The 117,377-nt window shown below is 35.1% G+C and overlaps 1 protein-coding gene across 1 annotated transcript; it reads left to right on the top strand.

The window, feature by feature from the left end:
- Positions 1 to 38,239: 38,239 nt before the first annotated feature.
- On the top strand, positions 38,240 to 117,085 carry LOC118179875 (DC-STAMP domain-containing protein 2-like). The gene is made up of 12 exons (XM_085823123.1): positions 38,240 to 38,501; positions 47,069 to 47,304; positions 50,840 to 51,010; positions 53,118 to 53,219; positions 56,856 to 57,050; positions 57,702 to 57,767; positions 78,325 to 78,538; positions 81,072 to 81,172; positions 82,732 to 82,899; positions 100,277 to 100,645; positions 109,729 to 109,825; positions 116,486 to 117,085. The coding sequence occupies exons 1-12, from the start codon at positions 38,251 to 38,253 to the stop codon at positions 116,700 to 116,702; spliced, it is 2,187 nt and encodes a 728-aa protein (XP_085679249.1). The 5' UTR covers positions 38,240 to 38,250; the 3' UTR covers positions 116,703 to 117,085.
- Positions 117,086 to 117,377: the final 292 nt, after the last annotated feature.

Genomic DNA, 117,377 nt, shown 5'->3' with positions numbered 1-117,377 from the left:
ATCCTTACAATTCGTATACAAAAAGAGAAAAGATTACCGTTTTGAATAACGTGAATTGTTCTGTCGTGAAATTTTTAGTGTGTGAAACTTCAGTATGCCTCGTAGGAAAACACGGGCATCGGGAGTTTCTAGCACGTCTGTGAGTTCCACCGTGACAGAATTGTTGTATACAGAGATTGCGGAATATCCTTGTCGAATGTAGCGAAACAATAGTCATGTGAATATGGAATCCGTGGATGCAGGAGTGAACGACTGACGAGAGAATTTGCGAACGCCTTTTCACCCCATTCCATGCGAAGAAAGGCATATTGTGCGCATGGCACAATGGAGCGTATTGCCACATCCGCAACCATATCACAATTAACGCACTCTGTAACATAACATTCGGTGTCTGAACCAACAATTCGACGTCGTTTACGGTACAATAGACTGTTTGCTAGACATTCATTGCTTCGTTTACCTTTAAACAACAGGCGTTTGAGTTTGCAGTGGTGCACTGAACAGCGATGACGGATGAATTTTCGGACAATCACACTTCTGCTTGCAGTGACTCTATAGTCGGATTAGAGTTTGGAGACACAGTGGAGAGAGGCTGCTCGACTGTTGTGATGTGCATCGTCATACTAGTTCTGCACCGGTGTTATGGTGTAGGGTGACATTGGATTCCACTTCCCCACTCACTACTACGCATTATCGGCACACTTACCAGCCAACGTTTTATCTCTATGGATTTGCAGCCTGTTCTCTTTTTTTACCTTGACGAATTTCCTGCGGCTACATTTCAACAGGACAGTAAGCGACCACATATTGCACGCAATATTCAGGCTTTCTTCTTAGCTTACCATGTTGCATTGTTACCCTGGTCTGCCCGTTCCCCAGATCTATCGCTCAAAAGAAAAGTCTACATTAGATTCTCAAAAGTCACTCTCTTTATGTATAAATTTTACGCTAATTTATCGCACATTTAACTAAAATCTTAACGATTTAAAAGCTTTGAGTTTTGAGTTAGCGTAAGGTATGTATTGTTGCGTGCGTAAGGTTTCGTAATGGATTGAATGCACAAGTAGATAAAAAGGTGAATAAAATTTATTCTTATCACAACAAATAAAACAAAATGCTGAAACTTCTTCAGAGATATTCGTACAATATCGCACTATCTCACAGTAGTTATACTTTAAACTACTAAAACGTTGAACAGAACTCAAACACTCAGAAATCTAATCCGATCTCACCGCGAATTCGCTACAATCAATAACGGCACTAAGTAAACAACTAATAAAAAACTGAATTGAGATGTTTTTTTTCCAGCATATAAACTTTTTAATCCTGTACGAGAACATTCAGAACATTCTGGTATTTTCTCGGGCTTCTGTTGACAGGATTTTACCTGTCAAGCCTACTGTAGTCTTTCAAACATTTCTCCCCAAAAGCGCAGCTCCAATGCCCCGGATAGAGCTTTAAAGTCTAATCTCTGGTTTTTGGGAACAGTTTGAAGGATATCCGCCTCGTCTGCTCTCAGAGAAGCGGCGAGATCACAGGCCTTAGCTTGGGAATCCCATCCATTCGCTTCTGCCACTACTGAAAATTGCGTCTTATAAACTAGCCAAGAGGTCTTCCCATCATACGTAGATAGCTTTAGGGAGGGACGAACAGGCATGGGTAAGAATTTCTGGTATTTTCTCGGGCTTCTGTTGACAGGATTTTACCTGTCAAGCCTACTGTAGTCTTTCAAACATTTCTCCCCAAAAGCGCAGCTCCAATGCCCCGGATAGAGCTTTAAAGTCTAATCTCTGGTTTTTGGGAACAGTTTGAAGGATATCCGCCTCGTCTGCTCTCAGAGAAGCGGCGAGATCACAGGCCTTAGCTTGGGAATCCCATCCATTCGCTTCTGCCACTACTGAAAATTGCGTCTTATAAACTAGCCAAGAGGTCTTCCCATCATACGTAGATAGCTTTAGGGAGGGACGAACAGGCATGGGTAAGAATTTCTGGTATTTTCTCGGGCTTCTGTTGACAGGATTTTACCTGTCAAGGCTACTGTAGTCTTTCAAACATTTCTCCCCAAAAGCGCAGCTCCAATGCCCCGGATAGAGCTTTAAAGTCTAATCTCTGGTTTTTGGGAACAGTTTTGAAGGATATCCGCCTCGTCTGCTCTCAGAGAAGCGGCGAGATCACAGGCCTTAGCTTGGGAATCCCATCCATTCGCTTCTGCCACTACTGAAAATTGCGTCTTATAAACTAGCCAAGAGGTCTTCCCATCATACGTAGATAGCTTTAGGGAGGGACGAACAGGCATGGGTAAGAATTTCTGGTATTTTCTCGGGCTTCTGTTGACAGGATTTTACCTGTCAAGCCTACTGTAGTCTTTCAAACATTTCTCCCCAAAAGCGCAGCTCCAATGCCCCGGATAGAGCTTTAAAGTCTAATCTCTGGTTTTTGGGAACAGTTTGAAGGATATCCGCCTCGTCTGCTCTCAGAGAAGCGGCGAGATCACAGGCCTTAGCTTGGGAATCCCATCCATTCGCTTCTGCCACTACTGAAAATTGCGTCTTATAAACTAGCCAAGAGGTCTTCCCATCATACGTAGATAGCTTTAGGGAGGGACGAACAGGCATGGGTAAGAATTTAAACCATCAGAATTGCTGCCTGCCCTCCCTACGAATTTCTTTAAAGTATCAACTTCTTTGGCGACTGCAGAAACACTGTCATCAATTTGTTGTTCCACGTCAGAAACTGTCTCTTCTATTTGGTTTTTCACAGAAGAAACTCTATAATCGATTTTTTGTTCAACGGCAGAAACTACCTCTTCTATATGTTCCTTGGCAGAAGAAACTTCAATTTGTCCAACTTTATTTTCAACCACGTCTATTCTGCCTTCCATAGACTCAAATTTTTCTATTATACAGGTAATCACTTTTTTAAGATTTTCATCTCTCCCTAAACTGATTCTTGACCAGCTTTGATCTTTCCTTGGCTCGCTTTAATTTCTTCTTTAAATGAAGCAAAGGCTGCAGTCAGCTGTCTTAACTGCTCTTCCATTGCTCTTGTGATTGGCATTCAAAACCTCACTCCTGACACCAAGAAGTGTTGCGTGCGTATGGGTTCGTAATGGATTGAATGCACAAGTCGATTAAAAAGTGAATAAAATTTATCCTTATCAGCACAAATAAAACAAAATGATGAAATTTTATTCAGAGGTATTCGTACTATTCGTAATATCGCGAGAATTTAATCTCATATGTATTCCCCCGCCGATTCCTAGAAAATTTCATCCAGATTCACCAAGATAATGGGCAATTCATGTCTGTTAATTTGAGACACTAATGTCTGAACGGCATATAGGGTTAAAAACGGTCGCGCAAAAAGATCTGTTAAGGTCTTTTACATTCTCGCCGAGCTCTCAGTCTACCAGTCGACTGTTGCACTCACTCCTGTTAATCCTTCTTCTTCTTCTTCTTTTTTTTCTTTTAGTCTTTTTAGCGTTATTACTGCCCATCTTTTTTTTCCGCACTTGCACCATATACAATTCAACAGCAAAATCACGAAAATTTTAAAAGGCAGCATAGCCCCATTATGTTCAGAATTCCCGATACTGTGTTAAATGCTGATATACTTTTTCAATTTTTTCAGTCTTTTTCTTAGTTCTTCAATGTTCAATTTTTCAATGTTCTATTTTCTTAGTAAGACGGCTTAGAAAACTTTTTTTTTTTTTTTGTGTTTTTATTATTAACTTTATTAACTTCGCATGTTAACTATTTATTAAATATCATTTTCTTCGCACTTATGCCACAATAAAATTCAGTTCAACAGCAAAATTACAAAATATTAAAAAACAGCATACTTTTAAAATTTTCGATAGACAATTTCACGTGCTAGAGATGAAAATGTTTTATTCCGTACCATATTGTCACTGCTCGCTTTCAGCTCATTAACTTTGTTAATCAGAAATTCATTAAACTATTACAAAATTATTATTACTATTACAAATTTGTTTTATTACTATGAAATAGCTAATAAAACAAATCCGAAATTCAAAATTCGGGATTCCAAATTGTTATGTTGGGATGGAGGACTACGTTATTCAAAATTTGATGGTGCTACCATCGTTTTTTCACAGTGCGAGGAACATACATAGATACATGCAGATTCTTCATTTTTCAATAATGCCGGGAGGTAATATTTGGTAGCAACAATTAAAAAAGTCATTCGCCGTTTTTAATGAACCCACACAAAATCCCATTTCGAAAATAATAGTCCCTTCTGGACTAGATAATGCTAATAATTTGCGAATCCAGCGTAAATATTAGCGCGTGATTTAAGTTTGAGTTAACAATCGCGTAGCTCTGTTAGATTTGAAATAACAGATTTAAAATAATATTTCTTTTTTGGAAAGTGAAATTCCAGTCGTAGTTTTTTTGTTGCTTTCGCCACTGCTTCCATCCACGCAATGGTTTTCTGAAAGTTGGAAAGGAGGGTCAGTGGAGTGATTTCCTGAATTATAAAAGGTAGTATTGTGTCTGATTCATTTTTAAACATATCTTGTCAATACAACTTCATTGTAGCTATTCAATTCTTAAATCACTGATGGATAGAGATTATAGTAATAGCAAATAGCTATTTAATAAATGATAAAAATCACTTATTTTACATTTTTTTAGTCTAGTAATAGGCGCTACTTAATGTAATTACGGTTAATATTATCATTCGGATATCGCTATTGAATTGCCGAAGCCTTGCCTATTTGAATATGAAAACAGAAAATGCATCGTTTACCGTGATCAGCAAGTAGGCTAATATGGATATGAAAATATTATGGAATGAAGTTTTTAAACTAACCCCCCAAATGTAAAATCGCCCAAACAATAAAGAACTGTTTTAAGGGTACTGTTCTGTTAGAGCGGCGTCAGTTAAAAATACGCCACTTTTTTTTTTTTTTTTGCCTCCAATTCTCGCCAGGCCCACCAGCGGCCGAGCGGTAAAGTCGCTGAACACTGGTAGTTCGGTCCGAGGTTCGAATCCCGCGAACGGGCTGGCTGCATGGGCGTTTTCGTGGTTTTCCCCATGTGTAACGTGTATACGAACCAGTTTCCTTTAGAAAGCCCTCCACGAAGGCATTCCTCCCCTTAGGCAGATAGCCCTAGTGTGCTTTGCCATAATTAAATACACACACACAGCAATTCTCGCCAAGTATTAACCTATAAAATAATAATAAGAGTTCAAAAGAATTAAAAAAAGTAATTCTGTAAAAAGTAAATTTTTCGTTTTAATTTTGCAACTGAAAATATTCCACATATAAATAAAAATATCGAAACATAGCGAAATACAATCTAAAAATAATTAAAGTTACATAACGTGCGCATAAAATTACGAATAGCATTCAGTATTGCAGAAAAATGTTCAGTTTTTGAATATAGACGACGGCACATAAATTCTATTAAATATGATAACAAATGATGGTGACCAGTGCCCCGCTGACATTTATTTCTCCATTTAACACTGTCCCTTAATAGCTCTACAGTTTGGGTATAGCATCCAGTTTCGGGGTCTACAAAATTATAGCTGCGATTCACAGTGAAATGTTCATACCCATATGTTCATACCCAAATGAAATACATAACTTAAGCATTCTTAGTTCTTCTTGCTTATATCCTTTCCAGCAGTCTGAAAATATAATGCTGCCATCCGCGATGTTTTCTTGATTGGCAGTCATCAATGTCGTAGCACAACGATCAGGAACGGCGAACAGAAAACATTCTTTGCTTTTTCTATATAAACCGCGGAATACCCATTGTTGCGGAAGAATACGTCCAATGTTGTTTTTCATTCTTGTAAAAAGATTTGGTACTTTTCCATTTTGCCGGCGCAAGCGATAAAGTCTCGCCAATAATGGTACAACCGATGCCAAACGGAATATTCTCGCTGGTAATCTTTTACGCCTTAGTTTCAAAACAAGTCGCAGCTTTTTCTTATCAGATTGATTGTTTCTTTCAAAACTGGCATATAATTGCATAGAATTTTTATCAGATAGTTCAGTTTTATGTCTAAGGCCATTTTCGGTAATTAGGTCAATTAGGATGCAATCGCAGCTCTTACCCGAAGCCGAAAATATAGAAAAGGAAAGTCAAGGGTTAAATTCATCAATTCTAATAAGAATGCATTAGTGAAGTAAAGCACTGCAGTTTTACATAATTTCTGAGTAAGCTATTCGTACGCATTGAAATATTTCTTGCATTTAAACTTGTGTTCCAAATTAAGATTTAACTTGAAATTAATGTAGATAATTACTGAAAGCATTAGATTTTTGTAGAGTAGTTTACGTGAGATGAGATCGCTTGGAGTCACGTGATATGAACAGGCGAATTAGGATGTTGAACCATGAAAGCATAGTAAATTCTTAAATTAATGTCTTTTTACAAATTTATTGTCTTTATTTATTGGCTTTTTATAAAGTTTTAAGGATATTAACATGTTTATGCCTAAAAAAAAAAAAAAAAAAAAAAAAAAAAAAAAAAAGAATTTTTAGAACTAAAATTTTTTATGTGTATACTGTATGTTGTCGCCAATAAAGTCTGCTTGGTGAGATTTGCGCCGGCGAAACGGAAAAGTACCAAAGATTTTCCTCTATTTTTACGGTTTTGCTGGCTCCGCCGATTTTAATTCTTTTACGAGACATCAAACTATTTGCACATACTTCCCTTAAGTAGTTATTCCAATCTGCTGTCATAGTATGGCTAATTTCTAATTTAAGTTTGCAAAATTCAATCGGCGTCAATTTTTGACATCGCAGATGACAAACGAACGGCGTTGAGGAAAGTAAGACGCGAGCCTTTAAACCATGTTTTGGTTCTCAATGCTTTTTTTTTTTTTTTCGAAGCAAGAACGTACGTAACAGCGCCATATAGGAGCTTTGTTTAAAAAAAGTTTAACTTTATTGGATGATTTTGAGAACAAAGTCTGTTACTATGAATCAGTCCTTTATCCTGAAATAATCTCATGGCAGCGCTTTCGTCATTAGGTAACTGCCAAATTGTGTAATCCATCGTACTAAAAAAATGGCAAAATATAGCAAAAAAATGACTAGTGACGATATTTTAAACAAAAACTAGAATTCTCATGCCACGATATTTGAAACGTAAATACAAAATATTCAAAATAACGAGCGACGATATTTCAAACATTAAATTCTCGAGACAAGATATTTAGTATGGTTGTTGGCGCATTTTTAACGCCGCTCTAACAGAATTGTACAGTTTTAAGTATGCCAATCTTTTAATAAATAATAAAATAAAAGAATATGAAGAACTAGAAACGTCTGTAACTAATATGAATTTTGAGAAATTTAAAGCTTGCCTGGACATTAATGAAAAATATCAAGCTGCAGATTCAACGATAGAAGATATCTGCCTGTGGCTTTCTGAAGCAAAGTCAAACATGTCATGGTATAAACCGAGTAGGTTAGAGTAGAAGGAGTAAGCATGACGTCACAAAAGCCATGAAAATATCAACAAGGTGACGTCACGACTTATCATGTCTGCCATGCAACGTAGATAAGACTTTGAAACATATTGTTAAATAAAATTAAACTGAATTTGAGAGCAAATATGAACGTCTGAAGGCTCGGAGAAGTATCTTTAGGCATAATTTGCATAAAATACCATTGAAACCTTCAATGTTCTTCTAGTTTTTAGCCATTTGTTTTATAGTTATCATTCATGAACCCAGATATTTATTAAATTTGAAACGGTTATTTGCAATCCTTGTGATTTTTCAATATACTAAGTAGAAAATAAATTATGTTTAGTGTTAAAATTAGAATGAGAGACTTATAAAAGTTCAGTTACATGTAGCTACATACAGAACCGTTCCTAGCGGAGGTGCAACGTGTAAAAGTACGCATGCGGCGAAAATCAGGAGCGGCCGGACTCTCGCGATACCACGACTAAATATTTTTAATTCATTATTCATTAAATTGATCCTAAGTACTTGTCATATGTAAGCGTTTTTTTTATATAATTTGTAATATATAAATACTTAGTGAATATGAAATAAAAATTTTAAATGATTGAGTATTTTTTTAAATTTTTTGAGCTGCAATCCTAGGAAAGTACGTGGGCAGGCAATGGTCTAGGAACGGTCCTGGCTACACACACAACACCGTTTAAACTGTAAACAAAATCAATCAAAAGTCTTCCTATGGCAGAGGCCATGATAAGTCGTGACTTCATACCGTAACGTATAATGGCTTCATTTTCATTGCACAGAATATATGGATGCATTCGTTCTACCTCTTTGGTATAAATTTTCTTTAAGAAGAAGAGGATTAAGATTTATTTATATTGAATTAGTTTAATTCCATTTGCTATTTCAAAAAGTATTCTCATCGTTTAATGTTCGGTCAAAGTTATCAAAGTAATCATGGACAAACGGGATCACATTTAAGCAACGCCCGAATAGATGTGGTCGACGCAACGCGTTAACGAAAAGTTACCGCCAATACTTTTTGGTGAGAAAACCCTGTTTCGCAGACTTGTTAGGCTTAAAGTTCGAAATGTAAAAACTTGAATAGTTCAAACAATATAAAAACTTAAATAGTTGAAACAAGATAAAAACAAGTCCACTTACCTTTTGAAACACGGAAAACAACGTTAAAAAAGTTAAAAATATAAGAAAATTCTTTTTTAACAAAAATCAGAGCAGAAATAAGAAAAATAACCAAATAAAACTATAAAGAAACAAATAGACTGGTTAAATGGGTAGCCATACCAAATAAAATCTTCCAAAATGGCAAGGCTATCATGTCAGACATAATACTGCCAACGGGCGAAGCGTCTGGTGTATCTGGTACGGTGGCTACAGTAATTTCAATAAAAAGAGTTCCAGTATTTTCCGGTAACAAAGGTTTCCGTTTGTATCACGGTTCCGAAAATAGGTTTTCCAAAGTCGGCTTTGAATTAACATGCCGCCTATCGAAAGTGCGTCCGAAACTAATTATTATTATCATTATTACCAGCGGCCGAGCGGTAAAGTCGCTGAACACTGGTAGTTCGGTCCGAGGTTCGAATCCCGCAAGCGGGCTGGCTGCATGGGCGTTTTCGTGGTTTTTCCCCATGTGTAACGTGTATACGAGGCAGTTTGCCTTAGAAAGTCCTCCACGAAGGTATCCCTCCCCTTAGGCAGATAGCCCTAGTGTGCTTTGCCGTAATCTCAATAAACCAAAACCGAACCAAACCATTGTTATTGGTAATTACGTATTATCCCTTCGATCGGCCGAGCAACGTGATTTAGCGCCAATTATAAATGGACACTTCCTCTAGAATTCCGCAGTAACGACTGGCGATTGGCAACCGTTGCTGAATATTCCGCCAGTGGGGTCGACGGGATAACAAGTAAGTACCTTTTTCTAATGAACAAATAAAAAAAAATGTAAACTATGTTGGCAGTTTATAACTGGAAGTGAGGGCTCTGGTGCATAAGTTAATTTTATGCACAGATTCGGTGTGATAATGCTGATCACTGTTTACGAATGAATCGTAAAAATTCATGTAGCAAAGTATGCGATTTACACCTTTCAGTTAGTTATTTCTTAGATGGCATTAATAACGCGCTATTTTTAAATCTGAATATAAATACAAATAATTGAAATAACATAAATGAAAAATATTTCATTCATTAATTAAATAACTTGTCGAATTTTTAATCCCGTTAAATCGGACTGCCAATTTCAAAAAACAAAAGCAGGAGTTGCCTTGAAAGCGTTGTTTTCATGAGTCCTTCAGCTAGATGCGTTGCGAATGTAGCGCAAGCATAGCCAGAAAATAGTGATCTCTTTACCAGCGGATCTCCACTATGCTTTTGCGAGATAACGTTGAAGTGTTTATAGAGTCATACTACGCATGTTTTGTATAAACGTTAGCTTTAAAATCTCCCAGCACGATTCAGTTGCTTGAGTATTAATACCGTCTGCAGGATGTACTTACTGCAGAGGTTGCGTACTAGTGCAACCATCTCGTTTCAATTTGGAGATTATTTTTTAATGATTATTACATACATACATGTTATTACATAAATTATTACGCTTTAGTTAAGTATTATCTTAAAAATTAATAAACCTACTTACTAGCTAGTTTTTGTTTTCGTCTTATTTTGTTCTGGTGGAAATTTCGTGGTATCGCGCGAGAGACTCAAAGAAGCTGTCTTCTTTAGTAATTTTACGACATATTAGTGAATTCAGGCAGAAATTTTACGCCATAGTTTCTTCTATCGAACGGAAATTCTGTAAGCACATATTTAAAAACTGAGCTTAAGAGAAAAAAAAAAAAAAAAAAAAAAAAACACGATTTCTCTATAAAAACCGTTAGAATGTGGACTGCGACAGAAAAAGAACGCATATCAAAATGACGACTGAAGACATGTATGCACATGATTATCAGAGTTTGGCACGTTCTGAAAATAGGTCGACTTTACATTATGCATTAGTAGTATTACTTACGTAATGCATAATATATCCAAAATGAAGCATCACGAAGAAAGCACCCAAGCACCATGAAACTTGTATCATATGCATATGTCGATGGAATATGCAAATGATTACGATTTTAGCGTACGCACACTTCATAGGTAACTGCAGTTATCCTTACAATTCGTATACAAAAAGAGAAAAGATTACCGTTTTGAATAACGTGAATTGTTCTGTCGTGAAATTTTTAGTGTGTGAAACTTCAGTATGCCTCGTAGGAAAACACGGGCATCGGGAGTTTCTAGCACGTCTGTGAGTTCGACCGTGACAGAATTGTTGTATACAGAGATTGCGGAATATCCTTGTCGAATGTAGCGAAACAATAGTCATGTGAATATGGAATCCGTGGATGCAGGAGTGAACGACTGACGAGAGAATTTGCGAACGCCTTTTCACCCCATTCCATGCGAAGAAAGGCATATTGTGCGCATGGCACAATGGAGCGTATTGCCACATCCGCAACCATATCACAATTAACGCACTCTGTAACATAACATTCGGTGTCTGAACCAACAATTCGACGTCGTTTACGGTACAATAGACTGTTTGCTAGACGTTCATTGCTTCGTTTACCTTTAAACAACAGGCGTTTGAGTTTGCAGTGGTGCACTGAACAGCGATGACGGATGAATTTTCGGACAATCACACTTCTGCTTGCAGTGACTCTATAGTCGGATTAGAGTTTGGAGACACAGTGGAGAGAGGCTGCTCGACTGTTGTGATGTGCATCGTCATACTAGTTCTGCACCCGGTGTTATGGTGTAGGGTGACATTGGATTCCACTTCCCCACTCACTACTACGCATTATCGGCACACTTACCAGCCAACGTTTTATCTCTATGGATTTGCAGCCTGTTCTCTTTTTTTACCTTGACGAATTTCCTGCGGCTACATTTCAACAGGACAGTAAGCGACCACATATTGCACGCAATATTCAGGCTTTCTTCTTAGCTTACCATGTTGCATTGTTACCCTGGTCTGCCCGTTCCCCAGATCTATCGCTCAAAAGAAAAGTCTACATTAGATTCTCAAAAGTCACTCTCTTTATGTATAAATTTTACGCTAATTTATCGCACATTTAACTAAAATCTTAACGATTTAAAAGCTTTGAGTTTTGAGTTAGCGTAAGGTATGTATTGTTGCGTGCGTAAGGTTTCGTAATGGATTGAATGCACAAGTCGATAAAAAGGTGAATAAAATTTATTCTTATCACAACAAATAAAACAAAATGCTGAAACTTCCTCAGAGATATTCGTACAATATCGCACTATCTCACAGTAGTTATACTTTAAACTACTAAAACGTTGAACAGAACTCAAACACTCAGAAATCTAATCCGATCTCACCGCGAATTCGCTACAATCAATAACGGCACTAAGTAAACAACTAATAAAAAACTGAATTGAGATGTTTTTTTTCCAGCATATAAACTTTTTAATCCTGTACGAGAACATTCAGAACATTCTGGTATTTTCTCGGGCTTCTGTTGACAGGATTTTACCTGTCAAGCCTACTGTAGTCTTTCAAACATTTCTCCCCAAAAGCGCAGCTCCAATGCCCCGGATAGAGCTTTAAAGTCTAATCTCTGGTTTTTGGGAACAGTTTGAAGGATATCCGCCTCGTCTGCTCTCAGAGAAGCGGCGAGATCACAGGCCTTAGCTTGGGAATCCCATCCATTCGCTTCTGCCACTACTGAAAATTGCGTCTTATAAACTAGCCAAGAGGTCTTCCCATCATACGTAGATAGCTTTAGGGAGGGACGAACAGGCATGGGTAAGAATTTTTGGTATTTTCTCGGGCTTCTGTTGACAGGATTTTACCTGTCAAGCCTACTGTAGTCTTTCAAACATTTCTCCCCAAAAGCGCAGCTCCAATGCCCCGGATAGAGCTTTAAAGTCTAATCTCTGGTTTTTGGGAACAGTTTGAAGGATATCCGCCTCGTCTGCTCTCAGAGAAGCGGCGAGATCACAGGCCTTAGCTTGGGAATCCCATCCATTCGCTTCTGCCACTACTGAAAATTGCGTCTTATAAACTAGCCAAGAGGTCTTCCCATCATACGTAGATAGCTTTAGGGAGGGACGAACAGGCATGGGTAAGAATTTAAACCATCAGAATTGCTGCCTGCCCTCCCTACGAATTTCTTTAAAGTATCAACTTCTTTGGCGACTGCAGAAACACTGTCATCAATTTGTTGTTCCACGTCAGAAACTGTCTCTTCTATTTGGTTTTTCACAGAAGAAACTCTATAATCGATTTTTTGTTCAACGGCAGAAGCTACCTCTTCTATATGTTCCTTGGCAGAAGAAACTTCAATTTGTCCAACTTTATTTTCAACCACGTCTATTCTGCCTTCCATAGACTCAAATTTTTCTATTATACAGGTAATCACTTTTTTAAGATTTTCATCTCTCCCTAAACTGATTCTTGACCAGCTTTGATCTTTCCTTGGCTCGCTTTAATTTCTTCTTTAAATGAAGCAAAGGCTGCAGTCAGCTGTCTTAACTGCTCTTCCATTGCTCTTGTGATTGGCATTCAAAACCTCACTCCTGACACCAAGAAGTGTTGCGTGCGTATGGGTTCGTAATGGATTGAATGCACAAGTCGATTAAAAAGTGAATAAAATTTATCCTTATCAGCACAAATAAAACAAAATGATGAAATTTTATTCAGAGGTATTCGTACTATTCGTAATATCGCGAGAATTTAATCTCATATGTATTCCCCCGCCGATTCCTAGAAAATTTCATCCAGATTCACCAAGATAATGGGCAATTCATGTCTGTTAATTTGAGACACTAATGTCTGAACGGCATATAGGGTTAAAAACGGTCGCGCAAAAAGATCTGTTAAGGTCTTTTACACTCTCGCCGAGCTCTCAGTCTACCAGTCGACTGTTGCACTCACTCCTGTTAATCCTTCTTCTTCTTCTTCTTTTTTTTCTTTTAGTCTTTTTAGCGTTATTACTGCCCATCTTTTTTTTCCGCACTTGCACCATATACAATTCAACAGCAAAATCACGAAAATTTTAAAAGGCAGCATAGCCCCATTATGTTCAGAATTCCCGATACTGTGTTAAATGCTGATATACTTTTTCAATTTTTTCAGTCTTTTTCTTAGTTCTTCAATGTTCAATTTTTCAATGTTCTATTTTCTTAGTAAGACGGCTTAGAAAACTTTTTTTTTTTTTTTTGTGTTTTTATTATTAACTTTATTAACTATCGCATGTTAACTATTTATTAAATATCATTTTCTTCGCACTTATGCCACAATAAAATTCAGTTCAACAGCAAAATTACAAAATATTAAAAAACAGCATACTTTTAAAATTTTCGATAGACAATTTCACGTGCTAGAGATGAAAATGTTTTATTCCGTACCATATTGTCACTGCTCGCTTTCAGCTCATTAACTTTGTTAATCAGAAATTCATTAAACTATTACAAAATTATTATTACTATTACAAATTTGTTTTATTACTATGAAATAGCTAATAAAACAAATCCGAAATTCAAAATTCGGGATTCCAAATTGTTATGTTGGGATGGAGGACTACGTTATTCAAAATTTGATGGTGCTACCATCGTTTTTTCACAGTGCGAGGAACATACATAGATACATGCAGATTCTTCATTTTTCAATAATGCCGGGAGGTAATATTTGGTAGCAACAATTAAAAAAGTCATTCGCCGTTTTTAATGAACCCACACAAAATCCCATTTCGAAAATAATAGTCCCTTCTGGACTAGATAATGCTAATAATTTGCGAATCCAGCGTAAATATTAGCGCGTGATTTAAGTTTGAGTTAACAATCGCGTAGCTCTGTTAGATTTGAAATAACAGATTTAAAATAATATTTCTTTTTTGGAAAGTGAAATTCCAGTCGTAGTTTTTTTGTTGCTTTCGCCACTGCTTCCATCCACGCAATGGTTTTCTGAAAGTTGGAAAGGAGGGTCAGTGGAGTGATTTCCTGAATTATAAAAGGTAGTATTGTGTCTGATTCATTTTTAAACATATCTTGTCAATACAACTTCATTGTAGCTATTCAATTCTTAAATCACTGATGGATAGAGATTATAGTAATAGCAAATAGCTATTTAATAAATGATAAAAATCACTTATTTTACATTTTTTTAGTCTAGTAGTAGGCGCTACTTAATGTAATTACGGTTAATATTATCATTCGGATATCGCTATTGAATTGCCGAAGCCTTGCCTATTTGAATATGAAAACAGAAAATGCATCGTTTACCGTGATCAGCAAGTAGGCTAATATGGATATCAAAATATTATGGAATGAAGTTTTTAAACTAACCCCCCAAATGTAAAATCGCCCAAACAATAAAGAACTGTTTTAAGGGTACTCTTCTGTTAGAGCGGCGTCAGTTAAAAATACGCCACTTTTTTTTTTTTTTTTTTTGCCTCCAATTCTCGCCAGGCCCACCAGCGGCCGAGCGGTAAAGTCGCTGAACACTGGTAGTTCGGTCCGAGGTTCGAATCCCGCGAACGGGCTGGCTGCATGGGCGTTTTCGTGGTTTTCCCCATGTGTAACGTGTATACGAACCAGTTTCCTTTAGAAAGTCCTCCACGAAGGCATTCCTCCCCTTAGGCAGATAGCCCTAGTGTGCTTTGCCATAATTAAATACACACACACAGCAATTCTCGCCAAGTATTAACCTATAAAATAATAATAAGAGTTCAAAAGAATTAAAAAAAGTAATTCTGTAAAAAGTAAATTTTTCGTTTTAATTTTGCAACTGAAAATATTCCACATATAAATAAAAATATCGAAACAGAGCGAAATACAATCTAAAAATAATTAAAGTTACATAACGTGCGCATAAAATTACGAATAGCATTCAGTATTGCAGAAAAATGTTCAGTTTTTGAATATAGACGACGGCACATAAATTCTATTAAATATGATAACAAATGATGGTGACCAGTGCCCCGCTGACATTTATTTCTCCATTTAACACTGTCCCTTAATAGCTCTACAGTTTGGGTATAGCATCCAGTTTCGGGGTCTACAAAATTATAGCTGCGATTCACAGTGAAATGTTCATACCCATATGTTCATACCCATATGTTCATACCCAAATGAAATACATAACTTAAGCATTCTTAGTTCTTCTTGCTTATATCCTTTCCAGCAGTCTGAAAATATAATGCTGCCATCCGCGATGTTTTCTTGATTGGCAGTCATCAATGTCGTAGCACAACGATCAGGAACGGCGAACAGAAAACATTCTTTGCTTTTTCTATATAAACCGCGGAATACCCATTGTTGCGGAAGAATACGTCCAATGTTGTTTTTCATTCTTGTAAAAAGATTTGGTACTTTTCCATTTTGCCGGCGCAAGCGATAAAGTCTCGCCAATAATGGTACAACCGATGCCAAACGGAATATTCTCGCTGGTAATCTTTTACGCCTTAGTTTCAAAACAAGTCGCAGCTTTTTCTTATCAGATTGATTGTTTCTTTCAAAACTGGCATATAATTGCATAGAATTTTTATCAGATAGTTCAGTTTTATGTCTAAGGCCATTTTCGGTAATTAGGTCAATTAGGATGCAATCGCAGCTCTTACCCGAAGCCGAAAATATAGAAAAGGAAAGTCAAGGGTTAAATTCATCAATTCTAATAAGAATGCATTAGTGAAGTAAAGCACTGCAGTTTTACATAATTTCTGAGTAAGCTATTCGTACGCATTGAAATATTTCTTGCATTTAAACTTGTGTTCCAAATTAAGATTTAACTTGAAATTAATGTAGATAATTACTGAAAGCATTAGATTTTTGTAGAGTAGTTTACGTGAGATGAGATCGCTTGGAGTCACGTGATATGAACAGGCGAATTAGGATGTTGAACCATGAAAGCATAGTAAATTCTTAAATTAATGTCTTTTTACAAATTTATTGTCTTTATTTATTGGCTTTTTATAAAGTTTTAAGGATATTAACATGTTTATGCCTAAAAAAAAAAAAAAAAAAAAAAAAAAAAAAGAATTTTTAGAACTAAAATTTTTTATGTGTATACTGTATGTTGTCGCCAATAAAGTCTGCTTGGTGAGATTTGCGCCGGCGAAACGGAAAAGTACCAAAGATTTTCCTCTATTTTTACGGTTTTGCTGGCTCCGCCGATTTTAATTCTTTTACGAGACATCAAACTATTTGCACATACCTCCCTTAAGTAGTTATTCCAATCTGCTGTCATAGTATGGCTAATTTCTAATTTAAGTTTGCAAAATTCAATCGGCGTCAATTTTTGACATCGCAGATGACAAACGAACGGCGTTGAGGAAAGTAAGACGCGAGCCTTTAAACCATGTTTTGGTTCTCAATGCTTTTTTTTTTTTTTTTTCGAAGCAAGAACGTACGTAACAGCGCCATATAGGAGCTTTGTTTAAAAAAAGTTTAACTTTATTGGATGATTTTGAGAACAAAGTCTGTTACTATGAATCAGTCCTTTATCCTGAAATAATCTCATGGCAGCGCTTTCGTCATTAGGTAACTGCCAAATTGTGTAATCCATCGTACTAAAAAAATGGCAAAATATAGCAAAAAAATGACTAGTGACGATATTTTAAACAAAAACTAGAATTCTCAAGCCACGATATTTGAAACGTAAATACAAAATATTCAAAATAACGAGCGACGATATTTCAAACATTAAATTCTCGAGACAAGATATTTAGTATGGTTGTTGGCGCATTTTTAACGCCGCTCTAACAGAATTGTACAGTTTTAAGTATGCCAATCTTTTAATAAATAATAAAATAAAAGAATATGAAGAACTAGAAACGTCTGTAACTAATATGAATTTTGAGAAATTTAAAGCTTGCCTGGACATTAATGAAAAATATCAAGCTGCAGATTCAACGATAGAAGATATCTGCCTGTGGCTTTCTGAAGCAAAGTCAAACATGTCATGGTATAAACCGAGTAGGTTAGAGTAGAAGGAGTAAGCATGACGTCACAAAAGCCATGAAAATATCAACAAGGTGACGTCACGACTTATCATGTCTGCCATGCAACGTAGATAAGACTTTGAAACATATTGTTAAATAAAATTAAACTGAATTTGAGAGCAAATATGAACGTCTGAAGGCTCGGAGAAGTATCTTTAGGCATAATTTGCATAAAATACCATTGAAACCTTCAATGTTCTTCTAGTTTTTAGCCATTTGTTTTATAGTTATCATTCATGAACCCAGATATTTATTAAATTTGAAACGGTTATTTGCAATCCTTGTGATTTTTCAATATACTAAGTAGAAAATAAATTATGTTTAGTGTTAAAATTAGAATGAGAGACTTATAAAAGTTCAGTTACATGTAGCTACATACAGAACCGTTCCTAGCGGAGGTGCAACGTGTAAAAGTACGCATGCGGCGAAAATCAGGAGCGGCCGGACTCTCGCGATACCACGACTAAATATTTTTAATTCATTATTCATTAAATTGATCCTAAGTACTTGTCATATGTAAGCGTTTTTTTTATATAATTTGTAATATATAAATACTTAGTGAATATGAAATAAAAATTTTAAATGATTGAGTATTTTTTTAAATTTTTTGAGCTGCAATCCTAGGAAAGTACGTGGGCAGGCAATGGTCTAGGAACGGTCCTGGCTACACACACAACACCGTTTAAACTGTAAACAAAATCAATCAAAAGTTTTCCTATGGCAGAGGCCATGATAAGTCGTGACTTCATACCGTAACGTATAATGGCTTCATTTTCATTGCACAGAATATATGGATGCATTCGTTCTACCTCTTTGGTATAAATTTTCTTTAAGAAGAAGAGGATTAAGATTTATTTATATTGAATTAGTTTAATTCCATTTGCTATTTCAAAAAGTATTCTCATCGTTTAATGTTCGGTCAAAGTTATCAAAGTAATCATGGACAAACGGGATCACATTTAAGCAACGCCCGAATAGATGTGGTCGACGCAACGCGTTAACGAAAAGTTACCGCCAATACTTTTTGGTGAGAAAACCCTGTTTCGCAGACTTGTTAGGCTTAAAGTTCGAAATGTAGAAACTTGAATAGTTCAAACAATATAAAAACTTAAATAGTTGAAACAAGATAAAAACAAGTCCACTTACCTTTTGAAACACGGAAAACAACGTTAAAAAAGTTAAAAATATAAGAAAATTCTTTTTTAACAAAAATCAGAGCAGAAATAAGAAAAATAACCAAATAAAACTATAAAGAAACAAATAGACTGGTTAAATGGGTAGCCATACCAAATAAAATCTTCCAAAATGGCAAGGCTATCATGTCAGACATAATACTGCCAACGGGCGAAGCGTCTGGTGTATCTGGTACGGTGGCTACAGTAATTTCAATAAAAAGAGTTCCAGTATTTTCCGGTAACAAAGGTTTCCGTTTGTATCACGGTTCCGAAAATAGGTTTTCCAAAGTCGGCTTTGAATTAACATGCCGCCTATCGAAAGTGCGTCCGAAACTAATTATTATTATCATTATTACCAGCGGCCGAGCGGTAAAGTCGCTGAACACTGGTAGTTCGGTCCGAGGTTCGAATCCCGCAAGCGGGCTGGCTGCATGGGCGTTTTCGTGGTTTTTCCCCATGTGTAACGTGTATACGAGGCAGTTTGCCTTAGAAAGTCCTCCACGAAGGTATCCCTCCCCTTAGGCAGATAGCCCTAGTGTGCTTTGCCGTAATCTCAATAAACCAAAACCGAACCAAACCATTGTTATTGGTAATTACGTATTATCCCTTCGATCGGCCGAGCAACGTGATTTAGCGCCAATTATAAATGGACACTTCCTCTAGAATTCCGCAGTAACAACTGGCGATTGGCAACCGTTGCTGAATATTCCGCCAGTGGGGTCGACGGGATAACAAGTAAGTACCTTTTTCTAATGAACAAATAAAAAAAAATGTAAACTATGTTGGCAGTTTATAACTGGAAGTGAGGGCTCTGGTGCATAAGTTAATTTTATGCACAGATTCGGTGTGATAATGCTGATCACTGTTTACGAATGAATCGTAAAAATTCATGTAGCAAAGTATGCGATTTACACCTTTCAGTTAGTTATTTCTTAGATGGCATTAATAAAGCGCTATTTTTAAATCTGAATATAAATACAAATAATTGAAATAACATAAATGAAAAATATTTCATTCATTAATTAAATAACTTGTCGAATTTTTAATCCCGTTAAATCGGACTGCCAATTTCAAAAAACAAAAGCAGGAGTTGCCTTGAAAGCGTTGTTTTCATGAGTCCTTCAGCTAGATGCGTTGCGAATGTAGCGCAAGCATAGCCAGAAAATAGTGATCTCTTTACCAGCGGATCTCCACTATGCTTTTGCGAGATAACGTTGAAGTGTTTATAGAGTCATACTACGCATGTTTTGTATAAACGTTAGCTTTAAAATCTCCCAGCACGATTCAGTTGCTTGAGTATTAATACCGTCTGCAGGATGTACTTACTGCAGAGGTTGCGTACTAGTGCAACCATCTCGTTTCAATTTGGAGATTATTTTTTAATGATTATTACATACATACATGTTATTACATAAATTATTACGCTTTAGTTAAGTATTATCTTAAAAATTAATAAACCTACTTACTAGCTAGTTTTTGTTTTCGTCTTATTTTGTTCTGGTGGAAATTTCGTGGTATCGCGCGAGAGACTCAAAGAAGCTGTCTTCTTTAGTAATTTTACGACATATTAGTGAATTCAGGCAGAAATTTTACGCCATAGTTTCTTCTATCGAACGGAAATTCTGTAAGCACATATTTAAAAACTGAGCCTAAGAGAAAAAAAAAAAAAAAAAAAAAAAAAAAAAAAAAAAAAAACACGATTTCTCTATAAAAACCGTTAGAATGTGGACTGCGACAGAAAAAGAACGCATATCAAAATGACGACTGAAGACATGTATGCACATGATTATCAGAGTTTGGCACGTTCTGAAAATAGGTCGACTTTACATTATGCATTAGTAGTATTACTTACGTAATGCATAATATATCCAAAATGAAGCATCACGAAGAAAGCACCCAAGCACCATGAAACTTGTATCATATGCATATGTCGATGGAATATGCAAATGATTACGATTTTAGCGTACGCACACTTCATAGGTAACTGCAGTTATCCTTACAATTCGTATACAAAAAGAGAAAAGATTACCGTTTTGAATAACGTGAATTGTTCTGTCGTGAAATTTTTAGTGTGTGAAACTTCAGTATGCCTCGTAGGAAAACACGGGCATCGGGAGTTTCTAGCACGTCTGTGAGTTCGACCGTGACAGAATTGTTGTATACAGAGATTGCGGATTATCCTTGTCGAATGTAGCGAAACAATAGTCATGTGAATATGGAATCCGTGGATGCAGGAGTGAACGACTGACGAGAGAATTTGCGAACGCCTTTTCACCCCATTCCATGCGAAGAAAGGCATATTGTGCGCATGGCACAATGGAGCGTATTGCCACATCCGCAACCATATCACAATTAACGCACTCTGTAACATAACATTCGGTGTCTGAACCAACAATTCGACGTCGTTTACGGTACAATAGACTGTTTGCTAGACGTTCATTGCTTCGTTTACCTTTAAACAACAGGCGTTTGAGTTTGCAGTGGTGCACTGAACAGCGATGACGGATGAATTTTCGGACAATCACACTTCTGCTTGCAGTGACTCTATAGTCGGATTAGAGTTTGGAGACACAGTGGAGAGAGGCTGCTCGACTGTTGTGATGTGCATCGTCATACTAGTTCTGCACCCGGTGTTATGGTGTAGGGTGACATTGGATTCCACTTCCCCACTCACTACTACGCATTATCGGCACACTTACCAGCCAACGTTTTATCTCTATGGATTTGCAGCCTGTTCTCTTTTTTTACCTTGACGAATTTCCTGCGGCTACATTTCAACAGGACAGTAAGCGACCACATATTGCACGCAATATTCAGGCTTTCTTCTTAGCTTACCATGTTGCATTGTTACCCTGGTCTGCCCGTTCCCCAGATCTATCGCTCAAAAGAAAAGTCTACATTAGATTCTCAAAAGTCAATCTCTTTATGTATAAATTTTACGCTAATTTATCGCACATTTAACTAAAAACTTAACGATTTAAAAGCTTTGAGTTTCCACTCTGCATAGCGTAAGGTATGTATTGTTGCGTGCGTAAGGTTTCGTAATGGATTGAATGCACAAGTCGATAAAAAGGTGAATAAAATTTATTCTTATCACAACAAATAACACAAAATGCTGAAACTTCCTCAGAGATATTCGTACAATATCGCAATATCTCACAGTAGTTATACTTTAAACTACTAAAACGTTGAACAGAACTCAAACACTCAGAAATCTAATTCGATCTCACCGCGAATTCGCTACAATCAATAACGGCACTAAGTAAACAACTAATAAAAAACTGAATTGAGATGTTTTTTTTTTCAGCATATAAACTTTTTAATCCTGTACGAGAACATTCAGAACATTCTGGTATTTTCTCGGGCTTCTGTTGACAGGATTTTACCTGTCAAGCCTACTGTAGTCTTTCAAACATTTCTCCCCAAAAGCGCAGCTCCAATGCCCCGGATAGAGCTTTAAAGTCTAATCTCTGGTTTTTGGGAACAGTTTGAAGGATATCCGCCTCGTCTGCTCTCAGAGAAGCGGCGAGATCACAGGCCTTAGCTTGGGAATCCCATCCATTCGCTTCTGCTACTACTGAAAATTGCGTCTTATAAACTAGCCAAGAGGTCTTCCCATCATACGTAGATAGCTTTAGGGAGGGACGAACTGGCATGGGTAAGAATTTAAACCATCAGAATTGCTGCCTGCCCTCCCTACGAATTTCTTTAAAGTATCAACTTCTTTGGCGACTGCAGAAACACTGTCATCAATTTGTTGTTCCACGTCAGAAACTGTCTCTTCTATTTGGTTTTTCACAGAAGAAACTCTATAATCGATTTTTTGTTCAACGGCAGAAACTACCTCTTCTATATGTTCCTTGGCAGAAGAAACTTCAATTTGTCCAACTTTATTTTCAACCACGTCTATTCTGCCTTCCACAGACTCAAATTTTTCTATTATACAGGTAATCACTTTTTTAAATTTTCATCTCTCCCTAAACTGATTCTTGACCAGCTTTGATCTTTCCTTGGCTCGCTTTAATTTCTTCTTTAAATGAAGCAAAGGCTGCAGTCAGCTGTCTTAACTGCTCTTCCATTGCTCTTGTGATTGGCATTCAAAACCTCACTCCTGACACCAAGAAGTGTTGCGTGCGTACCGGTTCGTAATGGATTGAATGCACAAGTCGATTAGAAAGTGAATAAAATTTATCCTTATCACCACAAATAAAACAAAATGATGAAATTTTATTCAGAGGTATTCGTACTATTTGTAATATCGCAAGAATTTAATCTCATATGTATTCCCCCGCCGATTCCTAGAAAATTTCATCCAGATTCACCAAGATAATGGGCAATTCATGTCTGTTAATTTGAGACACTAATGTCTGAACGGCATATAGGGTTAAAAACGGTCGCGCAAAAAGATCTGTTAAGGTCTTTTACACTCTCGCCGAGCTCTCAGTCTACCAGTCGACTGTTGCACTCACTCCTGTTAATCCTTCTTCTTCTTCTTCTTTTTTTTCTTTTTCTTGTTTAGTCTTTTTAGCGTTATTACTGCGCATCTTTTTTTTCCGCACTTGCACCATATATAATTCAACAGCAAAATCACGAAAATTTTAAAAGACAGCATAGCCCCATTATGTTCAGAATTCCCGATACTGTGTTTAATGCTGATATACTTTTTCAATTTTTTCAGTCTTTTTCTTAGTTCTTCAATGTTCAATGTTTCAATGTTCTATTTTCTTAGTAAGACGGCTTAGAAAACTTTTTTTTTTTTTGTGTTTTTATTATTAACTTTATTAACTATCGCATGTTAACTATTTATTAAATATAATTTTCTTCGCACTTATGCCACAATAAAATTCAGTTCAACAGCAAAATTACAAAATATTAAAAAACAGCATACTTTTAAAATTTTCGATAGACAATTTCACGTGCTAGAGATGAAAATGTTTTATTCCGTACCATATTGTCACTGCTCGCTTTCAGCTCATTAACTTTGTTAATCAGAAATTCATTAAACTATTACAAAATTATTATTACTATTACAAATTTGTTTTATTACTATGAAATAGCTAATAAAACAAATCCGAAATTCAAAATTCGGGATTCCAAATTGTTATGTTGGGATGGAGGACTACGTTATTCAAAATTTGATGGTGCTACCATCGTTTTTTCACAGTGCGAGGAACATACATAGATACATGCAGATTCTTCATTTTTCAATAATGCCGGGAGGTAATATTTGGTAGCAACAATTAAAAAAGTCATTCGCCGTTTTTAATGAACCCACACAAAATCCCATTTCGAAAATAATAGTCCCTTCTGGACTAGATAATGCTAATAATTTGCGAATCCAGCGTAAATATTAGCGCGTGGTTTAAGTTTCAGTTAACAATCGCGTAGCTCTGTTAGATTTGAAATAACAGATTAAAAATAATATTTCTTTTTTGGAAAGTGAAATTCCAGTCGTAGTTTTTTTGTTGCTTTCGCCACTGCTTCCATCCACGCAATGGTTTTCTGAAAGTTGGAAAGGAGGGTCAGTGGAGTGATTTCCTGAATTATAAAAGGTAGTATTGTGTCTGATTCATTTTTAAACATATCTTGTCAATACAACTTCATTGTAGCTATTCAATTCTTAAATCACTGATGGATAGAGATTATAGTAATAGCAAATAGCTATTTAATAAATGATAAAAATCACTTATTTTACATTTATTTAGTCTTGTAGTAGGCGCTACTTAATGTAATTACGGTTAATATTATCATTCGGATATCGCTATTGAATTGCCGAAGCCTTGCCTATTTGAATATGAAAACAGAAAATGCATCATTTACCGTGATCAGCAAGTAGGCTAATATGGATATCAAAATATTATGGAATGAAGTTTTTAAACTAACCCCCCAAATGTAAAATCGCCCAAACAATAAAGAACTGTTTTAAGGGTACTGTTCTGTTAGAGCGGCGTCAGTTAAAAATACGCCACTTTTTTTTTTTTTTTTTTGCCTCCAATTCTCGCCAGGCCCACCAGCGGCCGAGCGGTAAAGTCGCTGAACACTGGTAGTTCGGTCCGAGGTTCGAATCCCGCGAACGGGCTGGCTGCATGGGCGTTTTCGTGGTTTTCCCCATGTGTAACGTGTATACGAACCAGTTTCCTTTAGAAAGCCCTCCACGAAGGCATTCCTCCCCTTAGGCAGATAGCCCTAGTGTGCTTTGCCATAATTAAATACACACACACAGCAATTCTCGCCAAGTATTAACCTATAAAATGATAATAAGAGTTCAAAAGAATTAAAAAAATTAATTCTGGAAAAAGTAAATTTTTCGTTTTAATTTTGCAACTGAAAATATTCCACATATAAATAAAAATATCAAAACAGAGCGAAATACAATCTAAAAATAATTAAAGTTATATAACATGCGCATAAAATTACGAATAGCATTCAGTATTGCAGAAAAATGTTCAGTTTTTGAATATAGACGACGGCACATAAATTCTATTAAATATGATAACAAATGATGGTGACCAGTGCCCCGCTGACATTTATTTCTCCATTTAACACTGTCCCTTAATAGCTCTACAGTTTGGGTATAGCATCCAGTTTCGGGGTCTACAAAATTATAGCTGCGATTCACAGTGAAATGTTCATACCCATATGTTCATACCCAAATGAAATACATAACTTAAGCATTCTTAGTCTTCTTGCTTATATCCTTTCCAGCAGTCTGAAAATATAATGTTGCCATCCGCGATGTTTTCTTGATTGGCAGTCATCAATGTCGTAGCACAACGATCAGGAACGGCGAACAGAAAACATTCTTTGCTTTTTCTATATAAACCGCGGAATACCCATTGTTGCGGAAGAATACGTCCAATGTTGTTTTTCATTCTTGTAAAAAGATTTGGTACTTTTCCATTTTGCCGGCGCAAGCGATAAAGTCTCGCCAATAATGGTACAACCGATGCCAAACGGAATATTCTCGCTGGTAACCTTTTACGCCTTATTTTCAAAACAAGTCGCAGCTTTTTCTTATCAGATTGATTGTTTCTTTCAAAACTGGCATATAATTGCATAGAATTTTTATCAGATAGTTCAGTTTTATGTCTAAGGCCATTTTCGGTAATTAGGTCAATTAGGATGCAATCGCAGCTCTTACCCGAAGCCGAAAATATAGAAAAGGAAAGTCAAGGGTTAAATTCATCAATTCTAATAAGAATGCATTAGTGAAGTAAAGCACTGCAGTTTTACATAATTTCTGAGTAAGCTATTCGTACGCATTGAAATATTTCTTGCATTTAAACTTGTGTTCCAAATTAAGATTTAACTTGAAATTAATGTAGATAATTACTGAAAGCATTAGATTTTTGTAGAGTAGTTTACGTGAGATGAGATCGCTTGGAGTCACGTGATATGAACAGGCGAATTAGGATGTTGAACCATGAAAGCATAGTAAATTCTTAAATTAATGTCTTTTTACAAATTTATTGTCTTTATTTATTGGCTTTTTATAAAGTTTTAAGGATATTAACATGTTTATGCCTAAAGAAAAAAAAAAAAAAAAAAAAAAAAAAGAATTTTTAGAACTAAAATTTTTTATGTGTATACTGTATGTTGTCGCCAATAAAGTCTGCTTGGTGAGATTTGCGCCGGCGAAACGGAAAAGTACCAAAGATTTTCCTCTATTTTTACGGTTTTGCTGGCTCCGCCGATTTTAATTCTTTTACGAGACATCAAACTATTTGCACATACCTCCCTTAAGTAGTTATTCCAATCTGCTGTCATAGTATGGCTAATTTCTAATTTAAGTTTGCAAAATTCAATCGGCGTCAATTTTTGACATCGCAGATGACAAACGAACGGCGTTGAGGAAAGTAAGACGCGAGCCTTTAAACCATGTTTTGGTTCTCAATGCTTTTTTTTTTTTTTTTCGAAGCAAGAACGTACGTAACAGCGCCATATAGGAGCTTTGTTTAAAAAAAGTTTAACTTTATTGGATGATTTTGAGAACAAAGTCTGTTACTATGAATCAGTCCTTTATCCTGAAAGAATCTCATGGCAGCGCTTTCGTCATTAGGTAACTGCCAAATTGTGTAATCCATCGTACTAAAAAAATGGCAAAATATAGCAAAAAAATGACTAGTGACGATATTTTAAACGAAAACTAGAATTCTCATGCCACGATATTTGAAACGTAAATACAAAATATTCAAAATAACGAGCGACGATATTTCAAACATTAAATTCTCGAGACAAGATATTTAGTATGGTTGTTGGCGCATTTTTAACGCCGCTCTAACAGAATTGTACAGTTTTAAGTATGCCAATCTTTTAATAAATAATAAAATAAAAGAATATGAAGAACTAGAAACGTCTGTAACTAATATGAATTTTGAGAAATTTAAAGCTTGCCTGGACATTAATGAAAAATATCAAGCTGCAGATTCAACGATAGAAGATATCTGCCTGTGGCTTTCTGAAGCAAAGTCAAACATGTCATGGTATAAACCGAGTAGGTTAGAGTAGAAGGAGTAAGCATGACGTCACAAAAGCCATGAAAATATCAACAAGGTGACGTCACGACTTATCATGTCTGCCATGCAACGTAGATAAGACTTTGAAACATATTGTTAAATAAAATTAAACTGAATTTGAGAGCAAATATGAACGTCTGAAGGCTCGGAGAAGTATCTTTAGGCATAATTTGCATAAAATACCATTGAAACCTTCAATGTTCTTCTAGTTTTTAGCCATTTGTTTTATAGTTATCATTCATGAACCCAGATATTTATTAAATTTGAAACGGTTATTTGCAATCCTTGTGATTTTTCAATATACTAAGTAGAAAACAAATTATGTTTAGTGTTAAAATTAGAATGAGAGACCTATAAAGGTTCAGTTACATGTAGCTACATACAGAAACATTCCTAGCGGAGGTGCAACGTGTAAAAGTACGCATGCGGCGAAAATCAGGAGCGGCCGGACTCTCGCGATACCACGACTAAATATTTTTAATTCATTAAATTGATCCTAAGTACTTGTCATATGTAAGCGTTTTTTTTATATAATTTGTAATATATAAATACTTAGTGAATACGAAATAAAAATTTTAAATGATTGAGTATTTCTTTTTTATTTTTTGAGCTGCAATCCTAGGAAAGTACGTGGGCAGGCAATGGTCTAGGAACGGTCCTGGCTACACACACAACACCGTTTAAACTGTAAACAAAATCAATCAAAAGTTTTCCTATGGCAGAGGCCATGATAAGTCGTGACTTCATACCGTAACGTATAATGGCTTCATTTTCATTGCACAGAATATATGGATGCATTCGTTCTACCTCTTTGATATAAATTTTCTTTAAGAAGAAGAGGATTAAGATTTATTTATATTGAATTAGTTTAATTCCATTTGCTATTTCAAAAAATATTCTCACCATTTAATGTTCGGTCAAAGTTATCAAAGTAATCATGGACAAACGGGATCACATTTAAGCAACGCCCGAATAGATGTGGTCGACGCAACGCGTTAACGAAAAGTTACCGCCAATACTTTTTGGTGAGAAAACCCTGTTTTCGCAGAGTTGTTAGGCTTAAAGTTCGAAATGTAAAAACTTGAATAGTTCAAACAATATAAAAACTTAAATAGTTGAAACAAGATAAAAACAAGTCCACTTACCTTTTGAAACACGGAAAACAACGTTAAAAAAGTTAAAAATATAAGAAAATTCTTTTTTAACAAAAATCAGAGCAGAAATAAGAAAAATAACCAAATAAAACTATAAAGAAACGCATAGACCATTGGCGTAGCGACCATAACTGGCGCCCGAGGCAAGATAATTTTTGGCGCCCCCCCAAAAAAAACACGGTAATATAATGTGTAGAATATATTCGTAATAATAAAATAATACAAATAATAATAAAATGCTGAACTTGTCATGAAATACTCTAAAATATATTCAGAATAGTCACTACCTAACTGCACTAGCATTGGATTCGGAAAACTAGCATTGGATTCTGAGTCGGCAGAAAATCACACATACGATGATCTAGAATTAGTTAAAAATGTATTATTTATTTTACATATTTATATAATTGTTTTTAAAAAAAGTACAATTTTTAAACAATAAAAAGTTTAATATATATTATAGATAAAATATTGTATGATCTTAAATCCATTTAGTGTAGATATATTTATTAATAATAATTTAATATTATAATACATTAATATAATTAATTACTATGTATACATTTTTCTTGTCTTGGATGAAACAAATTTAAGTCTATCATTTCAAATTTTTCTCTTTCCACATTTAAAAATGCTAGATGACTTAGGGGATCTTGTCCCATCGTTGATTGTAAATATGTCCAAATTTATTTTAATTTGCTGAACGAACGTTTACAGCTAGCATTTGATAATGAAACAGTAAGGAGTGGTTGAAGTGCTACTCTTAGGCTTGGAAAAACATTTTCTCCATAGATCTGTAATGGAGTTTTAGGTTCAGTTTCTTTGTACTGCGGAGTAACATTTTGCAGTCACATTCACTGTTCAAAACAATTAGGGGATATTGTGAGTTCATATGGTATGTTCATATGGATCATATGGTATGAAATAACCATATGATCGACAACCTTTTTAACAAAAGGAAATGGAAAAGATTATAAAGGAAAATTATAGCGTTTACAAGTTGGGAATATGCCAATTTAGTCTGTGACATCGAAAACTATGCGTTTTAGATAAGGAGCGACCTGCAGCATTCCTTTTGTAGTAGGAGATTAAAAACAATTGACACGCTTTGAATGCTTTAAAGCGGTGAATATACGATGTCTCAGCCTCATGACTTAATTTAATCGGTAGCCAGGAAGGCCATCAGGCGTTTACAGGAGAGTCAAACGCAATCCATTGTAGCGAAAGCGTTACGAGTTTCTCAAAATGCCATTTCCAGACTATGGAATCGGTTTTTGGAAACTGGATATGTTCGAAAAATTCGGGACAAGGTCATGTTATCGTTTTAAAATATAAAAGCGGGATCTATACTTGCATTTTGTTTTAAAAAAATAAAAATATATTCCTATTTTAGAGAAATGAAGTGGTCAGAAAGAACGTTTTGTATGCGGAGCTATTTAGTTGATGTACTGCAAACATTTTATTACATATTTTATCAGACAAATCAAGAAAATGAGTAATTAATTATATTATAATAATTATTAATTTCAAATATATTATCCAGAAATCGATCAAAATAAATATGAAATTTTCCGGAAAATCTTGTTTGGAGACCATTTGGCGCCCCACTGCGAGAGGCGCCGGGGCATCATACACCCCCTTGCCCCCCGCTCGCTACGCCACTGGCATAGACTGGTTAAATGGGTAGCCATACCAAATAAAATCTTCCAAAATGGCAAGGCTATCATGTCAGACATAATACTGCCAACGGGCGAAGCGTCTGGTGTATCTGGTACGGTGGCTACAGTAATTTCAATAAAAAGAGTTCCACTATTTTCCGGTAACAAAGGTTTCCGTTTGTATCACGGTTCCGAAAATAGTTGTTCCAAAGTCGGCTTTGAATTAACATGCCGCCTATCGAAAGTGCGTCCGAAACTAATTATTATTATCATTATTACCAGCGGCCGAGCGGTAAAGTCGCTGAACACTGGTAGTTCGGTCCGAGGTTATAATCTCGCAAGCGGGCTGGCTGCATGGGCGTTTTCGTGGTTTTCCCCATGTGTAACGTGTATACGAGGCAGTTTCCCTTAGAAAGTCCTCCACGAAGGTATCCCTCCCCTTAGGCAGATAGCCCTAGTGTGCTTTGCCGTAATCTCAATAAACCAAAACCGAACCAAACCATTGTTATTGGTAATTACGTATTATCCCTTCGATCGGCCGAGCAACGTGATTTAGCGCCAATTATAAATGGACACTTCCTCTAGAATTCCGCAGTAACGACTGGCGATTGGCAACCGTTGCTGAATATTCCGCCAGTGGGGTCGACGGGATAACAAGTAAGTACCTTTTTCTAATGAACAAATAAAAAAAAATGTAAACTATGTTGGCAGTTTATAACTGGAAGTGAGGGCTCTGGTGCATAAGTTAATTTTATGCACAGATTCGGTGTGATAATGCTGATCACTGTTTACGAATGAATCGTAAAAATTCATGTAGCAAAGTATGCGATTTACACCTTTCAGTTAGTTATTTCTTAGATGGCATTAATAACGCGCTATTTTTAAATCTGAATATAAATACAAATAATTGAAATAACATAAATGAAAAATATTTCATTCATTAATTAAATAACTTGTCGAATTTTTAATCCCGTTAAATCGGACTGCCAATTTCAAAAAACAAAAGCAGGAGTTGCCTTGAAAGCGTTGTTTTCATGAGTCCTTCAGCTAGATGCGTTGCGAATGTAGCGCAAGCATAGCCAGAAAATAGTGATCTCTTTACCAGCGGATCTCCACTATGCTTTTGCGAGATAACGTTGAAGTGTTTATAGAGTCATACTACGCATGTTTTGTATAAACGTTAGCTTTAAAATCTCCCAGCACGATTCAGTTGCTTGAGTATTAATACCGTCTGCAGGATGTACTTACTGCAGAGGTTGCGTACTAGTGCAACCATCTCGTTTCAATTTGGAGATTATTTTTTAATGATTATTACATACATACATGTTATTACATAAATTATTACGCTTTAGTTAAGTATTATCTTAAAAATTAATAAACCTACTTACTAGCTAGTTTTTGTTTTCGTCTTATTTTGTTCTGGTGGAAATTTCGTGGTATCGCGCGAGAGACTCAAAGAAGCTGTCTTCTTTAGTAATTTTACGACATATTAGTGAATTCAGGCAGAAATTTTACGCCATAGTTTCTTCTATCGAACGGAAATTCTGTAAGCACATATTTAAAAACTGAGCTTAAGAGAAAAAAAAAAAAAAAAAAAAAAAAAAACACGATTTCTCTATAAAAACCGTTAGAATGTGGACTGCGACAGAAAAAGAACGCATATCAAAATGACGACTGAAGACATGTATGCACATGATTATCAGAGTTTGGCACGTTCTGAAAATAGGTCGACTTTACATTATGCATTAGTAGTATTACTTACGTAATGCATAATATATCCAAAATGAAGCATCACGAAGAAAGCACCCAAGCACCATGAAACTTGTATCATATGCATATGTCGATGGAATATGCAAATGATTACGATTTTAGCGTACGCACACTTCATAGGTAACTGCAGTTATCCTTACAATTCGTATACAAAAAGAGAAAAGATTACCGTTTTGAATAACGTGAATTGTTCTGTCGTGAAATTTTTAGTGTGTGAAACTTCAGTATGCCTCGTAGGAAAACACGGGCATCGGGAGTTTCTAGCACGTCTGTGAGTTCGACCGTGACAGAATTGTTGTATACAGAGATTGCGGAATATCCTTGTCGAATGTAGCGAAACAATAGTCATGTGAATATGGAATCCGTGGATGCAGGAGTGAACGACTGACGAGAGAATTTGCGAACGCCTTTTCACCCCATTCCATGCGAAGAAAGGCATATTGTGCGCATGGCACAATGGAGCGTATTGCCACATCCGCAACCATATCACAATTAACGCACTCTGTAACATAACATTCGGTGTCTGAACCAACAATTCGACGTCGTTTACGGTACAATAGACTGTTTGCTAGACGTTCATTGCTTCGTTTACCTTTAAACAACAGGCGTTTGAGTTTGCAGTGGTGCACTGAACAGCGATGACGGATGAATTTTCGGACAATCACACTTCTGCTTGCAGTGACTCTATAGTCGGATTAGAGTTTGGAGACACAGTGGAGAGAGGCTGCTCGACTGTTGTGATGTGCATCGTCATACTAGTTCTGCACCCGGTGTTATGGTGTAGGGTGACATTGGATTCCACTTCCCCACTCACTACTACGCATTATCGGCACACTTACCAGCCAACGTTTTATCTCTATGGATTTGCAGCCTGTTCTCTTTTTTTACCTTGACGAATTTCCTGCGGCTACATTTCAACAGGACAGTAAGCGACCACATATTGCACGCAATATTCAGGCTTTCTTCTTAGCTTACCATGTTGCATTGTTACCCTGGTCTGCCCGTTCCCCAGATCTATCGCTCAAAAGAAAAGTCTACATTAGATTCTCAAAAGTCACTCTCTTTATGTATAAATTTTACGCTAATTTATCGCACATTTAACTAAAATCTTAACGATTTAAAAGCTTTGAGTTTTGAGTTAGCGTAAGGTATGTATTGTTGCGTGCGTAAGGTTTCGTAATGGATTGAATGCACAAGTCGATAAAAAGGTGAATAAAATTTATTCTTATCACAACAAATAAAACAAAATGCTGAAACTTCCTCAGAGATATTCGTACAATATCGCACTATCTCACAGTAGTTATACTTTAAACTACTAAAACGTTGAACAGAACTCAAACACTCAGAAATCTAATCCGATCTCACCGCGAATTCGCTACAATCAATAACGGCACTAAGTAAACAACTAATAAAAAACTGAATTGAGATGTTTTTTTTCCAGCATATAAACTTTTTAATCCTGTACGAGAACATTCAGAACATTCTGGTATTTTCTCGGGCTTCTGTTGACAGGATTTTACCTGTCAAGCCTACTGTAGTCTTTCAAACATTTCTCCCCAAAAGCGCAGCTCCAATGCCCCGGATAGAGCTTTAAAGTCTAATCTCTGGTTTTTGGGAACAGTTTGAAGGATATCCGCCTCGTCTGCTCTCAGAGAAGCGGCGAGATCACAGGCCTTAGCTTGGGAATCCCATCCATTCGCTTCTGCCACTACTGAAAATTGCGTCTTATAAACTAGCCAAGAGGTCTTCCCATCATACGTAGATAGCTTTAGGGAGGGACGAACAGCCATGGGTAAGAATTTTTGGTATTTTCTCGGGCTTCTGTTGACAGGATTTTACCTGTCAAGCCTACTGTAGTCTTTCAAACATTTCTCCCCAAAAGCGCAGCTCCAATGCCCCGGATAGAGCTTTAAAGTCTAATCTCTGGTTTTTGGGAACAGTTTGAAGGATATCCGCCTCGTCTGCTCTCAGAGAAGCGGCGAGATCACAGGCCTTAGCTTGGGAATCCCATCCATTCGCTTCTGCCACTACTGAAAATTGCGTCTTATAAACTAGCCAAGAGGTCTTCCCATCATACGTAGATAGCTTTAGGGAGGGACGAACAGGCATGGGTAAGAATTTAAACCATCAGAATTGCTGCCTGCCCTCCCTACGAATTTCTTTAAAGTATCAACTTCTTTGGCGACTGCAGAAACACTGTCATCAATTTGTTGTTCCACGTCAGAAACTGTCTCTTCTATTTGGTTTTTCACAGAAGAAACTCTATAATCGATTTTTTGTTCAACGGCAGAAACTACCTCTTCTATATGTTCCTTGGCAGAAGAAACTTCAATTTGTCCAACTTTATTTTCAACCACGTCTATTCTGCCTTCCATAGACTCAAATTTTTCTATTATACAGGTAATCACTTTTTTAAGATTTTCATCTCTCCCTAAACTGATTCTTGACCAGCTTTGATCTTTCCTTGGCTCGCTTTAATTTCTTCTTTAAATGAAGCAAAGGCTGCAGTCAGCTGTCTTAACTGCTCTTCCATTGCTCTTGTGATTGGCATTCAAAACCTCACTCCTGACACCAAGAAGTGTTGCGTGCGTATGGGTTCGTAATGGATTGAATGCACAAGTCGATTAAAAAGTGAATAAAATTTATCCTTATCAGCACAAATAAAACAAAATGATGAAATTTTATTCAGAGGTATTCGTACTATTCGTAATATCGCGAGAATTTAATCTCATATGTATTCCCCCGCCGATTCCTAGAAAATTTCATCCAGATTCACCAAGATAATGGGCAATTCATGTCTGTTAATTTGAGACACTAATGTCTGAACGGCATATAGGGTTAAAAACGGTCGCGCAAAAAGATCTGTTAAGGTCTTTTACACTCTCGCCGAGCTCTCAGTCTACCAGTCGACTGTTGCACTCACTCCTGTTAATCCTTCTTCTTCTTCTTCTTTTTTTTCTTTTAGTCTTTTTAGCGTTATTACTGCCCATCTTTTTTTTCCGCACTTGCACCATATACAATTCAACAGCAAAATCACGAAAATTTTAAAAGGCAGCATAGCCCCATTATGTTCAGAATTCCCGATACTGTGTTAAATGCTGATATACTTTTTCAATTTTTTCAGTCTTTTTCTTAGTTCTTCAATGTTCAATTTTTCAATGTTCTATTTTCTTAGTAAGACGGCTTAGAAAACTTTTTTTTTTTTTTTTGTGTTTTTATTATTAACTTTATTAACTATCGCATGTTAACTATTTATTAAATATCATTTTCTTCGCACTTATGCCACAATAAAATTCAGTTCAACAGCAAAATTACAAAATATTAAAAAACAGCATACTTTTAAAATTTTCGATAGACAATTTCACGTGCTAGAGATGAAAATGTTTTATTCCGTACCATATTGTCACTGCTCGCTTTCAGCTCATTAACTTTGTTAATCAGAAATTCATTAAACTATTACAAAATTATTATTACTATTACAAATTTGTTTTATTACTATGAAATAGCTAATAAAACAAATCCGAAATTCAAAATTCGGGATTCCAAATTGTTATGTTGGGATGGAGGACTACGTTATTCAAAATTTGATGGTGCTACCATCGTTTTTTCACAGTGCGAGGAACATACATAGATACATGCAGATTCTTCATTTTTCAATAATGCCGGGAGGTAATATTTGGTAGCAACAATTAAAAAAGTCATTCGCCGTTTTTAATGAACCCACACAAAATCCCATTTCGAAAATAATAGTCCCTTCTGGACTAGATAATGCTAATAATTTGCGAATCCAGCGTAAATATTAGCGCGTGATTTAAGTTTGAGTTAACAATCGCGTAGCTCTGTTAGATTTGAAATAACAGATTTAAAATAATATTTCTTTTTTGGAAAGTGAAATTCCAGTCGTAGTTTTTTTGTTGCTTTCGCCACTGCTTCCATCCACGCAATGGTTTTCTGAAAGTTGGAAAGGAGGGTCAGTGGAGTGATTTCCTGAATTATAAAAGGTAGTATTGTGTCTGATTCATTTTTAAACATATCTTGTCAATACAACTTCATTGTAGCTATTCAATTCTTAAATCACTGATGGATAGAGATTATAGTAATAGCAAATAGCTATTTAATAAATGATAAAAATCACTTATTTTACATTTTTTTAGTCTAGTAGTAGGCGCTACTTAATGTAATTACGGTTAATATTATCATTCGGATATCGCTATTGAATTGCCGAAGCCTTGCCTATTTGAATATGAAAACAGAAAATGCATCGTTTACCGTGATCAGCAAGTAGGCTAATATGGATATCAAAATATTAGCGTAGCTTTCTCTTCAAATAAGTCTTGTACTGCATTGCACTGTAATATAAAACACAATTTTAATTACAAATCCTACTAAAAATAGCTAAATAAATATAAAATCCGTAACAGTTATGCTTCAAATTTAATAAGAAAGCTCGAGGATATAAAAAACTTGTGTTGCCATTCAGGAAAACAGAACTATATTAATTTGTCTCGAATTTAATAAACAAACTCGGCTATTTAAGAGAAATATGTTACTATTTCCCAAAGTAAAAATATTTTAAAATGTGTTGTTCAGCAGAGCATAAAATATTTAGTTTTTCATGCATTAACATGCACGCAGTAACACGCATGTTAATTATGCACGTATAAATTGCCCACGTATTGCAGAGCCCTCAAATTTAAGAATGAAGCGCCAGGAATATATTGGGCGAGTGGAAAAGTGAAATTGTGGGAATTAAATTCACTGCCCGAACCATTATCAACCTTGGTATCAGGTGACACAAGCAAATCGAAACATGCAGAATACGCATAACGAAAAAATGTCATAACAGAATTGTAAAACAAACACTTTCTTTCTTTTAAGCAGCTTTGCAATGCATGCCGGGTAACAGCTAGCCTCTGAAATAAATTTGGTTTTGATATCTCCTATCCTTTCGTGTTGCATTTTGGATGTCCAGCAGTGTATTCTTAATTTTCTTATAATAACCATTTTAGAGAATTTATTGCACCGAATATTTTAATCAATGCTCATGTTGGCTATGACTCGGTAAACATTCGACAACCCATGATCCCTATGACAAATAAAAACCGCGGATTTTTTTTTAAATGGGGAGGGGGACTACTGAAAATCTATTAATCAAAAAAGCAAATTGCCATTTTTACAAGTTAATTTTTTCACTAAATGCATACTACAATGTGAGGAATGATATAGAATTATTATATTATTTAATAACAAAGGATGCATAGTTAAATTTCGCATGTGGATTCTTTCCAGAACAGACTAGCTATTGGCGGTATTAAAAAATTTTAACCAAGCTGATGCACTAGCGAGAAAACAGTTTAAAAAATTGTGGATGCTAGCAATTTCATGAAAGAGCAGCAGATCAATGAAATTTCGAATAAAAAATATCGTGTATGAGATAAATTAAACGGGTACTTACCTAAATTAACGTTATTACTTTGGACCAATTTGACGATTTTTTATAGATGAAAGGGTAAATTACCTTATTGGGTTACTTTTGTGATATCTTTTAAAACGATTCGCAAACTATCGACATTTATCATTAAATTGGCAAATTTAGCGTTTTCGTGTTTTTCCCCTTCTATGGATACTAGGCAGCTTTCCTTAAAAAGTGCTCCATACGGCATCCCTCCTTTTCAGTGTGTACCTAATAGTGGAGCACACAGTAAACAAGAAAATAATATAAGGTGAAAATTATTCTAATATGCTTAATGTCTTCGAAACATAGGGCTAAAATACTAGGGAAAATGCGAGAGGCCATACAGTGTAACTCTTGCGAAAGTAAGACAGAACAACTGTGAAAGAAAGGACATATGTGGACATGGTGTGGTTGTGCGTCTACAACTTTTATGTTATATATATATATATATATATATGTAATATTTTTAGGAGAAGGAATTTGGATAGCGTAGGCAGATTTAAATATTCATTTTTTATTTCAGCAAACATGTTGCGGCGGCAATGAAGTTGGCACATTAATTGTGCCTGTTCCAAGAGATTTTACATTTTAGATAAATTTGCAATAAGAAAGAAAGAGCAGACAGACTGCAGTGCGGCCAGGCCAAAGCATGGAAAGCAAGTGTGTAATGTTCAGGATGAAATCTTAAGTCAAAACTAAGTTTTGGTTTTCAAAGCATTTTGATTGAATAGTTAATATTGCTGTAAAATTATTATTGGCTGCTTGAGTTTTAGTTCAATTTACATCCCCAGAATTACGTAAGAATCATATGATATAGATTTCTCTCGAAATGACGTAGTGCATGTTGTTATTTTTAGACTAGAGAAGGAAAATTAATTTACGCTGCCAATTTAATCTTTTACATATTCTTTATTTTTCTTGCATATTTATATATATATATAGATATATTGATATGAATACAGCACAGTGCATATATAATACTATTTTTAAAGATTGGTCTCCCACTACTATTCTATATAGGTGCCTGAAGAGTGCAGAAATGCCTGGTCCGTTGCTGGTGTTGAAGGCATACAAACTCAAAAGAGCAGCTAAGAGGCTGATGAAAGCTAAGAAAAACGCTTTGCGTATTTGTAGAGGAGAGCGACCCCATTATCCATGGTACGAAGAGATCTGGACTTGGTGCGTGGAATGTCTGAAAAACAATTTCTGCAAAGCCTTTTGCCCATGTTGGTTATCCAGGAAAAAGCGGGAAGATCGATTTGAAGATTCTTACAGCAAAAGTTTCTTGAGGTAAGACCTCTTATCTAATAAAAATCTTAAAAAAAAAAAAAAAAAAAAAAAAAAAAAAAAAAAAAAAAATGTGTTTCAAGTGTCTCAGTAAGAGAAAATCTTAAATTTTATCATAGAATTAAACAGAATTTCACTGTTAGGTTTGGAGGAAAAGAGATGTTTTTAGCGAAACGATTTCCAAATCTGAATCGAGAGAAAATTTAAATTAATCTTTAAGATTTTCTCATTAAATTCAAAATTTGGTACTTATCCTCTGTAGCGGCGTGGGCGACAAAAACGTCACAATTCGGGTCGCCGCAGTTCGGGTTTAAGAAAGTGCGATTTGTTGCCGAATGTTGTAAACCTTGTCGAAAACGAAACTGACTATAAATCGACAATAAATCCATACAACAAAAAGTTAGTTCACGCACACACGCATAGATATCGAATTGAATTGGTGATTTTATGGGAAGAGAATAGTTCACCTTGAAAAGTATGGATCTTACTATGGAATCGAAAACAATTTTTCTCGTAAAATATTTTTACATTTAATCTTCATTGAATACATTTCAACTTTTTCTCTCCACAATACGTACAACCTTTAATAAGATTTACACTTTAAAAAATATTCCGCTTCGATAGTATTTCCTTTAAGATAATTTTTTATCACATTAATATTTTCTTATCAATTCTTAGATAATCATATCAAAATTTAGATTTATCTATCTATCTACCTATAGACAGAAGAAGAGAAGAAAGGAATTTAATAATTTAATAAAAATTTTATTTGTTATAGTATGTAATGCAATTTTATCCCCAATTTATTGAAAATGATAACATAATTCAATAGAATTTATGTAATATATACATTCATTCTATAATTAAATGCAATTGCAATTATGTAAGCAATTTGTTTTAAATAACAACACATATAAACATGACGGAAAATTTTATTTTTTACTAGCTGTTACCCGGCATACGTTGCAATGCTACTTAAAGGAAAGAACGTGTGTATGTTTCAATTTTTAAATAAAGTCTTGCATCCGAAATTCAGACGAACGGGGTTGAGCAGTGCGTACTAGAACGTTTTCCAATCTTGCTTCCCGTTGCACGTCTGTTTCAGACGAACGGGTTTCAGCACTGCATATTCGAATATTTTTCAGTCTTGCTTCCCTTGCTCCTTTGCCTCTGAAGCTAATGATGCCTTTGTCTTTCGTGCTAGAGGTGTAGATCGAGCAACCGATTGTCATTTTAGTGGCGTAACTGAATTCACAGAATAACTGAAGTAATGCTTTGTGACGACGATTACAATTTCACTTTCAAAAGCAAAGAAAATTTGAGTGATGCAATAACATGCATGTTAATAAGTGCGTCTTAGTGGGTGAAAGATTAAATATTTTACGGTTTGCTGAACGATAACATACTTTAAAATACACTGGTGTGCAAAAATTAAGGACGAAGTCGAAAAATTAGCATATCAGCGGAACGAAGAGGCAGAGCGAACAGAAAGACCAATCAGGAGATTAAGTAAGGTGATGTACGGTAGCACATGCGCAGATATGCAGGTAGACGTAATGGGGAAGTGTCTGAGTAGTATAAAGCATGTTGTCGGTGTAAGATCAGTATTTCTGGCAAAGAGATTGCACGCCGTGTAACAGTTAAAATCACACCGAGTTGCTGAGTCAGCGAGAAATGGCGAATAATCAATCTGTTAGACGACATCTGGATGCTTTTACCCGAGGTCGAATCATTGGGAAGTTGGAGGAAGGCTGCAGTGTGACAAGTGTGGCTGCAGAGTTCGGAATTGCTCACAGCATCGTTTCACGACTTTCAAACTACAGGAACAGTTATCCGGGGTTTAGTAGTGGTCGTCCACGAGGAACCACACCCGCAGATGACCGGTATATTGCCTTACAGGCCAGAAGAAACAGGCAGCAGACAGCGGGAGAAATCGCTAGACACACGACACAGGCGACTGGACAACCGATATTGCGTGTTATCGTGGCCAGAAGACTGCACGGTGGAGGTCTGTTTGCACGACGTCCTGTACGGTGTGTACCTCTAACGCCTGCTCATCGGAGAAGGCGTTCTCTGTGGTGCCGGGAACACCGGAATTGGAAAAACAATGAATGGGGACGAGTACTCTTTACAGATGAGAGCAGATTCAGTCTGAGTAGCGATTCTCATCGCATACTCATCTGGAGAGAGCGGGGAAGCCGCAATCATCCCTCGAACATCATTGAAAGGGACAGGTATGGAGGTGGCGGTGTTCTCGTTTGGGGAGGCATCATGCTTGGTAGTCGTACAGACCTTCACATCTTCGACGCAGGTTCAGTCAACGGGTCCCGTTATTGTAACGAGATTTTTCTTCCATATGTGCGTCTTTTTAGAGGCGCTATGGGTCCGCAGTTCCTTTTCATGGACGACAATGCACCATGTCATCGCACAGTAGCTGCCGAACAGCTCTTAGAGAGTGAGGATATTGAACGTATGGATTGGCCGGCACGATCTCCGGATCTCAATCCCATTGAGCATGTATGGGATTTTCTAGGCTTGGCAGCTCGTACCTTACCACCAGTAACGATTCCGGAGCTTCGATTGGCGCTGCAAGACGAATGGGCAGCAATGCCTCAACAACTCACTGACACCCTCATTCTCAGCATGGGCAGACGCTGTGAAACCTGCCTAGCAGTCAGGGGAGATCATATCCCCTCTTAAAGACCGGATGTTTCTTGCTGGACACCCATCACAGGGATGTTTCGGCCTTCAGTCGCATTGCGCTCCATGCTTCTTTTTCAATAAAGCTTCTTTTTATCCCTCTGATTTCTCTTTTAGTATGTGTTGGTTACATTGCTCATGTCCTTACGTATTGGGGATCTTACGGTATTAAATGTGTTGATTTGGAAAGCTTTTGTACAAAGGTATATTGAAAAAACCGTCTCGTCCTTAATTTTTGCACACCAGTGTATTTTAATTTGGGCAGTGGCAACACATTTCTCTTAAATAGCAGAATTTATTTTTAAATTCGAGATAAATTAATATAACTGCGTTTTCCCAAGTGGGAACATTTTTTTTAATATCGCCGAGTTTTCTTATTAAATTTAAAACATATACATTTTCTGCTTTTGCAGAGTGGCATCGCAAATCTCTGAGTTTTAATTAAAATTTAGTTAAATTAGCGTAAAATATATGTATGTAAAGAGTGCGGACGCCATGGGCTGGTTTCTGAGAAAACTTATGTAGACATTTACTTTCCTCTTGTTTTGATTCTCTTTTATTTGCAATGAAAGTGAATAAATGTAATTGACTACTGTGTTAGCTGTAACCGTAATTCTATCCTCTTGTTGGTTTCGAGAAATCTCGAGAAGCAAAGAAATTACTAGAACTCTCTCGCGACCGATTAAAAGCTTTAAAAAGCCGGACAGAGACATCTCAGCTCAGTTTTAAAAACTGAAGTTAATTCCTACGCACAGCCAAGTAAAATGCTTCTAATTGTTCTGACTTAAAGTAATATAGAAGGGATTTTTCTGGAACCTGAACCTGCTCCTTCACAAAGTCTGTGTTAATGAATTCGATGCTCAACTACGAAGAGGTTCAATCCTTACTTTTCCCAATTCTGTAGAATATTACCAACAACTCGCTCAATTCCTGGAACAGTCCAAGCTTAAATTTCATTCGTACCAAATGGATAATCAGAAACCTACCAGGCACGATTTCAGAAAATTATATTTTTCAAATAATGTCGATGAGAAAATTTCCTGTACGTAAAGTCAAGCAATTCACTACAAAAACTGAAAACGGAACACCAAACCTGCTTATTTATTTCATTGAGCTTGACAATTTCAAGGAAGGCCATGCAAAATATTCTGTCAAAAACATCTGTAGTTTCCAAGTCTCTATTGAACGTTACAAGCCTAAAGAAAACTGCCAACCCGGTGATTTAAATGCCCAAGGATTGGGAATACCCAACATAGATGTTTCAACGATGAAAGATGCTGTAAATGTGGAGGTCCTCACAGAAGTTTTACCTGTATTCTTAAGGATGGTCAAGAACCTAAATGTATTTCCTGCGGTCATAATCATGTAGGCTAATTTCAAGGATGCCCTGAATATCAGAAAAGACTCGCCGAGATGTAAAATAAAAGTGAACGACGTAACCCAGCACCTGCCAGAACTGAAGTTAATTTCCCTTCATTTACTAAGGACAATCCCCCTGTCAGCTTCACTACGAAAAAATTCTCCTACAGTGAAATACTTAAGAAAAATATTTCTGAAGAAGAAAAACTCAACCCCCATCTTTGATGTATTTAAACATGATAGCAATCTCAACTTCCTGCAAAATACTATTCCAGTTATTCAAAAAAATACGAAATTCTTAATCTCAAATAAATAAATTAATATTAGGAATACAAGCTCCTTAAATTATGTTAGCGTTTTGCAAAACTGATGATTAACTTCGATTAGCCGTCCAACACAAAACTTCGCCCACTTATCCGTCGTTTCACAGCTAAGTATTGTTTAATGTGCCATTGTCAATGATTCTTTACTCCTATTTTACTAACTCTGATTTTTATTGAATCATCTGTTTTCCCAGAGATTTATCTCTTCTCAATCTGCTACCACTCAGCCATGTAGGTTTTCCTATTATTTGCCCCCTTCTTTCTTCTCTGTTCTCCCCAACTCTGTATATATGCAACGTTACTCTGATGTGGTGGTGCGTGGTTTTGAAACACAGGTACTCTGAAATTTTTCCTTATTGGCATTGCTCAGTTTATTTGTTTAGTTAGCTGCTGTTGTTATCGTTGATGGGATTAGCTTTCTCTTGTCTGTGCTTTGCGTTCTATTTAACGTTTTTAGTAGTTTAAGGTATAACTACTGATTATTACTGCGTGATATTGTGATATGCGTGATATTGTACAAATGTTTCTGAGAAAAATTCCAGTGTTCTGTAGTATATCTTTTGGTAAAAAGAAATTTTATTAAACTTTTATCGGATTTGTGCATTCAATCTGTTAAGAACCCGTACGCACGCAACACGTTTTGGTGGCAGCCTTGGGATTGAATACCAGTGACAAGAGCGAAGGAGGAGCATTTAAGGCAGTTCATAGTAGCCTTTGCTGCATTTAAAGAACAGATGAAAGATTCTGTTGAAGCGGAGATGAAAGCTGTTAAAGAGGAAACGCAAACGGGCCAAGCAGAGATGAAAGTTCTCAAAGATTCCGTTGAAGAGGAGATGTAAGCTAACAAAAAATCCGTTAAAGAGATGAAGCTGTTCAAGAAAAGATGGAAGAATCCGTTAAGAAAAAGATAGAAGAATCCGTTATAGCACAAATGAAAGCTGTTCACAAAAAGATTGAAGCAGGTCAAACTAATCGAAGGAAGAGTTTCGACAGCCCGACAACAAATTGAAGAATGAGTTTTTGCCATCCAAGGATATATTGAAGACCAAATTGGAAACAAAGTTTCTGCTGTCGTCGCCAAAGAAGTTCAGACATTAAAGAAATGCATAACGACAGCAGGAAGCAATTCTGATGGCTTTAAATTTTTGCCAATGCCTGCTCGTTCGTCTCCGAAGTTATCCACATATGATGGCAAGACCTCTTGGCACGTATATAAGACACAATTTTTATAGTGGCGGAAGCTAATGGATGGGATCCCCAAGCTAAGGTCGGTCATCTTATTCTGAGAGCAGACGCAGTGGATATCATTCAGACTCTTCCTGAAAACGAAAGGCTAGATTTCGAAGCTCTGTCTTGCGGGTTGTAGCTGAGCTTTGGGGTGAAGTGTTTAAAACACTACAGCAGGCTTCATTTAAATTCCCGTTAATAGAAGCCAACGGAAACTTTCCCGAAATTTGCCACGGATGTTGAAAGGCTGTCTCATCTCGCCTTTTAAGAATTCCCGATAGAAACAAGGGAAATCCTGTCCCTGCAGTACTTCATCGACAGCATCCGAGATCCTGAAATACAGAAAGCTCTACTAATGGCGGATGTCAAGCACTTAAAAAGCGCTCTAGTGTACGCCATGAAATTCGAGGCAGCCCAACAAGCAACTCGTAGAGATCGCCATCCAGCCAGAGCTGTGAAAATCCACGAGACAGTGGATCAAATGATGGCTCGTTTAGATGATTTATCCGAACAAGTCAATGCTTTGATACCGAGTAGGAGTGAGAACAAACTGGCTCTAAAGTGTTGGAAATATGGTACTGAAAGCCATGTTCGAAAAGAACTGCAGAACACCTTAGAGCCTGGAAAATAAAGCAGACGATTTAAACAGGGAAGTCAATGCCTCGAGATGGAGCAAGAAACCAAAGTGCTTGAACTACGGTGCTGAAGGCCACTTACGGAGAAATTGCAGAAAACCCCAGGCCACGGAAAATGAGACTATTCCAGAGCAAGGACGCAAGAAACAGATTAGTGGCCATTTCGGGAAGCGGAGATTGAAAGATGGTGGGAAGCCCCATTTTGTGTACAGAAGGCAAGTATGCAAAATTTAATCTAGAGAAAGAAAAAAAAAAGTTAACTTCTTGCCTATTATTTTTACTTTATTTTAAAATAATTGAAGACATGGTTGCCAGTGGAGACATCACCGAGAAAAGGACGCGGGAGAGGAGACATTGTAGTATAAAATTTCGTGGTAGAAAAATAAGAAAGGAGAAAGCGTCACAATTCTAAAACATCGTGACACGTTCCTAAATATCGCGGTATTGTGATAGAAATTTAAGGCGATTACAAAATCTCACAGTTCCAAAACAAAGTCATTCCAAGAAACGACTTCATATAAAGCTATAAAACATCGCATGACAAAAACATAGTAATGATACATATTTAATGCAGCTAAGAGGTATAAATTTGTATAAAGTATATTTATTTTTACGAATGCAGTAGTACCTCGAGTACTTTAAATGAAAAAATAAAAACGTTAAAATTTTTACTTCTTTCTTCTACTGGTTTCTACATTAGGATGTAGCATTTACTAGTACATCATACGAGTAATGGTGACCTACGTTCTTTCGTTCTACGTTCTTTATTTAAAAAAAATTACCTGCTATCGCACAGTCATCCGAATGAACGAAAGGAGATTATCTATAAACAACTAAGTTAAGGAATGTAATGGGCACAGGATGAGATCTTGAGATTGCTAGTGCCGCCCTCTATTGACAAAAATGATTAATGAAAGGTGAATATCGAATCGCAAATTGCTATTTTACTTGTTGAACTTTACATGTATTTTTTTAATTAAATGTTTGCGTGACCAACCACCTAAATCCTAAATAGTTATAAAAAGAAGCAAAAATGTATAATGATTTTAATGAGCCCATCTAATGTAGTTTCACGAGCCCAGTTAGTAATTAATAATAATCGAAATGAGTCTGGGATTATTGCCTTTAAATAGCTAAGTTTGTTAATTATATGCAATTAATTAATAACAATAAATTTGAAAAAAAAATTAAATATTATCTTGACGCTTTACTGAACCACAACACCAAGTTGCTTAAAAATAAAAATATTTATTTCGGGCAGTGACAACACATATCTTTTAAATTGCTGAATTTGGTGATTAAATTCAAAGACAAATATATTGCATTTTGCTGAGTGGTAATACACGTCTTTTATTACATTGAATTCTGCTTAAATTTGGAACATAATGTCCTGCGCTTTGTCGAGTAGCAACATAAAGCGTTTTATCATTAGTTTTTTTAACAAAAATTCCTGAAATTCACGCCAAATATGAAATAAATAACAACAAATTCGAAATTCAAATTTCGAGCTCGAGGTGTCGCCATTTTGAAACAATGCGCTTAAATTTAAAAGTTAAATATATTGCTTTTTCTCGAATGAGAACACCTTTTATTTCTCTTACCTGGTTTCTTACCTGAAAAAAATTAACTGTTACTGTTATATTTTTTCCTCGCATTTCGAAAAAAAAAAAAAAAAAAAAAAAAAAAAAAAAAAGTGATTTGAAGGCTTTCGATTCGTATTCATGACTACTTTCTGGTTCATTTAACTCTGGTTCATTTAACCGGTTGAGAGAATTAATATCTGTCGAATACGAAAAACAGCCGCTGGATATGGCAAAAATAATAATAGACTGGAAGAATTCCTGTGAAAAGAGTTTATACTCATTGCGTTCTAAACAGGTCTAGAGACAAATTCGGGGCAGAGGGCGGTAGGCTAACAAAAATGTAGAAATCGACGAAAGTCTTTTTAAGAAGCGTAAAATGAAGCGGCCGAATACTTCCTCTGTTGGTGCTATTTGGTGGATTGTCCAGAAAGATTGACGAATGTTTTATTGTAAGACCTACAGATAGAAGTGTAGTTCAAAACTTCACAGAAGCGACTGGCATAAATGTGGTGGGATCTCCGCCAATTTTCATGGCTTGACGAAAGCAAACTTTTGCGATCGATTGGATAATATTGGAAGTACCATTCTTACCTGTTATTAAAATCGTTCATGCTTTCGATCTGCTGTTAAAACTGTTACCCGTGAAAGCAGATTTGCAGTTCGTAATAGTTTTATTTATTTATTTCGTAACTTACAAATCTTCTTTCGTATTTGCATGTTAACATATTCTTTGTTCATTTTAGGCGACCTTGTTTGGATGGTACTTTCGAGAACTATGCGATTAAAAGTTTTCTGGGATTTGTTTTTGGCCTCCTTCTCACAGCGGCTGCGTTCTTCTTCTTCTTGGACCAACTGAACATTAATCCCCGTGTAACCACGGCATTTTGTTGTGTGCTTGGTATGGTTCTTTCTACGGCACTCGCTTTCAGTGAAGAAGCCAGGTGCATAACTTTCCTCGCTTTGCCAGAGCTTTTCTCAGGTAAGAATTTGTCCTCTAACCGGCAAAGCCGTATGCACCGCTTACACCTTATATAAGTGTATGAGCGGCGCGCGGGCGTGTGTGTGTGTGTAATTGCGCATATAACATACATATTTACCCCCTTAGGATATATTTTGTAACATCTTTAAGAAAGTATATATACTCGTAGATGTACCTTGAAATATGCTTAGGAAATTAAGGCAATATGTTAAAAATACTTAAACCCAGGTATAAAGTAACAAGAGGATTTCGGCATTAAAATCTAGAAAATACTTCTTACGCATGGCAGTTTTCAGAAATTTAAAGTTTTTTAGCCTTTATTCCCGTTTGGAGGGTTAAGAGCATCTTTAAGGAATATAGTACATTACCAGAAAATGCAATACACTTTGGCTGACTGCTGTTAGATCGGAAAAGAGAAACACCTTATAGCACTTAAACTGTATTTTTTGTAACATTTTAAAGAAAGTGTATGTAGGTGAATCTTGAAATATGGAGAAACTAAGGCAATATGCTAAAAGGACATAATGGTATAAAATAGGAGGGGCATTTTGGTATTAAAATTAAGAAAATGCTACTTTCTCATGCCAGTTTTGGAGTTTTTTTAGCAAACCTTTTCCCGGTTTGAGTGTTAAGGGCATCTCTAGAGAATACAGTGCATTATCAGAAAATGTAATACACTTTGATCGGCTGCGTTCATATCGGAAAACAGAAACATTTCATAGCACTTAAATTTCATTTTGAGAGGTTACCTGCAGTGGGTTTTTGGAATAGCATCCCGTAATTTTTATACCATACATCCAAGCCTGTTCACTATAATGCTTGCATTTCTAAATTATTGTAGTACTTCTTTCCTTAACGTTTGATTTGTGGTTTGAAGTAATTATAGTGGCTCTCAGAAATGTTAAGTTACTCATACTTTGCTGTAAAAGTGGCAGGTAGGAGAGTTAAATTTGAATAATTTCACCCTCTGATCTTAAATAATACCTTTATTCTGCATAAAGTAATTGAAATATGAAACAAAATAATAATTTAATTATTTCATTTCGTATATATATATATCTTATATATAAGCGGCTTAAGTGTTTGTCGCCGATAGTTTATTGGTTGCTTGCGTAACTGTAAATTGTTTTATTCTCCGTGCAGTGCAACGCGTGACGAATATTATGGGAAAGCTAAGCCGGAAAAATTAAAAATACAAGAGCACGTGCATTTAACATTTAATAAATAAATTTAACATCTAGATATATAATAGAATTCGGAAATATGCAACCGGCAACGATGAAAAAACAAATAAAATGAAATAAATAAATATCTTTATTATATGCGGCTTAAGTGTCTGTTTGTCGTCGATAGTTTATTGGTTGCTTGCGTAACTGTACCAGCCAATAGGGTGAAGTTGCCACGGCACAGGGTTGCCGTTTCAATTGAGACGTAGACAATTTCCTGTAAAACTTGCCTTTGCTATGACCATCCATAAGTCTCAGGGCCAAACCCCTTAAGCGTGTTGGCATAATTTTACTTGAGCCTGCATTTGGACACGGTCTACTTTATGTTGCCTGTTCAAGAGTTCGTGAAAGAACGGACGTAAAATTAAAAATAATTGATGGTCGAGCAAGGCGAGCTTAAAAATGATGGAAAGGTATACAAAAGAAATGTTGTGTACAAAGAAATCTTTGACATGTGAATTTACATTTTTATTATTTAAATCACCTTTATTTATTGAGCTAGCGGTGACTCTTAAGAAATGTACTGCCAGTGGTTTCCTTCATTGCACTCTACTTTAAGCAATTAAGCAAGCAGAAGGGGGAAAACCCCGTGGGACAGTAAGCAAAGGGGCGTCCTCGCCGCCTGCCCTGGGTAATTCAGTTTGAATTAGCAGACACCTTTGCACAAATCATTTTAATTACAATTTATAATATCTAGAACAGCGTTCATTTCGTATGACCGCTGAGCTTTTTAGTATATATATATACGAAGAACCATTACATTATGACCACCCTGTTAATAACATGTAGGTCAACCTTTAGCCCCTAAACTGCCAGCACCTGGTGTTGCATTGACCCCATAAGTTGCTGATAGGTAGTCTGAGGTATCTGGTACCAGTCGCTCACCAACTGGTCCAGCAATTCCCGCACATTTCGAGGGGGTAGCGTGGCATCACGAATTTGGATTTCCAGATGGGATCACAAATGCTCTATTGGATTAATATCAGGTGAATTTGGAGGCTGACATGAAAGTCACTAGAATGTTCCTCGAAACACTCTCTGACAATTCGACCTTTATGACATTTTGCATGATCCTGTTAGTATTTCCGTCTCCCGCTGGAAATACTGTTGTCATGAATGGGTGAACCTGGTCTACATCGATGTTCACGTAGTGCACCAGATGTCAGGGATTACTCTATGGAAATTTTGGGCTCTAATGTGCTCCATGAAAACATTGCCCACACCATAATAGCCCCGCCACCGGCTTGTCTCCGTCCAACTCTGCATCCGGCAGCCAGGGTTTCATTTGGAAATTGGCATATTAGCACATGCCCATCGATATGATGGACTAGAAAACGCTATTCGTCGAACCATGCAACTTCCTTCCATTCTTCTAATGTCCAATTCCAATGTTTCTTGGCCTATTGCAGACGCAGCTGGCGATGACGTTCCGTCAGTGCAGGGATATGCTTCGGCCTCAGATTGCGTAGGTCCATACACAGCAATGTACATTGCATAGTGTGTTGAGAAACACTGTCTGGGTCGCCACTGTTGTAGCTCTTCGGTCACGGCGAACAATGCGTAGCAATCTCCGCTGTCTTCTGGAATCAATATGCCCTCGACGATATAATGCTGGCCGGCGACTTGTCGTTTCACCATCCATACACTACTTTCGATATGTGCTCATAATAACTGCACGTGGAACAGCCCACTAAACGCGCCGTTTCTGATATTGATGTTCGTTTAAATATTTGGTGAATTTAACTGTGTATTTTTCGAACTGCTATTTTATCATGCACTTGAATCCCCTTTGGACAACGAAGTTCAACGGAGTTCCAACAATGTCATTGCTGTCTCAGGGCTAATGTAATTGTGAGTATCTTTTTCGTTTTTATATTTTCAGTCTCACTCTCTGTCTCAATGTTTGAATCGACTCAGCCGATTCGCCATCGAACCATTCCTCGGTGTTTCCTTGAACAACATTCCCGAAGAATTTTGCATCTTTAATTTTTTTGACATACGACTTTACTTACGGTCTCAACTTCTTCACAATTAGATAAATATCCGATTTCTATATTAGGAAGAACCTTCTCCATGATCGAACGAGTGTTATACTTTGACCAAGCGCTTACCTGACAAAGCTCGGAATTGCGCGTTTTATTTTTTAACCCGCTCTCGCGTATAATGTTGAGTGTGCTTGCGTGGGCATTGCCATGCATAGATAATTTCCAAACCGGATAATTAGTTCCCGTATAATCGAGAATACACTGTACAATATATGTATTATTCCACAATGATAAAATTGTCTAACTTTTTTTTTTTTTTTTCAGGTAGGGGAAGGATGGTTCTGATGGCAATTACTTACATCCTCGTGATGAGTGGGCCTGCCAAGAATGCCATGAGGAACGCGAATATTCTTGTAGAGAGCATGAATTGCGGCCAAGAGATCCTAATAAAGCAGACAAAGGCCATCCTCAGTTCCATTTTCGCTCCTTTGATTGGTAATTATTCTTGCTTCCGTTTTGTTTCAAATACTCAGTTTCGAATGAGTTTAAAGAATTACTTTGCAACAAACTAATTTGCAACTAACCATTTTACCGTTTCTCCTGAGACAGACTCGTCGATTTGAAAAGCGTCATTAGTAGCTTTTACGATTTACTGCTTCAAATAATAGTACTTGCATGTGCTATCGCAACTACCTTAATATAATTCGCCAAATTTTGAGAATGTACCAGGGAACTACACTCATAACAATCCTTCAGTCAAGCAGCGTCGCCATTTTTATATGTGTTCTTTTTGTTGTATCCCAAGTTCCAACGATTTCTATAAAAAGTCATGGCATTTTCAAACTTAATTTTAAAATAGGTGTCTATGAGATTTGCCAGCAATGAAAGTAACTATAGTCAAATTTCTGCAGGAATAAAGAATTTTCTAGCATAATCTCGAGGAAATGTGCTTGGTAGATGGCCGGTGTTGCCGAGATTTGCGGGATGCCAAATCTCTGATTTTTTAAAAAGAAAATCGCTGTATACTTGTGGAGAAGAATAGCTCAAAAAATTACGAAGAGCTTTGAACATGAATGTAAGTTTTTATTTTTTTTAATATATCACTTAATCCTTCACTTAATAATTCAAATTTGTATTTTAAACTGAAGTATGCTTTCTTTTAATATTTTAAAGAAACTCTAGCAAATCATCAACTTACACCCTATAAGTAACTTTTATCTTTCCATCTGTATAATGCCGTCAAATTGCGACAGGGTGGTTGCATTGATATGTAAGTTGATAACTGATATCAAAAGGCCAATGACTTTTCTAAATAAGCAAATATTTGAGTAAAATATTGTGAAGAACTTTACATATAGATAGACAATTTTAGTGAAATTATATGCGAAATTGTTGTATTTTTCTGTATAATGTAATATGAAAATATAAAGTTACGGTGCCCTATAGGAAAAATATGAAAATAGGGGCAAGTCTGTTTAATATTGAGTAAATTGCTATCTCGCTAAATTAACGAGAAATCGCCAAAATGCGCCAAACCTGGCGACCATTTGGCGACATTTCGATCCGGTTCTTGTGTAAATACGCATATACATTCTTTGTAGCTAAAACTCAATAATAAATTATAAAGTAATTTCGCTTACCTGTCAGACGCATTCTCGCCTTTTGTCATTTTCTCTAGGTTTTATTTGACGACACAATAAATAAATTTACAATAAATGGAAGCACATATAAACGTTAGTTGGTGTTTCGCGTTCGTGTTACATCTTTCTCAGTCATCCAAGTTCTGCAATAGTCCAAAGAATTCAAGCGCACACAGCGCCATCTGGTGCAATACAGTTTCTACATCTTGCAAGGGATATTGTAACAGAATAACTGTAACTGTTGTTGTTGTAGCAGTTAGTTCAGCGTGAGCTCGGAATACTGAAGATATCTCCAGGTTAGCTTTGCTCTGCAAGGATGTGCTTTGCATTGCGTAGTGTTTAACTTTCTTAGTGGTCTGAAGTGTAACTACTGATTGTAATTTGTGATACTGTGAAAAGTTGTATGACTATTTTTGTGGAAAATTCTAGAACTGCGAAGTGTTTCCTTTGATAAAAATAAATACATACATACTATATTGTACATGCATACATATACACGCACACACACATATAGAAATATATGTTGTATTTAAATATATGTTGTATTGTTGTATACATATGTTATATTTAAATTCAAAGTTACTGACGACACTTTTCAAATCGATGAGTCTGTCTCGGGGTAAACGGCGAAGTGGATAAAATCTATGGCTACAAAGTAAGCGTGAGGGACAAAGCCTGTAATAAGACAAACTGAACAAAACTATAGTTAACCAAAAAAGATGTAGCTTCAATTTTAATTGCTATATTCCAAGAAATGATATGCTTTTAATTCAGGACTGGGAAGATCAGCGTTGAATGCATTTCCTTGCTTAAATTCTTTTTCCAGTTTTGCTTGCACTTAGCTGATTTTTTAAGATAAATTTACATACAAAATTTCAGTTCTGTTACAGATCCGAGTTTTATTAAAACTTGTAGTACTCTAGTCGTCTTTGCATCTACATAAATATTTTAATGTATTTTAGCAATCATAGATACTATGAGAGACATCCTGGCTGCTCTGAAAAGTTTTGCTCGACAAGTGAAAGATGCCTTCATTGCTATACGAGACCTTTTCATGGAAATTAGTATGTATTCTATTGTGGTATCAGTAAGTAACTTTGAATATTTTCATAAAACAATATTTTATAGGAAGCATGCGGGAAACTGACATGTTTTCATCATCAGATAATTTATATCATGGCAAACATTTTCTTAACATTCGAAGCCAATTTTGAATTTTGTCCCATTTACTTCCAATTTGGTGCTAATTAAAGGAATTTTTGATTAACAAACTCAGCTGTTTAAAATCAAGCAATTGCAAAATTGTTTGAAATAAACATTTTTATTTCCAGCGCGCCAGATTGTTGTCATGCCTGAAAGTGCAAGATATTTATTTTTCAGTTTTAATCAACAAGCTAGCTATTTAAATACACTGCCTGAAATAAAATACTTTAATCTTCCACTTGCCAGCGTGCTCCCATTTGACAAACCATAAGATAAAGTAACTTTCAAATTTAATCTATCTTTTAATGATAAATAAACCAAGCGAGTTAAAAGCAACAAATGCAGTTAAGAATATTTTTTATGCGTTTGACCTGATTGATTTAAATATAAATGCATTTAAATTGTGAGATTTCTAATTAGAAATATTAAATATTTTTATAACATTAAATGAGCTGGATTCAGCACTCTAAAATCATTACATATTTTAGGCAACATTTGGTCGTCTATATCTTTCTGTTGAAAATTGTTTGGCACATGTTACACCAAAACACTAAAAATTCGAAACTTTTTATTATTTTCTTTTAGCTTATTATGTGAGTAAATATACTGTTTATTTATTTATACAAATGCCATACATTTGGCCACTAAGCCATTGATCTTGCTTCTCAATACTTAAGAACAATAGAATTAAAAGATAATAGTACAGTGCATTCGTCAATATGCTCCTTTATCCATGGACTGGTAACATGACAGTAACCTGACGGGGGTGCAAGGTGACAGGCCTCCTCGTGGTGCACTCTGGTTAAAGCTAAATTTGTTGCATCGCTTTCTTATTGTTTTGAGCCTAAATGTACTGTGTTTTTAATAAACTATATTTAGTAAAGATACATGTTTTCATTCAAAGATATTTCAACCCATTGTTTCTTTTCATGGGAAAGTCGAAAGATAAAATATCCCCTATTAATGATTCAGTTAGATCTCTAAATAGTGCAAAATGATACTAATACTACTACTAATAAAATGCTCTGAAAGGTTATATAAAATGCTAATTTCGACTGATGGTCCAGAATTACAATTTTGCTACAATCAATTTCCAGATTAAATATGCTGAATATTTAACCACGTTGTAAAACAAAGTTGTTATTGTCAATGAAAGGCTATCAATTGGATTTTTAATTTAAACCAGAAATATAACTTTAAATTGAAATCAACTTTCTGCTTTTAAATCAGTATTTTATAAAATGTGTAACTTAATAAATTAGTATTAATTACTGAAGCAATGCTGAAAATATAGAAGGCATGTATCATATTTTATGTATAATGGCGTTACGAATTTTTAGATACGTAATTTTAGTAGAATTATAATTAAAATTGTTGTATTTCCCCGTGCAATGCAGCGCGAGACAAATTTTAAGGGAAATCTATGCTAGAAAAGTCAAAATACACGGGCATGTGTGTTTAATAAAGGGATATCTCGGGAATTTGTATTGAAATGGAATAAATGTAATTGACCACAATGTTAGCTATAACCGTAATTCCATCCTGTTATTTCTTTCCAGAAATTTCGAGAAGCAGGAAGTACTAGAAGTTTGTCGCGAACGGTTGAATGCTATAAAAGGCCGGAGAGAGAACGTCTGAGTTATCGAAGGAAGACAAATTGCAACCTGCTATATAGTTTATTCAAGTCGTATTTGAAGAACTGGAAATTTAATTCTCCATTCTATTTGTACGATGACTGAGATTAAATTCCCGAGGGCTAAATAAATAACGCCATCTCTCGGCAAGTCCGTCTCTTTTACGACATCCATCTCTTTCAAGCCAGTTATGTTTTCGGCCCTCTTGCTTCAACATTAAGATGTTTATTTTTCACTTATGGTTTTTCTTTACTTTTATCGCCTTAGTGCAATCTACCTCATTCAGCCAGCACACAGTTAGTTTTCTCCTTTCAGATCATAATTCTACGGGAGAAAATCACTCTACGGAATCACAACCGTCAGGCCCAAGAACAGCGTGAACCGAGATATCTGAATTAGCTTTCTCTTTAGATAACGCTTTGTATTGCTTTGTATTTTAATGTTTTTAGTAGTTTGAAGTATAACCTACTCATTATACTGAGTGATATTGTGAACATTTGAACGAATATCTTTGAGGAAGATTCAAGCGTTATGATATATTTCTTTTGATAAGAACAAATTTTATTAACCTATTACGATTTTGCATTTAATCTGTTACGAACCCGTACGTACGCAACAGTGGTACACATAACAGAGAACATGTTTAAGAGAAACTATAGTATAAAAAATGCACTTATAACATGCTGTGAGATTAATAAAGGGCCTTGTATGGAAAGTAATGGTCTGAATATCTCTTCACTCAACAAACTGCACGTACTTGTTATTGTTAGTTCATTGCAGAACATTTTAATTTTATTAGATAAAATTAAGCAGGCAGTTTTTGGCTTTTAAAAATAAAAAAAATTATTTTAAATTGCATATAGATACAAATACAAACACTCAACGTTACGAATATCCTAAAATTGCTCTCTAGAAACTATATTCAAAACACAAACATTTAACGAAGTGATGAATATATTCCATCGTTCACTGTTAATTTTCTCACGTTTGTAATAAAACTGTGTATTTTCTATTGATAACAGCATGGTGGTTCAAAAATAGAAAACTAAATTTTACAATAATTTTATTAAAAATTACGTATGATTAAATTGTTTTATAGAAATTACAAGAACTCTGTAATTGAGAAGTGGCTGTATGTAAGCTACTTAAATAATGGAACGTATTTTCAGAATCGCAGTTGAATACGAATGAGGAGAAGGAAGTATTTAAATGTGAAGCTCTACTGACTTCCTGAGAGAGCTTGAGATTCTGATCAGCGTGCGTTAGCCTTTTGGCTGTCTCTAAAGCTATTTTTACGATCGGCCGTACTTTAGGCCCTTGATAGCTTCGCCGTTAGTTAGCGTTAATAGGCCAACTCTGTTAGAACCTTTATAGCTTCGATTATATCTTTTTAATTAAGTTTTATTGCTTATTATTCTTGAGTTCAAGCCCAAGGGGAGGCTTCATTGTAACTCCCAGAAGGAGTCGTCTGTTAAATTTATTTTGAATAATAAAAGGTAATTAACTCTTCTTACGTTTACTTTTCTATCTCTCGGAACTAAGCGATTATTCACTTATCAGTTCTCAACGATCCAGACACATTGCAGTACATTCAAAGTTTGGAATCTTACAAGATAAGGCAGTTACAGGCAGTTAAATTTCGATTTTAGCATCCTTGACAGGAAATCCCCGATCACGCCAAGGTATCCGATTTGGAAAAAGTGAGAAACGACTTGAATAAATCAATTAATGTAAGACTTTGTTTTGCATGTCTTTATGAATGTTAAATCGCGTTTCAAATAATCGCTTTTATCAGTTCTTAAATTTAGAATTAAATCCTGTATTTTTTATTCAGTACGCTCAAAATTATTTGAATATTTACAGTCAATGCCATTCGCAACATGTTCCGTTGGCTGAAAAGTATGGTGAGCGTATGCAACAACAAATATGGGACGCCATACGAACGATGCAACAAAGCTTTCGACGATGCCATCGAAGACTGCAATAAGAAGCTGGGCGTTTTTAACTTCCTTTGCTACATCGTGAATGTTGTCCAGTACGTTTGTGAGATAGCGAAAAGTAAGTATACGCAGTAGTTCTGTTTTGTGATAAACATTTAAAAAAATCCATACATAAGTAAAGCACAAGCTAGAACTCATGATATCTGTGAAAAATATGTAGTTTCATGGAGCCGGTTTCAGCGCCCGGTCTAACTGAAATAGCGTACCCCCTCCTGTTTGCCAAGAACTGAAAACATTTCAAACTAAAATTTCGTTACAACTACTTGGCGCCCTCTCGATGCTGCGCCTGGGTACAGATGTCTCCCCTTGCCCCACCTTAGCTACGTCAGTGTAGTTTCTCCTAACATACTTTAAATTATTTTGCATTCGTCAATAATTTATAGCTGAGTGTATAACAAAGTGTCATGCTTTTGTGACATAGCTTAAAATGATTTTTATCATCAAAATATCATTCTTCCTTTTAATTTTAAAACGTAACTGACAGTAATTTTAATAGACATCTTTCCATTCTATTCTTATTCTTTTGCCATTGGATAAGGGTATAGTGTTTAACCTGGTCATCACCATTTTGTGATGTTATAAGACAATAGTTAGGAAATTTTCTGATAATTTTGCATGAAATTATTCTTTTCGTTTTTTACCCAAATTTAGGATTTTCATTTATATTTTTAGAATACTTGTTTAATTCATTTAATTTTTCTTTTTGTAGTTGTGGATTTATTGTGTCTTATACCCAAAGCTGTGAAAAGTGGCATAATTGAACCTCTGAAAGAGCGTGAGTATTCTTTTAAAGACTGCTAAAATTTGCGAACGTTTTCTGATTAATTTTGTACAATAAAAATTATATTATTAAATAATGAAGAATCTGTACGTAGCAATTTAAAAGCGAGTAGTGGCAACATTGTTCGAAATAAAACATTTTTATGTCCAGCTCATCAGATTTTTGCCATTCGGAAAAATATAAGATACAGTGGTACCTCGATATTCGAGTTTAATTCGTTCCGTAACCTTCTTAGCATGTCAAACTGCTCGTATCTCAAAGCAATTTTCCCCATTGAAATTAATTGAAATACCCTTAATCCGTCCCAGCTCCCAAAACACCATCTCAGTTGTTTTGTTAAGTGTTTTTGAATAAGAAAAATGTATTTACAAGAAGAAACATTTATTTATAAATAACAAATGCATATTCTATAAAAACATAATCAAAAGAAAAAGTGAAGTGCTTACGGAAGCGCTTAATTTTCGTCACTGGGCTTCGTTTGTTTCTTCACGCTTTGGCCATTTTCACCTGCAGATCGTTTGAAAAAACTGTCCAAGGAGGTTTGTTTCTTCCTCCCTTTCAGGATATTGCGGAAATGAGTTAGGCAATTATCGATGAACAACTCCGATGCACGACCAGTTGCAACTTTTTCGGGGGGATTTTTATCAACGAACTCTACAACTTTCTCCAAAATTCCCAAGATTTCCTTTATATCTCTTGTAGGAACAACCTCCTCCATCTCTGGCTCATCTTCAAAACTAATTTTTCGTTGAAGCACCGTATGCTGCTGCGAATGTAGATCGTGTAACTCCTCGGTTGTCAGCTCCTGAGACTGTTCCTCGACGAGTTCGTTCACATCTCTCTCATCCACCTCTAGACCCATGGATTTTCTCAGGGAAACAATCTCTTCTACCACTGGCACTTCAAATCCTTCGAAGACCCTTTCAACTACAGCCTCAGGCCACAGCTTCTTCTATGCAGAGGTTAAGGTTCTCGTTGTTACACCCAGCCAGGCCTGATCAATAATTCTTAGGCATATCACGATGTTAAAGTGGCCCTTCCAGAACTCTCGAAGGGTAAGGTTTGCATTCTCCGTTACCTCAAAGCCAGAAATAACGAGATTTGCGATGGGGCATGGGCCTTTCCCCTCCTATTACTATGAGCGAGGAATTGCAAATACCGAAAGTTGCGTCTGTGGAGCCATTGATAAACCAGACCATTACTTGACTGAATGCCCTCTAACCGCACAGTGGCATGTGCAGCTTCCGGAACAGGCAGTTTCTCATAAGCGTTATCTGATCAAACAGCCAGCATTTCGCAGCAAAATATGCATGATAATGCAGAAACTGGAGGAATTGGGAACAGATCTGTGCAGTGTGGAATGGTTCCCAGTCAATCTTTCTCTTCTCTCTCTCTTTTTTTTTTAATTGTTTATATTATGAAACATGTATGTATTTTATGGCCCACTGTATATATTATGAAATATGTATGTATTATGGTCAATGAAAATTATTATGAACTATGTATGTATTATGTAACAGGCTCAATATATTATGAACTATGTATGTATTATGTAACAGGCTCAATATATTATGAACTATGTAAGCAAATATGAACTATGTAAGGAAATATGAACTATGTAAGCATGTATATGTATGAACTATGTAAGCACGTATTATGAAAGATCTATGTATTATGAACTACTTGTGTATAAGCACGTACTATGAACTATGTCTGTCATGAACTATGTAACTATGTAAGCATATATTATGAACTATGTAAGCATGTATACAGGATCAATGTATGCCCTTATAGGGCCCATGAGGTGTTGCCCCGGATAGTTGCGGAACCTGGACTAGACCCGAATAGTCTTAGTAAGCCGCACGGGTGTTCAGATTCTGCTCTGAAATGTCAACTGTCACCTCAAAGCAGCGCCGAAAAATGTCCTTGGTGTACAACTTCTTAAAATTAGAAATCACCTGCTGATCCATGGGCTGCAGGATAGGAGTGGTGTTGGGTGGTAGGTAGAGAACCTTTATAAACTTGAACTCATCCTCGAGATCATCTTCGAGATTGGGTGGGTGAGCAGGGCATTGTCGAGGACGAGAAGGGCTTGCATGGGTAGGTTGTTTTCCTGTAGATAATTTTTAACAGAAAGGCTAAACACCAGGTTTATCCACTCCACAAAGAATTTCCTGGTGACCCATGCCTTCGGATTTGCTCTCCACATAACTGGCAGTTTTTCTTTTAAAATCTTATGTGACTTAAAGGCTCTGGGATTTGTTATACTAGCAGAGGCTTAATTTTGCAATCGCCACTCGCATTGGCGCAAAGTGCTAGAGTTAATCTATCCTTCATGGGTTTGTGACCTGGCATCGTCTTCTTCTCTGCCGTTATGTAAGTCCTATTCGGCATCTTTTCCCAGAAAAGCCCTGTCTCGTCAGTTGAAGACTTGCTGGGGGATGTATCCTTTGGCTTCTATCAGTTCGGAAAATGTTTTGCTGTAAACCTCAGCTGCCTTCACATCCGAACTTGCTGCCTCACCATGCCTGACGACGGGTTGAATGCCGGTCCTTTTCCTGTCAAACCAGCCCCGACTGGTTTTAAACAAGTTTTTCGATTCCTTGTTCGTGGAAATGTGTGGGATCTGCTTCAGCAAATCATCGTAAATCGCTCATGCCTTCTCACATATGATGCTTTGTGTTAAGGTTCCTCCTTGAAGCTGCTTCTCTGTAACTCACACAATTAGTAGCTTCTCCATCTTTTCATGGAGAGAGGTGCGGAGCTTAGAAATTATTGTAACGCCCTTAGCTGGAGTTATACCCTTTATCAACTTCTTCTGTTTAAGCACAGTACATATCATTGATGTGCTATTCCCATACATCCTTGCCAAGTCAATTATTTGCACACCTTCCTCATGTTTTTCTATGATTTCACGCTTTAATTCAATAGACATCATCTTCTTCGGACCCATGGTTATAAAAATAAATGTGATAATGTTTTGTAAATGTACAAAAAGCAAAAAACGCGAACCCAACTTATCAAAAATGCTTCGAAAATGAGGGAAACAAGTACACAGACTGAGATCTAGTCTGAGGAGGGAGAAACTATTAGACGCTGCACACGGCACCAACATGCGCGCGCAGGTTGCGGTCGTGTGCAGCGGTGTAGTGTGCGATTCCTGGTTTCTCAAATCTTGCTGTCATCTCAAAGCAAAATATCGCTCACTCAGCGGCTCATATCTCAAAACACTCGTATATTAAGGCATTCGTATATCGAGGTACCACTGTATTTGTCATTCAGTTTTAATCAACAAACTCAGCTATTTAAAAGTCATGGGTTGTCACCAAAGTGGTTAGAATAGATGGTGTAACTCTCCCTCGTAGGTCTCGTGCGATGAAAATGAAGCCACTGAGTATCACGGTTTGACCTCACGATTTTTCATGGCCGCTGCCATATGCAGACTTCTAGCTGGTTTTGTTTACATCCTAACCGGTGTTGTTTGGATGTTTAAAGTTTCCCGTTCTAATTTTAATGCTTCACATAAATGATTTCCTACTTAATTCATAGGAAAATCACATGGATTGCAAATAACTGTTTAAGTTAGATAAAATCTAGGTGCATGAAAATGTGCAAATGGTAACTATACCACAAAAATATATACGTATATGATAAAAACCTGGAAGATCACTGGATGTTTCAATGGTATTTTATGAAAATTATGCCAAAAAAACTCTTTTCTGAGCCTGGGGACGTTGATATTTACTCTCAAGGTCCTTGTAATTTTATTTAGCAATATGCTTCATAGCCTGATCCGTATGCTGTATGACGGCCTTGATAAGTCGTGAGGTCATTTTATGACACTTTCCTTTTTTCACACATTCCTTGGCTCCATTTTTGTGACTTTATGCTTACTTCGTCTACGCTAACCTCCTTGGTTGTCACTGTCTGAAATGTAATACATCCATCTTCAATTTTGGCTCTCTAGTCATTTCTTTAACTTTAGCTTTGTTCAAATCATCGAAAAATGTGTTTGTTGTCGACTGGGGAATTAAATTTATGTCAGCCTAACTAAGAGAATTTAATTTAAATTATTTTAATTTGAGATTAAAGAAAACGACATTTTGTAACAGCAAAGGACAAATTAAAGTTAATAAATCTCTTTCATTTCGAAACATTATATTCATTCTTTTCTCCTTAAGTTCCACCAAAACTATTGGAAATGTTTTCTCTTCAGGTACACTTCTTTGAAGAATTTCAGATTCATTAAAAATCTGTCAACTTAAGTTAATGATCTTAATTCTATGAAGACGTAACCCAAAGTATTTAAAAACCTTTTTTTCATAAATTTTACTTCCAGTTTTTTTTCAACATATGATACTAAAGTTGTTTCTTTAATTTTGCGTAGTTGCGTTTTGTAAATTGAATGACGTACTTCTGACAAAATAACATAGTGTATATTTGCTCTTTTAAGAAAAAGAATTCTGATAAATTCAGTATAGTAGTATTCAGTAAATTCAAATATATACAGACAGCTAGTCCACTATTTTAGCTATGAAAAATATCAAAATATATGGCCCGAGCATCCAATATATCTACGATATCTCTATCTCGAATCTCGATATACATCCTAAAATTTTGTGGATTAAACCCCAATTAAAACCCAATTAAATTTTGTGGATTAAATTTCTGGAAACGAATCTGATGAGGCAGGAAAATCTGCTATAACTGACGCTGATGCAGATCTAATAACTCTACCTTGGCCTAAATCCTAGCTTAAATATCAACTCATTTCCTTAGGGGAACAAGTATAAGGTAAAAGGGTGAAAAAATAGTAATCAAGGGAGACGAATCTTACAACTTATATCTCACGTCAGTACAGACAGAACCAGCCAAAAATAAGTCATTAAAATACAGACGAACTATCTAATCAATTGGCTTATGACAGCACATGCTCCCTTCCTCACTTATTTTTACGAACGAAACATAGCTCATTCTGAGCAATATATATGTGGGTAAAGGGTTGATCTTAACCACTGCATCATCAAATGCCCATTAATAGAGAACTATCACTTAAAATTCCTAGAGATTAATAACCAAACCTCTAAGAAGAAATATAGAACTCTTAATCTTATTCCTCGCTGGTAGAGGAGAAGAATTGTGCAGTATAAGCTAAGCAAATAATGAACACACTCGAATTTTTAAAAACTTAAATTAGATTTGATAAAACGACTTATTTGACAAAAAGACTGAAGAACAAAATTGACGAAAGTACAGATTGACAAAAACACAAGAGGATCATATATCAACTATTTGTATCCCCACCCAAAACAATTAAAAATAACTTACAAAATATTCTCTTCATATATTTAGTAAGTACTCTTTGCACGTACATGTACAAAATCCTCTCAGCATGTACTCAGTATGTACTCTTTGCATTTAATTGCACAAAATGCTCTCTGCATATATGTATAGAATCATATTATTTTACATGTATGTAAAAGCACTGTTGTATATTTCCCATTATGTATTATAACATAAGTTTGAACAGCACCATCTTTTACAATTTTATTGTAACCATATGTAAAATGGTAACTATGTCAAAATTCTTCATAAAATAATATTCAAATAAAGATAGATACTGCAGTTGGACGATACTCACATTGCTAATGATTAACCAATGGGTGTCCGCTGCACTTCAACCTGAATCTGAACCTAAACCTGACTGCTCAATGATCTCTCTCAGACTGTTTTCGATTAATCTCATTTTCGAGGGCATTACTTGTAAGCGTAAATACTGAGTATCTGAGTATGTCAACGACACACATTTTTTATCTTCTTTCTTCTTTTTCCTCTTCGCCTTTTTGAATCATATTAACCAAGATGCTGATTTAACTGCTAAGGCTGGATATAGCAACTAAAATAAGCAATTCGTACCTTAAAGCTCATTCATCTCATAATATTTTAAAACTATTCGCAGAGTGCAAAGCACAAAATTGTATCATAATAATAAAGCTTATAACATCTTATGAATTGTATTATTGGAATATTAAAACTCACAATTTTAAATATATAAAAATAACATCATTCCTATTTTACAAAATAAAAGTTTTAAAACTTAGAATTCCATTTTAAATTGGTTTACAAGTCGTTGCCATCCTCTGTTTCAAAGTAAAGAATAATTAAATTAAACATTTTGATATTTCTCAGTGTTTTCAACTACTGATTTGCTATTTTTGTTTGTTAACAGTTTCTATAAACATTGTCAAAAGAAGGAGGGAAACTTAGTATTTGGAACTTTTGATACAACTCCAAGCAGTAAAAGTATTATTTTATTCAGATAGAACAAACGAAAATAATTTGAAATTCTTTCAATCGATTGATAAAAGTTTACAAAAGAAGTAGAAGAATAATTACAGTCTTTTACACTTAAGTGAAAAGAGTTACTTCCTAAGCTTACAAAATGAAACATTTGATTGGATAAAAAACCCATTTTCAGTTTCTATAGTTGTTAACTCGTCTTTGCTAAAAGAATCACTTTTAGAAATATCATTTAATGTATTGGATTAACAGAGACGCAGAAAATGTTTGAAAGAGAAATACATTAATATATGCTTTCGGTTAAAGCTCTTTCAACTCTCGCAATGCGCCATTTCAACTCTAAAATCTGAGCTTATATATTAGAATGATTAATATCAAACCAAAATTAACAAATGAAGTGACATCATATCGTCTCAATGCCGATTTGCTAAAATATTTTGACCAATCATTTTTTAAACCTGTTATTTAATTTCTTTTATTCTCGGTTTCTATAAAAACACAGTCATTTTGTGAAAAATAAAATAAAATGTAGATTAGTGCAGGACTGGGTAACCTATGACCCGCCAGTCACCGAGTGACCCACTTCATAATTTCAAGTGGCCCGTCTGAGTTCTGAAAATCAAGCGTAATATATAAAAATAAATTTTAAAATATAAATATGAAACGATCATTAAATAAAAATCTACACTTTATAAAAACATAAACTGAAAATAAATAATAACATTTTTGTTTGATTATGAAACTGCATTAATGAACAGAAATTTTTTATTTTTAAAAGTAAAAACTGTAGCATAATTTCAAGGAGAAATCGATAATTTTGGCAACGCCGATTCAGGCATCTGGCAACACTGTTATAGTTCTCTCAGCTCTAGTACTTGGTCAGTAGCATAGTGACTCAGTTATATTTGCGCAGTAAAATAATTATGTCTTAAATAATCTAATTATTTAAAAGAAATTATTACTGTAAATAAACAAAAAACAAGAAAAGGGGTTATTTCAAGATGTGTAGAGAGAATAGTATGGATGTATCAAAATGGTGACACATTAATGTGTACAGTCTTCAAAACATAAAAATATGAGTGAAATGCAAATGAAGAATATGAATACATTGTTAAACATGTATTAAATTTTGGAGAATAAAATAAATTATTAAAGAGTTTTGTTAAGACCCATAATCATGCTTCATCTTCCAACTTTGTTGCAGCTCTTAGCATTGGTGCCAATGGAAAGCTGTTTACAGATGGCGAAGTTTTGAAAAACGCATTAAAAATGATCCGAACACTTACTTATTGCCTTCGGAAATAAAAAAAGAGTCATTGAGAGAATTAAATAAATTGCACTATGTTGTTGTGACTTATATCTAACAGTAACATCAGAACAAGCCTACGAAATTTATCGTAGGAAAGACTGCAAGACTGTGCTTGTCGTTGGCAAGAGTCTTGAGCACCCACCATACAGGTGAGAATATGACTTTGCTCAGTTCCGCCCCCAATTTTGATGGAAAGCACTCCGGGTGGACGAGTCCAAGTGTCTCCTATCCCTCTTCTCCTACCAACAACCACTCGAGAGGACTTTCGGCTCGCCCTATATTTAGAAAGCTCCCATTCCGCACGGACCCTATAAAAACGCCCATGCCTTCTCCAACCCGGGCCCTTCGGTATTTCAGTCAGCGTCTCTAAACACTGTTCCATTCGGGCAGAAAATTGTACTATCAACTAGAAGAGCTCAGGGTCGCATTGAAGATATTACAAAAAATATTGATGAACAGGTCGAAAATGATTTTTTATTAATTGCGCATTTAGCACTATACTCGATGAAAGTACCGGTGTAAATAGTTTGGATAGGTTTGCAGTTTTTATTAGATTTGCATCAATAAATGTTAAAAAGTCACTGAAGAACTGTGAGGTCTTGCTTCTACGAATGACATGACGAAAGGTACTTGACATTTCTCGTCAAGTACAGGAGTTTACTAATTTCAGGAATGGGCAGGTATTGGAGTGTTTGTTTTACATAACAACTGATGATGCTCCAGCTAGGAGAGGAAAAATTGTTGGATTGTGAAACTATGGAAAATTAACTTGGTTGCTCCCTTTTATCGTTTCATTGTACCATACTCGAAGAAATGTTATTGCGAAATGTTTTACTGCATAGCAACTTATAGATGTAATGGAAAAGGTTGTTCAGATCGTAAACATGATAGTAGAACAATCAGCATTAGTACAGAGGCGCTTCAAAGCGTTTTGGACGGATATTCAATCGAAATATGGAGATTTGTTGTTACATTCGGAAATGCGATAGTTAAGCCGAAGAAAAATTCTTAATAGACTTGTAGAGTGTTTTGATGGGATGTAAATATTTCTTTGCTAAACCAGTGAACATAATCTCGGATTCAGTGATAAAGAATAGTTTTTAAGGCTTTTATTCTTAACAGACATAATGAACTATTATAACGATTTCAACCTACATCTTCAAGGAATAACCACAAATATTTGAAAATGCAGCGATGAGTTTCTCTTCGAAATTCATATTGCTGAAAACAGATATAAAAAAGGAAGAATTTCATTTCTTTTTCCTTGTTAAAAGGGCAACTCGAAAGAAAATATAGATGACAGTAATCTTAATATTTTTGAAATTTGGATTTTGTGCATCAAAATTGAATTTAAATGTCAATTTCAATTTTTTCAAGTTTTAGTTTAGAAATTATTAATTTAAAAATTTCAGCGTTATTTTTTTAATGGCTAGGCGCTTTATTTAATAGCCTTGCGCACTACAAGGGCTAGAAGTGGTGGCCATTTCATTACAGAAGCACCTAATAGGTGACTATCATTGCCTTCATATAAGGGAAGGACAGTTACAGCCATGCCTTCTCTGGAATTCGAACCCGGAACCATCGCTACGGCAGTCATAGTCACCAACCACTATACCGATGGGGGTAATTTCAGCGTGATGGGCCAATAAATACAAAACATTGCGAGAAGATTGGAAAAATCAGAAGATTATGACCTTTTAATGATATCAGCATGTAGGGCATCCACTTTCTGCGAAGGTTTCATCTCTGAAAAAAGTTGGCTTTGCTGTTTTGTGGGCATTCGGTTCAACTTATAAATGTGAGCAAATACTTTCACACATGAAATTTATTTTAAGTAAGAAAAAGATCAACTTAACTACCGAAAATTCAGATACTTGTATTGGCCTTAAGATGACTAACTATGAGCCAGATTTGACTAAATTAGCGTCACAGTTTCAGCATCTGGAGAAGCATTGATATCGTAGAGAAAAATAAAGTTAGTTTAGGTTTATTTTTATATTAAAATAATTAAAATTATAACTTTAACCTTCTTGTTTAAAACTGAAAGCGTATTTCTATAATTTCCTCACTAAAGTTTATCTTATTATTCACCAAAAATGAGAGTTTAAAATGAAAGAACTGCTGACTCCAAACATCTTCTTAATGTACACATTTCGGTTGGTTTTGGTTAATAACTCAAAAACGATTAGCCGTAGAACTTTGAAATTTTGTATAGCGTACTGCTATAAGATCTAGTTATGCACCTCCCATTTTTATTGGAATCACTGGTACCAAAAGTATATCTATCCCTTTACATGGCGTTTACTTTCTCAATCATTGATTGTAGTCATGTATTTTTAAATACAGAAGTATTTTAAATGATGAAAACATTCATATTTTGGCAATGTCAAATTAAAAAAAAAGTTAATTTTGGACAAATAATGAAATCTAACTTTTAATGCGGTTTCGCGTTTCTATGCTTATATCTGGGAACATTTTACACTCGTTATGAAAAAAGTAAAATTAAAGAAGTTTGACTCCCGTACGACAAAAATCCACCTGTATATTAAACTTCAAAATTAGCAAATTGTGGTGTCATTTTCAACTTGCCTAGAGAGATCGGTTAATTAAGCTAGAATAATTTGAGGATATAATTTTAAATGAAGCGCAGCCAAAAATGTGTGTAATTTAATAGGACATACAATGAAGTCATGTGGTGTCCAAATCAGATTTTTCTTTCAAATAATAATCCTCTTGAGTAAATAGCTCAACAATGGGGGGAATAAAATTGAATATATGAATAATTTTATTCTTGTTTAAAATTTTTAAGGTTATATCTATTTAAAATATATATCTAATTTATATAGGATTACTTACAAATGGGATTTAATATGCCCGAAAGAATATTTTATTTTTTAAAAATGGGAAATAGTTTTACATACTTACAACAGATAAATACTCCGATTTAAGAATGCTGGTCTTGATTTGACTAGATATCACTGTCAGTTCATTTCACAGCTTTATTTCAACTTAGTTGACATCGAAGGCTATCTGCGAGTTTTGATTGTGAAAACTCATCGAAGAATGGCGAGTGTTATGCACAGACTGTTAGAAAGCTTCGTGCAATCTTTGCACGTGAAAGTTATCTTATGAAACTACAATCGCAGACTGATAAAGAAATTTGAGAATACAGGTTTGACAGTGGACATTAAATCACTATGCTCTCGATTGTGCTGGCCTGTTGAAATCATGGCTATTTTGCTTGAGAGTATTATTGCAAGTCCTTAAAAATCGGAACTTAAAGAAAAAGGAATTGAAGTGACATTAGCCACCTTAATAAGCCGATACTCGAAAAGCGATTACGAATTTCACCGACAGAATGCAGAGCCGCAGAGTAAGTTTCAGAGGAAATGTGCCATACATTATCTTTCAACTTTAAACTGGAACGTTTTACTATTGTAAGTACGTTAAAATATTTTCCATTTTCTGAAAAAAAAAAGTATTTTATTGGATATATTAAATCTGCCTCTTTTTTTGGTATACCCTAATATAACTAAGTGATAATTTTATGAACATTTGCAGCGTTATTGTGATTTATAAAAGACGTTTCTGTCGCCACAAGTTATGAGCTTTGGCATAGGATTGCTGATTTTTTACTGAATATAAGCTCTATTCGATAATTTTAGTCAAAAGCTGCTTTTTATTTTAAATATTTATTGAGACTAATAATACTTATCTCTGAATGTAATGAGCAGAGTTTTACAAACTCTTCGATAAATGTCCTTTTACCTGTTATCTTGATGTTACGCAGATTTGCAACAATTTTGAATCGATAGTTTGCAGAGGCACTTTTAGCTGTCCCGTCAATAAGTTTCTGTTTTATGTCTCCAGAAAATTTTAATGCTTCCATCTGAATTAAGATTATTGGAATATGACACATTTTACTGTAAGTGAAGCCATGATTTTGAATTCTCCTTTTCTCAGATTACTTCATTGCCTTTTTGTACAGGTAATAATTGATTGTAATGGCGCATATCCTTTAATGCGATCTGTAATCCAATTTGTTTGCAATAACTATTGAAATCGTTTATTTATTTATTTATTTCTTCTTTTGCAACAAATGAAAGTTTCGCCTCTCTTTCGACGTTTCTTTAGCCTTTCTATTTCCCCCATCACATTACGCTTTGTTACACATAAGTGGGTTTTTTTTTTTTTTTTTTTTTTTTTTTTGTGTGTGTGTGTGGATTACCCATTTACCTTATTATTTTGTATTTGGTTTCATTTCTAGTTCATCAGCTCTCACCAGGATGCAAATTAGTTAAGTGTTACATGGTGCAGAGTTCTTGAGTTCGAAAAAAGAGACCTAGGCAGTTATCACATGGAGGTTATTCTGCGACAACTTAAATTCCGTAAGCAGTAATTGCTTAGAGAAAATTCAGGAACCTGAGACAAAGCTTACTTATCTTGTCACGTGGTTACCTTGTGCTTAATATTTTAATTTGACTTGAACTTTTGTTCTGAATTTACACTGCTTAGAAGATACAACGAGACAATAACTCATTTGTCTGTCTTCAAGGTTTTAGGAATTTAAATTTAAAGAAGCATGGTACCTTACAATGATACTACAGCAGGCTTCATCCAGGTAGCCTGGCAGTTTGCCAAAGTGTTGCCATCTGCATGGCATATTAAGTTAGGGTTCTGGTAGATTTATTGTGTGATTGTGGTAATGCCGTTGAAAAATTGCAAGTAGTTTGTGAGTAGTAAATGCATTTCTTTGATGGTTTCGATTTTTACATCGATATGTATTGTGCTATTCCCTTGTAAGGTTTATCTGAATTTATCTAACAGTTAATTTGTAGTTAAAAGTTACTTTCCTGTCCTCTCTGAATTTCAGATTACAACTTCCGGCCAGAATGTGTTTTCAGAATCGCGGTCAAATGCTAATGAGGAGAAGTATTTAACTGTGAAGTTCTACTGACTTCGTTAGAAAGCCAGATATTCTGAGCAGCGCGCATTCGCCTCTTAGGATATTCTCTCTCTAAAGCTATTTTTACGCTTGGCCGTATTTTAGGCCCTTGATAGCTTCGCCTTTAGTTAGCTTTAAGAGACCAACACTGTTAGAATCTTGATAGCTTCGGCTATATCTTTTTAGTTAAGATGAGTTAAGTTTTACTTCTTAGTTTCCTGAGTTCAAGCCCGAGTGGAGGCTTTATTGTAAACTCCAAGAAGGAATCTACTGTGAACTTTATTTGGATTAATAAAGGGTATTTAACTTCTTGAGTATCTGTTCTCTGTCTACCGAACTAAAGCGATTCTTTTTCAACGTTCCAGACACATTGCACGAACTTTTGGAATCTTACACCCTATAAACCAATGGACGTTGGCAATTTCCCTAAGAACTTTATTTTGCTGAATTTTAACTTTATAAGAGATTTGTTTCTGCATTATGTTCCTATATCTTTGAGGTGCAAAGTAAGGCCAGACGTTTTCATATAATATCGTCTTATTGTGAAGAAAAAGACTGCTGTGTTTTCCTAGAAGAGGTCTTAAATTAGCAATGGAAATGCTAAATTAATTTTTGAGTTGAAAACTGAGATCTAAAAGCGAGTTTGTTGTCAAGTATGATGGCCAGTTGTGTGACTTATTCAAATAAAGTGGAAGTCGTTGGTAAATTGAGTGAATGACATTTGCGAAACAGAATCGCATCTGAGTTATTTACGTTAAGTAAAATTCTCTAATATATTAATATCGCACGCTCCGACCTTCCCCTAACTGTAGGCGGCGTATTAGAAGAAATTCCTCACTCACACAAGGGTATACAGCCTGTTAAACCGCAGCTAAACTGATCGTCAAATTTACCAAACGAGGGTTTCGATACCAACTCGCCTGTGGGCTTCGAATTAATGGGGTTGTAGGTCTTACCTTACTCCCACAGTCTAAAGGAAATGCAAGTTGATGTATTTTATACCTCCAGAGCCGAGAATGTCAGAGTAAAGATCTCAACCAGTACAATAAATGATTCCGAAGGGGTTGTTGTGGGAAGACATAAGTATATATGATGTATAAAATATGAAAGAAAACTACTAATTATGTTTAGTAATAGTCCTTTTAATTCCTCATTTTAATTAACTACATACACGTATTGTAATCTAAAGGGCATGATCAGAAAACCAACATTAATCTTTCAGTCGGGTAAGTTGTCGTCCAATCGAAATCCAAAATTTAAACAAAGATGCCAACTGTATAAATAACACTTTCTGAAATGCGCAATAACTTTTACCTGGCTTCTTCTCGCTATGATAAAATCGTATCGCTAGTGTATCGCTCTGCTGTCTATGTTGCCCATTGTCTGAAAAAATGTGATATGATTAAAAAAATTGTAGGGTCCTTATCGCACTCATAGTGATGTAAAAACGAAAATATGTGTGCTCAGAATTAGTCACCAAGAACTAAAATTGTGTCTTGTTATCTGCCAACGTATTATCACAATTAATATAATCGACTAGGATGTGAACAGCTTTATTACTCCAGGTGAAGCTAATTTGCTAGAGAGGAAAAAAAGTGTTTCGGAAAGTGATAAAGGTCATCCATCGATGAATCGAAGCTGTGTGACGCAAAAAATTGTTTATTTTGAATTTACAGCGTCATCATTTAAATGCCATCAAATGAACCATTAATTTTTTTTCATCAAAAAATGAAAGTTTTAGATCCTAGAAACCCATTATGAGCTCATTATATTTGACTTTCGAAAACAATGTTTTTAAAGTGTGAAAATTAAATTATCAAATATATGTTATATAATAACAGACATAGAACCTTCAAATTTTGAGGGGAAAAATTCAACCTTGGGGTATACCTGCTTTAATCGACCTCGGCGAGTACGCGTTTCTAGCGTGGACGATGATCTCTTATGGAGAAAAGGAGCTAAATTCGAATTAGATTACTTAGAAAATTAAATTTCATTAATCTATAAATAAGACCACAGTGCAAGCCTTATCGAACGATTTTTGAATATCAAGAAAGGTTGTGTCTGCGAGCAATTCGCCTAAGACGCCATGCGTAATCTATGCCGCCATGCAAATACAAAATGCAAATGTTAGTTTAGGAAAATTTTTCCCAGAAATAAAATTTTTGTGCCACGTCAATAGAAGTTCTTTATTTCTCTGTCCCTTGAGATTCGTGTTGATGAGGGTTTACAGTATTTATTTAAAAGTATTTTGTGAGTATTTAAGAATTAGTGATAACTCGCTATCAGTCTAGTAAGGTCTGCAGGATTTTAGTTTTGAGTTACGATAGTAACCCTACAAGGTTTCGCATTTTCCATATGTAACAAATACTTAATTAGTATGAATTAATATTGAGGCTATAAATTATGTAATGAATACATTCGGTAATTAACTGTCGAAGAATATTGCGTAACGTATTAATTGTATCCCCGCAGCCTAATCAAGAGTTGCCTAAGAGACATTTTTATGTAACGCACTTCAGGGATTTCTAGTCTGTTTTGTTCTGCAACAGATGCCATTTGATTAAATGGGAAAGAGAATAGCTTATGTCTCCAGTAGATCATGTGTTTTCCTGAGGGAGAGCGGCAGTTACCCAAGATGTATTCTCGCACGTTCACTGGTATACGATAAGTTACCGAAATGGGTGGAATACGATTTTCATCTCCAGAAGCCAAAGCATCGAAACCGCTCTCATTTTCTCCAAAGCGTTAACGAAATAAAAGAAAGCACAACGGAGTAAAGAAGGAAAAAAAAATTACACTAATCATTCTACTTTTTGCGTTATGAATCCTAATATTCTTTACAGCTGCTCCCGAGGGCAGGTTCCGAGGGATATTTTTTGTTTGAAGATGGCATATTTTTTTGTCTGAGAAAATATAAAATAAAATAATAATAGTAACAAAATCGGAAAGATTTCAGATTTTAACGGTCGACCGAAAAGATTTGCCAAGGTTTTTTATGCTCTTGTTGAGTTTGCTGTCTATCAGTCTGCTCTTGCACTCACTCCTGCCAACCCAACTTTTTTTTGTCTTTTTAGCTTTATCATTACGTATAAATTGTTTTGCACTTGTTGTGGAACTGCATGTGGCGTACCACATGCAGTTCAACAACAAAATCACAAAATTTTTAAAAGCTGCATAGTGGCATATGTTTTGAATTTCCGTTAGATTGTTAAGTGTTGGCATATAATTTTATATTAGTTCAACCATTACTCGTTTCATCATATCAGAATTGAATTTTCTTAGTCAGTTGGCTAGCAAACTAATTTTTTTTTGTCTTTTTATTACTAACTATTTATATACCTATTAACTGTTTTTATTAAATATCACGTTCTTCGCCCTTAGTCCACATAAAATTCAAGTTCAACAGCAAAATTATAAAATATTTAAAAACATCTAATACTTAGAGTTAGGTTTCTATGCATATTCTTATATTCGCTGTATTATTTCTTTACAAAATAGCCGCTCGCACTGCCCGCCGCCTAAAATAGTTACCAGACAAACTGTATAATGGTTTTAATGAGTCTAGCTAGTGTAATGTTTTAAAAATATTGAATATTTCTAATTGAACATGTCATGACTTCAATACATTTTATTTAAATCAATTAAAAAGTATAAAAATATTATTAAGAATTGTGTTTATTGCTTTTAAATAACTTAATTTATTACTCAGTAACTTTCCAGATTAAATTTGAAAGTATCTTAAGCTTTACTGAATGGCAATACGCTGGCGCATGAAAGATAAATGTATTTTATTTCCGGCTGCGACAACATATTGCTTTCAGGCAGCCGAGTTTGTCAGTTAAAACTGAAAGATAAATATCGAACATTTTTCCGAATATGAATAAATTCGCGCTGAAAATAAAGAAAAATGTTTTATTTCAACAGTGTTGTCATTGCTCGCTTTCAAATCGTTGAGTTTGTTAATCAACAATTCATTAAAGTTTTACACAGTATGAAAAAAGTAATAAAAGAAATTCGAAATTCAAAATTCGGGCTTCGAGGTGCCCATATTCAGGTGGAAGACTACGTTATTCAATGTTTGGTGGTTCTTAGTACCGTCGTTTTTTCACAATATGAAGAATGTACATATATATACATGCACATTCTTCTTTATTTAATTTGTTTAAAAATAATACGCTGCCCTAGATTTGGAGGTAACAATTTCAGAATTGATTCGCCATTTATAGTGAACCAGCGCAAAATTCCGTTTGGAGTCTAATAGCCCTTTTGGGCTAATAAAGTAAATAAACAAAAATAAATAAAAATTAAAAAAATATTATTTGCTCTAAGCCAGCGGTTCTCAACCTTTTGACTAACGCGTACCATCTAAACAAAAATTGAAAACTTTTATTACCACCATTACAAAGCTCTACCACCACCACCACTCTTGAACAAAGCTCAGATCGCATAAATTTACGAGTGTTAGAGAGAAAACTCAATCAGGTTGTTGGGGTTTTAATTTTTGAATTTAATAGTTAAAAAAATATGAAATATTTCAGATTTTAAATTACGTCCAAAGGGCGTTTTTTTACATTTTGTGTGTTATTTATTTATTAAATATCACGTTCTTCGCACTTAAACCGTAAAATTCAATTCAACAGAAATATCGCAAAATGGTTTTAAAATGAGCATATCTTTAGAATTCCGATACAGAGACTGACGCGCTGGAGATAAAAATGTTTTCCTGTACAACGTTGCCATTGCTCGCTTTGAAATCCTTGAGTTTGTTAATAAAAAATTCGTTAAAGTTTTACAAAATATGAAATAGATAATAAACAAATTCTAAATTCAAATTTGGTCTTCCACATGCCCATATTCGTAGGAAGATTACTTCATTCAAAATTCGATGGTACCGTTGTTTTATCAAAATGCGAGAAATATGCATACATTTATACAGATTTTTCATCATTTAATTATAGCACAGGGCGATAATACTTTGTGGCAACAGTTTGAAAAGTTATTTGCCGTTTGTAGACGCAAAAATTGTGAATTGACGCAAAATCGCAAAACCAAAACAATAGTCCTTCAGGGACAAAGCCCTTTTGGACTAAAAATATCTTGCTTCTTTGCGTGCCACCTATTTTTCTCTTGCGTACCATCTATTGAAAACCTCTGCTCTAAGTTATGAAAAAATATCTTTCAATAATCTGTACTGTTAACTAATGAAGAATTTGTTTGTATGCATGTTTGTGCATTCCTTGCATAGTGGAATATTAGCGGCATCCAGAGTCGCAAATTTTGAACACGCGTAATCCGTCACTTGTGCACCTGGATGCCCTAATTCTGAATTTAGAACTTGTGCTTTTATTTATTTCATATTTGTTGTGCATTTAATGATATTTTAAATAAAAGACTGACGAGGTAGTGTGTTCCCACTCGGCAAAGGGTAAAATATTTATATTTCAAATTTAATCAGAAAAGTCAGAAATTAAAGGTAATTGCAAAATATATTCATTCTTCAAATTAAATCAGAAAACGCAGCGATTTAACAGAAATCTGTTACCTTTATCCGCAATAAAATATATTGTTACAGTTTTTGTATGTACTTAGCTATTTTGAGTAGAATTTGTAATTAAAATTGTTTTATATTCCTGTGCAATGCAGCACGAGGCTTATTTGAGGAGAAAGCTACGCCGGAAAGTTAAAATACAGTAGCACGCACATTTAATAAATAGATATATCGTAATTGCTTTTGCTATCCAGAAAATTCGAGATAATACGAGAAGATTCTCGCGCGTGATTTAAAAAGCTTTTAAAAGCTGGAGGAAAATATCTCAATTCAGATTACTTACTGTTGTTGTTGACTGTAGCGAATTCGCTGTGAAATCGGATTAGGTTTCTCTGTTTTGAATTAATTTCTATTGAACGTTTTCGTAGTTTAAAAGGTAATTACTGTTAGATATTGCCATATTATATGAATATCTCTAAGGAAATTTAAGAATTTTGTTTTTATTTGTTGTGATAAGAATAAATTTTATTCACTTTTCATCGGACAATTACGAACCCGTAGGCACGCAACAATATTAATCTTCCAAGACTAGTGTGTTGCTATTCGGAAAAGCTTTTCAACTTTATCTTTTTAATCAGTCTATCACTGATTCAGCATTAAACAGTAATAGATTGATAATAAAATAGTAAGTGCATTAAACCTCTTTCTTCATCTCTTGATGGCTAGCCGAACATTCTGATTGCTAGCCTGTCTAACTCCGAACATTCTGATTGCTAGCCTGTCGTGCTACCAATTACTTCATGAAGGTACGCCGTGAAGAAGGAGAAAAATCCTTACATTCTCATATACTTAAAGAGCGACTGGGGAAGAAGGTTACCGAATAGCCAAATCCAAGCGGCAGTGTTCTCGATTATTCGGGCTAATGCAGGAGAAGCAGGGCAAGGATAATTGAAAAATCAAACTGGGCATATTGTATGTGTTTTTTTCATACAAAAGTTTCTTCCTTTTTGAGAACGTTATTTGTGGAGTTTCACGGCGTAATTTTTATTGCATTCGAATCCTCTTTGGACATCAAAGTCCAACAGAGTTTCAACGGAAGTCACTCCTGTCTCGGGAATTATGTAATTGTTAGTATCTTCTTCGCTTGTATTTTTAGTATATCTATCTCTCTGCCTCTTTTATTCTTGTGACATTTGAACCGATATCTGCATCACTCAAGCATTGAAAACACGGCTCAAAGGAATCATCATCGAATAATTCCTCGTTGTTTTCCCGGCCGACATCTTCGAAGAATTTTACGTTTTCATTTTCTGGCATACAACTTCAGTTATTGCCTCGACGTCTTCAGAATTAGCTAAACCTCTGATTTCTATATCAAGAAGAGTCTTTCTCTGTAATCGAGGAAATGTTATTAGTCCAAAAGGGCTTTGTCCCTGAAGGATTATTGTTTTCGTTTTGCAATTTTGCGTTGGTTCACTATAAATGTCCGTTTCACTCATCAAACTGTTGCCACCAAATATTAGAGTCCTGCATTATATTTGAAGAAACTAAGTAATGAAAAATCTGCATAAATGTATGTATATTTCTCGCATTGTGATAATAAAACGGTACATAGAGTTGTCGAATTTTGAATGAAGTAATCCTCCTATGAATATGGGCATGTGGAAAACCAAATTTGAAATTTGGAATCTGTTTTATGATCGATTTCATATTTTGTAAAACTTTAACGAATTTGAGTAAAAAACTCAATGATTTAAAAGCGAGCAATTGCAACATTCTACGGGGAAAAAACTTTTTATCTCTAGCTCGCAGAACTGTGTATCGGAAATTCTAAAGATATGCTCATTTTAAAATTATTTTGCGACATTGCTATTGAACTGAATTTTATGATTTAAGTGCAAAGAACGTGATATTTAATAAATAAAGGTAACACAAAAAACGTTAAAAAAACGCCTCTTTGGACGTAATTTAAAATATGAAAACGTTGAGATTTTTTTTTATATACATTTATTGGTTTTACATTCGACCAAGCTTTTGGAACTCCCTTTATGGCATTCGGTGCCCTCAATTTTCTCCAGAACTTCATTAAATCATCATCTTCCTCAGCAAGAGTTATGAAAAGACGAAACGGTAAAGAAAGCTTTATATGTGGTAACCATCGAAACTAAACTTAAAGATGCAATTCAAGTGTTTTAATAACAGGCTTGATCTTGTACGTCTTTGGTTTTACACCTACGCGCATAGCATTGAGGGAGTGCGTGGGTACCGCCATGCACGATAATGCATATAACCTGTTTAATCGAGAGTATATACTGTATTTAGGGAAGAAAGCGTGAGAAAATTAGGGACAACCTCGTCAGGATTCGAAGTCCTGATCTTCCGATTGCTTAGCTGGTCGTATTACTAACTACATCATGAAGGCACACAGTAAAGAAGGCGAAAATTCCTCATATCAATTGTTTCTTTTGATCTTTTGTTGGTAATATTTCTGTATCTCTCGTTCCAGAGGTCAAAACTTTCGCCCGAAACATTTATAACCAGTTTTATGTGAATGTTACTTTCGTCCACTATTACAACTATTCTCTGGAGCAAAGCAAGTCTTTCGAAGAGATCCGGGTTGACATCGCCAACGAGATCAGGGAGCGCACCGAATGGCTGACAAATGTTGTAGACTGGGCGGACTTCAGTCTCGTTTTTGTTCTTGTCTTCCTTTTCATAAAGTATGATTTTATTAATCAGTTTTATTTTTTCTCTTTTTATTATGTTATTTTATTTGTTTTATGTTTCTTAGAAAGATAATTGGAATTATTTTTATAAAGAACCTTGCCCAAACGACTTGTTTTTCTAAAAGTTAAAGAAAAGAAATGTAGTGTCACTGAGCTTTATTTCGGAGCAAGAAACTTGTAAAATGAGCATTGCCTTCACCGAGGTTTAATTCTCTTGATTGCTGCTTCAAATTATTCTATGAAGCCACGCGCTAAGAAGGTAGAAAATATCGTACATTCTCCACTACTTTTAAAAGCGACTAGGGAGACGGGAACCCAATCGCCAAATCCTGGTGGTAACAAATTATCATCCACCACATTTTAGTTCGGGGGCCATTGCCCAGACATTGTTGGGCAGGAACTTCCAATGTTTTTATCGTCTTAAGAGTTATCCTATTTTAAGGAATACTGGTAGAACAGAAGTAACATATATTGGAATTACGATATTCAGTTCATTAAAATTTCTCTTTAACAATTTAATTCCTTTTATCAGAATGGTTTTCTTCATGGATCTCTTTATATATTTATTGATCATATACATCATACAACATATCACTTAACCATCATATCATGCAACGTATACATAAAACAACATCGTACAACGATCATATAAATCATACAGCAAATAATTGTACATAAATAATTTAAATATAACAATTAGACTAAGAATATGAGTAAACGTTTTAAAAAATGGTTTATTAATGTTACCTTTTAGTATTTTTGTTTATTACATTATTTTAATTTTACAACTAAAATCAAGTTTTCGGAAGCAAAATCACAGATTCTAATGGCAGAAACATTCCATTATTTGCCTTACCCTTGTCACCTCAGGTGAATCACTAGAATGGGCGCCGAATTGGCTACACAAATTCGAAAATTACTTTAATTATTTTTTTTTTTAATTTTCAGTTATTATTAAGGGAACTAAACTTCGTAAAAAAACTGTTAAAAACTGAACTTCGTTAAAAAACTGTTCCTACTGTTTTATTAATTAAAACTTAATTAATAAAACAGTAGAAAGAATTGCAAGAAAACCTGGAAATTAATTCAATGTGCATTTCGATGTTATTTCTTATTTATCGAAAAAGAATTTTTTAACATTTTAATTTGAAAGTTATAAATAATTGGCTGTATTATTTTTCTGAATTTATAAAGCTACAATTAAAAATACTTTAAGAATTATGGTATAATTATGCTATAAGAATTATGATATTTTGTTTTAATACATTTAGTTAACACAAATATATTTGTTTTGATATATATATAGGGGTCGCATTCACCTTTTTGCCTCAGGTGAAAAAATATCTTGACACGGCTCTGGCTGTGCTAGACGTACCGATGCATTTTAAAAATATTTGGCAAGAAATTGCTTAGCTTAATTTTTAAATCGCCTCGTTCGAAACATTCTACATATTTCTAGCTTACGGTGGTAATTTACTGACTTAATTAAAGCCAGTAAGGCTGGTTTAGCAATACATTGTATTTTGTGATATTTCTCTCGGAAGACCTTTTATTTCCAAAACTTCGCGAGCCCATGTGTTTTGAATAAGACTTGCACATGAATATTCGTCTTTAATATAGTCAACTCATTTTTACATATCAAGAACAGATGCACTGCAGTTCAACAGTTCTGTAAGCCATACTGGCACAATTCAAATTTTCTGTGTGTTGGAAGAGAAGATTAAAATTTTACTTTAAATATTGTATATGGCTTACATGTAACAGATGCGTGTAATAGCCTCAGAAGTCCTTTATAATAACGGATAACTGAACAAGGTTATCAAATGAATGAAATTCTTTTCGATTTAGTTTCTATATGAGCAAGTCAACTTTGGGTAAAAATCTTTTTCTTGCTTTTTCAATTAAAAATTCATTACAGGGCTCAAAAATATGAAATATAGAAGTAAAAATGTTACTCATGCTTTCTTGCACTCAGAAATCATCGTGCGAACATGCATTTAGAACTTTTACAGACTGAAAACACATGTCATCGCAGACATGTGTTTTTCAAAAGGCGATGACTTGTAAGTGCTTTATATTTTACCAAAACATTTTCTATCATGTTTTTCATGATGTTTTGCAGCAATGTTTTCGGCGGACACCTAATTTTTGAAGAGAATCCCCCGGAAGACAGGTCCGAGGCCTTCTCACCCACCTTCCACTATCACTAAACCATTCGAAAGAATTTCCGTGTACTTTAAGTGCCTCCTTGCCGCAAAGACTTACAAATGCAGAAGCCTTCTTTGGAATTCGAACCCAGGACCAGCCGTACGGCAACTAGTAACGTTAACTACCATAAAGATCACGGCGACACATTTTATAACGTTAACTTAGTCATATCTCGTCACAAAGTTATCGTTGTGTAGAGAAATGAAGTTTAAGTATTTAATTTTTTGATGGATTATGTTAATTTAAGCTTTAGCAAGAGATTTTCAAGAAAATCAGTATGTTTAATCTTACATAATTACTGTTTCGAAAATTTTTATAGGGCTCATTTGTATCGCATCCGCTATCTGACAGCCGATCACTTTGACAACGTGTACATCTCGTTTTACATCAAAGACATTGACGACAGAAGATTGGAGATGGGCAAGGAAACCATCTTGCCGCTGACGAATCGCGAGAGAAGGAAGTACGTGAGTGCGTTTTCCCTTCGCATGGCTCGTTCGGAGAGACGGAGTTTATTGGTGGCTGCGACCCTACTTTTAATATCCGGACTACAGATGGGATTCTACATGATCCTGGATTATTCTTTGTACCAACTTTTGTCCCTCATACGCTACTACGGCAGGCTGGAAGCGAAAGGGCAGCGTATGTATACGGTTTATATATACCTATTGAAAAATTTGCTTCCGTCTGATAAGTCATCGTAGATGCTAAGTACGTTTGAAAGATCTCGAAGTCAGTAGGCAAATAATGTTAAATTTTCCTAGCGATAGACTTTAATGACGTCACTAGACTTACAGAAATAGGAGAAACGAAGACACAAAAGGAATATTAAATACAGTTGAACCTCGCTGTAAGGAGCCCAGCTTACAAGCTCTTGGACATAGCGATGCAAGGGTTCGTCTTGTTGGTTCCGTCCAGTTTGCTCAAAACTTAATTTATTCTGCTATAACGAACGAAAAGTATGAAAATCCTATATATGAACGAACTATGTGGATACCTTATATTAAAACTTTTTGTATTTTGCGTATTTTTTTGAAGAATTTCTAGTTTTAATGGAAAATTTACTAACGCTAAAAGTCAGCCAGTTTTAATATGTTAGGATTCACATTTCACATTTCACCCGCAATGTAAAACATTTTTATGAAAACTTAATCACCTTTATACATTGCTTTTCTTTTTTTAACGGGACGTTTTCTTTGTTCTGAACAAAGACTATGCGAAAAAGGTGGGGGATGCGATTTAGGAGAACGAGGACACAATAAGCTAATCTTAGGACACCCTATAGCGTTCTTTGTATAGGATGTATGTGACTATAAACCAAAGAAAGTAAGTGGACAGAGCTCTATTCAAGGTTAATATTAAGACGGAAATTTTGAAATGTTCTCTTTTTAAGGAAAGACGAAGTAGTAAATCTTAAAGTTGAAGCGTCTTTTAAGGATTAAAGTTTTTTTTTTCAGCCTTATTGGATTGTTTGTTTTTTTAAGTATAAATGATATCCAAGGTTTGTCCTTCTGATGGGTTTTCTATTTTTTAACGTTTTTTTTTTGAAAATGATAGGAATTTATAAAAGTTATTGAATCTTTCATTTACAACAGTGCATATTTTATGTAAAAGCTAGAGATAAATTAGTCAATATTTTTTTTATTCCTTTTCATATAAATATAAAAACTCTCTTATCGAACTCTATATAGCGAATCTAACTTCCGCTGCAATGAGGTTTGTTATAGCGGGACTCGACTGTAGTTGCTTCTGAGCAGATTATGATCAGTGACGTCACACGTTCAAAGAGAGAAAACATTGTAATACAGTAACTTTGAGCTATCTTTTTTAAAAATACAGCTGCTTTTAGTTGCCATATAAAACTAATATTGGAGGTCAGTAGATGTCACATATTCAGTAATTCTAATTTTGAGTGTGAAGAAGAAGAGTTAGGACAACGTCAAATTCAACAACCTGAAAACTTTCCTTTTATTTCTCAGTTCCTGCTGTCGTACAGATCCAAGTTAAAGGAGATGGAGTGATGGCCGACTTGTACCGACAAATGGTGACTCGATTTGACCCCTTGATGTCTTCTGTTCCCGAGTTCGATACCGCACAATGTCTGCCAGTGCCACTTCCCGTCGATCTGGATCGATATCAACGAATTGGTAAGGGCCATCCTCTTGTTTCACTTATTAATTATTGTTGACACATGCCGTGAGTTCGCTTTCCTTTCGTAAGAAAAATAACTGACTTTAAGATCAAAGTCATCACGTGAAATATCATATAGAATAATATATCCTGTTGATACGCTGAAAGATTGGGCTCACCAGCAGCTAAGCGGTAAAGTCTCTGAAACACTGATAGTTTGGCATTTGTTCACATCCCGATGAAAAGTCCGTCTGCATGGGAACTTTCGTGATTTTCCCCACGTGTACGTGGATACGAGGCAGTTCTTCAGTATCCTCCATAAAGATATATCTCCCCTTAAGCAGATAGTCCTCATATACTTTGCCACAACTCCAATAATCCAATATAGTCTCTCGAGAATAAATATTTTCTTGCTGACAAAGACAGCGCGGAAATGTTAAGAATATATGACAGAATATTTAAAAAAAATGAATGTTTCGGCACCTTCAAAAAATTTTAATTGAAAAGTTGAACTGAGTAAGTAAATTCGAAGAAATTAGGTGAAGGGCCAAAATGTATAACAATAAAATTTAAATAATGTGAGGACATGTATTGCATCAGCTAAATAAATTTCAAGTAATATTCCTATATTGCAAAGGAAGTGTGTGAAGAATGTAACGCAAGAATAATTACTTAAAATTTTTTTTTTCATATCGATTCTTAATGCAAGTCCCAGAAATGACCGAAATCTTGTCACTGCTGTGCAAAAAAGGGGCAAGTTTTCCATTATAGATATAAATTTTGAAGAAATGAGTTCATTTAATGCACTAATGAATTTGTCAGATTCACTTCAAGTTTTCTCATATGTTAATATAATTTTTAAAATGAGAACTTTAGCTTAAAGATTCTAATTTCTAAACCGAGGAGGTTTATTTTGAACATTTAAAATACATTTCTTTAAACATCAATGGCATAAATCTTAACCCTTATGTAAAAAATATCTCGATATAATGGGAATTTGTGGCCGAATGGAAGTCATACATGGCGCAACTGCAATGGAACATTTTTACTCTTAATCAACCCACCTCACATCAGTCGTAGGCTACAATACTGGCACAGTATTGTACTTATTACTGTACTGTAATAATTACTTACATGCTTCCCCAGTTGGTTAGTTGGTGACAGAGGACGGGAGCGCCTGATGTCTAACAGAGGTAAACAGGCAATTATTTCCCAGTTAAGGGACTAGCTGGAAAACGCAAGTAACACAGTAGATGAAATTCGCGATCGGTGACGATTTGTCACCTATGACATTTTAGTTCGGCCGCCAATACAGAAGCATTTTAGACTTTATAGAAATCAAGGGACATGATAAATTTTAAGTGCTCTCGTCCTGTTGCACCTGAACCATAAATTCTGCAGTTCCCAGATGGGCATAATTACCATTTTCTCCGGTAAAGCAAAGCACATTTGGGGAAATAGGATGATTCTTTAGAATTTTTATGTCTATATTAATAACACTTCGCCAAACTTTATTATGGGGTATTATACTCCATACCATAGTACCTATTGCAAAATGGTATTAAAAGTAGGAAAATTAAAATTAATTTATAACAACCTTTTAGGGGACTGCAAATTTTCTATTTCTTGTGTGTATTACAATGCACAAGATTACTGTCTGAAAATTCCAGGTTACATTCAAGATGTAATTTCGAGTTTAGAGATAGGAGAATTTTTTCATTTTCATTTTATTTATTCATTTTTTTTTTTTTTTTTTGTTTTCAGAATTTTGTACCTTGGAATAAATTTTTTTTCCAACAGATTTTTTTGGTGTTTAATAAAAGTCAAATTGACTTATTATTTGCGTTCATAAGTGATCTCTGAGATCGTGCTTCAATGAAAGTGAGACACTAATCTAAGCAAGATATGCAGAACTGAGCTACCGTAAATGGCTCTGCGAGCCAAAGCGATTTATTGCCCGACCTGATCTTTCGGTGTTAAGTAACATCAATTGAAGAGAAGATTTAAAACAAACTTTTTATTAGTTCTTCAGCCTAACAATTTACACAACTGTGTCATAACATAAGAACTCCGCTGCTTGCGAGATTAACAAAACATAAAAGTTAAACTTAAATACAGACAAACCTTGCTATAGCGAACCCGGCTTATAACGAACCCCTGGTTATAACGTACGAACTTTGTGGTCCTGTTTAATTTTCTAGAGATTTAGTTACTTTATGTAGCTGTGCAGAATTTACATGATTGTAAATATCGGATAAAACGAACTTTGTAGATATCTCGGACTAAAACGCTTCGCACATTTTTCAATTTTTTTTCCAGAGTTTCGCAGTCTTCAACTGAAAAATTACTGACCCTTAAGTTCATCTTGTTTAAGGTATTAGAATGATAAAAATAGCTTTAGGTTTCTTTTTTATTTTTATATTCAGCCAGTCTTTATATGTATTTTAAATGAAAGGCTACGGGAGGCAGATGTAGCACTCGAATCATGGAAAACCAGGAAATGCAATGAACGTAATTTAGGGGAGCTTACTCTGTTACGCACTGAGCGAAGAATTCCTTGATCCAATGAGAAAAAAATGTTTTTTGATTCCATTCGAGTTTTTTAATCTAGCTATCAGACAAGACTCTTTAAAACTGTTCAAGACGAGTACTTATTCATAATTGTAAAAACGTGTTTCAGATAAAATAAGTAATTAGAGTGGTGGGTCTAAACTATGACTTTTATGCTCAATTACATTTCGACAAAACAACGAAAGGAAATTTAGTAAGAGAAATTCATAATAACTAATTAACTTTTAATATTTAAAAAATTAAATTTAATATTAACATCTTTTGGCAGATGTGGTAGTGCTATAATTCTTTCCATGAGTTTCAGCAATCAATGTTTTTCACTACTTAGCGAGATAATCCATTTTCCCTTATGAAATCGGATGTAGTGAACCATCTGATATAGCGAAATAAATTTTCATCCCTAGAGTTCGATATAACGGGATTCAACTGCATTTAAAATATGAGATTTACAAGAAAACAGTAGTATGTAGGTTTCGGTGCAAGCCCTGGTGTTACGTGTACAAGCATGGCTAATAAAGGCTAAAGCTGGTTCAAATAAATTCATAAGCTCAAGAAAAAATCGCATCGAGACGATCAGCAGTCGCTGCCAAAAGCCGTCTTTTTCAATCAAGAATTCTGCTTTTATATACGTTAGCTAATCTACATCCTGGGGATAGACAGTAAAAGTAGAAGTGATAGTACATGCAGAATAATAAAATAATGGGTCTGACAGTGCTTAAGAACCGTATGATCTCTTTTTGCAATAAATTACTCGTTTATATTTATATTGCACAAAATAGCATAATTACTTATTAAAGACTTGATCTTTATGGTACAGCATGCCAAATTTGTTTCGGAAGTCCATGTTTAAAACACCAAGAGGAATGCTGCTCTTAAGCTGAAAACTGCTTTTGAATATCTCATTGACAATCAAAGAAAATCGCAAACACGGTTCATATACTTGACATCTGAAACTGAAGTTTCTGTTAACAAGGTTTTCTAGAATACAAGGATAGTGTAAGTTTCTTTGTGTATATATCAAGAAAAGAAACCCAGCACTAGTTTGAATTTTTAAAAAGTGCTTGTCTTGTTAATCAGACCTTTGATGCTCTTGTGTTTCTATCATCAAATACACAACAATATATTTTCTGTGCCGTCGGTTGCATACGATTGATAAATCCGTTTTAAATTTTTATAAGCATAAGTTATCTTAAAGAATTCAAAATGTGAGGTATATTTATTAGTTATCATTGCCTTTACTTAAGAGCCTGCTACATCGGTAAACATTTGCCATAACTGCGAGCCACCAGCAACGTTTTCTATAATTGATTTTTTGCAGAACAAGTTTGAAGGATAGACTTTGAACACAACACTTTATTGAGAAATGTCGTTTCTTGATACATAGCTCAACCAAACAAAATGAAGACAGAGGGAAATCGGTAACCTCATTAACCATTCGAAGCCATAGTGGATTTTAACTGGACGTTCGACTCAAGGTACCCATTGAAGATGGCAACCTGACGACTGGAAGAAAAAATTCAATAAAATGCGACTGCCTTGAATTGTCGAAAAACGTTTCTAAATGTAAATAGATCTTCCATTTTTATGGCGTTGCTGGGGTTGTTGAAAAAAATTAAGCCTTGAAAATTTGTACGTTTCTTTACATATTTCTTATTAAATCCTAATTATGTGTGGACAAGCAGTCCGTGTGTTTATGCAAAAATAGTGATAAATAAATAATAAACAGTGAACTGATAACCACAAGCAATTTAGTTGCACAGAAGCACCTATGTTTTAAGACGGCAGACAAATACTAAAAATAACTTCTAGAATTTTGTTGAAAGAAACAAAAAATATTTCTCGTTCTCTCTCAGAAAATCAGAGTTATTTTCCCGATATGTCCGAGGACCGTCTGCAAGATAATGCAATAGAATCCATATCTGGGTGAAAATATTTCTGTAACGAAAGAAATGTATCCTTGCTAAATTGATATTGCTTTTCCAAAACTCGTGGTAAACAGAATCTGGAAATTTTACAGAAATAGAACGAAATAGAACACATTTCTCCCTACTCAAGCTCTTTGGTTAATAGGGCATTCATGTTCTGGAATTATTTTTCACTTTCTGTCCGAAGTGATTATTGGTAACTTTTAGACAGCAAGTTGTAGTATGTTTACTGTTTCTGGATTTCTTTTTACGTGGAATTTGAGGAATGACTGCAGCCTGTAGTAGATAAAAATGTCACATGATAATGATATTTTGATAGAAAGGGATAAGTCGAGGAATTCAGTGTTATCAAGGTATTGTTACGAAGGAAGTGGATGATCATTGCACTGATGGATTTTGTTTTCAAATAAAAAATAAAATTTGTTTAGTAGAAAAGAAGGTTTATTCCAAGAGAGGAAAGGGAAGAAAATACCTTGCATTGCTATCCTTCAGATTTCTACTTAACACTGGCAACAAATTTTGCTTATTAATACATTTTAGATAGAGGAAATGTCTTCAGCCATGTTTTGAAAGGAATAGAATTACGGATTCAAAGGAAAGACATAATAGAAAGGATTAATAACTTGTCTGAATTTACCAAATCAGTTAGATAAATAAAAGAAAAAGCAGCAAGATTTAAGAGCTACACTACTGTGAAAACTTAAAAAAGAAATTAAAGAAATAATCCGATCAAAAGCTATTTTCTTAAGTCATCAGAGATTTTGTTACAAATTTAATGCTCGCAGTTAAATTTCGAAGTCAGTACATTAATGTTATACAAGATAATAATTCAAACCTGAAACATTAGCTAAAGCTAAAGGTGATCAAATAGCTGAATGAAACTTTGTTTTTCAGAAAACTCTGAAGATTAATATTTCTTTAAAAAACAAGTCTCTCGTACGGTCACCGCCTAAAATATCTGTCACAAAAAATATATAATCGTTTTAATGAAGCCAGATATTGCAAATTGTTAAAAATATTGAATATCTAATAAGACATCTTATGAATTTAATACATGTTTATTTATATAAATCACATTAAAAAGCAGAAAAGTATTCCTAAAACCTATGTTTATACCTTTAAAATCGCTTATCTTATTACTCAGTAACCTACTAAATTAAATTTGAAAGTATCTCAGGCTTTACTGAATGGCAACATGGCAGCGGTGGAAAATAAAAGTATTTTATTTCCGACCGTGGCAACATATTGCATACAGCCGAGTTTGTTGTTTATAAATTTGAAAGATAAATATCTTGCATTTTCCCAAATGGTAATAATTTTGCGCGCTGGAGATAAAAATGTTTTTTATTTCGAATAGTGTTACCACTGCTCGCTTTCATACCGTTTGTTAATCAAAAATTCATTAAAGGTTTACAACATGCGAAATGAAGTATAAAAAATTCCAAATTCGGTTTTCCATGTAGACATGGTCGGATGGAAGACTATATTATTCAAAATTTAATGGTTCTAGGTACCGTTCTTTTTTCACAATGTGAGAAACATGCATACGTACATGAAGATTCTTCATTATTTAATTTTTTTAAATAATAAAAGTTTTATTTGTCATTGCATTTTTCTTTTTTTTTTGGCTTGTAAAGAAGAAGGATCTATGCTAGTCGAAACTGACAGATTTTTATTTGAAATCTACACCATATCACTTTTTTTGTCTAATTTTACATACCCATGTTTCTTTAACTTCCGAGATTTCACTGCATTAGAATGTTTACAAGTCATTTCTTATAATAGTTATAAATGTTAAATGTATACAATTATTTGAAATGAAGAAGCAGAATTAATCGTAGTTCTCTGAATATTTGACAAAACAGAATAATGAATGAAGTCATGAAGCCTTTCTTCTGCATTTTTAGGCTCGTTTCAACCACGAGGTAATACACTTTGACATAACCATTGTTTGAAGAATCTTCAATAAATAATACTTTGTCTCGCTTTGAATCATCCAATTGCTCGTCTACGATTATAATCATTGGAATTGATCTCGTAAAAACATTTTGTAACTTATATTCGCTGTAACTAGCTCGATTCCACAGAAAATTTTGAGGTATAATCTCGAAACACATATACGAGATGTTTACAGCGCTATCTCATTGCAGCATATTTCCGATTAACAACAACTTTCGTAGCTTATTTTCTTTGATACAGATAATACAAAGTGGCCAAGCACTGTATTTTCTTCACTTTTTCTTATAATACTTGCTTAGCTTTATGGAATTAAGTTTTCGCTCGATATCATCAACTTTGGCTGTCGCTGTAAATGTACATTTGCGTTCGTTTTCTGCTAGATGTGACTTTAATTCATGACATTCTATACCTGCAAGCTTTTATGGAAATATTTGCGAGAAGTTCTACGATATGTACGTTGGATTAAAGCATATGTATGAGTTCCCTAAACCGTCGTTTTTATAAGCATTCGAAAATAACTCATCATAAATCTTCTAAAATTATTGCTTGGTAAAATTAGGACATTTTATTTCACGGCTTATTTTTCCAGTTTCGAGGGAACAATGACTCCCACCTGATTTTAATTCTTCAATGAAATGAATTTTAAAATCAATGAATGACACGTAATGAAATTTAAAATCATTAAAGATACTTTTACAAGAAAAAAAGTCGACCTCCACCTGTGAGGAAATATTTCAAGACACCAAAGGGCTAATTTTAGACTATGTTATTCAATTAAAATAATCTCCTTAATTTTAATTGGAGTGGAAAATACTTGAATAGGCTACATAAGAAGATAACTGTTTGTTTTCTTTTAATTTCCCAAACAATACTTTTGTTTTGAAGCTGATGTTAGACAGCATTTGCTTTTTTTTTGTGTCACTAATTTTAATATACCGAATGTTTTTATGTGATAGATAAATACCTTGAAAACCCCATAAAAGTAGAAAATTTGTTGCAAAATAATCATAAAGTAAAAAAAAAGGTTCTTTGTTTTGAAGTAAATCTTATCGAAATCTTTAAATAAACCTTAATTTAATTTTTAAAGAGTTGAATATAAACTGCTAATCATTAATAGTGCAAAAAATAAAAGGAAAAAAAAATTAAGTTTTATTATGCCTTATAGTGCAAGAATACTCAGGGTAGTCATCACGGGTAGCGATAATTTATTTTTAACTGTTTAACACAGATTAGAGCGAAGTCTAAATAGCAGCTTTGGATATTTAAGTCCATTAGATTTCAATTCTTTGCTTAGTTCATGCGCTGTTGTCGCTGGTGGTAATCGCGTTGCCACTCTCTTTGTTACCACGAGCCAGGTTAATCCTCTGGAAATGAACTGAAGACAGTAGCAAAACATGATACCTATCGAGGAAATACCGGATGCCACATGCGACATGCGATAATGAATTCTTCTCATTCGAATATTTGCGACGGCTTCCACGGCTTCTTACTGAGGTATTGAGGGAAGGGAACAAAGCTGGATAGAGTATCGGATATGCGCTGGAATCGTATCCAGTGACTTCCTATAATGATTCCTGGTCTGAGTTGGTACAACAATGCATACTGCGATGCTTCTGTAATGAGTAACTAGAGGCTTGCCACACACGGACCCCGCTATCATAGTGCTGTATGCAAAAGCGGAATTTCTCTGAAAAGATTATGTTAAGGTATTCTAGAATCAATGTACGTCATTCATTTCACGAGAATAGCGGCATATGAGTAAAAAAAAATAGATTAGAAGAAGATTGAAAGAAAATTCGCCTACTTTTAAGAGTACCACCAAGTACTCTTAAAGGTAGGCGAATCTTTTGGGACTTTGTAAATAGTCCATGACGTTGCAGACGGCATAGCATCGTATTTGCAGGTATTTGTTGCTGTGTCTAAACTCCTGAGCTCTGACATGGCGTGGATGTATGATCCTTACAGGTTATGTTCGTAAGATACGTCGAAAGTTGTTTTTATTACGTACATCACTCCGTGCGCCCTTCTTAGCGCCATCAGTTCCATATTCGGTTAACACTGGTCGGATTTTTACAAGTGCGATCAGCAGTTTGGGGAAAGAATAACTCACTGTTACAATTTTCTACAGTTCTTCCACGGATTTTGGTTTGAACTATATTCTTATAGAACCATACTTGGATTTTTTACGCAAATAAAAGGAGAGAAGACACTATTTCTGGTCTGAAAAACATTTTTTTTTTTTTTTTTTGTTTTCTTTTACATTATTTCTGGGTGGTCGTGTAGTTGCCTGGGATGAGAACATAACCTGCTCTGATAATACTTTGCATACCGTATCATACTGTAAGTATAATAAGAATACCAGACGAATGCTTTCTCAGGTTGTTGCAATTTTAATGGCCAAATTTTATAGTTTCTTTTATATACTTATATGATTATTATGTCACAATTTATATAAATATTTGTATTTATCATATTTGTATGGAATTCTTTGTTTCAAATATTTACGTTTTTTATTAGATTCCTGCCTTAGTCATTCTAATATTACGTTTGTTTATTACGTCTTAGTTTAATTGCTTAATTATTTTGTAATACTTGTAATTAATTATGCTTAAATATATTTTCTACTGCATAAAAAAAAACTTAACGATAACAGATGATGTAAGCTGATTAAGGTTCGGCAATTTTTCTCCAAATTAAAGACGTTTTGAAAGTTTCTAGAAAATTTTCAAGAGACTATGATGTGGTAGTAGTCGATAAAAATATAAAATACAAGAGATAACTTATCTATTACTTCCATGTAACAATACGCGTATTTTAGGTATTATCAAAATTTTAACCCTCTTTCTGAAATAAATATTTAGTATATATCTAATATAAATATATTAGCTTGTTTTTAGACATGCAACAGCTAATTTTGGGCAAATAATACTCAAAAAGGGTATCATTGCAAAAACACATTGTCCAGTTTGATAAACCATTAATTTATTCCTGCTAAATGATTCAGAAAGGTATTGTTTTACAGCTAAATTTTGATAAAGGTTAATTGGCTGGAAGGATTTATTTAGAAAACAAAATATCTATCTGAACTATTTTTAGAACTCTTGCTTTAGGATCCACTGCACGTAGAATTTTGCTTTCACAGTATCTAACTTAATTTACTTCTTCAGAAGGAAGGAAAATTTCAAGTTTACTTAAAAGTCTTGTTATTATGTTAAGGAATTTCCTCAGAGTTTTCTTTTATAATATTAGCGTTTGTAAGAATTATTTAAACTAACAAATAATTATATAAAAATAAATTGATAGAGAAAGGAACGTGAAGAAAACGGAAAGTGGATAAACAAGCATAGGTAAAGGTATTAGTTGCCTAAGCTAGCAGCATTATTATTTTATTTCGTTATAGTTTCTGAAGATGGGTGTTAAAATGTTTTCAGTTAAGGTCTTTGCCAGAAAAAGCAAAGACGTTGTTTCGATGAGAACTTTGAAATTGTATTTTCCCTGCTAAATCAATTATGATTAAAATTTTTATCTTATCAGATTAAAGATTAACACAAATTTACTGCTTTAAAAAGAAAATTTAAATCAAAGAAATAATAATAATAATATGCTCGTAAATATTGGTTATTATTTTTAATATGCTCATGTTGTAACATTTTCTGAGAGGTTGACGTTAGTGTTATTTAATAAAAGATTCTAAAATCTGCTTTGGTTTTCCAGATGAATAAGCTACATTTTAATTGGGAATTCTGAAATAAATTATTTTTAAAGATGTAAGAAATAAATTGCATGTTGTATTCTTATATAATGAAATCATTAGTTCTAATTCCTAAATAAATAAAAAAAAAGATATTTCCTTTATGACCCTAAAAAGCAAAATTAGAGAATAGAATATGTATAATTTACGTAGTTATTTGCTTTGAAGGGTTTACATCAATGCATGTATCGACAATATATTGTTGAGTGCTTACGGGTTCGTTATGAATTGAATGCACAAGTCCGATGAAAAATGAATAAGATTTATTAGTATCACAACAAATAAAACAAAATGCTTTAATTTCCTCGGATATTCGTACAATATCCCAATATCTCACAGTAGTTATCTTTTAAAGTACTAAAAACGTTAATTCAAAACAGAGAAACGTAGAGAAAGCTAATTTGATTTCACCGAGAATTAGCTACAGTAAACAACAACAGTTTTCTAAGCAAAACTCATAACAACTACTGAATTGAGAGGTTTTCCTCCTTTTGTTAGCTTTTAAATCACACACTCTGGTGTTCTTGATTTTTTCCGAAAAGCAAAAGCGTGCAATTACGAGATATCTATTTATCAAATGCGCATGCTCCTGTATTTTTAATTTTTCCGGCGTAGCGTTTTCTTCAAATAAGTCGCGTGCAGGATTGCACCGGGAAATCAAACAATTTAATAACAATTCTGTTAAAAATAGCAAACTAAATAAATAAATACAAAAACCGTAACAATATATTGAATGAAAAACAGATTTTGTCTTTGGCGCTAACAATAGGAACTGTCTAAAAACAACTACAAATAATTTTTAAAATAAAGGACAGTTATAATTAACAGCAATTTGGCTAGAGATGCATTTTGATAATCTATAGAAAATATAAAACATCTTTGACAGTAGAACATAAATAAGTTGGGAGTAGTAAGGAAAATGGAAAGTTAGGACACTGGACCACAAAAAAACAAGTAAATAATATAAGGTGAATTAGAAAAAGGAACTCCATTAACTCTTGTTCCTGATATGTTCACTGGACCATTTAGATTTTATTAGTTCTAGCTATTAGTCGTAAATATCACTTTCTGTTGATTTATATTTCTTATATTATATCTTATCTTATACATAACATCTTATATTTTGCTGAATGGTAAAAATATGGCGCGCTGGAGGTAAAAATTATTTATTTGAAACAGTGCTGCCCCTTCACACCGCTTAGTTTTTAAATAAAAATTCGTAAAATTTGTACAAATTGTGAAATAAATCGAAAACCAAATCGAAATTCAAAACTCTAGCTTCGAGGTGGAGGACTACGTGTATTAAAATTTCAGTGGCTCTAGGTGCCGTCGTTTTTCAACAATACAGGAACATACATACATACATATTTTTCATTACTAATTATTTTAAATAATACATGCCGATAATAGATATCTGCTATATATATATACAGCAATTATCTCAATTTTTCGAATTGCTATGCATATAGCGATTCGAAAAATGAGTCGCACACCAAAGTGATACGGAAAAAACTGGCTTTCGAGACTAACAGAGCTTACGGTGCTAAAAAAGTAATAAAAAGCCATAAATAAATGCGATAAATAAATAAAATAAAAAGTTTAAAGGGGTTAATATTTTTCTGTCGCTCAAAAGCGCTGCTCTTTTGAGGTTTAAGATAATTTATCAGCACATACTATCTATAGAGATGGGCCAGGTAGAATAGCGAAACGTTTTATAGAAAGCTAACAGAATATATATTTAGACTAAATGGGAACGTTATGAATCTTCTTTATGTTTGAAAAGTGAGGAAAATGTGTAACATCATTCTCTATAAAATACTGAATGTTTTTAACTAGATACACCGCTAATGAAAATGCATTTTTACTTAAATGAAGTGGATTAAAATATAAAAAGGATATTCTTAAGAATCGCACGTATTGCTTTAAATAGCTTAGCTTAGTTTGTTAATTATACAAAAGACGAATAAAATTTGAAAGATAAATATCTTAAATTTTGCCGAAGCAGCAGATTCAAATGAAGACTGCAACAACGCAGTAACAGTGACAACATTTAACGTGATTAACACAAAATCGTGTTTCGAGACTAATACGAAACTAAATCGACTAAAACTAATTCGATATTAATACGAACATTTGCTTAGTCCATAAGAGCTTTGGACTAAGAAAAAGAGACACAATATCAAAAATTTCAAAGGCCACTTTGAAGATATCTAAAGTACAAATATATCTGTTTGGATATTGTGTCTTCGGTAGATTAATAATTCCCCGCAAATCCAGTTTGGCTTGCATATATACATGAGATGAAACCTCCACCAATGTCAAACTACGTTAACGGTGATTTGTTTGAGTTTCGCGCTGTCGTTATCAAAGCATCCAAAGAAAAGAATCACTTTTTCATCTTCTTCTTGTGTACTTTTTTCCTCCTCTTTTCCTATTTCGGAGAGAAATCATTGCCCTCGTGTGCAAAAGCGCGGGCCGTGGTTAAACGGATTAACAGGTTTAATGGACGAAATCGCTCTTTGGCACTTTGAGCAGATTTAATGGGCCCGCTGTGTCCTTAACAGTTCTCTGACGCTGGTCGTTACTAATTGAATCAATGGAGTTAAAAAATCGTGTCTCTCCCTGAAATTGAATTCACGGTGTATCCAATGAACGTGTACTTTCAATTTGTGTTGAACCTGAGTATTCCAAATTCCTAAAGCTCTGAAGCAGTAGTTTGGGGGTGCATATACAAGTGTTTTGCACCAGACTTTGCGTCAACATACGATAACAAAATATGTGATGTACGGCAAACATACAGTATGGGAGAATTATGAGTTGGATTAAACTTTACGTTAATATTCGAAGAATTCATTTATTTTCATTGTACAGTATTCGCAGTATGAAACTGCGAGAATATAGCCGAGAAGGAATTTCTTTATGTTTATTTGCGTCAACTTATACTTTAAAATTTAAATAAAAAGTAAAGAATTTAATAGTGTGTAATCAATTTTTATAGATAAAGTACTTTTACCTTGCACATTGCATGCAAATTTAACCTATTTAGGGGAGCTAAGAACTAGTTCTAACAATTTTTGGAAAAATGTTTGTTTTCTTAATACATTTATGATTCTTTAATTATAACTGCTGCTTTTTATAGTGTAATATATTGAATTAATATGCATTGTTCCGGAAAGTTTCAGCTTTGCATCGTTTGAAATGCATTGTTCAACACTGTACTCTTACTGACAATAGCATATAAAAATTTCAAAGAATTCTTTCAATATCTTCATATCTTCTATTGAAATGGTCTGCAATATCATTGAATCTTAATGATCTAAACAGAAAATTGAATCATATATGTGAAATGATATCCGTTATGCGATTTCTCATATTTAGACATATAAGCATTTATGTGACATAATTTGGTGAAATATCTCCTGCTGCTCAAGCCTTTCTTCTCACCGGTAAAGAAAAAATTGTGAATACGAAATACGTACAGTAGAATATGTCCATAGATCTTTGATTTCAATTTAATCCCTAACTTTAATCTGAAGCATCGTTTGTTGCATAAATATTTATGACAGATGGTGAAATCATTAGGTTTTTCGAAGCGGGAAAGGTGAGAAACGACCGGGTAGGAGCGGACACTATCGCTAAATCCTGTGGGTGAAGAATTATCATCCATACCCTTTTAATTCGCTTGCCACTTGTAGAGTCATTAGGTTTTTTGAAGCAGGAGATATTTTGAACGCTTGCCCCGTTCAATGAAGAACACTGCGAGGAAACAATTTTAAATCCTGTGCCGAAATAATTGATCAGCCATCCGCTCAGCATATGCAGCCATAAGGCTAAGAGCTTTGACCGCGCTCGACTGGAAATTGAATTCTCCTCGTCAACAGAACCCACTAGTCCTTTGTCAAACATATAAAGTAGTAAAATATTAGAATAAGGAAGGAAAATATATATAACATATACAGATTAAAAGGCTTGATATAATTTTCTCTTGTTCTCTTGCTGATTACAAATGTTAGACAGGGCATGTTATAATCTTTAGTTGCTCTTAAATACTTGCTAATTCACTCATGTAATATGACAAATTATTTATAATCACAGTGACTTCGCTTTCAATAATATATTTCATAATTTGTTGAAGTGCAGATACACACTCTGTATTGTAGAATAAATATTTCGCTGGAATTTATATCACAAATGCTTTGCTCTAATAATTGAATATAATGGAAATTGCCTTATACAGTGTGTCTCACTACCATGTTTCAGTACTTCTAAGAGGAGTTGGGTGCACCCTGATGATTCGGAACCATATAGCAATGCAGGATCGAAAATTCTTTCTTGATGCGCTATTGTACACAGAAAGTCAGATATTAAAAGACGCCAGGTAAGTTAACATTCAGTTAAATAATAAATTTGTATGAACAAAAGTAACATGAGTCAAAGACAATGTTCGAAATTTCGTACACCGACTTCAATCCACCCCTCCTATCTACGGTACATGGAATTCCAAATACTCTGGAATATTCCAGGCATACCTCGATTTTCTCCGCAGCTACTGTGATTCGTGCAAAAAGCTCTTCGACATTGTCAACGGGGTTGTCATAAACCACTTTCTTCATATACCGCCATGGTGATCGAGCAGGCAAACGCACCGGACCATCATTATCGATACATTGTTGGCCAAATGTGATGTCTAGGGGGATATGAAAGTTATGACAGAAACGAGCAGGGACCCCACCGTGTTGGAACCACACTGGCTGTCGCATCGATGCAGGAATGTATTCATCGTCTAAAAGTTGTGGAATGATTTGCTGAAGAAAGATCAAGTAGTTTCAACCGGTTAGACAAAAAGATAACGAGTGAGGTCCTATGAGAGGATCCCCACAATGTCGGCCTAAACATTAATCGAAAACCCACACTGCGTTGAACGCCGTAGTGTTGCATGAGGGTTCTCTACCGCCGAGAGATGGGCGTTATGTGCGTTGAATATTCCTTCCCTTGTGAAGGATGCCTCGTCGGTGACAACACATTAACAGGGAAACGGTGATCTGTGGCACACTTTTAAATATACTATTACGCAAAAGCCACACGAGCTGCATAATCGGCCGCTTGAAGTGCCTGGATACGCTGCACGTGATACGGATGCATTTCGTTTTCACTGAGAATCCTTCAGACGCTAAACCCCGATTGGGGCGTGCGTTACACTACGTGCACCTAAACTTGGAGTCCCTGTACCTGATGTAGAACATTCTCTACTGTGTTCGGAGTCCGTGCTGATCGTGCCCGATTCATAGCAGCTCTTTGAAAGGAACCTGTTTCAGCTAATTTCCGGTGCTACCTTGCAAAGAAATTATGGCTGTATATACACCTCATAGGATATCGTTCCGCGTACGAGCGCTTGCCTATTACAATATATGGCCCCATATGCCAAATACATATTGGCTAACTCCGCGTTCGTATAATTATTCATACTACTAATTTTGCGTCCTTGAGCGAAATGACGATTCCCTGCAAAAACTCTGGGAACTTTCGCGCAGCACCATCTACCTCGTCAGAAAAGCATTTCAGATCTTCTATTGTTATATGATTCTGAGTCCTTGTGGTGCACCCTAGCCCTCCTAGAAGATCTGAAACGTGGTGCGGAGACACCCTGTTGAGTCATCCACGTGATGTACTGGAGTTCCGCACCCACATCGTATATTTCTTCTAAAGAATCTCTGGAAATATCATAGACCATTTCCTTGATTTGTTGTTAATTGTACTAGGAAAAAATTTGTTTTTGTTCTTATTAGGGATACTTGTGGTAAGTATTCCTGAGTTAATCTTCCTGTATCTGCCTCGTTCAATCTTCTTTGCCATTTATTAAAAATTTTTTAGAAATTTTATTCTTGATTGAATGTCTTGAAATAGGAAGATGCACATTAATCATATCTTTTAATCTGGGATCCTTAGCTGCTGTATCAACAGCTTCATTACCTATTATACCTGTGTATACCCGTATATTCTTTAGTCATTAAATTGAGAAAATGAGTGACCGTATGACGTATTTTAAAATCACATTCTTTAGAAATACGTTCTTTTGTTAAATAAGCATTTAAATTACCCATAAATTTGTTTGCTTGCGAAAGGAGGACCTTAGAGGTGTTAATCTTTCCTAAGGCATTTTGTTCTTTGATACTGATATCCAATAGAAAAAAAATCTTAACTATTTAATTTGTATGAAAAATGTGCGATGACCTCGCCGAGAGTCAAACTCGGGACCTTCCGATTTGTAGCCGGATGTGCTTTCCACTTACACCATGAAGGCATGCGATGAGGAAAGGAAACAAAAAAACCTTACAACAAAAATTGGCTTACAGTGTTCATTAATTAACTGTTGTGCTAACAGTAGTGGCAAAATAATTACGTATAGCTTAAAAGCTTGATTTCACTCTTTCAGAGACGAACTTTTCTCTTTCCGACGCTTGAGAAGTGACGTATTTTATCCATCTGCTCAGGGATGTCAGTTGAAGTGAGAAAATTCCCTCTTTGAATCAGAATGTTGATTACCACGCTGGTTGACCTTGGTCGACAAGAGCAAATCTTGTAGTATAGTCACGTAGGGTAGGAGTAGTCTAATGTATCTTATCTTTCAATTAAGTGTTACGGTTCAATTAAGTGTTAAGAACCGGAGTCATGCAAAGAGAGAGTTCGACTAACAAATTAGCTTATGATAGCATAAGGCTACATGCATTTTTTTAAAATTTGGCTGTAGCGACGCCCACAAGGGTATCCGCCAAGGGAGATGATGCTTTTCTCAGGGCCGTAGCTAAGGTTTTCAGCACCCAGGGACAGCTGAAGATTTCGCCCACTCCTGTTGCCAAGAATGGAAAACATTTAATTACATAATTTCTTAACATCAATTTGGCGCCCCTTAGATGATGCGCTTGAGTATAGATGTCCCCCTTGCTCTCCTCTAGTTGCGCTTTTGGCTTTCCTGGTGAGAATTGTAATGGAAACGGACTCATAATATATATGCTGCTCAAAGCAGGATGTATATAAGAGCACTATAAAAATAGCAATATTAAAATAAAAATATAAAAGCAATATTAAAATAGGGTACTATCCAGTTTTACATGTTGCAGTATAAGCGCTCATACAGTTCTACGATATTGGAAATATTACCTTTTTACTAAACGTTTTTATTATAAATAGGTATAATGTACGGAATCTGTTTATTGTTGGCTGTCACTCAAAGCTATGGCCTTCGTCTACGGCATGTTATATGCGGTTGTTACTATCCCCAACGTGAAAAGGCGCGTGCCGTCTGGCTTTACAACCACATCTTGAAGACCAGAGGCAGCCTTCAGAAATTTCTTTCCAACCAAATTCGTCGTAGGGTATATGGAGACGATACAGTGGACAAGATTTCATTCTTGGAGCGGCTGTCTCATCAATCCAAGCTGATCGCCAGGATTCTGAAAGCTGCCGGATATGTAAAGATATACTGCGTTTGTTGTAATGAAGCCGGGAAACCTGAGGACTACGAAAATTTCAAGAGGTGCAGCACACCAGGTTGCAATGGTAGGTGTCAAATACTTTGATGTGCCCATATTCGTTTTTTGAATTTTAAATGCCAAGTGTAGTACTTTTATTGACCGCAAGGATTGTTGCATTAATTGTATATTGTTTCTATGATGAATTTCATTGAAATCACTAAGGTTAACATTTTGTCATCGCATTTAGAAGAACATGAATTAACAGGAAACATATGCGTTAGAGAAGCTTTAATTTAGATTCAATATTTAGTTACTTTGGAAAATCATTCGAATTTTTCGATGTCAGTAGAGAGAAGAAATCCACAATGTTCTTGCCGCGATTCGAATAGCGGACTTTCCGATTATGCGTCGGATGGGGTTTTAGTTACACCCCAAAGACAGGAGAGAACTAAAACTACTCAAACAGGAGAAAATTAAAGCGACCAAAACTGGAGATTAATGAAAACTACCAAAATAGAGTTTAAATCAAACAAATGTTTCAGTAACTTAGTACAAAGTAGTCTTCGAGCAAAAATTGCTAGAAAACTGCAAATATGGTAGAATATGACAGCCTGGGAGCCTAGTCGTACGTTTTTTCAGGGACGCTACAATAAGCACAGTTCTTATTCTTGCGAGGGAAGAAAACGGTCTGGTAGTTGGTAGGCTGTAGACAGGACTACTAACTTTACAACTGCAATACATTTTACCATTAAAAAATCCGCTCTATAGAGATTTGAATCAACATCAAAAACTGCTGCTACTATTAACTCTACTTACAATCTGATGCTTGTGCATAAACCGTTATCATCTACCTGAATTTTGTCATTCAGTTAGGAAACTAAGTAACATTCCATTCAGCCTTATTCTAGGTATCTGGAACGCAGGTCTGGATTGCTTCGAAGTATTTCTTCCTACATCAAATATATAAATTTCGTTCTTAATTAGATAATTTTATTTTTTCACAGATTTAAATAATGTAAAAGATAATACAATTCAATGTAATGCAATAATATTTTTTGAGAAGCTATTCAAATAGTTTTAAGTAAAGCGCTATTCATAATTTTCTCCACAATGTTAGGTTAATAACTGGCCTATAAATATTAATGCAAAGGCTACTGAATAGTTATTTAGATCTATAAAATTTGATCTAACGTTGTCAGGACTTTTGTTCCTTCTAATTGCCTTTGGAAACATAACTGGAGTCCTGAGTAGAAACAGGGAGTTTACTCAAAACTCGTGTTCGTGCGTATATAGAAGATACAACAAGGTAAGAAGGGTTAAATTTACCCTTTATTTCTCACAGCGTACAGCAGTTCCCGCACCTCGGAATACAGAGACCAGCACTTATGGTCTAAAATGTATAAAATAAGAAATAAACTAACTTAACTAAATAAGAACTAAACTTAGATGCTTTACAAAGAGTAGTAACGCGAAGATTGGCCTTTTGAAACTACGTATGTAGTGAGCGAAATGCAGAAAACTACAATACGTCTTCAAAATATTAAGAACTAAGTTCTGGCCTTAAAGGCAGATATGAAATGACTGAAAAGCATGCCTCGTGGTAGGGCGGCAAGAAATCACTTTCTAACTCTTTTGGCTAAAAGCCATATCTTAAATACTTAACAGGTTGCAACCTCATTTGCATAAACAATTTTACTCGCGCTTATTCTGGCCAGAAATGAAAACTAAGAGAGGATAGCAAAGTTTTAAAATAAACTAAACGTTAGTAAAACTTAAAATCCTTACAAAGCAACTTGTTATTTTTATTTTTATTCTTTTCTATCCGTTTATTTTTTTAGCGACCTTGATTAGAATGCAAACTAGCTAGAGTTTCATGAGTACTTACTATTTATTTAGCTTGCACTGGCAACAACTCTTAAGATTTTCTAGCGATTTACAGAAATTTGCATGCGTGGTGCCGCTCAGTTGATGCATTTTTTAGTTGGCTGTTTAAGGTGAAACACGTGAAAGCTATGCTCCTAAGTGGAGAGATACACCTTGGCGGTGATATTTTTAAGATAAAGTATGTAGCCAACTGTGCTGCTAGGGACACATAAACAAATTCATAATCTGTATCCCTCTCCTCTTATGCTGACGTATAGCAATTTTAACTGCTTCACGTAACATAAATCAGGCAAAAGACAAGCTCCAATTTAGTCTTAGCAATATTTCTCATTGGTGCTTATTATTGCAAATTAAACCCACAAAAAACACTACTATAGTCTTCAGAAGATAAAGTCAAAATAACAGAATATGAAACGATATTTTCGTCAATTTCCAGTCATCACCTTAACAAAATACTTAAGATTCATTTTAGATACATGTTGAATGCATGCTCACTAAACATAACTCAGCTTACTTCTCTGTATACAGTCTGCTTCGCAGGAATTCCAAACTTAACTTCGATAGCAAAAGACATTTTTTTTTATCTCTTTTATATGGCCAATTCTTACCTGTGCCACACCAGTTTGACCAAACGCTTTCACAACCCACCGGAAACATTTATATAGTTTCGAGAATAAGCTGCTAAGAAACATGGTCAGTGCACCATAGTTTGTACATAATAACATTGTTTTAAATGATAGTTCACTTGTATGTCTATATTTTTACAACTTACCACAACTTCTTTAATAAGACTTCAGTTTCGGAGTTTTCTGCAACTGTTGCACTCACAAAGTGGGATCCTAGAATATTAAATTAATCATTACGAGTTTAAAAGATCATTATAAGTTTAAAAAACTAAGAATAGCAATACATTTTATCATTAAAAAATCAAAATTCGTGCTATCACTTCCAGTGTCCAAAAATTGATTCTTTTCTTTTACACAGATAATGGAGCAGTCAACCGCTGGATTTAGTTGGCTTCTTTGGCAAAAAGCCCCAATACTGGAACTATTTAATAAGTTTATGCTTGTGCCATATACACCAGATCTGTCCTTGCGAAGCAAACCAAATATATGTATCTATAGAAGGAAACCTTTCGATAGATCAATGATAAGAGGTCTAGCAAACAGGGAGGATAGGCAATATGTTAAGACAGCTCAATTCTGTGCTAGGATTATATTTAATTCCAGAGACATTTTATTGTTTATAATCTCCTCCGACTTCCCTGCCCGGCAACAGAATTTCGCGCTAGTACCGCGACGTTGAGAACATTTTTTTCATATTTTCGGCCAGCTCTGTCAGAGAATATACCAAAAGATTCAATTAAAAACTTGCAGGTGATTATAGGCCTGAAGAAGTTCCAAGTTTTAAATAAGACAAAGTTTCAGGTAACACTGTAGGAAAAATCACGGAAATACCTGTCACTTGAGAAAAACCACGAAAATGCCCATTCAGGTAAATCTTCTGTCAGGATTCGAATTTAAGCCGAACTACTAATAATCTGTGGTGGATTATTTGGTTCAGAGGAGTGAATTTTGGAGAGTGGAATTTTTTCCTTTTCTGATAAGCTGCAGCAGCTAGTTCGTCAGGTTTCGAGCCCAGTCGAATTACCAGTATTCAGTGGTTTGATGATTCGGCCACGGGTGAGACATTTGCTGGTGAGTGTAAGTTTATTCAGTCTGTAATAGTTAGTTAGGATTTAAGATGGTGAGTACTAGCAAATCGGAGCTAGCTATTATAGTCCCATTTATTTTAGTTAAATTCAAGCTTTACATTTCGTTTCATTTATCTTGCTGCAAGTAGCAATGGTTGAGAAATTGTAACTGTAAGTCACAGAATAATATTTTACGCTACGTAAAATAAGCATTAAATTTTATCTTATTCCCTATGATTATTAGGTTAAAATCAAACAGTTAAAGGTAAAGGAATTAATAGTGATTTATGAGCGTAATAAGGTTTAGAAAGTTGAAGTACAGATATTTTAAAGTAAAACTTATAGTTTTACAGTTATCTTTTTCACTTTAGGAAAAATTTGTTTTATTAACAACAGAAACTAATGCCTTAGGTACAAGTGGAATATTGTTACGAAATGTACGGATGCGGTGAGATAGCTTTCCCTCAAAGCAGGTTTAGGTTTGCCATAAAATAGCAGGGAAGGCAGGGTTGCCACATTTGGCGAGAAATTGCCCATTTGGCGACAAAACTGGCGTTATGCCATGGACGGATGGAGAACCTTCTGGAACGAATTCTTACCGGTTTAGGCCAGAATGTTCTCGAACACAAGCTGAAAGCTATATAAACCCTGCTGATACGCAATCAGAGAGTATGCCTCGTCTAGAGTGCGAGCTAGTTAGTCCGTGCGGAGTCGATCGAGCTGACAGCCGGACAGCGAGTGCCGAGTGAGTCGTCGAGTGCATCGAAGAGTCTCTTAGTGTATCGCGGTTAGTGCATCGTCGAGAGAGTGTATTAAGCTCCGGAGACGACTGAACGAAGAGTCGGGAGCTGTGCTCTATGTGTCGTCAAGTGCATCGCGAATTGTAGCGTGGAGAGTCTCGAGATTATGTGGAGTTTCGAGAACGACCGAGCGATATGCCATGGACGGGTAGGGCATATCGCTCGGTCGTTCTCGGGACGAGTCGGGAGCTGTACTCTGGTGCTTTGCAGTGAAGCTGTCTCCACCGTGATAGCCTGATAGCCTGAAGGCTGTGTCGCTAATTGTTCCAGCGTGTTTACAGTAGGTCTTCGACGACTTTTACAGTCGTCGAAGATTTTGGAGCAGTTCTGATTAATATTGGTAAGTAAAGTGTGTTCCGATATTCCATCAAGTGCTATCGTCGTTATTCACTCCAAATCCACATGAACCCCGTACCACGAACTCGTGAAGGAAGAAAATAACGTAACAATTAATGTCAAAAAAAAAAAAAAAAACGCAACATTATGTTTTACTGAAGTAAACAATGCGTTTGCCAAACTTTCATTAAGCTAAAAAAGAACGAGGTTTTGCGTCTAATTTTGGAGTCCGTGTATACGTAAGTTTATTTTATATCTTTATCTTAGCTCAAATATGAAAAAGTTCTGCGTTTAGAAAATTAAAAGTATTCCATTGCTTACTTTTGTAAAAAAGGAAGAGCTTATTTTGCTTCTTATAATAAGGAATAAGAAAAGGGAGAATTAAGAAAGCATTTTTATATTCTGTATAATGTTTCTTTAAATGAAATGTGATAAACGAAGGAATACCAGGGAAATTTATATTGTAGCCGTTAACTTCTAAAAGAAAATCGCCAAGTATAAATAGCGCTGAATGAAAAAAAAGCTGCCAAACAGAAACTCAGGAAAATAATAAAAACGTAACAGGAAAAAGTAAAACGTGACAAAATTACACTTATATTTATTCCTTGCTTATAATGTCTGGTGACGTTTATATGAAAGGAGAAAACGTTAACCTTGCTGTTTCATCCCCTCGACAAGGATGAATTTGCTCAAAGGCGCGTCTGGCATCACACGAATTCTACCAAATTCTAGAACAAGATCGGTAACGCGGTGCCCGCTGGCATGAAGTCCACACGATTAAGGGATTGGGACACAGAAATTTTAAAATGGCCACGTTCAGATATCTAAATTCTAAATTTTAGATATCTGGACAATAGACACTCGTAATGAATAATTTTTGTAAAGATTCTTATTTTATCTTAGCCATTTTACCATCTGTAAGAAGTGTACAATTAAACTTGTGACAAGAATCTTAGGGACATATACTAGTCATCTGCTGTATGATTAGATTACATGACTAGATAAATCTGGTTTTCAACTACTAAAATCATCTGATTTTGCCTGCAGTGAACAATTTCTGTCCCCATTATTCTCGCATACACTCTTCGACCACCATTAGCTACCATTTATATCAGTAACTTCTGTTTATGCATAAAATTTGTTGCTTTATGAATTTGTATTTCGAGTTGTAAGCAGAGTATTCATTCTTCTCTTCAAAATAAAAGGCAACGAAAACATGCAGACAGCGTAGCTTTCGCAATGCTTGGTATTTAGAAACTAATTTAATTTAAACCGATTGTTATGTGCCAATAACGTATTTCATTTGCATAACAACAACAATTTGCAGTTTCCTTGCTTGGCTAATAGCATATATGAACAACCTGCTATAGCAACATTTTTCAAAAACGCTTTCGCAATAACAAAACAAATGGTTAGAACATTATAATTCTTATAATCCACATAAATTAAGTCTGTTTTGATATAATTATATATTTATTTTAATTTTAGTTTTTATTATATATTTATTTTTATTATTACTCTAGTGCCCGGATGCTGTACTTCGAGCCCGCCGAACTCCCACATTTGTGAAATACGCTCTTTTAGGAAAAAAAAAAAAAAAAATACTGACGCCTACTCTATATCATGTCGCATTCATGCGTAGTATTATATTATGAAATATCTGAAAATGATGGCAAAATGCACTTATATATAATTGGTGAAGAGTTAAAAGTTGAAGTAAAGCATTCGTATCGAAAATTAACTCGGTTGTTCCGGGTTACTATTTCTAAAGGATTGGGATTATTTAGATTACTGCAGGGCACTCAATGTGACTAAGAGGAAGGAGGCTTCCGTGAAAGACATTTTATGAAAAAATGCGATCTTATTCACTTTTACATGGGGTAAGTTATAAAACCTCCCATACAGCCAGGTCATTTTTTTGGGTTTACTATTTCTAATAGCGATCCGAATTGTTTATTTTTGGGCTGACAAACTACAGTCTATTGAATGATATAAGAAGCGGTTAGAAATGTGCAAACCTGTTGTACGCCGGACCAGTTAAAGTGACTTCGAAAGTATTGGGGCATATAAAACATTCAGACATTCAGTGATAAAATATTTGTTATTACCCCAAACCTTAATATTTTTTTATTGTGCCTGTGTCTAAATATCGCGCTAAATCATGAATGAAATTAGAACCATGTTAAAAATCAGATATCACTAATAAATATAGGTGGGCAGGAATTAATTCCTTATTGAAAGCTGTTTGTATCTTTTTTTTTAAATGCCTAACGAATTATCATTAAACAAAAACATTTTGCTCATTACACTGACAGAATTCATTAGACGATATCTCATTTATTGTATGTCATTGCAGGTATCAGTGGCGAACTATGGCACTACGTCTAACCTTGCGTGAGTTGGCTCCACTGGTATCCCGGTAGAAAGTATGATGACTTCATCTGACCACAGAATACTATCGAAAATTTCGGACCAGTATTCATACCAAGCAAACATTGTCTCCCAATATTCCAACCGATGATCACAGTTCTTCTGGCGATACTTTCTGGCAATAATGGGGTTTTCATGGACGAAAATTCAACTTCAAAACAATTCGGATTCAATTTAAACCACTTACTCGAGAAGCCTGTCTTCGAGATTTCTGAGAACTTACAGTGAACATTTCCTGGACCACTTGCACATTTCCCTCATTCTTGGATGTTGAAGGGCGACCGCGTCTCCTAACAACTGAATAGAATTTGCGTTTATTAGCATTAGCTTCGAGTGTCGATTCCTAATCATCTTTGCATTTACCGAGGCACCAGATGCTTTGAAACCTCGCCTGTAGCATGGAGCACCGTACTTCGTACCGGGATATCAAATGAACCGGCTTACGCAAAGTTGCACGTTGCGCCATGGTTTTCCACTGGTATCTGCAAGGATATGAATGTGATATCATGTAATAAATTCTACCACTGCAAGAAAAAGATGTGTTTTGTTTCATGAATATTCGTTAAATATTTAAAAAAAATCATAAAAATATTCTATAGGGAGTTCATTTTCACCCAAGCTATAAATGAGATATTTGGCCCTTAGTTATGAAAGTTATGTCAGAAGATATTCGGATATTGCGGTAACAAACATAATACGGATGTAATTACGTCAGACTTTTCCATGTAAAAGTTTTCTTTAGCAACTTCTGCTCGAAGGCATTCGTCCCCTTAGAGAAGTAGCCGTCGTATGCTTTGCCAAAAATAAATAAACTGAACTTTCCATATAAATCGGGTATAATGAATATTTTGAGCGTTAGAAATATTATTTGTAGTCCTAAATTTAAAGCACTCAAATTGATATTGAGAGACCAACGAATGTTTAGCAAATTTATTAATACAGGGAGTTTTAGGAATATTTAAAGAAAATAAAACTTTTAACCTGAAGAGTTAAAGTTATTTCTCAGGAAAGCTAAGATGTTACAGATCTGTATTAAAACGCCTCAAGATTTTTATGATTCAGTTATTTTTGCAAATGGAAGTAAATTCAATATTTTTGGAAATGATGAAAAAACAAATGGTATCGCGAAAATCCAATACTCAACTTCAAAACGAAAATCATGTTTCTTCAGTAAAACATAGTGGAGATAGCCAGATTGTTTGGGGCTGTATGAGTGCTTTCGGTGTGGAAATTTTTTTTATTGAAGGAAATATAAATCAATTTATACTTTAATAATTTTAAATAAAATTTTGAAAAATAGCACTTAAATAGTGAACATACTGTCGCATTAGTATATTCTTTAGGACAAAAGTTCCAAGCATAATGCCGTTATTTGCGAACTATGGACGTTATATAGTGTCCACATGTAATTAAAATCTCTGCGCAGTGTCCAGATCTTAATCTTATATCTGCGGTCATGTGCAAGACAGAATTAAAAATTTTTAAATTTTAAATAGAAATGAACTTGTAGAATATATGTTGCCACAGAATGGGAAAACAGAAAAGAAAATCTCCATGCCTAGAATATAAACAGTAAAATCGTAAAAGGGAATGGAGGCTTAATACATTATTAAAGTACATTTTGGAGTTTTCTGAGAAAACAATACCTTTGTGTACTTCAATATATTTTTGGCCATTATCTTCTCTTTCGTATATTATAGATATATAATTTGATATTAATTTAACATTACTTTTAATTAGTTAAAAAATTTCGATTTTGTTTTAGTTGTAAGATATTACTTGCAAGAAAAATGCTTCGTTTAAGTTAACTATTGAATTGTGTTGTGTCCCACTACTTTTTTGAGTCCTTATATGTTGCCTGAGCGAAGCGGCGATATTTTTAAAGCTGCAACACAAAAGTACCAAATAAAATTCTCTCATTTACGTATTGTTCGGATAACTTGAGTTAACATCTGCTTAGTTATTTTTCTTTTTGCTGCAAAAAAAATTATTATTATTATTATTATTTTTTTTGTTCTTTCAAAGGTATTTATTGTCTTCCATGTTTCGAGGACATACGGAACGTCTGTGAGCTCTGTGCAAAGCCTGTTGAATATGAGGATCCGGATTTCAGCGAAGAGAAGTAGGTTTAAAATAGTTTAACTGGAACTATGTATTGTCACCTGCGGTGGAGTCTAATTTAAGGGTTTTTGTATTGACTAGATTTATAGCACATTTAAGGTGTTAAAAGTATTAAATTAATTATAACGGGCCTAGTAATGTTTGTGGTATTAAATTAACTGTTTAGGAAACTGCCTAAAAGTATAATAATTTTCGAAACATTAAATTTAAAAAGTTAGGAAACGGGTCCAAAATTTGTCTCACTTTTAGGTATGTAGTATCTTTATTTAGTATTTGCCCACAACTGTTTGTGCTCTTATGTAATAGCATTGTTAAGTGTTTGTGAATATTATGAACACTGCTAATTGGTGTCTGCCTGTCCTTATTTATTTAATAGTCCTAATTGAAAAGGAATCGTGTACAGTATATGTGCAAATTACTAGCTGTTAGTATATATATTTACACACATTGGTGATAGCAGGTGATTCTCTACCAGATCGATAAACTTGCAGGATGCGTAAGGGGTACAGTGACGACTCGGAATCACACAAAAATACAGGCTCGCAAAAGCCGTAGTTGTGAGCTATGATGCAAAGAAGCAGAGAAAAAGAACAAAAACAACAACTCATTAATGGGACAGAAAGCATTTTATTGAAAGATTGTATTACAATAGGAGTTCGAAATTACGACCAGAATTCGTCTGGCAGGCCTGATAGCGTCGCTTCATGGAATTCCTTACGTTCTGGAAGATTCCTGGCATGTCACATATCCTCCCGGCAGCTACAGGTATTCGAGTGACGAGGTCTTCAACTGAGCGAACGGGAGTCTCGTATACCAGACTCTTCATGTGACCTTAGAAGAAGTCCACGCATGATAGGTCCGGTGATCTGTCAGGCCAATGAACCGGGCCATCCCGACCTTTGCACCGCTGTCCAAAAGTTACGTCTAGGTGTGTGCGACGTTCTGGAAGATTCTTGGCATGTCACATATCCTCCCGGCAGCTACAGATATTCGAGTGACGAGGTCTTCAACTGAAGGAACGGGAGTCTCGTACACCGGATTCTTTATGTGACCCTAGAAGTCCACGCAAGATAGTCCGGTGATCTTTGAGGTCAATGAACTGGGCCGTCACGACCTTTGCACCACTGTCCAAAGGTTACGTCGAGATGTGTGCGACATCAGTCGTGTAATGTGGAGGAACCCCGTCATGCTGGTACCACATAGAGTGGCGCAACGACGATGGAACGTGTACTACGTCAAGAAGTTTGGCCAGGACTTGTTGCAAGATCAGGTATGCCCTACCGTCCAATGACTGGGTAGAAGATACGGTCCAATGAGGTGGTCCCCAAGAATGCCGGCCCAGTCATTGACCAAGAAACTCTTTCGAGCTGCATCTTGTTGCATAGGATGAATGTTTCCAAAGCCCACACACATTATGCTGATTAAAGGCTTCCTCATGAGTAGTATGCTTCATCCGGGAACAATATGGACTCAGCAAATGTGCTTTCAGCACTCTGTTGCAGGAACCATGGACATATGTAACATAGTGCTGTTTTCAGCACTGTTTTGCAGGAAACGTCCTCCGTAGTGGATAATCCTTGGACTATTATAACTGGACGCGATGGAGATGGTATGAGCTCATTTGATTTGCTGCGAGTATCCCCCAGACTATTGATTGAAATAAACCCACTTGTTGGGCTATCGCTCAAGTATTCGAAATTGGATTGTCGTCATCAATACGTAACACCGCCTTCTCATTTCCAGGTGTTCTTGCCCTTTGCTGTAGATTCATTATAGCTCTCGTTAAACAACCAGTCTCACTTAATCTTCTGTTCGCATTTGCGAAGGTGATGTGAAGCACGCCTGTTCGGGTAACGTTCCTAGTAGAATGGCCGACCGGCTCGCTCATTCCAATCCGCAGCTCCACACACGATACATATGTCAACTAATTCATCGTTTGAATGCGCGAGTGTCCTTAGAGCTCAAAAGGAAGAGATTGATTGAAGCTCTGCCTGCTGCGCTACGGAAGCTCAAAAGAAGGATGTGCATATCGCATATAATTCTTTTGAGCCTCCGTAGCGCAGCAGGCAGAGCGTCAATCAATCTTTTTTTTTTGAGCTCTAAGGACACTCGTGTCCAAGTGGGATGAAGGGAGCCTCCAATTCTTACAATTCTTACCCCGAGAAACGGATTGAAAACGACGACGTCCAGAAGGATCGCTGTTCACGCAACCTTCCGTTCAGCGCCATCTACCAGAGGACTGCCAGGAGGAATCTTCCAGAATGTAAGGAATTTCATGCAACACCGCTGTCAGTACTGTCTGACGTTTACTGGTCGAATACCTGTTGTAACACAACCGTTCAATAAAATGTTTTCTGTCCCATTAATGTGTTGTTCTGTTCTCTTTCTTTGCTTTTTTGCAACATAGCTCGCAACTACGGCATTTGTGACTCTGCATTCCTATGTGATTCCGAGTCGTCTCCGTACCCTCTACACACCCTGTAAGTTCGTAGGTCTGGTGGTGAATCACCTTGTATATATTTATATATAAAGAAGAGTGTCCGTTTGCTAATGCGTATTTCACAAAAATCTGCAGTTTTATTTAGATCTTGAAGAAATTTTGCACACTTGGTCTTCAAAACAAGATCGCTCTTCACATAAGATTCCGAAAACCCTCCATACGGGCTCCACATTTACGGCGAACTTTGCGCTCACGTCACCCATGTTAGGTTCACGTCGGCATTGTTGCACTTCCGCTGTCAGTGAAAGTCATACACACTAAGCGATTAATTTTTTATTGCGTTTTTAATAAAAATATATGTCTAATATTTCTATACAGTGTCAATTTTGAAATAACTCCACTACCAGTTCTTATTAAAACCATTAGATGGCGTCGTGTTCATTTGCTATTTAGAATAGTATAGACCATTCCAGAATAGCGTAGATCTTCGAAGCAAAACATAAACTACTGTCTGTTAGTTTTTGCAAATATGATGAAAAAAATTGGCTAAAACGAATTGCAATTTTCCGAAAGTTCATATCTGAAAAAATGCATAACCGATAATAAAGCAAATACCAGTTTCTACTAAAAGCGTTGCTGAAGCTATGTTAATTCTACGCTGTTTTACAGTGTGTTTCGAGTTTGGTAAAATTTTGACCAATTTACCTTGAAAAAATAAGAGAAAAATCATTCTGTACCTAAAATTTCGCAGAACCTACCCACATGGTCCTCTTCACTCTCCCGGCAAACCCGAATATTTCAGCTAGTATCATATAAATGACTTCCAAATGCATTCTATTACAGTCAAAAGTATTCCTGAATAACGCTATATAACTAAGTGCTGTATTATATTGCATGTAATATTGCGCGCTCTGCCCAGAGTAGCACTCCGACTTAGTGATTATTAATTTTAGCTCCGCGTGCAGCTTTTACGTGTTAAAAATAATACTCAATAGTGTAGTATTGCCACATACTTAATATTTACATTACATTTAATACTGGCATGTTCAATATTGTACTGTTTTATTTTTGCATTCTACATAGCAACTGTATAAATTAACTATTTTTTAATTTGCTTTTACGCCTGAAATTTCTCTCACTTTATTATCAGCTACATTGCCACAGCGAATACAAAATCTTGAAATCAGGTAAACCGTTTTTGCTGAAATTTGCAGTCTAGTGAAAGAAAACACGTTAATATTCGGACTAGAAACCCTTGTTCTGTAGCAATAAGAGTTTGTTTGAGCATTATTCTCTTAGATGTTCCCCGTGATTTCCGAAATATTTCTCTACTCACATGACCACTTACATTACTCTCATTCTGACAAGACAGCCCATAAGAGTATGAACTCAGGCAGTTTTAAAATAGATACATTCCAATTAGTTGTTGATCAACTGTTCTGTGGTAGGCGTGAAGAAACGCGAAGGTGATGTATGAATGCCACTTACTTATAGAAAATACAATTTATATATAAATGTCTTCCAATCGCAAGTGATAATACAAATAACAAAAATAATGATCCAAATGCAAATGATAATACAAATAAGACAAAGGATGTATGTATGCGAGATTGTTGAAGTATAAATTCTCCTTGGGTAACAAACGTGCCGAATATATTCCTTACGTAGTTTTACTTTCTACATGCCGCGAAGAGGATTTAAAAGTTAAAATAATGCAGACATTATATATATGGATGTGAAGTTTCGTTAAATAGACAGCAAAACAAATCGCCGCGTACTTGAGGAGAACTGATGTCGAATTTATGATATTATCTCATATTTTCGCTTAGAAAACATCAAAGTATTAAATTTTTTTCTTTTCGCCCATGTTTTCTCGCCATTATTTCTCTTCGCCGTTCTCATATTAATCAAAATTGCTGTCTCTGATAACGCTGGAAATAATAACTAATGTAACAAGAAATAGTAACTAAAATGAAAAATAACTTAAGTTAGCAACTCATGCCTTAAACCACAGCTTCCACAGCTTCAAAACAAATAATAATTAAATTAAACAGTTTGATATTTTTCAGCGTTTTCAAATATTGCGTTAGTACTTTTGTGCTTTAACATTTCATGTTAATTTTATGAAAAAACATGCCAGAAGAGCCAAAAAATTAACCCAAAATTCTAAAACGGTTTTACAACTCAAAGCAGTATTTACATGTGAAGATACCAACGTAAATCGGATACTTTTATAAATCTACATCCCAAATTTTAAAAGTGTAAAAAAAGTATTACAACACTTAATACTCTGCGTCAACGGCACGTACATTTTTCTCCGCTTCACCTTTTCTAATATATGATATTTTTGAATACTTTTTATACATCAGAGGGACATCGGAGATTTCTGAAGGAACTTAAGCGTTAAATTAAGTACATTGAATCCTTTTGAGGTGACCATCTTCTTAAAACAACGGTATTTCTCAGAACATAAAAAAACATTGGTATGAGCATTACCTTTCTAAGGCGACCATAAATGAACATGGATATGAGCATCACATTTCTAAGGTGACCTCTGTCACTCGATTAAATTTTAAATTTAAATATCTTTCGCTTTATTAAATGGCAAAGCGTTGGCGCGTGGAAGATAAACGTATTTCATTTCAGGTAGCGGCAACGCATTGCTTTTTATTTACGTGGCCTCAGGCTAATTCCAGGCCATGAAAAAAAGGAACATGAGCATAGTTATAACCCCGTATAACGCTGATAAAGAAAGTTCGAATCAGCTATGTGTATATCGTGTGTTTTTGATGACCGCATAATTTGTCAGTCAATGTAGCAGCAAAGAGATTGATCAGGAAAGTCAGCTGATGGCACATAATCAGAAGGTTGGTGAAGAGCATGAAGCTTAGTTGTAGGTAGAAGAAAAGAGTACGAGAGTTACCAGGAATTCAGACGATAGAGGGAGAATGTCTCAAACATTTTATGGTTTGGAAGGAATGGATCGGGAAGGAGGAAGGAAGAGAGGGAAATTTTCTGGAATAAATTTAAAAATGAATTAATAAAGGTGCAGATTAATGTGATAAATACTCATTATTGTCATTATCATTGATTTACGCGAGCATTAGAAAAAATATGGAACTTACTGATTAAACTGTTACGCGTTTTAAGCGCTTCTGTTGCTGTCATTTGTTGTTTGGGAATTATAACATTAAATTCATCCTGAGTTCTTCATATTTTTAAATATTTTATTAAATACAGAAATATCTGCATTAATAATAACTCCATTGTTTGTTTCTACTTTTGAACATTTTTGTGATATTGCTCGATTCAGCAACAGTGGTCAGGACGGGTGCAGCACTTGTAGTTAACTAATTTTTGGCCGTTTCAGGTTTGCCATTCTGAGGGGCTCTAGCAAAACTAATTTCGAGCGTTATGGTATTTTTCTTGCCTGGTTTACTTGTAGGTAATTTGGGGCAACCTCAGTACGAAGCCGTGTTTCCTTCCGCCTCACAAGCTACAACAAACTGGCTTTTCAGTTTTTCCTTTGTTAGAGCAAGCCCGGGTTTTGTGCTCTTGTTCCCATTTAACACACTTCGGTCGCATTCAGGTGACACATCCCCGAAGAATGATGCCACTTGGCTTTTACGTAGCCGAGTTTGTTGTTTAAAAGTAAAGCGAAAGGTAATTATCTTATATTTTGTCGAATGGAAACAGTCTGGCGTGTCGAAGCTAAAATGCTTTACTTCGAGTAGTGTTGCCACTGCTCGCTTTCAAATAGCGAAAGAAGTTCAAAATCAAAAGTAAGGAAGTCAAAAATATAATAAATTCGTACAAAATAAGAATTAAATGAAAACAAAGTAAGTTAGAAATTCAGAATACGGGCTTTGAAGTGCATATGTTCAAATGGAAGACTACATTGCGTTCAAATTTTGGTGGCTCTGTGTGCCACGGATTTTTCACAATGCGAGAAACATACATGCATACATACATATGTACAGATTCTTCAGTATTTAATAACAGAGTAGAAATAAGGTCCAAAAAATTTCATTCAGATGCTGGCAATAAATCAAATGTTTTTTACCTTCTCCAACAAAGCCTTCTTTTTTTAAATATTTATTTACTTTTATATTTGAATGTAGCAATAAGATCATTCTAGCTTTAAAAAAGTGGTGATGTTAATACTAGAAGCATCACAGCAGGCTATAAATTTGTAATTAGCTCTTTATTGCACATCTTCAGAGACTCCAGTGAAGAGGAAGAGCGAGAAAAGAGTTACGACCACTCAGTGCAGAAAGAAGAAAGTGATGAAGAAGACTACGAATACCAATATGATGAAGCGAAATCATTAGATGATATTAGCGTTTCTTCATCTTCAGATTCCGAACCCAGAAAAAGGAAGAGGCGTCTGGCGAGTATGGACGATTTAGAAGACGACGACGAAGAAGAAAAAGTTTAGATTTTAATTCAATATTATCACTCGTAATCGAATGTTTCAAAAGAAAAGATTTAATCGTATTATCATGTCGAGAATTTAAGAAATAAGCTAATGATTTGTAAGGCTTGATGTTTTGATTGTTTGCTCTAAGTATCTAATGAAAAAGATTTTTTATTCAGTATAAAGATGATTTTAAATTATTAGCAATAAAATATCGAAATATTTAGAGAATAAATCTAAACAATATAAGCAATTTAATTGAAATAATTTTTATTAATTTCACCTACCGCTTTTTTTGTATTTGGCAAGAAAAAAATGTACATTTGTATTAATACAGTAAATATGAATAACTTCGTTTCTTGCTTTTTTATAAGCAATGTGCTGTGATTACTCGTAACAGAAAAATGTACTTACGTATTAATGAAGCTATCTTGGCAAAATGTTGCGATTTTTTACAGTGAAAAAATAAAAAAAGTTATTTATCAGGTGCGAGTTGGTGGTTTTTGCAACTTTTTTTCAAAAGATTCCCAAACTGTTGATCTATATCGCAAAAAAACACCAAAAATTATAAACACATGGAAAGAAAACATATCTTACCAATTTCAAATACAAATTTTAATTACTATATAAGGAGTGCATGACACATTAACAAAATTTACTTTCTTCTCCAAATCTTTTTGTAATTTTTTTGAGCCA

Source organism: Stegodyphus dumicola, chromosome 9, assembly GCF_044657685.1.
Source record: "Stegodyphus dumicola isolate Sdum_Otavi_A_Nest chromosome 9, ASM4465768v1".
Taxonomy (NCBI): Eukaryota; Metazoa; Arthropoda; class Arachnida; order Araneae; family Eresidae; genus Stegodyphus; species Stegodyphus dumicola.
This window is presented reverse-complemented; position numbering and strand designations above follow the sequence as displayed.

What these genes read in the sequence shown, in the direction of transcription:
- LOC118179875 (XM_085823123.1), top strand. Translation starts at nt 38,251, where the DNA reads ATGCCTGGTCCGTTGCTGGTGTTGAAGGCATACAAACTCAAAAGAGCA. An exon ending in CTTGTCTTCCTTTTCATAAA is followed by an intron (nt 78,539 to 81,071) that starts GTATGATTTTAT and finishes AAATTTTTATAG; the next exon opens with GGCTCATTTGTATCGCATCC. An exon ending in GGATCGATATCAACGAATTG is followed by an intron (nt 82,900 to 100,276) that starts GTAAGGGCCATC and finishes TATTATAAATAG; the next exon opens with GTATAATGTACGGAATCTGT.